This window comes from Apodemus sylvaticus, chromosome 10, assembly GCF_947179515.1.
Source record: "Apodemus sylvaticus chromosome 10, mApoSyl1.1, whole genome shotgun sequence".
In the NCBI taxonomy this organism is placed as follows: Eukaryota; Metazoa; Chordata; class Mammalia; order Rodentia; family Muridae; genus Apodemus; species Apodemus sylvaticus.
This window is the reverse complement of record NC_067481.1, coordinates 78,610,084-78,754,262: the sequence shown is the minus strand read 5'-3', so window position 1 is coordinate 78,754,262 and position 144,179 is coordinate 78,610,084. Positions and strand designations below refer to the sequence as shown.

Genomic DNA, 144,179 nt, shown 5'->3' with positions numbered 1-144,179 from the left:
AAAAGCTTTGTCCCAACTTCTTTGTAATTCTCAGCACAAGGTGTTCTTCTTGTGGCTGAACAGAGATTCTCATTTTGGTTCTACATTTCAGTAGATGGCCAGTGTAGAGATGACAAAATCCACTATGTCAAAACACTACCCATGAGTTAAAGTTAGTCTGTTTTCTTCTGTTATTTGCTTCTTCATGAGCTCTAGAAGCTCAGACATCAGTCTACCATGACTATCTGCAGTAAAAGCACCCCCGACAGCTGATGGGAAAGGCCAGACCACAAACTCCAGGAGTTCTCTCCCAAATCATTTCTTTCCCTGTAGCACCTGATGTGTCGCATATGTGCTGTATGCAAATGTGTGCTGTGCATATCATCTTTGGAGCTGTTTCCAAGACCACCAGCCTCTGTGGAAAAGCACTGTTTATTGCTTTACCCATTTTCCCACTCCATGTCTGTGTTACAGCACGCAGATGTTATGCAGATTTCAGAAACATTTCTATTTTCTTTAGCAAGAATTTAGTATTGTGGTGGGAGGTGTTGGGGGTGGCACGTTTGTGTGTATAGACACAGGTTCTGTGGCACCTGAGAAGGTCAGAGGACAACTGTGTGGAGCTGGTTCTCTCCTTCTGCCTTTCCCTGGGTCACCAGGCCCTCCTAATCCTTTCACCACGCCTTCTTAACCGCAGGATCATAGTTATCGTGAATAAGTAACTCCATTTGGAGTTAGATATCTGTCTTTTAAACTTGCCACTTTTGCATTTTAGTACATGAGTATATAAATGTATGCTAATACAAACTGTTTTTTTGTTTTGCTATTTCTTAATTTGTCTGATGTTGACTAAACAAACTTCTCTATGACTTAATGCCAGGTCTCTGTGTGGCACTCTTCATTCACTGTTACAGTTTTGTGAATGGGACTCTATTCTAGTACTGAATGATTCCTGATTCATGCTGAATCATGAATGAAAAAAATATGCTCAGATCTGAAAAGTGACCTTCCTACTCTTTTTCAGCAACTCTGAAGGCAGCTCCGTTTTCTTCTATGCTTATCAGAATGAAGGTTTGCAAAGTGTAGTGCAACTTCAAGCTGAAGATGCAGTCAATGTCACTGAAGACTCTTGTCATCCAAGGGTTAAATCCCAGTTGCCCTTTGAGATGACAACCTTCCAAAGCTGAAGAAGAAAGTAATGGACTCTAACTGTACTGGGTTAGCTGTGCTAAGCTTGCAGGGCTGCTTTCTGGGTCAGTCTGTCTCATGTTCCCACTTCCAATCAGTGGTGGAGAGCATGACCTTGTAGCCGTTCGTTCACATGCACAGTCACTGTTAATATAGTCTTCATTCTTGGCACGTGCTGGGGAGTCTTCTCTCAAACACAAACACTTTAGAATATCATGTTTTCTTTAGAGCTCATGAGTCTTGTGTCCACCAGACAGAATCATTGGTAATTCAGGAAATGACCTTCTATCTTACTACAATCATTAAAAAGACAGGAATATATATAAAGATACATATACATAGATACATATACATATATGTGTGTAAGCATAATATATTTAAATGCATATGTACATGTATAATATTTTTAAAAGATGAGAGGAATAGGATTTAGATATAAAAACCTGAATATGGAGAGGTCAAAGACTAATTTAGAAGTACTTCATGATTGTGTTTTATTCATTTTATTGTACCTCAAAATGACATTTTCCTTACCTTCCCCTAAGGGGCTTAAATCATGGGAGTTGCAGGTTTAATTTATCTGGTAGATAAACAGAAAGGAGTCTAGTGGTGTCCATGCTTTCTAATGGCTCCTGAAATATGATACAGTGTAATATGGTTGATCTTAGGATAACAATGTGTGTTTCTAGTCAGGAGAGACTATCATGGTGAGTGTGGACCAGACAGACATCAGGGAAGAAGGTAATGGGGCACAGGATTGAGTTCATTAGTCCTATTTCCACTACACTTCTGCCTGATGCTCAGTGTTCCTAGGCTCACCCACTAAGATCTGAGTTAGGAACTAGAAGGAGACAATGCAGAAATGGAGAGGGAGATGGCGGAGCAGGACTTGGGGTCTTGGCCTTAGAGAAGTCTTCTTGCAGGTGGGACAGTGTTTGAGGTTATGTACTTCTTCAAGGAATATTCTAATGACATAAGACATAGAGAACATAGAGAATTGACTATCTGTTTAAATGAAACGATGGCCACATTTGATTTGGTAAAACCTGTGAATATCCAAATTTATTTTCAAGTCAGGGGACGTTTGTCTGAAATGGTAAAGCCAAAAGTTTGTGTGATTGCTGTTGGCTGGAGGAGGAGGCAGAGACCCAGAAAAACAGAAAGGCCTTGGCCCAAGTCACCAGTGTGGTTTATGACTAATGCAGAATCCTAACACATGGTGCCCTTTTCTCACTCCAATAAGATCTACAGGCTTGTTTTCCCAGGCAACGTGGTACACACCTTTAATCGCAGTCTCTTACTTGCACTATCAGCGGTCTACCTCTGAGCTACATCCCTAGCCCACGTGCTATAAATATAAAATTAGGAGAACATATGCATACAGATACCACAAACTTGCACAACCCAGAGGTTCACAGTCTGCTCTACCTGGGGGAGACTGGTGTAAAAGGAGAAAACTCAGACTGACTCTAGAGATAATAATGGTCCTGTTTTGAGGGTGGGACCTGAGCACCTGTTGACATGACACTCTCCCCGTGATGCTAATGATCATTCAGGGTCTTGAACCTCTGCTCTAGGCCTTTCTTACCCCTTGTGTAGACTGTATCTTGGAGTTCAAAAACATGTGGAAGCTACACCACTGGCCTTCACAGGTGAGGCCTATTAATCCATGTCTTCCCATCCCACCTCAAGGTCTGTAGTTAGAGAAGTCAGACATGAGAATCCTGTTCTATGCTATCATGACCGACAGGGATGCTGATGGACAAGGAGAACATGGAAAGCTCTACTTATCTGCTTTGATGATGACTAATTCAAGCTCTAATTTTTCATTATTCATTTCCTCATCATTTATAATCCTGCAGCAGGAAGTCCCATGGTCGGATTGAGTCCCATTCTCTGTGGCCAGGAACATGTCTCCTTTATAGAAATTCCACTTACATGACATCTGCTGTATTTCTGTTATATCCCATTGCTATTATTAGTGCTGGGCACCTGTCGGCATACTGTGACCAAGGGCAGGGTCCTTTGCCCAAGTACATAGCCACAAATGCCCCAGAGGTAGGTAGACTATAGGGCATATAGACATTCTTACCACCCTCGACTATTTACACATCTACCAAACACAGAGAGGGAGGGGAGGCAAGATGGTGAGGGAGGTGTGGGTAGCTCCATTTCTTTAAGTAATGCATCATAGATTTAAAGGTGAAACTTCGGCTGCTCTGCTGGAAGAGGACTGACTGTGCCAATGATTATGTGTCTAGAGAGGAAGCAGATATCCCTGTTGAAATTCCCATTAAGATTGTACAGGCTTCTAATCCTGGAGGTAGGCAGGAAATTCCCAAACTAGAGTCCAGACTGATTGATATAGCAAGTTCTAGACTAGTCTGGGTATCAAAGACCAGTTTTACTATTATGGGTAAACTGAGGTGGGGTGTAGAGTGGACAATTGACCATTCAGCAGACTGTTTTCTGAGGGAACAAAGCTTGATTCTCCTGGGTCATCAAAGTAGCCCCTGAGGCCAGCAAGAAACTCTTTGAGGTCGAGGGGGAAAAGGAACCATGTGTACACACACACACACACACACACACACACTTGACGGGATGAAGCAAGACTCCAACAAGCAAGCTCCACCATCCTCACACATACATATATGTACATACATACATACATACACACTTACACACATACAAACTTATACACATACATACACATGTACACACACATTCACACACTGAGTGATTGGGTACTTGGAACAAAATTCCAACAGCTTTATTTTTTTTCTCCCACAGTTTATAAGTCCCAGCTAAATCTTTCAAGCAGTATAAAAGTTACAATGTGATCACACTCAGTTTTTCACTAGGTGATCAATCACAATTAGTGTACATAGTAAAACATGTTCTTGATCCCTTCACATAAATGAACATTATGTAATATAGTTTAAAAAACTTATTTTCAAGAACCCACGTACATTCAATTAATCTATTGCAATTTGTAATAGATTAACAAAATGCAAGCAAGCAAAGTAGTTTTATGAGCCAGTTTCTCTTTTAGTCAGGCTGCAATTTGTGGTTACTAAGAAAGGATCAATTATTTTATTATTTACTGTAAAAAGTAACCTAATAAAAAAATCTTAAAAGAATTATAAATCTAAAGTTTTATATAAAACACAAAAATTTCCATTTTATATCCTCAGGGTGCACTTCTACTCATAAGCAATTTTTAATTAAATCATATAAGGAAGGCAAGGGCAAAATGGGCATAAAATTAAATTAATCATCACCTTGATCAGCAGCCCAGCTTTAGCAAGAATGGAGTGTCAGCTAGTACTGGCTGGGCTGCCTTTGTTCTTGTTCCCTGACCTCAAAAATATCCCTAGCCCAACTATTAAGAGTATGTCTTTCAGAACCTCAAATAGTTCCATAAGATTTTTGCCATCAAAGCCCCTAGCAAAAATATCTTGATTTAATAGCACTTACAATCTGCATCTCCATATTCTTTCTAAGGGTGGTGGTGATTTCTAACAATCTATATCTCTTAAGCTCTTTCCAAGGATGGTGGTTGAATCATTTCTCTGCTCCAGCACCAACTCTTGAAAAAGATCAATCACTATTATCATGAGTGCCAATGATACTGCCCAGGGAGTGGCTGGAGCCCCCATCATTTCCATACATTGTATAGATTAGGAGGGGCATGGTGACTGCAAAGGCAACAGAACAATGCTCCACAAAAACACGAAGTCCTCAGGACATGAAATCCTTCGGGCCCTGCCTCACCTGGGCACACCTACAGTGTTTGTGTTAATGGGACATTCCACAAGTTCTACAGCTGTTTCTTTGTTCCTCTTGCACAGCCTTGCACAACACCTGAATGATGAAACCATTTCTCAAAAAACAAATGAACAGGTCAGAAATGAGGACTTAAAACCTGCAATTCATGTACTAAGGAATCTGTGTCAGAATTACATTGAATTTAAGGGCAACATGGGTAATCTACATTCATTCCCTAAAATGTGTGCCCTTTTGGACTGAGGTGAAACTTAAGTACTTGCATGCCTCTCATTTCCCATGTGTTGTGTTGTGTTGTGTTGTGTTGTGTTATATGTCCTTGACCTCCACTTTTAGAATCACACCTATTAGAATTATGAACAGTTCTCTGGAGGTAAAAATCTGGTCTAAAGGAATAAACATTCAGACAAATGGACACTGCTAACCAGAAAAATGGCCCACCTACCTGGACTAGTTGTCTGTTAACAAATGAAAGGTTACCTAATTCACTGTCTTTCTTCTTCTCTGCTTCTCTTTCTCCTTCCCCTAATAAATAAAAATTTCCCCCAAAATACAAAACCAAGTAGCTTCCATATTTGAAACTCTTCATGTACTACATTGAAATTTAAAATAAAGTCCTTTGCACTTACACAGGTCTATATGATAACACATTCCAACCACAAGAAAGCTATGTGTAAACATGACTCCTCTCCAACCTTTTTCCATTCCCCAGATCACCGTCCTAGAGCCCTAGCATCCCTAGCAATTCTTGTACACATGATTGTTCACCTTTATTTTCTCTATAGTTATTGTGAAAGCCAGCAGTCCATATGAGGTTGTTCAATTAGCTTGACAGCGTGTATCATGGACATATTAAATATACTTACCTGGTCTCCCATTGCTGGACATTTAGATTACTTCCAATCATATGCTATTACCAATAGCATCACTATGACCATCCCTTTTTCTCTTTCTTCCCCTCTGTGAAATAATTCTTCTCCAACTGAAAAGGTCCAGGTCTGTGCTGAAGCTTAGTAGTAGCATCAGCGGGATATGGTTAAATGAAAGACCTGAAAACATGAGTACATTGCAAGGAAAATCAAGGGCTGCTCTGTGTAGGCACAGCCTTAGCTCTCCAGTTACACTGCTACTTCTCCTGATGCCTGTCTATCCTGGAGGTCAGGAGGGAGATGAAAACTTAAAGCCAGAAAAACTACACAAGCAAGTTCATAAGCAATGAGACATTCCCCCCACCCCAACATGCAAATAAGGTATGTTGGATCACACCTACAGCCCTAGCACTCAGGAAGGAGGCTGAAACAGGAGGATTACCATGAGTTCCAGCCCAACCTTTATAGTTTGAGGCTGGCTTGAGATACAGAGAATTGCAGGGCTTCTAGTTCAATTGGTCTGTGGCATGGCTGTCAGGTTCTGTTTATTTGGGTCCTGGTCCTTCACATACAGAACCTTGGAGAGAATTGTGCGTCATTTCCCTGGAATAAAGGGACAGGCTAATGGAAGTTAACATTCAGAAAAATGGGCATTGTTGCCCATGAAAATGGACCATGGATCTAGGATCTGAGCTGGTTGTCTGTTCATTAGCCAAAGAAGGGGTGAATGAACCACACAACAACAATAACAACAACAACAACAACAACAAAACTCAAAAAATAAGAGTTTACACTTCAAAGTACTTAGGGGACTTTGCCTCTGCTAGTTGGGGCTTGGTCTTAGTTCTTTTCAAAGACTAAGCAGTTTTGCTCCGAGTTAGCCTCTGCGCATCGCCACGGAGGAGCCATCAGAGTATGTCTACCTAGTTGAGGACCCAGAAACTCTTCAGACAAAAAATGAAGAGGACTCATCTGATCAAACAGTCTTAGAACCAGAAACACTAGTAAAGGTAATCAAAAAGCTAAGCCTGAAACCCAGGGCCAAGCACTCATCGTGACATCACACCCTATGTCACCAGATTGCAAGGGTACCTGTGGAGAACAGAAGTGAACAGATCAGAAGGGAAGTTCAAAGCGCCTTTCCCAAGAGAAGGGTCTGTACGTTGTTGTCAGTGCTGAATGATCCTATAGCAAAGATGAGCTTTGTCTGGATTGAGCAGAGAGAATAAAGGCTTGAAGGAAATGAGTTTCAAGAGGACGGTGAGCCATTGAGATGTCTCTGCACTTTCTGCCATTATCAAAGATGGGATCCTTCCGAGAATGCTAAAATCGGGAACAATTAGGACATTTTAAATTCTCCACTCTCCTTGCTGTTAATGATGTCACACAGCAGATGTAAAAGCTGGTTTTTTGTTTGTTTTTTTTTTAAGATTAAACTTTTCCTCGTGCTGGGGAGTCTTCTGAAAAAAAAGTACTTAGGTAACTTAGGTAACTTAGGTAACTTAGATAACTTAGTTTACTTAGGTAACTTAGGTAATTTAGGTAAAAAAAACCAAATACTTAGGGCACTTTTAAAATGCTTAACAGAAATTCCTTTCTATGCATTTCTATGTAGAAATATAAATAGGAAAGCAGTCAAGCCATATAAAACGTGTGTGAACTCATGACTCCCTTTTCAAACTCTTCCCGTTCCGTTCTGCCTACTGTGGGCCCAAACATTAATAAATTCTCACACATCACTGTTCCCTGACCTTGTGTGCACACAGAAGCCTACTGTGTGTGTGAATCTGTGCCTTGACTCTCCCAGTAGCACTGTGGCTGCCGACATTCTACATTAGGATGATTATTCAGGCTCATGTTTTATAAAACAGATACATCACATTTATTTGCCTACTTTCCCATTGGGAGACATTTAGAGTGCTGTCAAATATGTGCTCTCACAAACCACATTGCTAGGACCATCCCTGTGTCTCTTTTCTGCCATCTGGGACATACCCATATCATTACTGCTCAGCTGTGTACTGAACTTGCACATGCAACTCTTCAGTCAAAAGGTAAAAGTAACCAGGCAGCTCTGGGAAGACTGTTTCCACATGTTGGCTCTGTAATAGGTTTCTACATCAGCACCCCCTGCTGGGTTGGACCAATTCCCCTATGCTAAAGTTCACCATAGATCCTAGTCAAATTCTCTGGACCTCATGCTGACTTAGCTGTGGTAGCAGAAGGCTCCAGTTCTCATGGTGAGGGGCTTTAAGGCCTGTCTGCTCCAGGCCTCAGTGAAGGTCTCTGCAGTTTTCACTGTTCCTTCCAACAGCGACATCAACCATCCTCCTCAGGCTAAAATTCCTTGTGGCATAAGCAGCAGCTTCATCATCCTAGATTTCAGGAAAAGACTTCAAAATCTGACATTTCACACTGTTCTTGCTGCTTCTTTCCAGTTAAGGTGTTGCAAGGACAATGGGCAGGGCAGCCGGCCTGAAGCTAATTGCTTAATAGTAGCCTTAGAATATCATGTTGGATTGTTTATTTCCCTGTTGCTGTTCAACTTTTTCTCCTGAAATTATTTGAATCTGTGGCAAAATCACATGTCCTCGGAGTTCATCCAGCTTCCTGACATGCTAGCAGTGTTCAAACCGTGGAACCTTGATCAAACTATCATACTCTGAACCAATCCATGGTCTTTACTGGGAGTCTGAGACTGGTTTCTTGAATTTGAATGTATAGTTGGGTGTGGTTGCACATGAGTGAAATTTCAGCACACGAGTGAAATTCCAGTTCTGGACAGGAAGGTTGCTAATATGATGTCAGCATGGTGTACAAAGCAAGACCCTCTCTCAAAAAACAGAACCAAATGATCAAGCTGGGAATACTGGTCAGTAGTGTACATAAATAAATAAACTAAGTACATAAGTAACATGTAATGATTATGTTACTCTATACTGAAATATTAACAAATAAATATAAAACATACAGTACAAAAGACAAACATGAAATCCTGTCCTGCAGAGCTAGAGCTAACGGAGACTTTAAGACCAGCCTCATCTACAGAGAGACTTGAGCTTCCTGGGCTACATGGAACCCCATCTCAAAGTGAGTCTATGTGAAATCAGACAAACAAACATTAAAGCAAGTGGGGTGTCATTGTTCTGTACGTCTAGATTGGCACCGTCCACCGCTAATACAATGAGAACTATATAAGCAATTTTAATTTTCTTATTTATTTATTTTTAAAATTTTTTTTGCAATTTTAATTTTCTACCATCATTATTTGAAAGAAAAAGGTGATAATGCTTGAGAGATGGCTCAGCAGTTAGATACAGTTGCTGCTCAATGATGAAGGCCAGACTGAGCTTCCTAGCACCCACATAGAAGATGCTACACAAGAAAACCCGAATCCATGCCAGGCAGTGGTGGTGTATGCCTTTAATCCCAGCACTTGGAAGGCAGAGGCAGGTGGATTTCTCAGTTTGAGGCCAGCCTGAAGTCAGGCTGAGGTCTACAGAGTGAGTTCCAGGACAGCCAGAGCTACACAAAGAAACCCTGTCTTGGAAAAACCAAAAAAAAAAAAAAAAAAAGAAAACCTGAATCCAGAGCTAAAACAAGGGGAGGATGGGAAATTGCTGTGGTTTTATGGCTTCCAGATTTCTTTCTTTCTTTCTTTCTTTCTTTCTTTCTTTCTTTCTTTCTTTCTTTCTTTCTTTCTTTCTTTCTTTCTTTCTTTCTTTCTTTCCTTCCTTCCTTCCTTCCTTCCTTCCTTCCTTCCTTCCTTCCTTCCTTCCTTCCTTCCTTCCTTTCTTTCTTTCTTTCTTTCTTTCTTTCTTTCTTTCTTTCTTTCTTTCTTTCTTTCTTTCTTTCTTTCTTTCTTTCTTTCTTTCTTTCTTTTCTGAGACAGGGTTTCTCTGTATAGCTGTCCTGGAACTTACTCTGTAGACCAAGCTGGCCTTGAACTCAGAAATCCGCCTGTCTCTGCCTTCCAGAGTGCTGGGATTACAGGCGTGTGCCACCACCACCTGGGCATCCAGATTTCTAAGAAAGAAAAAAGAGGTCCTGGCTCAGGGAAAGACCCTGACTCAAAGGAATAGGCAGAGAAATAGAAGAGACACATTCCTCCTCTGAATGCACGGGCGTGATTGTGCACACCAGCACATACACATACTTGCATATCCACACAAAAATGAAAATAATAAAAAACTAAAACCTCCACTCAACATATGTTAGTATATTGCTGAGTCTTCTCAAATACTCAAATGATAAACAAATATAAGGTTCAAGGCCAAAGAGGTGGCTCTGTGGTTAGGGTACTTCCTGCCCTTCTAGAGAAGTTAGCTCAGGTTCTCAGTACCCACACGACAGGTTCATACCATGGATCTCCAGTTACAGAAGATTCAAGACCTTCTTTTGGTGTCATCCCTTTCCAGTGATATTAAAACAATAAATTAGTCAGGAAATTGACCACAGGTGTGTAGTAGATGGTTATGGGGAACTGGGGTTAACCACTAGAAAGTCCCAGATGCCAAGAAAGCAAGAGGCTCCCAGAATCCAGTGGGGATGGCATCAGCTGAAATACCCAAAAAGGAAGAGACTACCTATAGACAACATATCCAGAGGTTAGGCACAGTCCCCAGTCAAGGGATGGGGCCACCCACCCATCTCAAAAATATTAACACAGACTTGTTCCTGTCTAAAGGAAATGCAGGGGCAAAGAGTGGAGCAGAGACTGAAGGAAAGGCCGTCCAGAGACTGCCCCACTTGGGGATCCATCCCATCTGCAGACACCAAACCCAGACACTATTGCTGATGCCAAGAAGTGCTTGATGACAGGAGCCTGGTATGGCTGTCCCCTTAGAGGCTGTGCCAGAGCCTGACCAATAGAGATGTGGATGCTCACTGCCAACCATCAGACTAAGCATGGGGCACCCCAATGGAGGACTTAGGGGAAGAACTGAAGGAGCTGAAGGGGCTTGCAACCCCATAGGAAGAACAGCAGTATCAACCAACCAGACACCCTAGAGCTCCCAGGGACTAAACCACCAACTAAAGAGCACAGATGGAGGCACCCATGGCTCTAGCTTCTTATATAGCAGAGGATTACCTTTTCTGGCATCAATGGGAGGGGAGGCCCTTGGTCCTGTGGGGATGCCCCAGTATAGAGAAATGCTAGGTTGGTGAGGTGGGAGATGGTGGGTGGGGGAGCTCCCTCATAGAAGCAGAGGATATGGGGGATGGGAGAGGTGAGTTGTGGAGGAGAAACCAGGAAGGGGGATAACATTTGAAATGTAAATAGATAAAATAAGCAATAAAAGTTTTAAAAACTTTAAAAGGAATATTATTATTTTTTAAAAAATAGAGCTTTAAACTAAAAGTCCTTTTCTTTCTTCCCGTTTCTTTACTTTGAAGAGTCTGGTGGCTTCCCCCTCTCACACACATCTCTATTCCATAACACATGTATGTAAATATAGTGCCACTGAGTAATGATGTTTTGCAAAAACATGGGTTCTTGGAAACAAGTTATTATGTGATATTTTCCACTTACATTTATTGAAAATATCTGAAGTGACACAGTTACAAAAGAATGTTGTTATTCTTAATAAGTACACTTTTTTTTTAAATTTTATTTTTGCTGTTTTCGAGACAGGGTTTCTCTGTAAGCCCTGGCTGTTCTGGAACTCACTTTGTAGACCAGGCTGGCCTCGAACTCAGAAATCCACCTGCCTCTGTCTCCCAAGTGCTGGGATTAAAGACATATGCAGCCACTGCCTGGTTATAAGTACACATTGTTAATTAGCTGAGTGAATATTGTGTGACTACCCATTCCCAGAATGGTGATTTGCAAAATACAACATACATTTTGAGCAGGAGCTCCTGGAGTGGCAGTTCATTGCCCAGGGACACTGGGACATCTTAATTTGTATGTAGACAGTTTTTTATAAGATGATCATAATGGGGAAATAGCTCACTTTTAGAGTACTTGGCAGGCATAATGAAGTCCTGGGTTGGAACCCAGCACAAATACAGATGGGAGGATCAGAAGTTCGAGAGCTGCTTCACTACAAAAGAGTTTAAGGCCAGCCTGCATTACAGACTGAGGCCCTGCCTCAAAATGAAACAGGATATTCAAACAAACAAAATAACACATCCCAAGTCAAAACTGAGATGATCATCTTAACTCCATTGGGTGAAACCTAATGCTATTAAATCTTGTAGACCCCTCTCTCTTCCCCTCAAATAAATGTGGAGACTGTATCTTCATATTCAGTGAGATGACCTGGGCTATGGGTGCAAGTCTTCAATCCTGGAAGAGGTGGCAGAAGCAGGAGGATCTCCGAGTCTGAGACCAGCCTGATCTACACAAAGAGTTTCAGGATAGACAGGGCCACACAAACTCTGTCTCAAAACAAAACAAAACAAAACAAAACAAAACAAAACAAAACAAAACAAAACAAGACACACTCACTGAGATGACAGTGATTCAGCAGAAGTCTTAGCTCAAACCTCTGTCCTCAGTATCTTTAAGTAGTATACAAGGTTGGTTGGTTTGTTGGTTGGTTTATTTAGTTGGATTGTGGGGAGAAGGACACCCTCCAAACACATATTTTCTTCTGGAAACCCTTATTTGAACAGCATAGCACCCTCTAGTTGCCAGTTGGAAAAATACAGTGTTCGCTGTCAGACACAACCCCCAGACTTTGGGAGCTTCTGTGGACAATTTAATAATAACTGAAAGGTGCATGAGGGTTTGGAGAAGCTTGGCCTCAGCTTTTTTTTTTTTTAAATATCTCATATTAGCATGCAGTCTTGGCCCGCCTGAAACTCTCTTGTTGACCATGGTGCTATACAACACAGATCTGCTTATTTCTGCTCCCCAGCAGAGTAAATGTGGGATTCATGGTGTACGCCACACCTTGGGTTCTCCTAAAACATTTAGAAGAAGAGACTGTGGGCTAGATTTATTCCTTCCAACTCCTCCATTTTAAATTCGGGCTGCTAGTAAACATTGATTAGAAAGATGTTAGTTGATGGCATCCTGGAAGTATAACAAGAGCCCTGTGTCCCTTCTGCTCTTGTTCCAGAGACTCGTGGTTTCTAAATGTATTCTCCTTCCTGGAGTGCAGCTTGTTCTTCTGTAAGTGGAGAGGGCTGGTCCAGGTGTCAAAGTCCCTTCACTCTCCCACCATCTCAGAAGCCAGCCTTGTCCCCAGGCCTAGAGTCACACCTCAAGTGAGGAATTTTACACAGCTTGGAAAAAAGCCCAGGGCACACTTGCGATGTTTCCACTTACTTAGCCTCTCCTGTAGTCTGTTAACATCAGTGAGCAGATGCTATCTAGTGGGTGGATTGGAGAAGTGGAGAGACTCAGTTTTTGAACAACTCAAGTGAAGGCGTGGCCAGGAGATAAGGATGGGATTCTGGGAGAGTGAGTCTTTATCCATCTGCAGCTCTGGAAGAGTCCATCAGCAGCAGGGGATTAGAAGTAGAGACTAACAAGAAGCTGTGGCTCTCTCCTAACTGGTAAGTGCCGTCTTCTGTCTTCTGCAGGCTCGTGCTGGAGAGGAGAAATGAGGATAGTGCTCCTTGGAGGTCCTCTACCACGTGGCTTTGCATTTGGGATCCTATGTGGGGCATGAGGACAACGATGAGTCTCTAGACATTAGGGCAACTTAATATCCCATAGAGTACTTTGGATTCTTGGAAGGTGGATCCTGATTTAAATGGAATAATAGAATTTCAGAGATGAGCTATTAAAGCCTTTGCAAGCAAACTTAACATGAGAAATAAAAAAAAAGACGCATAGAAAATAATCTGGTACTCTTAGATTACGCCCTATATTTTAAGTCTGTATCTGTAGGTAATATGTAATATTATATAACAATATGGAAATGGGGCCAAGGAGGTGAGAGCACAGGTACAATTGTAGTCTTATTCATTGACTTTTGTGGTGTGCAGATTTAATAATATTTGTAAGAAATGATTTGTATGAGTGTAAAGTGGAACCATAGGACAGCTATGGTTTGGTGGTAACGAGTCAAGAAGGTGGAGATGCACGTTAGGCAGGGACAGAATGTGTGCTGGTCCCATCCTCAGTAGAACCGGAAAGGGACAGAATGGTTGGTGGTATGTGTTATCGAGTAGTTTTTTATTTTGTTTTTGTTAGTTTGGTTGGGTTTTTGTTTGTTTGTCTTTGTTTTGAGACAGGGTTTCTGTGTGTAACAGATCCCTGGCTGTCTTGGACTTGCTTTGTAGACAGGCTGACTTTGAACTCACAGAGATCTACCTGCCTCTGCCTCCCAACTGGTGGGATTAAAGATGTGAGCCACCAGGCCTGGCCTAGAGTGTCAAGTAGTTTTATCTAAGGCTGATATCTTTAGAATTTTAAAATTTGTCTATTAATTAAGAAACAATTTTTAAACATTCTCATGTAAAAATTCTCAGTGTTTGGTCAACAGTTTGCAGCATGAAGGCTTTGATCTCTTCCAAGTTCAGAGGCTGTTGGTATGAGTAGTGTGGGGGACCAGGCCTGATGCTGAGCTCATCAAAAGCACTCTCCTGACAGACAGACAGACAGACAGACAGACAGACAGACAGACAGACAGACAGCTGTTACCAGCCTCAGGAGACTAGAAAAGGGCTCACCCCTTCCTCCCTGAGAGAAAGTCATGGAATCTTCTGACCAGAAGTGGAGTTAATAAGGTTCCAGGCAGGCTTATTACTACTATTTTATGGTTTAGCAATTAAGAAGCAAAGGTTGAAACCTAGAAGTCTAATCTGAAGACATGTACCATTCTCCATAAACAGTTTTAAAAGCAGCTGGCCTAGGAGGACTTCTGTGAGGGTCAGGTGCCTGTGAATAAATAGTTCAGCATCTCCTTCACAGCAGAGTCTCAAAAAGAAAAAAAAAACTGAGCAAACATTAGTGCTATTTTTTAAAGGAGGAAATCTAGATGTGGGGGTGGGGCTGGGAATAGGAGGTCTGCACCCAGTATTTTTCTAGGTGTCTCTAGACATCCCTCTGAATGGTGTGTTCCCACTAACCGTGTGCGTCAGCATGAGTGACAGTTCCCATCCTTGCTCAGTCCCTCTTCCTGGTGATGCACTTACTTAGATGAGGCTTTAGCAATGAGCCATTGTGGCCACTGAGCAGAAGCAGCTCTGTGTCCCCCAGAGGGCAAGGGCATCCTTGCCATCAGAAGGCTGGTCTTTGCTTAAGGTTCTACCATGTGAGCACACTCTAATGCCTGCCTTAAGTTTTCTGTCTGTTTGCTGCTTTATTTGTGCCAAGACCAGGAGTGACATTGATGGTTATATGAGGGGAAGGACTGGGAAAGAAAAGGCTGTTTTGGAGGATAGCTTTCCCTGTGGACGGCAAATGGCCCTCTACCCCTGGGACATTACAGAGCCCTGGAAGAAGGAAACCTTTGAATGTGGGTTTTCTTGGCCTAGTCGAGCAGGCCCATTGGATTCCCATCATTAGGGAGCAAAGATAAGTTGGTTTCTGAGAATTAAGACAGGACCATGTGCTGAGTGTCATAGCCGACAAGAGTGTGATCTCATTTTCCTCCAGGTCAACACCATGATGCTGCTTCCCCAGGCCTTCATTTCAGCATTCCTATTCCTTCTCCCAGGTAAGCAACTGGGTTAACTGGCGCTGCCAATGGAGGCTGCACATGATGTAGATGTGATGCACTCCTCAGGGTTGTGTACAGAGATGAGAACCAGGACAAAACGGGAGCACTGAAGAAATTATTTGCTTGTATGTATCTCAAAATCAATGACCGAAGCATAAAACCATAAGAGTATGTGAGGGGTGAGTCCGTGAGCATTCGTGATGGACTAGTAAGGCACAAGTACATGCATGTGCATGTGATAGAAGAGTAAGGGGTGAGTGTGTGTAAGACTATGGCATGGAGATAGTTCTTATTACATGTAGCTATAATTTTATTATCATATGATATAATAGATCTGTGATTCTGAAAAGGTATTAGGTAACCATCAAATAATGTGTTCACAGTATGAAATACACACTCATATAGTGAGGACTGTGCTTTCTCAGGTCATGTACAAATTCACAGCTTAGGTCTGAATATTAGTGACTGGTTAGTGAAACTCACAGTGCCTTGTTTTGTGTTCTTTGGTGGTTGGTTGGTTGGTTTATTTCCTGGACCTGTTAGCTAAGAGCAGGACTGGTCTAGCCCAGGGAAGAACTCACCAGTTGGTGATCTAACATCAAATGGTCAGATCTGAACACATATACAGATATACAGCTGGATTTATGTATTTTAGGATACATACATACAAAAATATGTATGTAGCATCCATTAATGAATAAAAGAGGCCATGCGTTTGAAAGAGGGTAAAGAGGGCTGACTGTGTGTGATTGCTTCCAGGGAGGATGGGGCGGGGGGTGTGACGTAATCATAATCTGACCTAACAGAGTAGAATAAATAACTTTAAAAAGTCAAATTAGAGCTAGTCTTAGTGGTGCATACTTGTAATTCCATCTCTCAGACATCTGAGGCAGGAGGATAGTATCTGTAGGAGAGCTAGAATAAGACCCTAGTTAAGAAACAAACCAACAGGCAGGCATAGTGGTGCCTTTAACCTTAGCACTCAGGAGGTAGATGCAGGAGGATCTTTATGAATTCTAGTCTAGCCTGGTTGAAATAGTGGGTTCTAGGCCCTCCAGGGTTACAGAGTGAGCTCTGTTTCAAAAAGTAAAAAGAAAGAAAAACAAACAGCCACGGGGGTGGGGGTGATAAGGTGAGAGAGAGAAAGAGAAATAAAATAAGAAACAGGACGAATATCATATAGTACAATGTTGTTTATCCACAACCACATCTATTAAATAATCATACTAAAGATGAATCTGCAAACATAAAATGTTTATAGTGGAACATTAGGCTATGGAAACTCTACAAAGGAAAAAGAATGCAGAGAAGAACTGGAGCTGGAACACAAAGGCAGAACACACGTCTCCCATGTGCCATGCTCCAAGTTTAATCCTCAATTGGAGCAAAAGGAAAAAAATTGGAAAAAAAATGCAAGAGTAAAAATAAAGCCTGGGGAAACTGTTGAGAGCCGGTTCTAGGTTCTATCTCCCCTTCTTCACCACAGCTGCTTCAGGATCTTTCCCTGAAGTCTATGGGATGGGAGGTGACCCTGTGACGCTGCCGTGTTCTTATCCTGAATCTCGTGTCCTCTCGTTCGTGTGCTGGAGCCGAGGTGAATGCGCTTCTGATTCATGTGGACAAACCCTTGTCTGGACTGATGGAAACCGAATCAACTATCAGACAAGCAGCCGCTACCAGATAAACCCGAAGCTTCGTCAAGGAAATGCGTCCTTGACAATCGAGTATGCCTATGAGAGCGACAGCGGCCTCTACTGCTGTCGAGTGGAAATGAAGGGATGGGATGGTGTGCAGACCCTGACCACCTCACTGCAGGTTCAGCCAGGTAAGCGCGCCTTCTTTCTTTGCTTGTTTGGCTGGTCTGGGTGTCCATATGTAGATCAGGGTGCCTCTACTTTATGCCGAGGGGATTAAAAGTCTGTGTTGCCAAGTCTGCTTGCAGGAAATTGTTAATAGTAGGTTTTAATGAAGCACAGAAGTTCTTTCACTGGTCAGTGTTTAAAAGTCCTCTGTCTGGCTAGATTATCTTATTCTTAGCAAACAAGTCTGCATTTTCTCATGGTTTAAGCCCACCGAGCTTCCTGTCCCGCTGTCCCGGGACCCCCAGCAGCCTCTTGGTCCTTCCCCATCCACCTGGGAGATAAAATGCACCAGTGCAGAAAAGGAAAAGCCCCTGTGCTGGTTGCCGCTTTCCTGGCTTTTGTTCTCACAGTGATCTTCTGACTAGATTTTCTGCAGGCTTCCTTTTCCCTTCACTTCAGAGCTTTATGCTCTCCAGGGCAGGTTTTGGATTGTGCCCAAGCCCTTGGCTACACTTTAGTTCAGCACTGACAGCCAGGGTCAGATGATCTGGAAAATTCATTTACAGAATTTTCTTTTACAGAATCATCAAGAGTTTGTAAGCTAACCGGTCTTGACCTATGTAGGTATATGAATGTGTTACACGAATTTGTATTTAAACTCAAGCTCCATCGATAATATCTATATGAAAATAGTTCAAAAATTTCAGAAATACCTAAATTCTGAAACTCTTGGTACCAACCATTTTTGGATAGGATAAGAGATATTTCACTTTGTTTCTCTTTGATAGAAAGAAAGCATAGAAGACTGTGTCCACTTTATATATATATATATATATATATGTCTACCCATATATGCAAGGCTTTGTATTGGACCTTGTATAGGATCCCTTCTAAGCCAACTTGTTAGCCTTTGGCTAAGATGTAGGGCAGGATTGTGTGTGTCCTCTCAGGACTGACTGAAATGAGCATGCTGGGCCTGGAAACTGTGGATGACTTCAGTCAGCACTGAGAAGAGTCCCAGCCCCCATACCTTCACTAGCTCATAAGATGCTTAGAGACATCCGGGAATCTTACACCTGTCATTCATAAAGTGTTTCCATAGGAACCTAGGCTCTGTTCTCATCTCCATGTTGCTAGCACAGATGTCTCCTATGGGTGAGCCTGTCTCTAGAGCCCTGCCCTGCCACATCCTAGTTGGTTGGTCAGTGACAAAGAACAGAAGTTCCAGAGAGGAACCTCTGCCTGGGGACAGCCTCTCACTGTTGTGCTACAGCAGAAGAAGTTCTTGTCCCTTCTAGCCCGACTGATCCTTCTTTTCACCTTGATTTCTAAATTCAGGAATTCTAAAAAGCAGCAGAAGCATTGTAATTTGTTTTGTTTTGTTTGCTAGAGCATTCTGATGGGAGGTATGTCTTCCATTAGCCTAGGGGTATATTAACTAGGAGGACCCTGGAGGACTGGGCTACAAGCTGAGTTTGTAGATAACTCTAGGTTATAATTGGGATTTTGGAGCATAAGGATGTGTAAGAAAAGCTATTTTGTTCTAGGCAGCTTCATACATTATAGAATTGTGAGGATCTCTCAAGACTGACAGAACTTTTCAGTGCTTGGTTTCTGCCCGCTTCAGGGGATGGCATCATAGGCTGAGTCTGAAAAACATAGATACGTTACGAACTTCAGTAAAAACAGAGATTTAGAAAAAAAGTAACTGTCTATGTGTTCATATGATTAACTAGAGGTGTTTAGTGGAATTCTTTATTTTTTTTAAAATGTAGGGTCACCCTGCCATTCTTGCTTGTGCAGAACTCAGCATGTAAATCAGTTGTTTGGCCTCATACTCAGAGACCACCGTGCCTCAGCCATCCTAGCACGTGGACCGATGTCTCTGTCATAAGAACAGATCATACAGGTGTCCTCTGCTCCATCCTAGGACACCTGGCCATTTTCCTTTACCATGACTTATGCTTCCTTTGCCAGATAGTTTTGTGTTGACGTGAATCTCAGTTGAGAAAATGCCTTCATAAGATCAGGCGATAGGCAAGCCTCAGGGGCTTGAATCATATTTGCAAAGAGGGTAAGTGATAGATGTGGTGACAGTTTAAAAAGAAGAAAAGAAAAAGAGCAGGAACAGTGAGTGGTGTGTCCCTTAATCTTAGGATTCAGGAAGCAGAAACAAAAGATGGCAAGTTTGAGGCTATCCAATAGATTGCACTGCATAGTGAGATATTGTATCCAAAAACCCACATAATACAGAATATAAAAGAAGAAAATGGACTGACATTTTAAAAGGAAGTTTACATTTAAGATAGGTCAGTTTGTTAGAGATGCTTAATAAATGATATTTTACAAAGCAGTGAAGGGAGGAAAAAAGGGAGAGAAGGAGGGAGAGACAGAAGGTGGGTGGGGTCTGGGGGCAGACAGAGGGTGGGGGAGAGACAGAGGGTGGGGGAAAGACAGGGGGTAGATGGGGAGGGGGGACACAGAAAGGGTGGGGAAGGGGAGGGACAGAGAGGATGGAAGCTGGGGAGGGGAAGAGACAGAGAGTGGGTGGGGGAGAGACAGAGGGTAGGTGGGAAGAGACAGAGAGTGGGAGGGGGAGAAACAGAGGGTAGGTGGGAAGAGACAGAGTGGGTGGGGGAGAGACAGAGGGTAGGTGGGAAGAGACAGAGAGTGGGAGGGGGAGAGACAGAGGGTAGGTGGGAAGAGACAGAGAGTGGGAGGGGGAGAGACAGAGGGTAGGTGGGAAGAGACAGAGAGTGGGAGGGGGAGAGACAGAGGGTAGGTGGGAAGAGACAGAGAGTGGGAGGGGGAGAGACAGAGGGTAGGTGGGAAGAGACAGAGAGTGGGAGGGGGAGAGACAGAGGGTAGGTGGGAAGAGAGAGAGTGGGAAGGGGAGAGACAGAGGGTAGGTGGGAAGAGACAGAGAGTGGGAGGGGGAGAGACAGAGGGTAGGTGGGAAGAGAGAGAGTGGGAGGGGGAGAGACAGAGGGTAGGTGGGAAGAGACAGAGAGTGGGTGGGGGAGAGACAGAGGGTAGGTGGGAAGAGACAGAGAGTGGGAGGGGGAGAGACAGAGGGTAGGTGGGAAGAGACAGAGAGTGGGAGGGGGAGAGACAGAGGGTAGGTGGGAAGAGAGAGAGTGGGAGGGGGAGAGACAGAGGGTAGGTGGGAAGAGACAGAGAGTGGGTGGGGGAGAGACAGAGGGTAGGTGGGAAGAGACAGAGAGTGGGTGGGGGAGAGACAGAGGGTAGGTGGGAAGAGACAGAGAGTGGGTGGGGAAGGGGAGGGACAGAGAGGGTAGGTGGAAAGGGAGGAAAAGAAAGACACAAGAGAGAAGGGACTTCTGATTCTTTTTATGGTTAAAATTTTGGGGGGGGGAAGAGAATAAGCTAATATATGACAAAGAATTTCACTCCATGGAAGACTTCATTTATCATCAGTGCTAAGAGGTCTAAAATCAACAGGACAGAGTCAAGGCCACCAGAAACCTAATTACAATAGAGTGTTCTGATAAAGATGGCTACCCTACTAACAGTTTCCACCCACTGACTGTTCTATGGAGAGCCCACTGGTGATGTTTTTACCTTATTACCTTACCTTAAGACCACAAGGTATGAAGATCTTAGGCAAGTTCGATTCTACAGCATTTTTCTAGACTTGGTCTACACTGAGCTTGAGAAAAATCTAAGAGATTCTAGATTCGGGAGTGTTTTCCCAAGTCCTATCTCTTCAAATACAAATGTTTGCACTCTCTCTTGGCTCCTGGGAGAAACAATCTCTATTTTACTATGTGTAAAGAAGAGACAAAATCTGAAATAAGAGAAGAATCCTGGTAGGAATTTTTGAGGACTATGTGGCTACGGAAAGAGCAATTCTAGCCTGGGAGTAGATGATCCTTTTAGCATTTGCAAGGACTTGGGTTCTTGGGTTTGGTCTCGAGCAGTATACCTCCAGCCAAAGCAGCAAAAGCAAAACAAAACACCTTAAGGCAAATTGGAGCTGTTCATATTAGGCCAAATGGCCTATGCTTTTAGAACTAGTAGTGCTAAGCACACCATATGTAATTTTTGATATTCTTTATTTTATTGGTTTGTTCATCTCACTTGATGCCTCTTCAATTTGCTGCTACTCTCTAGGAAGCAATTCATCCAGGACTAAAGGCCTTGCTATTGGAATCTCCATCTTCTTGCTGCTTCTGGTTCTTGTGAGTGGATTAGTTATCACAAGTAAGTAATTTTAAGATGGTTCCCAATGGTAAGAATAGGTCTGGGGTTGTCTTAATAAATGATCACGAATCCAAAACATGTTTGCAAAGCAAAATGTTTTATTTCTATAGGAGGATACAATTACAATGCCACTTTATATCCACTGAGCAAGCGTACCCAGTGAAGCTCCTACAGGGCCTTTAACTGAAAAATCAAGGGCTCTGTGCCTCCCTCTGAGTGCTCAGAGCTTCATTTTGCACTCTTATATGACTAAACAATATAAAGAGCACAGTTTCGAGGGAGAATGGTATCAAGGCCTAGATACTGACTGTTGAAAATGGTGAGCCCGCAGTTACTTTTACCTGATGGTACCCTTACACATGTCATGCAAGATGGCACTTCCTCTGTCATATTCAGCCCTTTGATAGAAGACAGGACATTTCATGTATATTCCCCATACCAAGGAACTAGAACAAGAATTCTCAGCCACTCTTACTGCCTTCAAGAAACTCCGCTTGCTAAGGGGTTTAAATTATCCATGTTTCCTAATCCAAGACATGCTTCATAACCCGTTCTACATTCCAGCCTATGTGTCAATGCCTACTAAGCACTGAGATGATTTCTAAGACTTTGGAAATGGTCCAGGACCTTGGTTGTAAGCCACTATGTGGGTGTTGGGTGTCCAACAGGAGTTCTCTCGAAGAGCAGCAAGTGTTCTTAGCCAATGAGTCAAGTCTATCCTTAAGTTTATTGCTATTTCTAACATTATTTTTTACTTTTTTGAGATTAATTATGACATTTCCCCTTCCCTTTTCTTACTCTAAACTCTCCTGTATATCATTCCTTGTTTTTTTTTCAGAATTCGTCACTTCTTTTTACATAGTTACATGCATGTATATATGTGTATATTTGCCTATATTATGTTTTCTAAATATAATGATTTTCTTGTTGTTTTTGTTTGTTTTAAAGATTTATTTATTTATTTATTGTATTTAAGTACACTGTAGCTGTCTTTAGACACACCAGAAGAGTGCGTCAGATCTCATTACAGATGGTTGTGAGCCACCATATGGTTGCTGGGATTTGAACTCAGGACCTCTTAACCGCTGAGCCAAATACAAACTCCTTAGTTTATTTATTGTTCTCTGTATGTTTGTTTGTTTCCTGTCTTTAAGATGCAGCACGTGAATTCATTACTACCGTGTTTTACATGACTGGGCAGAAAGTAGGGAATCAGTATGCTTGTCAGATGTCAGGATATTTCCCTTTCATATTTAGAACTTGGTTATTCATGATGATTAGTTAAGCTAGTTCTGTTTGTAAAGACCTATAATTCCAGGAACTGGGTTGCTGAAGCACAGGGGTCACAGCTTGGAGGTATCCTGAACTATAATAAGATAATGGTCTAAAAGAGGGAAATAGAAATTGCAAAAAACAAAACAAAACAAAAAACACAAAAAACCCAACCAAAAAGCAAAACAAAAAAAACCCAAAACAAACAAAAAACCAAAAAACCAAAAACCAAAAAAAAAAAAAAACCAAAAAAACAAACCTGTACAAATATATTTCCTTTCTCAGCCCAAAGCTGTTCATTCTTTTCCAATGGAAGCTGGTTCCTGGGGATCTGAAGGCCTGTGACAGGAGGTGGAGGGTGAGGAGTAGGTGGTGGCCCACACCTCCTGGGTTGCACTAAGGAAGGAGCCAAGAGCAGAATAATGCTGCTAGTGACAATTTTTAGAGAGTCCCCAATGGAAGGACCTTTAGTAGGGCCTTGTGTCTCAGACTTCTTGGAAAGTCCATGTTTAGGTCGTTCTCCAGCAGCCGATTTACACATCTAGACTTCTTCATTTCTGTCAGTTAAAGACAGTTTACCAATGCCTTTCTAACAAGCAAGGAATGCTCTGTGGGTGAGCACACCAAGCTGTGAGCAAAGGGACACTTCCTGTTCAATACAATGGAACCTCCCAAGCTTAACTGAATTAAAACCAAAAACAATATTCATTCATGATTAGAAGAAGAAAGCACCACAAGTGTTTCTAATGATGTGCTCAAATTTCTTTTCAACTCCTGCCTCCTCTCGTTCAAATTTAGATTACATCCTGATGAAAAAGAGGCCAGGATCTCCAAGGTAAGCTGGCATGATTTGTGTCACTTGATTTTAAACTTTTCTTTTCTTTTTTTTTTTTAATTCCTTTCTTTTCCCCATCCTCCTCCTCTCTCTCCTCTTCCCCCTCTTCCCTTCTCTGGTCTCCTCCCCCCTTCTTCTTCCCCCTTGTCTCCTCCTCCTCCTCTTTCTTCTTCTTCTTCTTCTTCTTCTTCTTCTTCTTCTTCTTCTTCTTCTTCTTCTTCTTCTTCTTCTTCTTCTTCTTCTTCTTCTTCTTCTTCTTCTTCGTCTTCTTCTTCCCCTCTCCCCCTCCTCCTCCATCTTCATCTTTTAGGCAGGAAGATAATGCCTGGCCTCCACTGCTCATCTTGAAGTCTAAAATGTAGTCTCCCTATCTCCTCTTGTTACCAATACCTCCAGTGATGTGTCAGTAATCTGATTTCCCAACCATTCTGTCTGAACTGGTACAGAAGGAGCCTCTCAACACTGCCAGCTTGTAACAAATGCTGAATGATAGATTTTGCGTTTTAAAGCTTAAATTGAATGAGTTGATTTTATTTTCCTTTTTCAGTTTTACCTAATGGTTTCTAATTGAATGCCTAGTGAAGTACAAGATTATGAAAATGGTAGATGCCTGCTTCACTGGCTATGTCCTCACACAGTAGCCAAGTTTGGTTCCTAGAACCCACGACATAGGACTCACAACCCCAGTTCCAGGAGAATAGCAGATGTCTATATGCACCTGTATTCATGTGCACAGACACACAGACACACACATAACTATATATGTGTAACTTGAAATAAATCTTAAAAAACAACTAGGGGCACTCATGTTATACATACTTCAAGCACACAAAATAATAATTTTTTTAAATGTTTAAAAATCAGAAGGCATATAAGTTAATAGACAGACCCTTTTAGGAGCTTTCTGGCAAGACTGTGGGAATGATAGGGTGGTGTGGTGGGCTGTGTGAATGAGCCCCAAGTAGCAGTAGTCTGTTTTCTTCTCTGATCGGCTCTCCGTGAGTTCTAGAAACACGGCTGATGATAGGGCCAGTGCGCAAATATCAACAGCTCTCTTCCAAGATAAGCTCCATTACCTCAAATGCCCAATGTTTTTGTGCTTGTATCATATTTAAGTGAGTGCCTTATAGGTCATCCTTTTGAAACTGTGTCATAGACCATCAACTCCTTTGAAAAGGCACTGCTGTCTTCCATGGTTTTCTACTCCATACTTAATGTTAGAGGCTGTAGATGCTATACAGATTTCAAAACCCTTTTTTTCTTTCAAGGAGAGATTTATATATTATTGTTGTGGATTGTAGTATGATTGTTTGTTGTTTGTGTGTGTGTATACTGTACACACATGCCATGGCATACATCTGGCTCCAGAGATATCGGTCTGGTCAACAGACACTCCTAACCCTTTCTAAAGCATTACAGTCCAAAGCTGCAAACACATGAATATTCTAGTTCTTAGTCAAGTTCCAAAATGCATAATTTGATTAGGTAACTCAGTTTGATGTTAGATACCTATCTTTTTGACTATCCCAATTTTTGTGTTTTATTACATGCATATCCTGAATTATGTCAATACGAACTGGTATTCTAAAAGTAATTCTTCATTAAACTGATGCTTACTAAACAAACATTTTATGACATAGTACTAGGACCCTGTGTGGTATTGTTTACTGTTATAGTTTTTGTGAATGGGGCTTTGGGAGTTCTGAGTATATTTCGTTAATGAAAGTTCTGCTTAGACCTGAAAAATGACCTCATGTTGTTTTCTTCAATCTCTCTTTCTCTTCCTCTGCAGCTTGGTAGCCTTATTTGTTTCTAAGGTCAGAACTTTACTAAATAAAGAGGTTGCGTGACCACGAGCCCAAGACACCGTCTACAAGATTGAAGACAGTCCTCATATCAAAGCTTAAGTTTCAGGAGAAGACATCTACGGCATATCACCAGGCTGGACACCCCTGAAGCATCAGGACTATTTCCTACGTCAGTTCATCTTGAGTTCCCACTTTCCAGCTGCAGTGGAGAGGATGGACCTCTAGCTGTTTCTCCTCATACTCACTGTTGACAGGTCATTTCTCCACACTACAGATCCTTCTTTCAAACATGAACGCTTTAACATTCTGGGTGTCCTTTAGGCCCCAGAATCCTTTTATCTATGAAAGACAATTATTGGCATCCTGGTTGCTCAAGCCATCCAGCAAAGAGAAATAGGATTTTAAAGTAAAACTAAAATAAAACAAATGTGGGGAGTGTGGGATTTAATATGGCAACACTTCATGATTGTGCCTTGTCTATTTAATTGGTGGATGCCATTCAGGAAGAGCTTCCATGGGCAAGTGCGCTCCCCAGAGATAGCCCACTGTCCTGCTCAGCTGAGATGGGAACACTGATGGGGCGTGGCCACAAAGACTTTATCCGGGATTGCTTCTTGATACTGATGTGCTTTCTCAAATTTATCTTTGGCATACTTCTCATTTATGTAGTTTGGTGTGAGTGGACACCAAGAGACCCTCACTGCCTATAGCCTGTGATTACCTCCTAAGTGATAGCTCACCTTATTGGGCATATTTTCTGCAGATCAACATGATGATAAACTTTCATGAATTAATGACTTTACAGAATTCCTGATTTGATACAAATAATTTTAGGAAGCAAATTTAAGGAGATGATTTTAGCTGTTTTGCCAGGAAGATGTAATAAAGTTAGAATCAATAATAGCATGTGCCCCCTTCTCTTGGAATAGTAAGTAAAATTTACATAATAAGGAAAACAATGAGCTTTTGTAAATTGCACTGAGAAGAGAAATGGGCTTGGGACAAATTTGTGATCAAGAAAAACCACTCATTCTAGGTCAGATTCAAGAATGAAGCCACAGGTATGCACTAAGATAAAGCAAGGCCACGAAAAACAGTTGCATTGAGCTTATAGTGAGCTTAAAGAAGGAAACACTGATTTGAATTTACTATGGACATCCTTCTGTAATTCCCTTTTTGTGTAACGTTTTATCTGTGAGGTAATTTTATAAAGAACTTTTATCTAAGGAGGTATAAAAAGGCTAAGAGAAAAAATAAAGCATGACTGTTGGGGCTCTGCCCTGTTCACCAAATGTGTACATGTATATGTCTGTCTGTCCAAATATATGTAGGTATATGTATATGTAAGTAACTATGCTTGTACACTTGTGAAATTGATGAAACAGGTAGCCAGGCTTGGCAAGTGTGTGTGCATGTGTGTGCATGTGCATGTGTGTGTGTGTGTGTGTGCGCGCGCGCGCGCGTCTGTGTGCTTGACTTTCTTTTTTTGATATATTCTTTATTTACATTTCTTTTTTATTTGATATATTCTTTATTTACATTTCAAATGATTTCCCCTTTCCTTGATCCCCATCCCTGAAAGTTCCATAAGACCTATTCCCTCCCCATGTTCCCCTATCCACCCCTTCCCACTTCCCTTTTCTGGTATTTCCCTACACTGCTGCACTAAGCCTTTCCAGAATCAGGGGTCACTCCTTCCTTCTTCTTGGACATCATTTGATATGTGGATTGTGTCTTGGGTATTCCAAGCTTCTAGGCTAATATCTGCTTATCAATGAGTGTATACAATGAGTGCTCTTTTGAGACTGGGTTACATCACTTAGGGTGTAACCAGCTCCATCCATTTGTTTAAGAATTTCATGAATTCATTGTTTCTAATGGCTGAATAGTACTTCATTGTGTATATATATATATATATATATATATATATATCACATTTTTTGTATCCATTCCTCCGCTGAGGGACATCTGGGTTCTTTCCAGATTCTGGCTATTATAAATAGGGCTGCTACGAACATAGTGGAGCACATATCCTTATTACATGCTGGGGAATCCTATAAGTATATGCCCAGGAGAGGTATAGCAGGGTCCTCCGGAAGTGTCATGCCCAGTTTTCTGAGGAACCGCCAGACTGATTTCCAGACTGGTTGTACCAATTTGCAATCCCACCAGCAGTGGAGGAGTGTTCCTCTTTCTCCACATCCTCTCCAACACCTGCTGTCTCCTGAATTTTTAATCTTAGCCATTCTAACTGGTGTGAGGTGAAATTTCAGGGTTGTTTTGATTTGCATTTCTCTAATGACTACCAATGTTGAACATATCTTAAGGTGCATCTCAGCCATCCAAAGTTCTTCAGGTGGAAATTCTTTGTTTAGCTCTGTACCCCATTTTTAATAGGGTTATTGGTTTTCTGGGGTCTAACTTCTTGAGTTCTTTGTATATATTGGATATTAGCCTTCTGTCAGATATAGGGTTGGTGAAGATCTTTTCCCAATTTGTTGGTTGCCGATTTGTCCTTTTGATGGTGTCCTTTGCCTCATAGAAGCATTGTAATTTTATGAGGTTCCATTTGTCAATTCTTGATCTTAGAGCATAAGCTATTGGTGTTCTGTTCAGGAACTTTCCCCCTGTGCCCATGTCCTCAAGGGCCTTCCCCAGTTTCTTTTCTATTAGTTTCAGTGTGTCTGGCTTTATGTGGAGGTCCTTGATCCACTTGGAGTTGAGTTTAGTACAAGGAGATAAGAATGGATCAATTCACATTCTTCTGCATGCTGACTTCCAATTGAACCAGCACCATATGTTGAAAAGGCTATCTTTTTTCCACTGAATGTTTTTAGCTCCTTTGTCGAATATCAAGTGGCCATAGGTGTGTGGGTTCATTTCTAGGTCTTCAATTCTATTCCATTTATCCACTTGCTTGTCACTGTACCAATACCATGCAGTTTTTAACACTATTGCTCTGTAGTATTGCTTGAGGTCCAGAATACTGATTTCCCCAGAAGTTCTTTTACTGTTGAGAATAGTTTTAGCCATCCTGGGTTTTTTGTTATTCCAGATGAATTTGAGAATTGCTCTTCCTAATTCTATGAAGAACTGAGTTGGGATTTTGATGGAGATTGCATTGAATCTGTATATTGCTTTTGGCAAGATGGCCATTTTAACTATATTAATCCTGCCAATCCAAGAGCATGGAAGATTTTTCCATTTTCTGAGGTCTTCTTCAATTTCCTTCTACAGAGACCTGAAGTTCTTTCACTTCATACAGATCTTTCACTTGTTTGATTAGAGTCACACTTTATACTATTTGTGGCTATTGTGAAGGGTGTCATTTCCCTAATTTCTTTCTCAGCCTGCTTATCTTCTGAATATAGGAATGTTACTGATTTGATTGAGTTGATTTTATAACCTGCTACTTTGCTGGAGTTGTTTATCAGGTGTAGGAGTTATCTGGTGGAGTTTTTTGGGTCACTTAAGTATACTATCATATCATCTCCAAATAGTGATCGTTTGACTTCTTCCTTTCCAATTTGTATCCTTTTGACCTCCTTATGTTGTCTAATTGCTTTAGCTAGTACCTCAAGTACTATATTGAAAAGATATGGAGAGAGGAGGCAGCCTTGTCTAGTCCCTAATATTAGTGGGATTGCTTCAAGTTTCTCTCCATTTAGTTTGATGTTGGCTACCGGTTTGCTGTATATTGCTTTTACTATGTTTAGGTATGAGCCTTGAATTCCTGTTCTTTCCAAAACTTTTAGCATGAAAGGATGCTGTATTTTGTCAAATGCTTTTTCAGCATCTAATGAAATGACTATGTGGTTTTTTTTCTTTGAGGTTGTTTATGTACTGGATTGCATTGATGGATTTCTGTATATTGAACCATCCTTGCATCAATGGGATGAAGCCTACTTGATCATGGTGAAAGATCATTTTCATGTGTTCTTGGATTCGGTTGGCAAGAATTTTATTTAGTATTTTTGCATCAATGTCAATAAGGGAAATTGGTCTGAATTTCTCTTTCTTTGTTGGATCTTTGTGTGGTTTTGGTATCAGCATAATTGTGGATTCATAGAACAAGTTGGGTAGTGTTCCTTCTGTTTCTATTTTGTGGAATAGTTTGAAGAGTATGGTGTTAGGTCTTCTTTGAAGGTCTGATAGAATTCTGCACTAAAACCATCTGGTCCTGTGCTTTTTTTTTTTTTTTTTTTTTTTTGGTTGGAAGTCTTCCTATGACCCCTTCTATTTCTTTAGGGGTTATGGGACTGTTTAGATGATCTATTTGATCCTGATTTAATTTTGGTATTTGGTATCTGTCTAGGAAATTGTCCATTTCCTCCAGATTCTCCTGTTGTGTTGAGTAAAGCCTTTTGTAGTAGGATCTGATGACTTTTTTTAATTTCCTCAATTTCTGTTGTTATATCTACCTTTTCATTTCTAATTTTGTTAGTTTGGATACTGTCTCTGTGCCCTTTGGTTAGTCTGGCTAAGGGTTTATCTATCTTGTTGATTTTCTCAAAGGACCAGCTCCTGGATTTGTTGATTCTTTGTATGGTTCTCTTTGTTTCCACTTGATTGATTTCAGCCTTGAGTTTGATGATTTCCTGTCTTCTATCCCTCCTGTGTGAAATTAGCTTCTTAGCTTCTTTTCGTTCCAGAGCTTTCACGTGTGCCATTAAGCTGCTAGTGTATGCTCTCCCGTTTCTTTTTGGAGGCACTCAGGGCTATGAGTTTTCCTCTTAGCACTACTTTCATTGTGTCCCATAGATTTAGGTATGTTGTGCCTTCATTTTCATTAAATTCTAGAAAATCTTTGATTTCTTTCGTTATTTCTTCTTTGGTCAAGGTATCATTGAGTTGAGTATTGTTCAGCTTCCATGTGTATGTGGACTTTCTGTTGTTTTTGTTGCTATTAAAGACCATTCTTACTCCATAGTGATCTGATAGGTGGCATGGGATTAGTTTGATCTTCTTTTATTTGTTAAGGTCTGTCTTGTGACCAATTACATGGTTGATTTTAGAGAATGTATCATGAGGTGCTGAGAAAAAAGTATATTCTTTTGCTTTAGGATGAAATGTTATATATATATATATATATATATATATATATATATATATATATATATATATATATATATGTTAAATCTAGTTGGTCCAAAGCTTCAATTAGTTTCAGTGTGTCCCTGTTTAGTTTCTGTTTTCCTGATAGGTCGGTCCATTGAGGATAGTGGAGTGTCGAAGTCACCCACAATTATTGTGTTAGGTGCAATGTGTGCTTTGAGCTTTAGTAAAGTTTCTTTTATGAATGAGGGTGCCCTTGCATTTGGAGCATAGATGTTCAGAATTGAGAGTTCTTCTTGGTGGATTTTTCCTTTGACCATCAAGAAGTGTCCTTCTGTGTCTCTTTTGATGACATTAGATTGAAAGACAATGTTATCTGTTATTAGAATGGCTACTCTGGCTTGTTTTCTGAGACCGTTTGCTTGTAAAATTGTCTTCTAGCCTTTTACTCTAAGGTAGTGTTTGTCTTTGACCCTGGGGTATGTTTCCTGTATGCATCAAAATGTAGGGTCCTGTTTATATATCCAGTCTGTTAGTCTATGTCTTTTTATTGGGGAATTGAGTCCATTGATGTTAAGAGATATTAAGGAATAGTGATTATTACTTCCTGCCATTTTTGATGTTATTTTTTTATTGATATATTTATTTACATTTCAAATGATTTCCCCTTTTCTGGACCCCCACTCCCCGAAAGTCCCATCAGTCCCCCTTCCCTCCCCCTGTTTTCCCACCCAACTCTTCCCACTTTCCTGTTCTGATTTTGTTCTATACTGCTTCACTGAGTCTTTCCAGAACAAGGGGCCACTCCTCCGTTCTTCTTGTACCTCATTTGATGTGTGGATTATGTTTTGGGTATTCCAGTTTTCTAGGTTAATATCCACTTATTAGTGAGTGCATACTATATTTCATCTTTTGAGACTGGGTTACCTCACTTAGTATGATGTTCTCCAGCTCCATCCATTTGCCTAAGAATTTCATGAATTCATTGTTTCTAATGGCTGAATAGTACTCCATTGTGTATATATACCACTCTGAAACTAATAGAAAAGAAACTGGGGAAGACCCTTGAGGACATCGGTACAGGGAGAAAGTTTCTGAATAGAACACCAATAGCATATGCTCTAAGATCAAGAATTGACAAATGGGACCTCATAAAATTACAAAGTTTCTGTAAGACAAAGGACACCATCAAAAGGACAAATCAGTAACCAACAAATTGGGAAAAGATCTTCACCAATCCTACATCAGATAGAGGGCTAATATCCAATATATATAAAGAACTCAAAAAGTTAGACTCCAGAAAACCAAACAATTCTATTAAAAAATGGGGTACAGAGTTAAACAAAGAATTCTCACCTGAAGAACTTCGGATGGCAGAGAAACATCTTAAAAAATGCTCAACTTCATTAGTCATTAGGGAAATGCAAATCAAAACAACCCTGAGATTTCACCTTACACCAGTCAGAATGGCTAAGATTAAAAATTCAGGAGACAGCAGGTGTTGGCGAGGATGTGGAGAAAGAGGAACACTCTTCCACTGCTGGTGGGGTTGCAAATTGGTACAACCACTCTGGAAATCAGTCTGGCGGTTCCTCCGAAAACTGGGCACCTCACTTCCAGAAGATCCTGCTATACCACTCCTGGGCATAAACCCAAAAGATTCCCCAGCATGTAATAAGGATACATGTTCCACTATGTTCATAGCAGCCCTATTTATAATTGCCAGAAGTTGGAAAGAACCCAGATATCCCTCAAAAGAAGAGTGGACTGATGTTATTTTTATATTTGAGTGGCTATCTTCTTTTGGGTTTGATGAAAGAAGGTTACTATCTTACTTTTTCCAGGGTGTAGTTTCCCTCCTTGTATTGGCGTTTTCCACCTATTATCTTTTGTAGGGCTGGGTTTGTGGAAAGATATTGTGTAAATTTGGTTTTGTCATGGAATATCTTGGTTTCTCCATCTATGGTGATTGACAGTTTTGCTGGGCACAGTAGTCGTCTTGGCTGGCATTTGTGTTCTCTTTGTTTTGTTTTTTGGATTTTTTTTTTTTTTTTTTTTTTTTTTTTTTTGAGACAGGGTTTCTCTGTATAGCCCTGTCCTGGAACTCACTCTGTAGACCAGCTGGCCTTGAACTCAGAAATCTGCCTGCCTCTGCCTCCCAAAGCCTGGCTATTTGTGTTCTCTTAGAGTGTGCATGAGATCTGCCCAAGATCTTCTAGCTTTCATGGTCTCTGGTGAGAAGTCTGGTGTAATTCTGATAAGTCTTCCTTTATATGTTACTTGGCCTTTTTCTCTTACTGCCTTTAATATTCTTTCTTTGTTTAGTACATTTGAAGTTTCGATTATTATGTGATGGGAGGTATTTCTGTTCTGGTCCTGTCTGTTTGGAGTCCTGTAGGCTTCTTGTATATTCATGGGCATCTCTCTCTTTAGGTTAGGGAAGTTTTCTTCCATAATTTTGTTGAAGATATTTGCTGGCCCTTTCAGTTGTAAATCTTCACTCTCAGCTATACCTATAATCCCTAGGTTTGGTCTTCTCATTGTGTCCTGGATTTCCTGGATGTTTTGGGTTACAAGCTTTTTGCATTTTGCATTTTCTTTGACTGTTGAGTCCATGGTTTCTATGGTATCTTTGGCATCTGAGATTCTTTCTTTTATCTCTTGTATTCTGTTGTTGATATTTGCATCTATGTCCCCTGATTTCTTCCAAGGTTTTCTATCTCCAAAGTTGTCTCCCTTTGTGATATCTTAGTTGTTTCTACTTCTGTTTTTTAGATCCTAGATAGTTTTGCTCAGTTCCTTCACTTGTTTGTTTGTGTTTTCCTGTAATTCTTTAAGAGATTTTTGTGTTTCCTTTTTCATGACTTCTGCCTGTTGACCCAAGTTCTCCTGTATTGCTTTAAGTGATTTTGCATTTCCTTTTTATTGGCTTCTTTCTGTTGACCCATATTCTCCTGAATTTCTTTAAATCATTTTTGTGTTTCCCTTGTAAGGGCTTCTACCTTTTGATTCATTTTTTTCTGTATTTCTTTAAGAGATTTATTTATGTCCTTCTTATGGTCTTCTAACAGCATCATAATCAGTGATTTTAAATCCAAATCTTGTTTTTCTGGTGTATTGGGGTATCCAGGACTTGCTGTTGTTGGAGTATTGGGTTCAGATGCTGCCATATTGCCTTGATTTTTGTTAGTAACATTCCTACATTTGTCTTTTGCCATCTGGTTATCTCTGGCATTTGTTGATCTTGTCACTGGCGGGTGTTTAAACCTCCTGTGAGTCTGTAAGGCTATTTCTGCACTGTTGGATGACTGGGTTTCCCCTGGCACAGATTGCTGATGTGCTGCCCTCCTCTTGGGTGCCGTTGGAGCCCTGGTGTGTCTTGTCCCAAGCAATGTTATACTTGGGTTGTCTCTTGTCAACCTGGTGCTGCCTGTCTGCTCTGTCAGGGAGCAAAGATGGCAGATACTGCGGAGTCCTTTTCTAAGTGCTGATCACTCTGTAGGGCAAATGACCCCCCCCCCCCAGGGTTGGCATACAGATGGCCCGCAAAGCTGTCCAGGCCCTGGGTGCAGGCAAAAGCCTGACAGGTTGAGGCCCGGGAGATGTTAGCCTTTGGGCTATGTCTGCTTAGCAGGCACTGTCTGTTAGATCTCTCTGGCCTCAGGGAGCCAAGATGGTGGAGCACCTTTGCATTTCAAATGATTTCCCCTTTGCTGGATCCCCCCTCCCTGAGAGTCCCTCAAGCCCTCTTCTCTCCCTCTGTTCCCCCATCCACCCCTTCCCACTTCCGTGTTCTGGTATTCCCCTACACTGCTGCACTGAGCCTTTCCAGAACCAGGAGCCACTCCTTCCTTCTTCTTGAACATCATTTGATATGTGGATTGTGTCTTGGGTATTCCAAGTTTCTAAGCTAATATCCATTTGTGAGTGCATACCATGAGAGTTCTTTTGAGACTGGGTTACCTCACTTAGGATGATGTTCTCCAGCTCCATCCATTTGTCTAAGAATTTCATGAATTCATTGTTTCTAATGGCTGAATAGTACTTCATTGTGTATATATACCACATTTTTTGTATCCATTCCTCTTGCACTCTCTGTGTTTTTCTTCCCTTTCTTTCTTTCTTTCTTTCTTTCTTTCTTCCTTCCTTCCTTCCTTCCTTCCTTCCTTCCTTCCTTCCTTCCTTCCTTTCTTTCTTTCTTTCTTTCTTTCTTTCTTTCTTTCTTTCTTTCTTTCTTTCTTTCTTTCTTTCTTTCTTTCTTTCTTTCTTTCTTTCTTTCTTTCTTTCCTTTCTTCCTTCCTTCCTTCCTTACTTTCTTCCTCCCTCCCCCCTCTCTCTTTCTTCCTTTAACTTTCCCTGTATAATTGGCAAAAGTCATCATCTTTTGGCCCCAGGAGAGAGAGAGAGAGAGAGAGAGAGAGAGAGAGAGAGAGAGAGAGAGAGAGAGAGAGAAAGAGAGAGAGAGACAGAGACACAGAGAGACAGAGAGACAGAGAAAGACAGAGAAATTGCCAGAAGCCATCCATCATTTTCTGGCCCCTAGAATCATAAGAAAGAGTTAAAGGCCAGGGGTCATCAGCTCTCGTCCTTTATGTGACATTGTGTTCCACTTCAATATTTGACTCTGCCCAGACTGGCCCCCCAAGCATTTATCATAGTGCAAAATGTCCCTTTTCCTTATCTTCTCCAAGGTTGTCTGGTCATGGGACCTCCAGGTTTTAATTTCCTTCATAGATCAACAGAAGAGAGTCTAATGTCCCCATTGGAGGCATGAATGCTTTCTTATGGATCATGAAATATAATGTATTAGTATGTAGTTAATCATAGGAAAAGGAGAGGTGTTTGATGTCAGGAGAGATTACCATGGTGAGTGTGGAACAGACAACAGTTCATTAGTGCTATTTTCACTACACTTCTGCCTTGGTGCTCACTGTTCCTATACTCACCCACTAAACTCTAAGCAGGAAGGAGTCAATGAAGAAAGGAAGGGTAAGGAAAGTAGAGAGAGCAGGACACAGGCTTTCTGCTGAAAGAAGTCCTATTGCAGGTACGACAGTGTTTGAGACTATCAAGGTTTCCTTCAAAGTTCTACTGAATGTCTTCAGGCCATGTTTATATTTAAATTTATTTCAGAAATACATAGCATCTTTGTCATAGTGAATCAGTTTGTCACAATCAATAAAATATTTGGTCTTGCTAAGAGTTAACAAGGGCTGTTGTATTGACAACCTCATTGCAGTTTTGTTGTTGAGAAGAACAGATTGGCAAGAGGGTGTTGATTTCTATTTCAGTCTGCGTGAGTCCTAACACCAGATCAGAAACATTCAGCACATGGTAGCTAGAGGGAGCAGGATGCTAGATCTTGGTCCACATTCCCAGTGCTTTGTACACAGAAATTAATATGTGTCTTGTTGGTTTTTCTTTTGTGTGTGTGGGGAGGTGTGTCAGATAGTAGAAAGATGCATTTTGGGTTTGCCAAATGACATTTCCCTCATCTGCTCTAAAATGTGTTGTGTTTAAACTACAGAGTTTTGTTTTTCTTAATTTGCAGCAATTATATATCAAATCAAGGCTTTAGCAGTGACATCCCAGATTTGTAGATTTCTTTTTCTTTTTTATTGGATATTTCCTTTATTTACATTTCAACTGTTATTCCCTTTCCCAGTTTCCACCCTCCTCCCAAATCCCCTATCCCATCCCCCTCCCCTGCTTCTATGAGGGTATCCCGCCACCCACTCCTGCCTCCCTGCCCTCACATTCCCCTACACTGGGGCATCAAGGTTTCACAGGACCAAGGGTCTCTCCTGTCACTGCCATGCCCTGCTACATATGCTGCTGGAGTCATGGGTCCCTCCATGTGTACTCTTTGGTTGGTTCCTGGGAGCGGGGGGGGGGGGGGTCTCATTAGTTGATATTGTTGTTCTTCCTATGGTTTGCAAATCCCTTCAGGTCCTTCAGTCCTTTCTGTAACTCCTCCATTGGAGACCCCATGCTCAGTTCAATGATTGGCTGCAAGCATCTGCTTCTGTATTTGTTAGGCTCTGGCAGAGCCTCTCAGGAGGCAGTTATATCAGGCTCCTGTCTACAAGTACTTCTTGGCATCCGCAGTAGTGTCTGGGTTTGGTGACTGTATATGGGATGGATCCCCAGGTTGGGCAGTCTCTGGATGGTCTTTCCTTCAGTTTCTGCTCCACAATTTATCTCCATATTTGCTCCTGTAAGTATTTTGTTCCTCCTTCTAAAAAGGACCAAAGCATCCACACTTTGGTCTTCCTTCTTCTTGAGCTTCGTGTGGTCTGTGAATTGTATTTTAGGCATTCTGAGCTTTTAGGCTAATGTCCACTTATCAGTGAGTGCATACCATAGGTATTCTTTGTGACTGGGTTACTTCACTCAGGATGAAGCCTCTCAAAAGATAGTTAAACTATCCTGTCTGCAAGCATAGCAAAGTATCATTAATAGTGTCAGAGGTTGGCCCTCTCCCATGGCGTGGCTATTAGGTCATTGGTTGACCGTTCTCTCAGTCTCTGCTCCATCTTTATTCCTGCCCATCTTATAGGCAGGACAAATTTTGGGTTGAAGGTTTTGCAGATGCATTGGTGTCCCCCTCCCTCCACTAGGGGTCCTGCCTGGATATAGGAGATGACCACTCCAGGTACCATATGCCTATAGCTAGGAGTCTTAGCTAGACTCAGCCCCTGGACTCCTGGAAAAATCCCCAAGTCCAGATGTCAAACTTGTCCCTGAGGTGCTTGCCCCTAATGATATCTGTTCTCTCTCCTGATCCCCCCTCCTCTCCACACCTGATCCCCACCCCTATTCCACTACCCATCCCATCTTCCACCCTGATCTCTCCCTCCATCTCTTTCTGATGTTTATTTTATTTCCCCCTTTGAGTGAGAATCCCCCATTCTCCTTCGGGCTCTTCTTGCTATTTTGCTTCTTTGGATTTGTGGATACAGTGTGGGTAACCTGTACTATATGGATAATGTTCACTTGAAAGTGAGTTCATACCATGTGTTTTTTTCTGGGTCTGGATTACCTAACTCAGGGTGATATTTTCTAGTTCCATCCATTTGGTTGTAGTTTTTATGATGTCCTTGTTTTTAATAGCTGAGTAGTATTTCATTGTATAAATGTACCATGTTTTCTTTATCTATTTTTTGATTGAGGGATATCTAGGTTGTTTCCAATTTCTGTCTATTATGAATAAAGCTACTATGAACATAGTTGGGATGGTGGAGCATCTTTTGGATATATGCCCAGGAATGGTATAGCTGGGTCTTGAGGTAAAACTATTTCCAATTTTCTGAGAAACCACCAAATAGATTTCTAAAGTGGTTGTACAGATTGTACTACTACCAGCAATGTTCCTCTTGTTCCACATCCTTGCCAGCATGTGATGTATCACTTGAATTTTTGATCTTAGTCATTCTGATGGGCATAAGATGGAATCCCAGAGTTGATTTGATTTGGATTTCCCTAACAACTAAAGATGTTGAACATTTCTTTAAGTGTTTATCAGCCACTAGAGATTCCTATGTTGATAATTTTCTGTTTTGCTCTGTGTACTGTTTTTTGATTGGGTTTGGATTGTTCATATCATACCTCTTGAGTTCTTTATTTACTTCAGATATTAACCCTCTATCAGATGTAGGCTTAGTGAAGATCTTTTTGCTATCTGTAGGCTACCATTTGGTCCTGTTGACAGTATCCTTTGCCTCACAGAAGCTTTTCAATTTCATGAGGTCCCATTTATCAATTGTTGATCTTAGTGCCTGGGCAATTGGTATTCTGTTCAGGAATTTTTCTCCTGTACCATTGAGTTCAAGGTTATTCCCCACATTTTCTTCTAATACATTTAGTGTATCTAGTTTTATTTTGAGGTCTTTGATTCACTTGGACTTCAGTTTTGTGCAGGGTGATAAATAAAGATGTATTTTCTTTTCTTTTTATTTCTTTTCTTTTTCTTTCTTTTTATTTCTTTTCTTTTTCTTTCTTTTTCTTTCTTTTCTTTCTTTCTTTCTTTCTTTCTTTCTTTCTTTCTTTCTTTCTTTCTTTCTTTCTTTCTTTCTTTCTTTCTTTCTTTCTTTCTTCCTTCCTTCCTTCCTTCCTTCCTTCCTTCCTTCCTTCCTTCCTTCCTTTCTTCCTTCCTTTCTTTTTTTTTTTTTTTTTTTTTTTTTGATTTGGTTTTTTTGAGACAGGGCTTCTCTGTATAGCCCTGGCTGTTCGGGAACTCACTTGGTAGACCAGGATGGCCTCGAACTCAGAAATTCACCTGACTCTGCCTCCCAGAGTGCTGGGATTACAGGTGTGCACCACCACCGCCTGGCAAGAATGTATTTTCATTCTTCTAAATGCAGACATTCGGTTAGACCAGCACCATTTTTTGAAGATGCTCTTTCTGTTCTACTATATGGTTTTGATTTCTTTGTTAAAAATAAAATGTCTGTAGGTGTGTGGGTTTATTTCTGGGTGTTTGATTCAATTGATCAACTTGTCTGTTTTTTATGCCAATACCATATGTGTTTTATTACTATTGCTCTGTAGTAAAGCTTGCAATCAAGAATGGTAATACCTCCAGAAGTTCTTTTATTATACAGGATTGTTTTTACCTACCTTGGGTTTTTTATATTTCCATATGAAGTTTGGAATTGCTCTTTCAAGGTCTGTAAAGAACTGTATTGGAATTTTGTTGGTAATCACGTAGATTGCTTTTGGTATGATCGCCTTTTTTCCCATGTTTAACCTACCAATCCGTGAGCATGGGACATTGTTCCATCTAATGACATCATCTGCAATTTCTTTCTTCAGAAACTTGAAGTTCTTGTCATACAGATCTTTCACTTGCTTGGTTAGTGTTACACCCAGATAGTTTATATAATTTGTGGTTATTGTGAAGGATGTTGTTTCCCTAATTAATTTCTCAGCCTGATTATTATTTGTATACAGGAGGGCTACTGATTTTTGAGGGAATTTTGTATCCAATCACTTTGCTGAAGGTGTTCATCAGCTGTGGGACTTCTCTGGTAGAATTTTGGGGATCATCTATATATACTATCATATCATCTGTGAATAGTGATACTTTGACTTCTTTCCAATTTGTATCCCCTTGGTCTTGTCTTGTTGCTCTAGCTAGAATTTCAAGTACTATATTGAATATATATTGAAAGAGTGGGCAGCCTTGTCTCATCTCTGATTTTAGTAGAATTGCTTTAAGTTTCTCTTCATTTAATTTGATGCTGTCTATCAATTTGCTGTATATTGCCTTTCTTGAGTTTAGATATGTATCTTGTATCCCTGCTCTCTCCAAGACTTTTATTATGGAGAGGTGTTGGGTTTTGTGTAAGTTTTTTTTTAGCATCTAATGAGATTATTGTGTGTTTTTCCCCCTTTCAGTTTGTTTATATAGATTACATAGATGGATTTTCATATATTGAACCAATTCTGCACCCCTGGGATGAAGCCTACTTAATCATGGTGGATGATGTTTTTGATGTGTACTTGGATTTGTTTCGGGAGTATTTGACTGAGAAATTTTGCATCAATTTTCATAAGGGAAATTGGACTGAAATTCTCTTTCTTTGTTGAGTCTAATATCAGTGGGAAGATTGAATGTATATATGTTTATGCTGTGCAAGAATGAGCCCACAAGTACCAAAGGAGGACCTTAGATCTTCAGGAACAGGAGATACATGCTATGAGTTATCATATGGGTGCTGATAACTTAACCTAGCACTCAACAAGGGCCAGAATTACCCTAGGCACAGAACCATCTCTAGCTTTGAAGCACTACATTTGTATAGCATTTATTGAAAAAGATTCACCAATATACTCACATACATTAAATGGAAGCCGGACCTTTTTATTTCTTTTCATTTCTCTCTATGTGTGCAAGCAAGTGCTTGTGCTGGTGTGTGTACAAATTCATGCAGTCCAGAAGAGGGCATTTATTTTTCTCTTCTATTTCTCTGCCTATTCCTTTGAGTCAGGGTCTCTCCCCGAACCTAGACCTTAGACTTTCTCAGAAAAGTGGAAGCCATAAAACCACAGCAATTCCCCTGCATCAAAACCACAGCAATTCCCCTGCAGCCTCCCCTTATTTCAGGGCTAGATCAGGTGTCTTGGTGTGATTCCTTCTACTATGCTGGGATGCTCAGTCTGACTTTCATCATTGAGCAGCAACTATATCCAACTGCTGAGCCAGCTTTCAAGCACTGTTATTACCCATTACTTGTTAATATGGAGAGTAGAAAATTAAGACTGCTTATGATGTACTGGACAGTGTCAATCTAGAAGTACAAAGCAGTTATGTAAATGACTCCTGGGGAGAATGGGAGTGCTAAGTGGGTTGGAGAATGAGGAAGTCACAGTGTTAAACTTGAACTCCACTTGCATTAATGTTTGCTTGTCTGGTTTCATGTAACCCAGGAAGCTCAAGTCTCTCTGTAGCCAAGGCTGGTCTTAAAGTCTCCATTAGCTCGAGCTCTGCAGCACAGAATTTCATGTTTGCCTTTCGTATTGTATTTTTAATTCTTGTTTGATAATATTTCAGTATAAATAGCATAATCCTTACATATAATTTATTTATTTATGCATATGAATGGCCTATATTATCACCCTTGTTGTTTGTTTGATTTTTTGGTTTTTTTTTTGTTTTTTGTTTTGTTTTGTTTTCTTCTGTTTTTGAGATGAGGTCTTGCTATGTAGACCAGACTGACATCATATTAGCAATCTCTGTCAAAAATTGAAATTTCACTCATGTTCAATTGAACCTGACTAAATATTCCAACCTAAAGAACCAATCTCAGGACTCCTAGTAAGGAACCTGACTCTTTTCAACAGTATGTACAGTATGCCAGTTTCTTCATTTTGATCAAGGTTTCACAGTTTGTAAACTGATGACTTAGAGGAAACTGGTTGATTCCAGGGACATGTGATGCGGCTGCAGAGCCAAATGCTTTCAGGAGAAAAATAAAATTAACACTAATAAAGAAAAAAAATTTAACGAGATCTGTATCTTCCAAGGTTACTGTCAAGCAATTAGCTTCAGGCTGGGTGCCCTGCCCAGTGTGTCCTTGAGACACCTTGACTGGAAAGAAGTAGCAAGAACAGTGTGAAATGTCAGATTTTGAATGAAGTCTTTCCCTGAAATTCCAGGGTGATGAGGATGCTGCATGTGTGGCAAAAATTTCTACCCTAAGGAGGATGGTTTATGCCACTGTCGGAAGGAACAGTGAAAACTGCAGAGACCTTCACTGAGGCCTGGAGCAGACAGGCCTTAAAGACCCTCACAGTGAGCATTGAAACCTTCCTGCTACCACAGCTCAGTCAGCAAGAGGTCCAGAGAGTTTGGGAAATTTCTGTAGTAAACTTTAGCTGAAATTGTTCCAGTCCAGCAGGGGGTGCTAATTTCCAAATCTGTTATAGAACCAACAGGTGGAAACAGTCTTCCCAGAGGGGCCCAGTTACTTTTACCTCTTGACTGAAGAGTTTTATGTGCAAGTTCAGCGCACAGTTGAGCAGTAATAATATGGGTATGTCACAGATGGCAGAAAAGAGACACAGGGATGGTCCTAGCAACATGGTTCGTAACAGCACATATTTGACAGCACTTTAAATGTGTCCCAGTGGCACAGTAGGCAAATAAATGTGATGTATCCATGATATAAAACATGAGCCTGATTAATCATCCTAATGTAGAATGTTGGCAGCCACGGTGCTTCAGGGGTGGGGGTGGGGGGGTGTCAAGACACAGATTCACACACACAGTAGGCTTCTGTGTGCACACAAGGACAGGGAACAGCGACATGTGAGAATTTATTAATGTTTGGGCCAACAGTGGGCAAACAGAATGGGAAGAGTTTGAAAAGGTAGTCATGATTTCATACATGTTTTATATGGCTTGACTGCTTTCCTCTTTAGAATTCTACACAGAAATGCATTGAAAGGAATTTCTGTTATGCATTTAAAACACACCCTGAGCACTTTCAAATGTACACACTTCTTATTTGTCAAGTTTTTGTTGTTGTTGTTTCACTGTATTGGGGTGGTTTAGTCACCTCTTCTTTGGCTAATGAACAGAAAACTAGCTCAATTCCAGATCAATCAGCTATTTTCACGGGCAACAATACCCATTTTCCTGAATGCCAACTTCCATTAGCCTGTCGCTGTGTGTCCAAATAAATGATACACAATTCTCTACAAGGTTCTGTATGTGAAGAACCAGGACCCCAATATATGGGTACTGACAATCATGCCACAGACTCAACCCCTGACTAATTAAGCTAGAAGCCCTGCAATTATCTCAAGCCAGCCTCAAACTATACAACCCAGATTGGATTGGAATTCACGGTAATCCTCCTGCTTCAGTCTCCTGAATGCTTGTACTGCAGATGTGATCCAACATAAATCCCTTGTTTGTTTTGGGAGAAAGTATCTTAATGCTCATGACCCGCAACTTGTTTATGTAGCTCTTCTGGCTTTAACTTTTCATGCTCCTGTTTCCAACACCCTCCTGATCTCCAGGATAGACGGGCATCAGGGGAGGTAACAGTGTAACTGGAGAGCTAAGGCTGTGCCCACACAGAGCAGCCTTTGCTTTTCCTTGCCATATATACATATTTTCATAACTTTCGTTTAATTGTATCCTGTTGATGCTACTACAAAGCTTAAGTAGGGGCCTAGATCTTTTCAATTGGAGAAGGATTGTATCACAGTCAGAAAGAGAGAGATAAAAGAATGTTCATAGTGATACTATTTCTAATAGTATAAGATTGCAAGCAACTTAAATGTCCAATGATGGAGGACCAGGAAACTAAACTTGATATATCCATGATTCAAGCAGTGAGCCTAACTGAACAACCTCATATAGACTGCTGGAAAGCACAATGCTACATAGAGAATCAAGGTCTACAATTATGTGTGCAAGCATTGCCAGGGAACAGCTGTTTGTGGACATCTTTTAATGTTTGAGCTCTAGGAGGTGTACCTGGGGGAATTAGAAAAGTTGGGAGAGGAGTCATGTTTGCACAAAGCCTTCATGTGATTGGAATGTGATCATATAATTGCAAAGGAATTTAAATTTCAATATAACATGTGAGGAGTTTCAAATATGCAGCCTACTTGATTATATATTTTTCCAGGGAGTTTTATTCATTGGGGGGAGGAGAAAGAGGAGAGGGAGAAGAGGAAGAAGAGAGACAGTGGATTAGGTGACCTTGCTTTTGCTAAGAGCAGACAAGTAGCCCAGATAGGTTGGCCATTTTTCTGGTCAACAGTGTCCATTGTCTGAGTGTTTATTCAGTTAGCTCAAAGAACTGTTCATAATTCTCTCCAATAGCTGTGATTCTAAAAGTGGGGGCCAAGGACAAATATCACACCCAACACAACAACACATGGGAAATGAGAAACATGCAAGTTCTTATGTTTCACCTAGTTCCAATGGGGGCACACATTTTAGGGAACGAGTGTAGGGTGCCCATGGTATCCTTAAATTGAATGTAGTTCTGACACAGACTCCTTAGTACATGGATTAAAGGTTTAAGTCCTCATTTCTGGCCTGTAAATTTTTTTTTTTTTTGAGAAATGGTTTCATCATTCTGGTGGTGTGCAAGGTTATGCAAGAGGAACAACAACAAAACAGCAACTTTAGAACTTGTGGAATGTGGCTCTCCCATTAACACAAACACTGTGGGTGTGTCTCAGAGAGGCAGGGCCCAGAGGACTACAGGCCCTGAGAACTTTGTGTTTCCATGGAGCAATTGCCTTTGCAGTCACCATGTCCCTCCTAATCTATGCGTTGTATGGAAACTAGGGGGGCTCCAGCCACTCTCTGGGCAGTGTCATAGGCACTCACTATAATAGTGATTGATCTTTTTCAAGTATTGGTGCTAGAGCAGGGAAACGATTCAATCACCACCCTCTGAAAGAATTTAGAGATGTGGATCGTTAGCAATGCCCACCACCCTTAGAAAGAATTTGGAGTTGCAGATTGTAATTGCAGTTAGATTAAGATGTTTTTGCTAGTGACTTTGAAAATTGTAGGCAACAACTTGAAGTTCTGAAAGGCACACTCTTAATAATTGAGCTGGTATTTTTTTTTTTTTTTTAGATCAGGGAACAAGAACAACAGCTGCACAGCTAGTACTAGCTGACACTCCATTCTTGCTGAAGCTGGGCTGCTGATCAAGGTGATGATTAATTTTTTATGTTCATTTTTGTCCTTGGCTTCCTGATATGATTTAATAAAAAATTGTTAATGAGTAGAAGTTCACCCTGAGGACATAAGATGGAAATAACTGTTTTTTTTTTTTAAATAAAAGTTTAGAATTGTGATTCTTTTAAGACTTTTTTATAAGGTAAGGCTACTTTTTATGATAAATAGTAAAATAATTTATCCTTTCTTAGTAACCACAAATTGCAGCCTGCCAGTAAGAGAAACTAGACCATAAAACTACTTTGCTTGCTACGTGTTGGTAATCTATAACAAGTTTCTCAGTTACAAATGTATGAGAGTTCTTGGGAATAATTTTTTTTTTACCTATATTGCATAATGTTATTTATGTGATGGCATTTGAGAACACAGTTTTTTACATATACTCACTGTGATCAATCACTTAAAAAACTGAATGTAATCACATTGTGACTTTTGTACTGCTTGAAAGATTTTGCTGGGATATATAAACTGGGCTTCAGGGAGTACTTGATGACCCAAGAGAATCAAGCTTCGTTCCCTCAGAAAACAGTCTGCTGAATGATCAGTTGCCCAGTCTCGACTCCACCTCAGTTTACTGTAATGGTAAAACTGGTCTTTGATACCCAGGCTAGCCTGGAACTTGCTTTATCAGTCAGTCTGAACTCTTGTTTAGAAATGTCTTGCCATGCTCCAGGATTAGAGGCCTGTACAGTCTTTATGGGTATTTCAACAGGGATATCTGCTCTACAGGGATATCTGCTCTACAGGGATATCTGCTCTACAGGGATATCTGCTCTACAGGGATATCTGCCCTGACTCTCAAAGTCAGAGACTCATTGGCACAATCAGTCCTCCTCCAACAGGAGGAAAACAGCCATAGTTTTCCCTTTAAATCTGTGATGCATTACTTGAATATATGGACCCACCTACACCTCCCTCACCATCTTGCCTTCTCTCCCTCTCTGTCTTTGGTAGATGTGTATACTCAGGAGGAAAAAATCTCATGTAAAAGTTAATACTCCCTTAAAAACTGGGACTTGAGGCTGGGTGGTGGTGGTGCATGCCTGTAATACCAGCACTCTGGGAGGCAGAGGCAGGAGGATTTCTGTGTTCGAGGCCAGCCTGGTCTACAGAGTGAGTTCCAGGACAGCCAGGGCTATACAGAGAAACCCTGTCTCGAAAAAACCAAAATCCAAAAAGCCAAATAAACAAAAACAAAAAAACAAAAAACAAAAAAAAAAGCAAAACAAAACAAAACAAAAAACCAAAACTGGGACTTGTGAACAATCAAACAGGCAATGAAGATATCAGTACAACAGCCTTTGTTAACTCTTAGCAAAACCAGATATTTTGCTGATTGTTTCAAATTGACTCACTATGAAAATGCTTTGCTTTCTGAAATACATTTCAATATAAACATGGCCTGGAGACAATTAGAAACTTAGAACTCTAAATAAAACTAGTGATAGCCCCAAACACTGTCCCACCTGCAACGGGACTTCTCTAAGGCAGAGACCCCAAGTCCTGCTCCCTCATCTCCCCTTCCATTTCTGCATTGTCTCCTTGTAGCTCCGAACTCAGATCTTAGTGGGTGAGCCTAGGAACACTGACCATCAGGCAGAAGTGTAGTGGAAATAGCACTAACAAACTCAATCCTTCCCTGATGTCTGTCTGACCCATACTCACCATGGTGGTCTCTCCTGACTGGAAACACACATTGTTACCCTAAGATCAACCATATTACACTGTATCATATTTTAGGAGCCATTAGAAAGCACGGACACCTTTAAATTCCTTTCTGTTTATTTACCAGATAAATTAAACCTGCAGCTCACACGATTTAAGCCCCTTTGGGGAAGGTGGGAAAAATAATGTTTTAAGTTACAATAAATGAAAGGAAACATGATCATGAAGTACTTCTAAATTAAGTCTTGCCTTCCCGACTTGCATTTTATTTATTTATTTATTTATGCATTTATTTACATATTTAAAGTTTTAAATTTTATTGCTCCCTTCTTTACAGGTTTTGTAACTAAGATAGAAGTTTGTTTTCTACATTACCAATGATTTTTCTCTCACAGACACGACTTTGGGACATCTAAAGAACACAGGCAATTCTAAACTGTTCCTGTTTGAGAGAATGCTCCCCAGTGTGTGCTAAGGATGAGTACTCTAAGAACAATCATTAGGCCACAGCCACCCTGTCCACCAGTGCTGGCAAATGGGGAGAACACATGAACTGACACAGAAACAATATAACAGCATGGTCATATGCCATTCTTTCTTCTGCAGTCTCAGGATGACGGCTCCTCAATGGGCAACTGGAATTTCACTGTCTTTTATAATGTTGATGTTGTCTACAGCTTGGGGTTGCTCTGCACTTTGGAAGACTTCATTCTGAAATCCATGGAAGACAACTGAGCTGAAGAGAGAGTTGTTGAGAAAGGAACAGGAAGGTCACTTTTCAGATCTGAGTAGAATCTTTTCATTCATGATTCAGCATGACTGGGTATTTGGAAGTGCAGAAAACCCACTCACAACAAAACTGTAACAGTAAATGAACAGTACCACACAGAAATTAAGTCATTAAGTGGTACTAAGTCATAGGAAAGTTTCCTTTATAAATATCGGACAAACTAAGAAAAAACATTAAAATTAGAAAAACAAGTTCATATTAGCATCCGTCCATATGCTCATGTAATGGAAAACAAAAGTGCAAGTTTAAAAGACAGATATCTAACACCAAACAGAGTTACCTAATCAAGATGTTTATTTTGGAACTGGGCTAAGAACTGGATGGCGCCTGTATTTTCAGCTTAGAACTGTGACCCTAGGGTTAGGAGGGCCTGGTGACCCGAGCTACAATCCTGGAACCCAGGGAAAGGCAGCAGAGAACCAGGCCCACACAGTTGTCCTCTGACCTTCTCAGGTGCCACGGATTTTCTACACACACTGCACCACTGCAACTACCACAAAAACCAGTTTCCAAAACAATAATTAATAAATTCTTGCTAAAGGAAAAAAATGGTTTTGAAATTTGCATACTCTTAAGCTGGGTAGTAGTGGCACTTGCCTTTAATTCCAGCACTTGGGAGGCAGAGGCAGGTAGGTTTCATAGTTCAAGGTCAGCCTGGTCTACAGAGTGAGTTCCAGGACAGCCAGAGCTACTCAGAGAAATCCTCTCTTGAAAAACAAAACAAAAGAAAGAAAGAAAGAAAGAAAGAAAGAAAGAAAGAAAGAAAGAAAAAGAAATTTGCATACATTAACATGGAGTGGGAAAATAGGTGAAGTAATGAACAGTGCCTTTCCACAGGGGCTGGGAGTCTTGGAAACAACTACAATGACAACATCCATGGCACACACTTCATACAGTATGTGTGCAAAACATCAGGGGCTACAAAGAAAGGCCCTCAGAGGGAACTGCTAGGGTCTGTGGTCTGGCCTTTCCCATCAGCTATGGGTGGAGCTTTTACTGCAGATAGTCACGGTGGCCTGGGATTTGAGCTTCTAGAGCTCACAGAAGATCAAATCAAAGAACAAAATAGACTAACTTTAAGTCATAGGTGGTATTTTGACATAGTGGATTTTGTCATCTCTACACTGGCCATCACTACTGCTGAAATGTAGAACCAAAGTGAGCGTCTCCGTTCAGCCACAAGAAGAACACCTGTGCTGAGAATTACAAAGAAAATGGGACGAAGCTTTTCTCTGCTTGGGTCGCTATCATGTACACGGGTATGGAAACAACATATAGTCAGAAAAGTCAGATGTCACAATGTGACAACTGACACAAAACTGTCTTCGGGGCAATTATTTTGATCTCATGTTTGTATTTTTTGTAGGTTTTCTTTTTCTTTCCCACCCTCTCATTGAAGGAAAGAGAGAAAATAATGTTTTGTGGGTAGGAAGGTGGTGGGAGCTGGTAGACAGGAAGAAACATGACCAAAATATATTATATGAAAACTCTTTGACTAAAAATAAGGAAGAAGAAGAAGAAGAAGAAGAAGAAGAAGAAGAAGAAGAAGAAGAAGAAGAAGAAGAAGAAGAAGAAGAAGAAGAAGAAGAAGAAGAAGAAGAAATAAGGGGGAGGAAGGGGCAATGGAGAAAGAGGAGAAAAGGAACAGGAAGAAACCAGGAGAAATATACAAGACTGCATGTTCCAAAGCAACTGGCACAAGCCAAGACCGCTCACCTTTCTAGACTCTTCTTTTTTCTGTGTCTGTACTCTAAAATGGGGTGCAGGGAGTTGGGAGGAGTTGAAAGGAAAAAATTGAACATGTCATCAAAAAGCATTCATGATATTTTCTTCAAATCAAGGACATCGTGTCTGTTTTTAACTGAACCGTTCCCTGGTAACCATGGAGCCTACACTATCCATGTATCTGTATCCAAGTGTCTTCTCTGTATTCATGGCTTCCTGCATTCACCCACATAGCATTCCTGACATGCAAGAGTGACACTGGTAAACTGTCATTTACTAAAGAAAAAAGAATGAAGAAATCTAGGTTTTTAAATTGGCTTGTGGAAAATAAGCTAAACATGGACTCTCCAAGCAACCTGAGACACAGGCCCTACTAATGGTCCCATCCATCATGACCCTATTAAACGTGTCACTAAGGTCGCACGCTGTACTATGGGCTTCGGCTCCTTCCATGATGTAATAGAGGAGGTGTGTGCCACCACCTACTCCTCACCCTCTCCTTCCTGTCAAAGACATTGAGACTCCCAGTAATCACCCTTTCTCTGGGTAGAATACATACTTTGGACTAGGTAAAGGAGCGTATATGTAGTATTTTATGCCATTTCTCTTCCCCATTTTCACATTATCTTACTTTTGTAGTCTAAAATAGCCATGAAGTGTGATCCTTCTGTCCCAGCAGCCTGAATCCTGGGATAACAGGCTCATACCACAGGGTCAGATTAAATAATCATTATGAACACCCAAGTTCTAAATATTAGAGGGAAGTATTCTAAAATATGACAGGCATATTCTCATTTCCAAATTTCTGCCCAGTCATGTGAAACAGGTCAGTAATGACTCACATGAGACATCTCAGAAGGTCGATGGCTCACATTCTTACAGAGAGAACGGGCTACACAGACAGAAACACCATGTGCACTCCCACAAGCCCTGCAGGGAAGGTGCCACCCCCAGAGAACTCCGCTACAGTGTTTGCCATGCAGTTTCCCATCCAGTGTCTGTGTGTCTCCGCTATTAAATATGTTCCAGAGCATTCAACAGTATCATCATGGGGACAAAACCACATCTAACGGCTAAGATAGAACATACCATAGGTCTTATAATGGTCTATTTTGTTCCATATCACAACCTTGTACAACAAATTCTTGTATCATAGCATTTTGATTTATTTTTCTTTAAAAGATCTCTGTTTCTGTTTCTGTCTGTCTGTCTCTGTCTCTCTCCCTCTCTTCATCCCTCTCTCTGTCTCTGTCTCTCTCTCATGTGTGTGTGTGTGTGTGTGCACAAGTGTACCTATGCACTAGATCTGGGGGCATCCCTGGAGCTGTAGTTACAGCGAGTTGTGAGTCACCCACCCAGGAGCTGGAATGGTACTCAGTAAGAGCAGTCCATGCTCCCTAGTGCTGAACCACCTCTCCAGCCCCACATTAATTTTTTTCATAGAAAATGTGATTTTAATTTTTTTCTCGAGGTGGCTAATTATTGGAATGTAAAATGTATGACCTGAGCCCACAATGTAGAAGCAGGTGGCTTAGATGTCCCACGCTGGCCTCAGCTACATAAGTTCAATGCTACCCTAGAATATATGAGATCCTGTTTCAAGGAGAGAAACAAACAATGGTATTTAGGAAAAGAACCACCAATATTTATGCTTTACAAATTCTATGAAACAGGAGTTATGAGATACTGTAGCACGGGACACTTTTCATGCTCCATATCTTAGTGGTAATATCAGTGCTGGCTCAGTGCATTTAAACTGGCTTCGCACCCTGCTATAGGAGTAAAACATTTTTCTCTGCCAAAATTCCTTGGATTTGGTGCTTGTTTATGTTCTGGAGACCCAGACCCATTCCTGACCTTGGGAATCTTGATAAAGTCACTCACTTATGACAGTCAGGAAGCTTGCAAGCAGGATCAGCAATGCCACAGACACAGAGATTCCAATATAGAGGTCCTTAGTGGAGATCTTCAGCGCAGGTTGTGTTGGAACCACTTCCTACAGAAATATCAGTAATTGAAGAGGCACCAGTTGAGATGAGCACAAAACACATTCTATACTTCAAACTAGACTTCTCCCTCCATTGCCAGTGATTAGTATAGAATATGCAAATATGTACTCCTTGATTTCCACTATTTGAGAGGCAGAGGCAGAGGCAGAGGCAGAGGCAGAGGCAGAGGCAGAGGCAGAGGCAGAGGCAGAGGCAGAGGCAGAGGCAGAGGCAGAGGCAGAGGCAGAGGCAGAGGCAGAGGCAGAGGCAGAGGCAGAGGCAGAGGCAGAGGCAGAATATCTGAGAGTTTCGAGAGAATCTGGTCTACATAGCATTTCTAAACAGCCAGAGCTACATAGAGAGACCATGTGTTTTTAAAAAAAAAGAGCATGTAAGCAAAAATCAAACAATTTTAGTTGGTAGTAAGCTGTGAAATTCTAGACAATACAAACTTCAAAGTGTCTAGGAGGAGGATTATAATGTTTTACTATGTGGCTTGAGGTGACAAGAAGGTTGCTTATGTAAGTGATTATATTTGCATTACCATTCAGTAGGTTATTCTATTGATAAAAGCAATGGCTGCTTTCTAATTTGATTCTCTGATGATACCAGAGTTTGCTTAGCTGAGTCTGATCTTTCTTCATAGACTCATAGATCCTACTTGTCTTACAGAATGCAATTCTGGGTTCTCTTTTTCTTTTACCCTGAGACTGTGCCTTACTTCTCACAGTAGCCACAGCTAGCCTAAAACTCTCCATGTAGATCAGGTTGGCCTCGAACTCAGAGATGTACATGCCTCTGCCCCCAGATGCCTGGGACCAATGCCATGGTCCTCCAGCCATGAGGCAAGAGCCACATCTTTATAAAATCATCCAGGGGAAGTTGTTCATAGCTACAGCCAGATTGACACCATGTGATCATACAGAGATGTAAAATCCATCCAAGTGAGGGTGTGGAGAAAGAGGAACACTCCTCCACTGCTGGTGGGGTTGCAAATTGGTACAACCACTCTGGAAATCAGTCTGGCGGTTCCTCCGAAAACTGGGCACCTCATTTCCAGAAGATCCTGCTATACCACTCCTGGGCATATACCCAGAGGATTCCCCACCATGTAATAAGGATACATGCTCTACTATGTTCATAGCAGCCCTATTTATAATTGCCAGATGCTGGAAAGAACCCAGGTATCCCTCAACAGTAGAGTGGATGCAAAAAATGTGGTATATCTACACAATGGAGTACTATTCAGCCACTAGAAACAATGAATTCATGAAATTCTTAGGCAAATGGATGGAGCTAGAGAACATCATACTAAGTGAGGTAACCCAGACTCAAAAGGTGAATCATGGTATGCACTCACTAATAAGTGGATATTAACCTAGAAAACTGGAATACCCAAAACATAATCCACACATCAAATGAGGTACAAGAAGAAAGGAAGAGTGGCCCCTTGTTCTGGAAAGACTCAGTGAAGCAGTATTTGGCAAAACCAGAACGGGGACGTGGGAAGGGGTAGGTGGGAAGACAGGGGGAGAGAAGGGGGCTTGCGGGAGTTTCGGGGAGTGGGGGGTTAGAAAAGGGGAAATCATTTGAAATGTAAATAAAAATATATCGAATAAAAAAAAAGAAAGAAAAAAATCCATCCAAGTGCCCTGGTGCAGGTGACCACAGATTACCACATACTGCAACAAGCATGAGACAGGCTGGGCCTCACCTTAGTCCCTGTCATAGCTCAGCCCTGATCTACTAGCCGTAAGCAGACCCCGAGAGATGAGTTTAACTGAGATCAGGTCTTTGCCCATGTATGAGCCTCATTGTTGGATCACAGCCCCAGCAATTCTGCCTAGTCAGTGAGACCAAAGACATGCTAGCTCAGCTCTGTGAGCTCTGTCTTCATGGCTACTATTGACAAGTTCAGTAGGACATCAGGTAAGTTACTTAATTAAGATACTTCTTGACCAATACTGCTGCGAATATGAAGCAATGTTTGTAGGTTTTGAGACAGGGTATTTTCATGCATTCTAGGCAGGCCTATCAGTCATTATGTAGCCAATATAGTGAACGTCTGGTCCTCCTACCTGCACCTCCTGAGTGCTTGGATTATAGCAGTGTCTCCCCTGCCCACTGAACATGTACTTTATAGCATTTCCTGGTTGTAAGTAGCAGCGGTGCCTATCCTTTCTCATTCATCTTCACACATCTTTTCAACCTTTCCATGAGATGGAGTCTGGGAGACTCATCTGCAGCTTCAAGAAGCAGGCTACTGTTGCTAAGCCTGGCTGTGCACACCTGTGATCCCAGGATGAGTAGTAGAGCTGGAAGGGTCAGGAGTTTATTATCCTTCTCAGCTCTGTAGGGCATTCAAGGCCAGCCTGGTGTCCAGGAGCCCCTGCCTCAAAAACAAAAAAATCAAAAGCCCCAGACACCAGCACACAACAGAGTGCCTTTGTTCCCAGTTCAACATGCATTGCTTCATGCACCCAAAGGCAGCCCAACAGCTGCAGAGTCCAGATTTTCTTATTCCTTTTTCTGTATTTAATTCTAAATTCTTGACGGTAAAGATTTCTGTATGCAGTTAACTGTGCGAGTCATACAGGACGGTGCTAGATTCCTGCACAAGTCTGCAGTTAACAGTACTTTCAATATGGCTTGATGCTTTCTGATATTTCAGTCAGATACACAAATATGATATGTTAATTTATTCTTCTTTGGTTAGCTCATTCTTTTTTTAAACCTATCTTTTAACCATATAAAATAAATCGATCTCTGTGTCTTTACCTCCCTAATTGTTTTATAAAGTATCGTTTATTGGATACAACTAACAAAACTGTCTGCCAAAATAATCTTTCTAATGCCCTTTTTAGACTCAGAATCTTTTCTTCTTTTGAGGGGATTTATTATCATATATTTAATGGTTTATTTTTTTTTTGAGACAGAGTCTCACTAGGTAACCCAAGATGCCCTGGTAGTCCAGGCTATCCTCAAACTTGGTATCTCTTGTTTCACGTGCTTCAGTCCTAAGATACAAGCATAAACAACTGTGCTTGACTATGTTTTCTTCTATGCAGAGGAGTTTCAATCAAGCTGTGTGGCTATTCTAGCAAAGGATCACTTCCAAATACCTTCTAGGTCTGTGTGATCTGGCTGGAACATAGACATGCTTTTAATACCAAGAGATAGAGGCAAGGGGATCTCTGAGTTGAAGCCTAGCCTGATGTAGAGCAAATTTCAAGTTAAGAAAAGCCTAGGTCCAGGCACGCTTTTTCTTTCCTTTAATCCCAGCTCTCAGGAGACAGAGGCATGCACATCTATCTCTGGTTCAGTTAAGTCAGAGAGTTGAGAGGTGATGCAGGGAGTGGACTTGAGGGCAGTTCAGCTCATGGATCTCACAGGCAAATTTTACAGGGACAATTTGACAAAGACTGGTTGCAGAGGGAAGAAGCTAGACATGGCTAGAAACAGACCAAGCCAGAGAATGAGAAGGAGTCGGAAGATTAGGCCAGATTGCCGGAGTTATGAATGAGTGAGCAATTGAATGGAATCAGTCAGCTTGGAGAGGAGTTCGAGCCTGAACAGCTGAGTTAATCCACCCAGACAGAGGTGAGAAAGAACTAGGAAGGGTGAGCTTATTCAATAGTAAGCCTCCAAGGTGACAACTACAGAAGGCAAATAAAAGTCGCCTTTACACCTCTATTTCTTCCTTTTTTGAGACAACAGTCCGTGAACTAATTTGACAAAGTGTTTAAAGGCAACATGAATACAAGAAGACAGACACGTGAATCTCACTGATAACACACAAAGGGATATGCTTACAGTGTGATTACTCCAAGTGGGATTTGGAGATGTCACAGTGGTGCTCCAAACTGCTAAACAAGAATGAAAATTAATTGTTATTGTCAACATGTTAGATTGTCACTACAGAGACTACATATATTCACACTGGCTTCTATTGTGAATTCAAAGTTAATAACACAATTAAATACTATAGCATTCTGAGCATCACACTAAATTCTTAACATTTTACTAAATTTCTCTAAGAAATTAAACCTCTCCCTCCCTCTCCTTGCCTCTCCCTTCTTCTTCCTCTCCTTCCTCTCTCTCCTTCCTTTCTGTCTCTCCCTGTCTCTGTTTGTGTCTCTGTCTCTGTCTCTGCCTGTCTCCACCCCCCTCTCTTCCCTCTATCTCTCCCTCTCTTCCTGCTTTTCCCCACCCCCCTGGGGAAAGAAATACATGTACCTGGCAAGCTCAGCTACATATTTGGGTGAACCAGAACCAGAGAAATTATTTGTGAAACAGTTTAAGGTCCTATGTGAGCCGAGGATGGTAAATGCAGGAAGTTCACACACACTGAAAAGTCAGAATGACTCTACTCAGAAGGAATGGAACTACCACGATATCTAATACAACGTGTGCCTATTCTCATCTAACATTTATGTTCCTTGACTTGGATCAGAATTACTTTAGTCCTGTAATATGGTCCAAAAGTCAACGTGTCTCCTATGATGTGAGGATTAGGATGTGGGGTGGCAAGGGAGTCACAGAACTCCATTCATACATCAGGGTATTCATGAGACATCTATTTTTGGAACATATTATATATTGTGTGTTTTCTAAAATCTTTATTCACATAATTCTCATTCTTTTGGGTAACAACAATAAACAAATGCTTTACATCCTAACCGGGAGTTCCTCATTTATTTCATTTCATTAATTTCATTTTATTCTTGAAAAAGAACTCATCAGATGATTATACATGCCAAATTCTACAAATGACAGACAATTCTACTGGCAATGCACATGCAAAGTGCCCATACAATACATGGAGATACTACAGGTCTATGGAAATCCCAACCTCTTGTAAATCTGTCATTGCCCAGCATGGATACATTTGGATAACTTGGCCCTCCTCAGTTCCCACATTCCTGTGTTTATATTTCACTCATTATGTGAGCCCTTGCAAAAATCCAAAGGCAATGACTAGGTTTAGGCAACATCTGTAGTCTAGGCTCTATTTGTGACTTAGGCCTCTAAGTTAAGAATATGTGAGTTATGAAGAGTTATAAAACACAATAAATTTTTTTAATTTAACACCGACAGGCATGGTAGCAAATACTTTTTACCACTAGGGACAGAGGCAAGAAGATCTCTGGGACTTCAAGGCAAGTATGGTCTGCATGAGCTCCCTGCCAGCCAAGCTGAGATCCTGTCTCAACAAAACAAAATTCCACTAGTAGCGCCCCAGCAGCTTATGTCATTTAGAAATGACATAAAATGTCATTGTCATTTCTAAATCTCAGTTTTCAATTACGTTGGTAACTTATCCATGTTCTCTAAACTCTGTCCATTGATCTCATCCTCTGAAGCACCAAAAACTACAGATTGAAAGGTTCTGTCAATCCTGAGATATCCTCATTGTTCTATACTGTGTATAGCCTGGAACAAATTGTTTTGTTTTTGTTTGTTTGTTTTTTCTCTAAAATCATAGTTGTAACCTAGAGCCCTCTGCAAACTCGGGTTGTAGCCTAGTCCTTCAGAGTGCCCTGATTGATATTCCCACAGACCAGTGGAAGGCAAGGAATCTGATTTCAAATCACTAAAGACTATAAACTCAAAGTATAAATGATCAGAAAAAACTCTTTTACATTTTCTTCCTATAAAAACATTACAAGTTTCTTGAAGCAAAACTTTATAAATCATCAACTGCCCTCAAATATGGAGACTGAAGTGTTCTTCAGTGAGGATTTGAATACAGAACAAACCCACCAAACATCTTTGCCCAAGACAGGAGGCCTGACCCTGGGATTAGAAGCAACAACTTCCAATTCAAGTAAATAGGAACAGAGCCTGAGACATTTTTTGTCTTCATAATTTCCACCATGAACTTTCTGATTCAGTGTCAGTTCCTGTCACTATTCAACAGGGTCAGATCACAGTTAGATCAGTAATAGTTGTCTGAGAGTTGAACACTGCATCAGAAAGTATGTAGTATACTGCTCCATGCTCAGGGTAATGTTAATGTTAATGTTAATGTTAATGTTAATGTTAATGTTAATGTTAATGTTAAATGTTAGTTTCACTCTACAATGGTCTCAGCTGAATGGCACAATTCAGAATAGATGTAAAGGGTCCAGAATCCTGTTACTTGATCCTAGCCTTCAGGCCTTAGTTTTTCAACAGAAAGTTACGCTCCACTAACTCAGATTTCTACCATTCTCATCATCTATCCTAGATCAATGGTCCACCTAAGTCTGGCTAGTAGTGAATCCCTGGGAATCTGATAGAGATAGGCATCTTCATCTCAAGCTCTTGTACAGCAGAGGTTGTACATAAAAAGGCTGGAGAATCACAGGTATTATAAAGCTATTGTTTGGATCCAAGTTAAGAACTGTTTGCCTAGATTGTGCTTAAGACTGCCTTGTTGTCCTGTGTGTCTTATAACATTCCATGAGAAGGACTCGAGCCCTGGAACACACCGGATCCATGTGTTGTTGTGACATCTGAGGATCTGACTCCTGTCATTTATAAAGCGTTTCCATGAGTATGAGTATGCTTGTGTGTATGCATGTGTGCAGGTGTTGGAGGAGTGATATTCACTGTTTCTCTCATATTGGAAAAAAAAACATAGAAGACTGTGTCTACTCTCTATCCAAAAGTACTAATTCTTTGTGTTGGGCTTTGCATGGGAACTTTCATGGGGGCAGCTAGGCTAACTAGCCTTCAGCTAGGATGCAGTGCTGTGTGCTGTGTCCTCGCAGGACTGACTGCATTGAATATGCTGAGCCTGTAATCTGTGAGAAAAGAAAGTCACTTACCAAGGATTCTGCTAGATTTTGGAGCATTTGTGGGTCTTGTTGAAGTAGTTGTGTGTTTTGTGGTAGTTGTGGGTTTCCTTAAATTAGTTATGGATTTTAACACAGTTGTTGTTCTCCTTGGAGTAGCTGTGATTTGTGGGAGTTGAGAGTCCCTTGGAGTACTTGTGGAGTTTGTGTTTGTTGTCAGTTTCCATGGAGTAGTTGTGGGTTTTATGATTGTTGAGAGTCTCCTTGGAATTGTTGTGGGTTTTGTGGTGTTAGCTGGTCTCCTTGGAGTAGTTATGGGTTTCCTTGGAGTGATTTTGTTTTGTTTGTTTGTTTGGGTTTTTTGGAGTAATTCTGTTTTCCTTGGAGTAGTTATGTGTTTCTTTGGAACAATTCTGGGTTTACTTGGGGTAGGTCCAGGTATATTGATCGGTTGGAATCTACTTGAAATTTTAAGTTTCCTTGAAGAACTTGTTAGAACTCCTGAATTTAGAAATCAATATGAAAGCAAGGGCAAGTCAAGCAAGAAGAAAGAAGCATCTTCTGCTGCACCTGCTCCATAGCACAGCAGTGAGAGGCTGTCTCCAGGCAGAGGCTCCTCTCCTGAACTTCTGTTCTTTGTCACTGACCAACTAGGATATGGCAGGGAGGGTAAGGGTTGACAGACTCACCAATTCTACACTGCACCGACAACCTGGAGATGAGAACAGAGCCCAGGTTCCTATGGAAATGCTTTATAAATGACAGGAGTCACGTCCTCAGATGTCTCCAAATGACTGACTTCTCCTGCTGATTACAGGCTCAGCATATTCAATGGAGTCAGTCCTGAGAGGACACAGCACACAGCACTGCATCCTAGCTGAAGGCCAACTAACCTAGTTGTCTTATGAAAGATACCATGCAAAGCCCAACACAAAGGATTAGTACTTTTTGAGAGAGAGTAGGTACAGTCTTCTATGCTTCTCTTTTCCAGTAAAAGAGAAATATGGTGAATAGCACATATGCAAATAATGTTGGTTCAAGGAGTTTCAGAATTTTTTAAAAATTTATATATGGCTTACAGATGGTGCTCAAGTCTAAATATGAATAGATAAAGCTTTCATATACATACAGTTCATATGCATAGCTTAAACCACGGATAATCCTGTATGTGAATACTTTACACAACTCCATTTTCTAGGTGTTTCTATCAAGGCAATGCCCAAAAGGTTTTAGATCTTGAAGTACTGCAGATTTGCCACTTGGGCAAGGCAGACACAACCTGTAAGTCACAAATCAGGAAAATCAGAAGTGCTGTGTGAATCCAAACTCCTTACTGCTGGTCTGAGAGTGCACAGAGATCCTCGACTGGAAGTAACAGGACACAGTGCCTGGAAGAAACAGTTAGCGAGGACTCCAGCAGGAACACACACTGCTCTGTAAGCTGTCACGGATCCCCAGATGCAGCATCAGTCAGTCAATCCTGACTCTGCTAACTATGAAATAAAGCCCAGGAACTGGGGCCAACTCCGCAGGACACTCTTATCTTTAATGGATGGGATGTAATTCAAATCTAGAACATTCTCTTTAGGGAAAAAGAAAAAGAAATGTGTTCATCTGTTGCATGAAGGAAGCTCATGGAGGTAGAGTTCAACCCACTTTTAAGAATTATAAAAAATTGTATTTATTCACTTATTTTCATTTTTTTCTCTCTTTCTACTCCCTTCCCCCCTTTGTTTGTATGTGGGCATGATTTCCCATGGTCAAAGTGTTGAGGTCAGAGGTCAGCTTGAGAGAGTTGGTTTTCACTTTCTAGAGCAACTAGCTTGCAAGAATCTGAACTCAGGTAATCTAGTTTGGCCACAGGGCCCTGTTCCCACTGGGCCATGCACATCACTGGCCCGAAGAACTCCCCTTTCCCTTAAAGGACCAGGTAAGTAATAGGTCTATTGTGTTCAGGAACCAACAACTAGGTGCTGAGGGGTGAGCACTCCTGTCATCAGTGTGAAAGTCTGTGAAGACAACACTGCAAGCAGTGGGTGTGGCTGTGCTGCAGCCACACTACTAGATACAAACTATTGACACGTTTAGATTCAAACGATTAGATTGCTAGTCCAATATAATGTATGGGCAGAGGCATGAAAACAATTCGAACCCTCCCTGGACAGTAAAAATTTAGTGGCGAGAATAAGCAAGCATGCAAATGACAACAACAAAAACAAGCATGCAAACGACAACAACAAAAAATGCAAAACAAAACCAAAAGAAGACAACTGAAAACCAAGAACCCAAGGTCTTAATGAGAACAACAACCAGAAAAGAAACAACCATCTCAGGAGCTTCTCTTTCCTTGCTGTGGGACATTTTTTTCTCCCAGGTAGATGGGAACGTGCAGCAGAGCTGATGAGGGTCCTGGGACAGCTGAGGAGTCAGCTCAGTGTGCTTAAGTCATGAGGAATTATACAAACTGGTTGTCAAGGATAAGACAGAGAGTCTCTTGTGGACCCCGTGACGAGCCAGAAGACTTTTAAACACTGACCACTGAAGGAATTTCTAAGCTTGATAACAGCTCACTATTAATAATTTCCAGCATCTGTGCATGGTGACCCAGGCTTCTGTTTCCATTGGTCAAAAGACAGAGGCAGTGGGATTAGTGAGTTTTTAGACAGTCCGATCTACTTGGGGGAGAGAGCAAGGCCATGGAACACAGTGAAATTCAGCCTCAAAATAAAATAGGTAAGTAAAAAAGTATGTAACAAATAGAAAAAAACAGAATAATTACAAAATGATGTTCTGAATTTTGAAAAATAGGGACAAGTTAGTATTGGTTTCTATTGTCAGTGTTAACTCTTAGTAAAGGAGATTAGGAAATATCACCAAAAGAAGACACATCCTCATGATTCAACTTCTTTGAGAGGACAGATTTAGCCAGAGCCAGGCTGACTTCATGATAGGCTGCAAACTGGCAGTTTGGAAGACTAGGCCTAAGTTTCTGTTTCCCACAATTGAGAAAGTCCAAAACAAGTGAATTCCAGGAAAACCCACACCTTACCAGCAGCCAATCAGGAAGCTGCCCCATGACCTAACCTGAGCCACCCTCACAGGCAGCAAATCAGGAACTGTAGAAGCTGCCTCAGCACCTAACTTGAGCCAAAAGTCCCCCAAATCCCCCAGAACCTTAACCAATTACAGTAGCATCTACCCCTAGACATAGAGCCAACAATTCAAGAGAAAGAAAGGGAAAAGTCTCACATTCCTAATCTAACAGGCATTATATTGACCCTGCAAAGTTCACACTTCTGTCTCCCATTCCAATGTATGGTGGACCCCTTCATATTAGGCTAGCCTAGAACTTACAGAGTTCCATCCAATTCTGCCTGCTAGGATTAAAGGTATGCAACATTATCTCTGACTCGTTGGTTGGTTGGTTTGTAGACAGGGCCTTGCTCTGTAGTGCAGACTCTCGTGGATTCACTATCCTCTGGCCTCAGACTCCTCCTGACAAATGGGACTGCAAGCATGTCTACTGACTCAAACATTTTTTAAAAATTTGAGAATGCTGTTTCAGAGGCAGTGCACCATGATGGGTTCCTGCAAAAGATGACCTTCAAAGGTAGAGGCAGGAGACTAGTATAATGAAGAGCGTCCTGGGCTTGTGAGAGAGACCCTATCTCACACCATGCCTATCCTTCCCTCAATGCTATTGAAATGAAATCATTAACTCTTCAGTCTCCTCCCTATACAAAGAGCAGAACCCAGGATTTGTGTGTTTGTGTGTGTGTGTGTGTGTGTGTGTGTGTCTGTCTGTCTGTCTGTCTGTATGTATGTATGTATGTATGTCTTTCAGCATTGTTGGTGTAAAGGCAGAACTTTGCTAATTTCAGTGTCAATTTTCAGAATGGCTTTTGTTCATATTATTTTTGGGGTTTTTTTGTTTGTTTGTTTGTTTGTTGGGTGGTTGGGTTTTTTTGCTTTGGGTTGGTGGTTTTGTTTTGAGACAAGCTCTAACTATGTAACCTTGACTGACCTCAGTGTTCAGAACTCTGTACGTAGAACAGGCTGCCAAAATTTATGAAACTGCCTGTCTCTACTTCCCCAAAGGTGTGGACGACCAAGTTCAGTTCAGAATGGGTTTTATAAATCCCCAGGATGGGTGATATATTAGGATCAGCCCTCAAAGCTTATCTTAAACAAAGACAATCCAAAACCAAAACCTGAACATGAATTCCTTTGTATGTGTTGATAACATTACAGAAACTGAACAAGATTCATTATGTGAGACCACAAAATCAGAATATTAAATCAAGGATTAAACCATGCAACTTTAAAATCTAGCATAACAATCTTAATATGCATCTGTTGAGAGGGTGGACAGTTGCTTCCACATGAGGGGTATCTGAGGACTGAAGATGCAGCTCACAGAACCCATGCTCACCTAGCCCAGGCCAGCCCCTGGGTTGGATCCCAGCACAGGAAGAAAAGAACAAGCAAAAAACACAGAAGAGTGAACTATGGGAGTCACTGGGTGCTCACTTACATTCTGGCCTAGTCTGTGTCTAGCCTGTGTATTTGCGGCATGGTTGGAGATAACATGTTTCTTATATAAAATGAGTGTGTAATGGGAGTGTACTTCTTACTGGGACACTCATCACTCCATTTTTTGCAAATACATTTTTATGTTCACAAATATAATAAATATTATCATAATATATTTATAGAAATGTATGATAAGAATTAATGGCCTTCCACAGTCCCACTCAATAGAAATTAGAATGTAAAATTTAGAATGAATATGAGATTTAGGTGCTCGCACTTAAAATCTTAGCTCTTGGGAAGTAGTGGGGCCACTTGCAGTTGTCTATCCTGTATAGGGACAACCAAAGCTATCTTGAACCCTGTCTCAAAAAATTAATATGCAATTAACTGTTTACTACTATATCATAGAATGTTTTCAATTAGTATTTTTAATTAAATAATTGAAAGGAGAGGTTTTAAATGTCATATAGGCCTAGTAAAGAACAGTTCTGCATCCCTTATGCATTGACTATAACTTGCAGATACATGTATTCACTCTTACTTGAATATTACTTGCATGCACATATATTCACCCCTTACCTGACATCTTATGGATCTTATATTTTAATTCAGATAGGTTAAGAAATTTCTTGGGGCCTACAGTTTCATCCTGTGATTCTGCCCCTAGAGAATGTATTTGTTTGAACCTCCATCCTCCCAGGCATCCCCCACCCCACCTCTCACTTACCGGGGAGAAGGAGTAGGAGGCCTGAAATGAGGACTTGAGGGGACATCATGATGGTGACCTGCAGGACAATGAGGAGACACTCTGGTTGGCTGTGGCCCTCACCACACTGGGTCTGAGAAGGTCTCTCATCCTGACTGTCTGCATCACATAGGCCCCTCTGCTCGGGCCCCCTGTGCTCCCCAACACTCCTCTTTCCTAGTCCTTCCCACATGTAGCCATCAGTCTCACTTCTGGTCTCAGCACAAGGAAGACAGTAAACAGAGAAAAATTGGAGTCAGAGAGAAGCATCTGTTCCCCTGGTAGAACCCTAAGCAAGGAGCAGCCTTCTAATGGCCGAGCACTTGCCCTGTGGTGGACTGCGGGCTGTTCCTGCTCAGTAGCCGCAGTGGCTGGTCCTGAAGTCTCAGTCAAGTTCAGTATTAGCAACATGGACTGAGCAAAATGTGTAGCATTGTGTCTCAGCACACTGTCCTGTCCCATAGACGTCAAGGACAAGGGTTTTGAAGGTTTTCATTTTGGTTCCACTGTCAGCACTAGATTGAGGCTGAAGGAATGTGAACAAGTAGTACTCCCACTAGAACATTACCTCTAGGCTGCTGCAGTGCCTCACTGGTCAAGGGTGCCAACTGCTTTTACAGAAAACCTGAAAACAGAGAGGTCCCCAGTGCCCTGGTGAAAGGCCCACAGCTCCCATCACTGGAGATACACAATAACCCAACATTCCTTGGACAACTGTGCTCATATGTACACATCACCACAAAAACACACATGCATATACACACATACAGATACATACAATAAAATTAATAAACATAAATCTTTTAAATGATATGCTTATAATAATTTTAATATCATAGATTTATAAAAATTTCAAGGTGTCCAGCTTACTACAGACAATAGTAACGTAAGACTACAGTTTTACTCATTTTATATATTTGTTTACTGTTTTTAACAGGAAACATATGAGTCTATGACTCTAGCCTCTGTCAATGGATTAAAGATATAGCTACAAGACCATATGAAAATGTACTTTGTTTATTGACTATTGCATGCTTGTACATACATAGAAAATATATAGAAAATAATATTTGCTTAGAAAACAGAAAATATTCCCGGTGAGGAGAAAAGAGAGAGGGGGCAAAGGTCTCGGTGCAGGAGAGGACCTGTGGCAGGGGAGAGGGCAGGGCAGCTGGGACAGTGAGGAACAGCAATGGAGAAGAACAGGGGGCAGGGCAGGGCAGGGACAGGAGCCATTTTGTGAGGACTCTCCTTTCCCCAAGGACACAGAGAGTCATTGCTGGGGTGTGAGAGTCCCAGGATCTGCTGCCCTGTGAGGACAGCTGTGACTGCTAGGCTGACAAGCAAGGACACCTCAGAGTCTTTGCAGGACTTCACTGTGGAAGAGACAGCAGAGAGCAATGTGGTCGAAGGGATCAAGGCTCTCGTTCTGTGGGCTCAGAAAGCAGAGCAAAGTGGGCGTCCTGTAGGCCGGGGTCTGCAGAGGGAGAGTGAGTTACTCAGGCCTGAGCTGTGTATGATGGGAGGATCTGTCAGCAGAGCAGGGAAGAGCTGCTCCCTCCACAGGGTTTGGAGGTGATATCTGAGTTTTGAATATGTTATTGTGAGATACATTCCTGGATCTAAGCTGGTCTGGAACCTCTGACCCTAAGCCTCTATCTCTCAAGGGTTGGGATTGAAAATATTTGTTAAGATGCTAAGTTTTCTTTCCTTTTTCCTTTTTTAAATAATAAAACTACCAGTATGGGAACTGAGTTATGAGATGCTAGCTTGCGTAGTGGGTATGAACTTCTAGTTCAGGCATCCACATCAGATAAACCGGGGATGGTGGTGTCTGCCTGGATGAAATTCAAGACCGTTGGTAGTGGAGGATGAGAAGACCAAGGTCATCTCTAGGTACTTACTATGTGGAGGGCAGACTGAGATGCATGAAGACATGTAAAAATAGAATGAAAATATAAGGCAGAGTGACATATGGCAACCATGTCAGAAGTCAGCTAAGAGAGGGAGATTCCAATGTGATCCAGGCCAGTCTTGGATACAAAATAAGTCACAGCTCAAAGAAGAAACGCAAAGTACAAACAGTGTGTGCATTTGTGTGCTCTGAAGATAATTGAAGCAAAGTATTAATTTCTCTAACCCTCTTGCTCTTGGTTTTCTTTTTTGTGACAGGAAAAGAATTTTTGCTGAGGAATGGAAAGGTCAGCTTAGACACGAGTGGGGTTCACGGGTGTCTGCAGAAGTTTTGGGTAGATGGATTCTTCATTGAAGGAAGAAACTAATCAAGGACCAGAAAGATGGCTTAGTGGGTAAAGTTACTTCCTCCTGAGCTTCATAACTTCACTCAGACCCCCAAGTACACAGTGGTTAAAGAACAGATTAGTCTTATGAAAGTTATAATTTCTCCTGTCCCTGTCTCTCTCTGTCTCTCTGTCTTTCTTTCTCTGTCTCTCTCTGTCTCTCTCTGTCTCTCTCTGTCTCTCTCTGTCTCTCTGTCTCTGTCTGTCTGTCTATCTGTCTGTCTGTCTGTCTGTCTGTCTGTCTGTCTCTCTCTCTCTTTCTCTCTCTCTCTCTCACACACACACACACACAGACTCAGATGTAATACAATAGAAAGGGTAGAGTAAGACTTCATACACGTTGTGAGGATTTAATGAGTGCCCATGGAGGCATATTAGTTATATTACATGACTTTGTTTTAAGTTCACTGTGGGGACAGGGGAGGGATTTGGGGTCTGGGGCAGGATGCTATGGAAGAGTGAGAAAAGTGGGTGGCAATAGCTGGTTGTTGGTGAAGCAAGTGATCAGAAGAGACAGACAGCCCAAGATGAAGGTCACCAGCCACCAAATTCCAAGCTGGGGGGAGGGGGCAGGGAATCTCAACCAATCAAACATTTAAAAAATCTTTTTAAGCCTTCCTTAAAACATTTTCCTGATAGTTAAACAACTAAATGACTTCCTAGTCTTAGAAGAACAAATTCCAATTCTAAAAGCAGTCCATCTTCTTGGACTGGTAACTGCCTTCCCATGTCCAACACTCCAACTAAAGCAAAATTTCATCCCTTCAACCTTTGGCTACCTCACCTCTAACACAAAACTTCCAAGGTCTGCAGCCACACTGCATACAAGCTCTTTCTTACAAAATCTCCTAACTCACAAACCACAAAAAAAAATCAATGAACAAAACTGCAAATATATGTGTACCCTTGCCTCCCTGGTCCCATTCCCTATCATTATATAATATTACATAGTACATCTATGAAAGTCCATTATTCCATTTAAACAAAGATTTGCTTTCCAAGAATCTACAGAACTCTACTGGATGGCAAGTTATCCTGATGTCTGGAGATTCAAGCATCATTGTTTAATGTCCCACATTCAATCCTACATCATCTCTAATGTAATTCCACATGGTACAGAAACTGCAACAAGCACTATCCTGACTCTTTCTCTTCAGCATATGGCGGTAGACATCTTTACGTACCTGTATTTAAGGGAAAGTGACTTCTTGTTATTCTCTCCTTCTGGTCGTCTTCTGCCCGTGGACTCTTCCAGAGCTATTTATGGATAAAGTCAAGTCTCTCTTACAATTCTATCCTTATCTTCTGGCTACACTTCTACCAGTTCTCTTTGAAAACTGAGTTCTCTAGTTCTCCAACCCACCCAATAGATAGGATCGGCTTACGGACGTGTAAACAGACTATAGGAGAGCCTAAGTAAGTGGGAGCTTCCCTAGGCTGCCCTAGGCTGTTTTCCATCTGCAACAAAGATCCTTACTTTAGGTGTGACTGTAAGCCCCAGGGGAACTACAACCCCTGGACCCACCCACCCTCTAGATTTATAGGAGAATAAACTGCACTCCAGAAACAAGAATGAACTGGAGAAACAAAGTTCCTGGAACAAGGGCAGAAGAGACTCGGGGCTCTTGTTATACTTCCTGGATGCCATCAACTAACATCTTTCTAATCAATGTTTACAAGCAGCCCATACTAAGAATGGAGGGGTTGGGAGGAATAATCTAGCTCACAGTCTCTGCTTCCAAAGTTTAGAGAGTGCAGGGTACGGTGGTGCATATCTGTGCTGGGGAGGCAGAGGCGGGTGGATCTGTCTTTTACCATGGTCTACAGAGAGTTCCAGGCTGGCCAAGGCTGCTTGGTGGGAAGAGGTATTTAGAGAGCTCAAGCGTCTCCATACCTGGATCCAGCGTTCAGGAGTCCACGGAGGCTCCTGAAGTGTGGGAGTTGTGGAAAATAGGCAACTGGATATGACTACTTTCCTGTCTGGAAATTGGAGGGTAAAATGTTGTTTAAGCAAGTATTTCCAGAGAAGTTGTGAAATTTGACAGTGTCTTCACTCCCACAAACCAATAAGTAAACAAAGTAACTAACCAACCACATATAATCTTCTTAAAGATACCGAGGACAGTCATAAATCTCTTTCAGGTAAAAAAATCTCTTTCATGTCTGGGTGACATGACTGCAAGATGTCCCCACACCCATTTTCCAGAAGAGAGATGATGAGTCAGGGACATTAGTAATATCAGGCTTTACTGAATGGAGGTGGGATAATCATTTTACTTTTAATTTTGGTACTGTTCATTGTGATTTTTGTTTTTTTATGAGAGAGGGTCTCAGTACATAGTACAGGTTGGCCTATAATTACTTTGTATCAAAGATGATTATGAACTTCTTGTCTCCCCCTGCACTCCTGCTGGGATCACAGGTGTGTGCTGTCCCCTGGGGTTTCTGCATATAGATCTAGAGCTTCATGTATGCCTGGAAAATACTCTAAAACCGAGCTACAGACACAGCTGGGATTATAAATCGCATATATATATATATATATATATATATATATATATATATATATATATACATCAGTGCGTGTTTAAATTTGCATAAATTGTTCTCCTTCTCACTCTTTCAGTCACACAGGCTTCCTGTCTGCTTCTAGGATTTCCCACATATGGTCCAGATACCTATCCTACAGCTGGTTCCTTTCTTTTTTTTTTCTCCCCAGTTTTCTTTCTTTCTTTCTTCCTCCCTCCCTCCCCCCTCTCTCTTTCTTTCTTTCTCTTGTCTTATTTTTTTAATTAGATATATTCTTTATTTACATTTCAAATGTTGTCCCCTTTCCTGGTTTCCCCACTGACAATCCCATAACCCATCTCCCCTCCACCTCTTCCCCAATCAACCCACTTCCACTTCCCTGTTTTGGTATTCCCCTACACTGTAGCCTTTCCAGTACCAAGGGCCTCTCCTCCCTTTGATGCCCAACAAGGCCATCCCCTGCTGTCTATGAGTCTGGATCCATGGGTATCTCCATGTGCACTCTTTGGTTGATGGTTTAGTCCCTGGGAACTCTATGGGTACTGGGAGACACTATTGTGGATGCCCACAAGTGCTTGCTGACAGGAGCCTGATAAAACTATTACCTGGGAGTCTCTGCTAGTGCATGACAAATACAGAGGGGACACTCTCAGCCAGCCATTGAACTGAGCACAGGGTCCCCAATGGAGGAGCTAGAGAAAGAATCCAAGGAACTGAAGGGGTTTGCAGCGCCATAGGAGAAACAACAATATGGGCGGATTCCTTTCTTAGAACACTTCTTTCTGATGAGTTGAAAAACTCCCTCAGTCTCAAGGTGAAATCTCAGCCTCAGTCTATAGCAACAAGCTGTCCATCCCTAGTCTACTTCCTGTCTTGGATAGCTTATTTCAAAATAATCCCTATCTTACAAGTAGTCACTCAGGAGACTGTACAACCTCTTAAGGCCTCTTTTTATTAGCTTCATATCTGGCCTGTATATTGGTGGGGGTGGGGGACCTTGTCACAGAAATGTTCCCTGTCTCTCATTCTCAGTTACGAGTCTGCAGTCATCTATGCCACTGCAAAAGAAGTTTGCCTGCACACAGTAGCAGAGGCAGCACAGATCATGGATTTATGGTTTCTGGAGGCAATGGACATCAACGTGGTACAGCATGGATCTTGGAGGTCTTTCTAGGAGACTTAACCCAGAAATCAACCATTCTTTATCTCAGATGTCTTGTTGCTCAGAGTGAGGGTGGAACTGTGGTTGGGCGGCGTTTCCAGGGGCAGGATCTACACAAGCTCCAGGCTGATATAGACCATCTTGTTCTCAATGTTCACTGTCCTACTGATACCACAGGCTAAAACATGTGTTTACTGCACATAGGCAGCTCCTGGGTAGAAGGTTTCCTTGCCTTGCTCCAGCAGGGTGAGCAGCTTGAGAAGCAACGGGAACAGCAGCAGAGGCAGCTGCATGCTGCTGGCAGGGTCAGTGGCTAGGGCAGTGGCCACCGGTATTAATGGGGCAAGGTGGGCACAGTGGTGGCCTGAGCCTCCTGGCACCTCAGGAGCCCCACTCTACTCTGCAAGGACACACTCTTTTGTTCCCAAGACCTGTCACCACCGCTGAATCTTCAATTCTGCTTCTTCTCCTTGCTAGGAATGTCATTCCATTCAGCCATCTTCTTCCTCCACGCTCCCATCCCCTGAATCCCCATCTCCTCAGGGTGAATTTTCTGTATTAAAAAGATGGAGTCTATGTTAGAGAGACACTCAGTATGGTTATCATGTATAACCCCAGCATTCCAAATTCCCAGGCTTTATAACAAAGAACAATAGGTATCTCCAAAATTGGCTCCACCTTCTGGCTCAGGCACAGAGGTCCAACCTTCAGCCTTACAGCTGATGAGGTTGGTCCTGACTGAAGACAAGACTAGGCTCCCTCCCTCTATGTGCTCAGTCTGAACCCAGCCTCCTGCTGTCTGCTCCACTCAGTGCCTGGTCTGCTTCTTTCCCAAAGCTCTGTCTCTGGGCCTTCCCTCAGTGTAGACTGGAAGGCTAAGCTGAGGCCTTGTTTCAAGATGGCTTCTCGCTGAGTCCCTCTAAGTTACAAGTAGGAAAATGGGATTCTACTCTCCTGATGATCCTTCTGCCAAAGGAATCAGCCTAATCAAAACCCACAGCTGGGGCTTGTGGGGCTGTGGACCTCTCCTGTGGTAGGACAGCCCATCTCTACTCCTGCTCACCTTTGGGAGCAGTTCTTCTTCCTCTGCTTCCTGGGAAACTGCAGGGATGAGGCCCAGGCTTCCCCTCACTTCTCTGCATCGCATGCCTGTCCCTTCCCCTTTCAAGGATCCTGTCATTCTCTGCTGCACTTCTGAAGCTCTGTAATTCCTTCCTTGGGAACAGCCTGTTTTTTCTTATTCCAATCAACTCCTTCCCAGGCTCACAGAGAGGCAGTCTCTTATCTCCCTTCTCATCTGGAAGTCCCTGCACTCTGGATACCCACATCAGTTGACAACTCATCTGACTTATGCACAAAAACTCTACACATGGATGCGCAGAGCAAAGAGCTTAGTTTCCAGAGTTGGAAACGTCCAAATTGTCTCCTATAGCAATGAATCAATAAGGTTTAATTACTCTAACAATGAATCAAATGGTACTTATCTATAATATCTGGAGCTGTGCTGGCCGTGGTCGTGCACACATTATTTCTGCACTCACGATACTGAGGCAGAAGGATCTCAAGATAGAGGCTCACCTAACTTGAACACAGGAAGGATCTATCTCAAAAAAGTAAAACCCCAGGGCTGTTGAGCTGGCTCAGCTCTTAGGGCCATTGCTGTTCTTACAGAAGACACTGATTCTATTCCCAGTACTCATGTGAGGTGATCCATTGCTGCCTGTATTTCTGGTTCCAGGGGATTAGACACTATATTTTGGTCTCCATGGGTAGGTGTACACACACACACACACACACACACACACACACACACACAACTTTAAAAAAATTTGGTGTCCCTGAGCCTGAGACAACGGGTGAAGCAGACGCTGGAGGGAACTATTGATTATTGTAAAGCCTGGGAATTTGGCACTTCTAGGGTTATTCCCTGGCCTGTCACACATTATTCGCTGTGAAGAAATAGTCAGTGCCTCCCCATTATCATACTCAATGCACAGGAGCAAGAAAAAGAGACTCTGGACTTCAGTTGACAGTTGTGCCAACACTGGTTCATCAGTCTTGACATCTGTGCCACAATGCTGGGGAATGCTGATGCTGGCAAGGCCTCTCCCCTTCTCCTCCCCTTCCTCTCCTCCCTCTTCTTCTCCTTTATGCCTGTCTTCCTTTCCTTTCTCTACCAACCTCTCTCTCTCTCTCTCTCTCTCTCTCTCTCTCTCTCTCTCTCTCTCGCTCTCTCTCACTCTCTCTCGCTCTCTCACTCTCTTGCTCTAGATCTCACTCTTTCTCATTCTCTGTCAGCATGTGGTGTATGTCTGTGTATGTTGGGGGAAGATGGTTTGTAAAAGAAAATCTCTGTACTTTGCACTTAGTTTTGCTGTGAGCATAATACTATTTTCAAAAAACAATGCCAGGTGGTGGTGACTCACGCCTTTAATCCCAGCACTTGGGAGGCAGAGGCAGGCAGATTTCTGAGTTCGAGGCCAGCCTGGCCAGGGCTACACAGATAAACCCTGTCTCAAAAAAAACAAACAAACAAAAAAAAACCAACCCCCAAACAACAACAACAACAACAAACAAAATTTGCTAAAAATTATGACTGGGTTCTCATCAAAATATTTTCAGGTTATTGCAGGTGCAAAGACTGGTGAAGACAGCCAGCATTCTGAAGTGCAGGACAGGGGTGACCTTAGAGCATCTCCCGACAGCACAGTGGCGATTTTCTTTTTTGTCTTTTTTTCTCAAATGGTTTTTGTGAGGAATCATTGAGTTCTTTGAAGGCCCAGGGACAGTCAGCTGACAGCTGTGCACCAACTTCCTGGGGAACCTCACAGATGCATGGGAGCACTCAGACTTCTTGTTTCCAACAGTATTTCCTGGAATCCAGGCCTGGGGAAGACCTGCTCTCACCGACCTCACGCCCTGACCAGGACTTGGTTGTCCACCTGCCCTTGCCCATTGTTGGTATTGTCCTGTTCCATTTTGTGCATTTTATGTTCTTCCAGAGGACTTATTCGGACATCATGAAGGCATTCTTTCCACTGTTCTCCAAGTCTTCCTAGGTTAGTGAGTTTTAATCTGAGCCACACACACAAATCATCCAGAGAAATTGAACACTTGGGACACCAGTAACTGATATCTTGAGACTGTAATTAATGGGCCAGCGGACAGTTTCCAGCTCTCCAGATGACTCTGCTGAGGGGCCAAAAGTGACAAACTAAAGGTCTTGATGAGCCCTTGATATTTCCCCAGCTTCAACACTCTCCTCTAGCTAATCACAAAGATAAATAAGATGACTGAATAAAAGACACACATGAAAACGTTTAACTTCTAATATTGCTGTGCTCAGAAGGGTTTACGATCCTCAAAAGCCCACCAAGGAGCTGACATCAATATGACCCCATTAGGGTCTCTTTATTTTAAACTGGAGCTTGGGCTTGCTCATTGCTAACCCATAGGACAGTTTGGTGAAGTAGCTCTGAACCCTCATTTGGAAAGAGTTTTATAGTAAAATAGGAGCAAGTGAGGGGGGGGGTGTCTAGCCTGACAAGTGTCTAACAGAATGAGTACAGTAAGCTGACAGCAAGACGATGACATTCACAAACAATCTGAAAGTACATCTGAAACAATCAGACTAATTTTTGATTAACTCTTGCTAGGAAGTAGCTAGGGAGTGACTCTGAGATATGGGCCAAGGACAGGCCATGGGGTCCTTCCTGGTACTAGGTATAGCTTGGATTTAGTTGTAGATCATTTTCTTAAGCTTTTCTTTTTTCTTCTTTTAAGATGGAGGCTGGTCCTAAGATGGAATAAGTTTGGCCTCTCAATACCTCTTTTAAAACCAGGCTGTGGACCATAACTCCTGCGCCATCATGATCCACAGTCTTTCTAGGAAAGCTACCAATTGGGGCTGTCATTGCTAAAACCTCCTTTGATGGATACTTTGTGTGAATTTAAGAAATATAAAACACTGTAGTTTAAACACAGTAAATTTTAGAGCAGATGAGGGAAGCTCTATTATGTGAACCGAGAATGCAATAATCTACTTTCAAAAAAAAAAAAAACCCAAACCTATACTAAAAAATAATTAAAACGAAAACAAAAGAAAACAAAACAAAAAATCAAAAACAAAAGCCAACCAACCAATAAACCAGCCAAACAACCAGACACATATTTGTTTCCTTGAACTCTTTAGAATAGCACTGGGAATGTGGACAGAGAACCAGCACCCTGGTCTCCTTGGATACCATGACCTTAGTGTCTCTGATCTGGTGTCAGCGATCACTCAGACTGAAATAGGGATTAACACCCTCTAGCCAATCTTTTCTTCTAAACAACCAAACCTCAATGAAGACGTCAGTACAACAACAGCCTTTGTTAACTCTAGGAAAACTAAATATTTTATTTTATTGTGACAAACTGATTCATTACAACATGTTGTCTTTCTAAAATAATCTTAAATATAAACATGGCATGAAGACAATTTACAAATTTAGATGTCTGAAGGAAACCCATGATAGTCCCCAACACTGTCACAGCTGCAATAGGAAGGACTTCTCTCAGCAGAGAGCCCACGTCTTGCTCGCTCTCCTTCCCCTTCCATTTCTGCTCTGCTCCGCCTAGTACCTTATTCAGAGTCAGTGGGTGAGTTTAGGAACAGTGAGCGTCAAGACAAAAGTGGAGTAGAAATAGCACTAATGTACTCAATCCCTTGATCCATTATTTTCTTCCCCTGGTTCATTTTTTTTTTTTTTTCAAGACAGGGTTTCTCTGTGTATCCCTGGCTGTCCTGGAACTCACTCTGTAGACCAGGCTGGCCTTGAACTCAGAAATCCACCTGCCTCTGCTTCCAAAGTGCTGGGATTACAGGTGTGCACCACCACCACCCGGCTCCCCTGGTTCATATTCACCATAGTAACCTCTCCTAATAAGAAACACCCATCTTTATCCTAAGATCAGCTGCATGATCATATTTCCAGAGGTATGAGAATTTTCCCACTTCTAAAAATGACATTAGATTCCCTTAAAGTCTCCATGCTTCCATGATTGAAGCCCTTTGGGGACGATGGGAAAAGTGACATTTCAAAGTACGATAAATAGATGAAACATGATTACAAAATTCTTCTGAATTCAGTCAGGACTTCCTGTTCACCCACACACACTTTTTTTTAACTTTTAAATATTATTCCTTTCTTGATGGTTTAAATAACCAAGACTATTTCTGTATTATCAGTAATGTTGTTGACTCAAAAAAAAATCAACCCTCTAAAACGTTTACGTTTGGGAGAATTGCTGCAGTGAGTGGACACACTGAGGTGGTGCTTATACAAAAATTAGGATAATGTTAACCTTGAATTTTGAGGGTACACAGTCGGGGGTTACCCTCTCCACTACAGCTGGAAGAACCAATACAGAAAATTGCCCTAGTAATCTACAATGCTGCATCAAGCTTTTCCAGGATTAGGGCCCTCTCCTTCCTTCTTCTTAGGAATGATTTGATACGTGAGTTGTGTCTTGGGTATTCAGAGCTTCTGGGCTAATATCCACTTATCAGTGACTGCATTCCATGTGTGTCATTTTGTGAATGAGTTACCTCACTTAGGATGATATTTTCCATTTCCTTGCCTAAGAATTTCATGAATTCATTGTTTTTAATTGCTGAGTAGTATTCCATTACCAGGACAGAGAAATGGGAGGGGGTTGATTGGGGAAGGGGCAGAAGGAAAAGGGCTTATGAGACTTATGGAGAGGGGAGAACCGGGAAACAGAAAATCATTTGGAAGGTAAACAACGAATATAGAAAATAAAAGAAAATAGAAAAATAAAAAAAAGAAAATCTCCCTGGAGATGTAATAGGTGTTTGTAACATCAGTGACAATCTTTGTAATCTCAGGCAGAAGGCACCTCAGAGGGCCACTGGGACTGTTCTTCAGGGTTAGAAGTGCCTTCAATAATGTAGACCTTGTCTTCACTTTTGGACCGCACAATCACTGTGTTCTGTAAACTTCTGATCTTAGGCACAGGGAAGCTGGAGAGAGAGGGTGGGTTGAAAAAAACAGGAGGTCCTCTTTAGGGTCTGATCAGAACATTTATGATGCCTACTTAGAGATACACGAGCCCCATACACAAAATCTATAACAGAAAACAGTACCACACAGGGCCTTGGCATTAAGTCAGAGAAAAGTTTGTTTAATCATCACACTAACATTTATTTTCTTCGAAGCAGCTCATACTGGAATTTTTCAAATTACTTTTGTAATAGAACACACAAATGGGAGATGTAGGAAGACAGATAACTAGCATCAATGCAGGTACCTGATTAGGATGCGCATTTGGGACTGGATTAAAAACTGGATGACTCCTGTATTTACTTCAGATTGGGATGCTTTAGTAAGGGTTAGGAGGGCCCAGTGACCTGAATTTTAATCCTGCAACCATGGGACCATGGAAGGAAAGAACCAGATCTACAGTGTTGTCCTCTGACCTCCATGTGTGCGATGACACATTGTCCCCTATTGGACACGATGCATCCAATAATAAGAAGTTCTTTTTTAAAAGAAAGTGTCTGTGACATAATTTCAAAGACCACTTGTATGATATACATTTATATACATTGCAAAACAAAATCATCAGGCACTGAACTGGAGGAAATTAATCTGGAGAGAGGACTGCTGGTGTTTGTGCCTGGCCCATCCCAACAGCCATAATGCCATAAATGTTAGGAAATACAAAATGCAGAAAAGATCTTTGAGAAGCAAGGACAACAAGCAAGGGACTTGCCAGGAGGTGGTGGCCCAGTGCTTTAATCTCAGCAGTCAGGAGGCAGGGGCAGACAGATCTGAGTTTGAGGCCAACCTGGTCTAAAAATTGATTCCTGGACAACCACAGCTTCACAGAAACAGACAAATGAACGAACAAACAAACAAACAAGTTATGGGGGGACCTTGTTGAACTTTACTTTGGGATCCAAGGTACAAAGCAGGAGCTGAGCATTATGGACCACACCTGTAATCTCAGAACTAAAGAGTCTGAGGCAGGAGGGTTGTGAGCTCCAGTCTAGCCTAGGCTACATGGAAAGTTTCAGGTCAGTGTGTGCCACATGCTAAGACCCTGTCTCAAATCAACCAATCCATCAACAAATGAATCAGTAAAGAATGATTTAGTGGCTAAAGAGAGCATAGGGAGGAATTCTTAAGATAGTGAATTCAAAAAGAGCCAACACAACCCATGTCAGCTTACCTCAGAAAGCCCGACTTCCTTTTCATAACAATGTACCCTAAATTGGGGTGGGAAAAGGATGGTGAGAGACATTGAAAGGAAAGTTGAACTGCAATCAGAAACACTCATGATATTTTCTTCTAATCAAAGAGATTGTTCCTGTGCTGCCCAGGAAGGATCTTACTCAATATTTGATAAATTCATACACCTAACCTAAGTTTCTAGAAGGACATTGTAAAGTATTATTCACAAAGAACTATAGATATTTCTAATGGGCTGCTAGAGAACAGATTTTTGAGAGGAGAATAAACAACTTTTAGACTGAGGAAGGGAACACATCAGTGACTTTTGCTCATTTGATATGGTGCCTAATTGCAGAATTGGAATGCTGAGACAGATAATAGGCACTTGGCTCTAGAACTAGCATAAATAAACGTTTCAGATAAACATGTTCTAAGTAATTAGAGGGAAACATCCTGAACTTTGACAGGCATATTCTTGATTATTATGCGTTTGTCTTTTGAGACAATATTTCCTGGCAAAAAATTGCCTGCCATGGAACTTGCTCTCACAATCAGGTCTGCTTCGCAGTCACAGAGTTTTACAGGCTGGGGTCTTGGGAGATATGGTAGGATTGGTTCAAGATCACGGAGCACTCACCAGGTACCATAAAGTAGTGCCCGGAGTATTTTGTAAGTCCTAACACATCCCAGTGGGAGTGGATGGCTTACTGTGTGCCTTGGATCTGGGCATATGGAAGTCATATGAACTTAAAACCCCTGTGACAGATACACTTGCTTAAAGGAAGTCAGAAGGACTAAGAATCCTGACTCTGCTTCTTTGGGGACAGTCACAAAATTACTTACTGGTGATAACCACAGTGCTCACAAGCAGCAGCAGCAGCGGGGCTGCGATGGAGATGCCAACATAGAAGCCCTTAGTCAGGTTTTTCTGTGGCTTCTGTGGAGGGATTGCTGCCTAAGGAAACAGCAAATAAAATAACAGTAGTAATAAATAGACTAACCAATGAATAAATAGCAAACCAAAGGGGCGCCAAGAATCAGAAAACACAAGCTACACCTTAAACCCAGACCTTCATCTTCACTGGCCTGGGGCTAGTTTGGAATTTGCAACAAGGTCCAAGGATCTGAGGTAGTAATGGGCAGTGGAACATGGAGACCTGAGAATTTAAGGTGTCTTTGAAGCTGATGGAAAGGTGTTCAGTGCTGCTCAAGATGTGTGTACACCTCAGTCAAAGTTCTGACTGCATGCTTAATGTGGGTGGATATATCATATATTTGCTTATATCTACCTTAATAGTCAGTAGTAGTGAATTCCATAAATGCATCATCTTATGATAATGAAAGAGAGAAAAATGACTCATTTCTAACTCTACTTGCTCTCTGTGTGCTCATCTGCTGGTCCTGATCTTTTATTACAGACTCTACTTGTGAATGCAATTCAAGATTTTAAATCTTTATATATTTCTAATACCAAATGATAGTCTTGAAAAACATACACACATGAATAAAATGATTCAGACTGAACAGGTTATATTTATGATTTTAGGAATATGTGTAGTATATAATTTATATATAATACAATATGTATATTTTGTATGCACACATATCAACAATTAAAGAACAACAAATCAGGAATCAAAAAGAAAGTGAAGAGACTATATGGAAAGGTCTTGACCAGGAGAAGAAAGAGAAAAATGATGGAATTATATTTAATAACTTCCTAAGAAAAACTAAGAAGACTACTCATAGCTACAGCCTGATTATCACCACGTGATCAGACACATGTGCAGAATCTCTTCCAGGGTCCTGGCGCAGGTGACCAGGGACCACTACCTACTGGAATAAGCATGAGACAGACAGGGCATGAGCTGAGGCCCTTTCATAGCTCAGCACTGATGTACTAGCCCTAAGCAGACCCTGAGACATGGGTTTAACTGCAGGAAGCAGACCATGAGATCAGGTGGTTGCCCTTGTATGAGCCTCATCTCTGGATCACAACCCCAGCTCCTCTGCTTAGGCAGTGAGACCGTGGAAACATTAGCTAAGCTCTGTGAGCTCCGTCTCTACAGCGACAGATGCCATGCTCAGTGGGGTTCTTGGGTGAGGTACTCACAGGTGCTTCTTGACAAACACCCTGGGGAATATAGAAGAAACGGGGTTTGTCTGTCATCTGACAGGGTCTTCTGTATCCCAGACTGCTCTGGCACCCACTAGCTGACAATGATGTTGACCCTCTGATCCTCCTGCCTACACCTGCTGGGTGCTGGGATCACAGCCGTGTCACCATGGCCACATGAACATCTACTTCATAACATGTTCCTGATCCTGAGGGCAGCAAAGCCTATCCTTTCTCATTCACCTTCACAAATTTCCTTCAATGGTTTGTGAGATAGAGGCCAGGAAGTTGATCCACTGAGTCAAGACCTATGCTGCTGTTGCTAGGCATGGGGGAGCACACGTTACTCTCAGGACCTGAGAGGTGGAAGCAGGAGGGTTGGGAGGTCAAGATCCTTCCCAGGTACAGAGCAGTTTCACAGCCAGCTTGAGCTACATGGGATTCTGTCTCAGAGACTTGAACAAAGACCCAAAGACAATGCTGCGTGCTGCTGTGTGTTGTTTTCAATGCACCCAGAGAGTGTGTCACATCTTCTGAGTCCAGATTCTTCTACTACTTGTTTTGAACTTAACTCTAACTTGCTGTTCCCCCTTGATACTACCATGATTGTTTCACAAGTGACAGAAGGCAAGAAAAACTCAATATGAAGGTCTATTTTGTTTTATACCTAACCACAGTCTGGTCCCTTAGCCACATGAGCATAATGGTTTCTGATATTTAACTAGTATATATGAATTCTTCCAATATCTGCCAGACCACTGGGTGCTAATGTCAAATAAGTCATTACATATTTTTTTTACTATCTGGCTGGAAAAGATGACACAGACCTGCCATCTCAGTACTCAGTAGGCTGAAGCAGGAAGATTAGGAGTTGTAGGCCAGCCTGAACTACTAAATAAGATGAATGCTGTCTCAAAGGAGAGGACAGTTATAATGGCATACATGACTATGATTTCAGTACTTGGAAGATAGAGGCAGCATGATCTGAAATTAAGGGTTACCCTCAGCTATGTACTAAGTTCAAGATCAGTTGGATTAAATGAGACCCTGTCTCAAAAAACAAACAAAAATGTTTTACTATCAGCATCTATTTGTTATGTTCTTACTGTCCATATGTAAGACATATGGCTCCACAGAGAATAGTCAGTAGGTAGAAAAATATTATTAGGAGTTCCTAAATGAACTTCTTCAACTTAAACACCAATTATATATATATATATATATATATATATATATATATATATATATATATATATATATATATGTGTGTGTGTGTGTGTGTGTGTGCGTGTGTGTGTGTGTGTGTGTGTGATTTTTTTATTGATAGTGTCTTATCACATAACCAAACTTGCCTAATGGTCCAGGCTGTTCTTAAAAATTTGATATCTTGCATTAACTTCTTGAGTCAAAAAAGTAAGAAATAGACCACTAAATCTGACTCTCTTTCTTTTATTTTTTTTCTATCTTGGTACACATGACTGTAGACTAATATAACAGACAATTGTTAAATACCATGTGCTTCCTGAAAGATATATAGGAGAACATCGCCAATAAATTATGGAGGAATACTTACAGTGCTATTATCCCAAGAGTTGTCTGAGGATGTCACAGTGTTATTCCAGTCTGGTCAATGGGAGGAAAAATTAATTGCAAATACAAGAATTTAGAATTTTTTACTACATCTGTAAATACTATCCACAAGGCAAATATGTCTTATACCTTGTGAGGATTAAGGCTTGATATGGAAGTAGGGTCACTTAGCAGTGCGGTTTGAGCATTTAGATTTTCATAGTATTTTGAATTGTCTATTTTATAACAAAGAATACCTTGTTTTCATTGTTTCTGGGTGTCTATGAATCAAATATAGCTTCCTATTTCCCCTGAGTATTCGGGGCATATAAGGATTATAACATTCTAACAAGAATCCTCTTAACTGCATTTATATATGAAGAAGCAGATATCAGATGATTATATATTTCTAGTTTTTTTCCAAATGACAGACAACTTTGTTGGCAACCCACACACACAGTACCCATACAATGAGTAGAAATACTGCAGGTCCATGGAAGTCCCTAACAACTGCCAATGCTGGCATTGCCCTTTGGATGACTGATAACCCTCCATTCTTCCTACATTCCAGTATTTATATTGTACTCATTGGGAGAGCCCTTCCAAGGAGCCAAAGGCAATGGCAACATTTAGGCAACATCTACAGTCTAGGCTCTGTTTGGCACTTAGGTCCTTAATTAAGACCTTCCAGGAATCAGAGTAACTCAGTGAGGTGACTCAGTAAGGTGACGTTGAGTCAGACAAAATTTGAATTCAATGCTTATCTGCCCTCAAGGTCCTGACATAAGCACTTAGGAATGCACACTTGAGCATTCAACACTGTGCTGGGAAAGGCGGGTGATGTTATTATTGTTATATGATGAAGGAGTAGTGAGGAGAAAGGTGAATATTGTGGAGTTCACTTTAACAATATGATATGTCTAATGAGAAATGTTCAACAACTTGTCAAAAGAAATTTGACTAGTGTTGGTGGATGGATTGAAAGGAGGATAAATTGTAGTTTCCTAAGAGGAACTTTGGAGTTTTATCAATCTAGCAGTGACATAAATAACCATGAAATAATCAATGAGATGATGTATAAGACTCTAGGCAGGCACAGTTATCCAAGGCAGTTGGTGGGCCATGTGATTACTGAAATCCTTTTCAGTTCTTATATTTCTTGCTTTTGGAAAACATTCACCTATAGAAGGTTGATATGAACACAGTAAGGACTTAGCCTAGGAGCCTAAAGGCACAAGATCACAGTGCCAGGAGTCTCAAGGAAACCAGAGATACACTTGCTCTGCTCTCTGCTCCACTCTGGATTGATAAGGGTTAGGTGACAGGGCATTACAGAGAATGTCTTCCTCACACCCAGCAACAGTATACTGGGAAAACCCAATGCACATGGGAGTGGGGGAAACCACAGATAACCACTTCCTGAGAATATTGAGTTACCAATGTGCGCACACACAGACCCCCATTAGTTTCCTCTATCAGAAAAAAAATCTGTGAAGCTTCTGCTTTACAGAATGGAGCTCTACCTCAAGGAGTAGATGGGTTTTAGGAATCTTTGAGAACCCCTGGAACCACGAGTGTTTCACTCCTAGATATAGGTTTTCCCTGACCTTGCCTTCAGGATGACAAGCTTTTTTCCATCCTTAAATCACGTGACTACCCATTAATATTGACTCTGAACTCTTACCTGTAGGCAACTTGAAATATGAACCTCAGAGCTTCACTCAAATACATAAGCAGGACAAATTTAAGGAGTGAAGTAGCAGAATAAACTCCATTTTTGTTCTTAAGATTCCATTCAAAGTTAGCTTAGAGAGGCATGGCCCCTACCCTTGAGATCTGAGAAAAATCATGAAATGTCCCTGGCAGTAACAAAGTAGACACACTGCAGCTAGCTGATAACAAAAGAGTGGGCTTAGAAAATATAAGTCTTTCCCAGGTCAAAGTGCTCCTCTTTTGGTTTAGGCTCCCTCTTTGTGGTTTAACCAGGTGCTGTAAACCAATTAGCTTAAAGACCAACATTCCTTTACCCTCTCATGTAATGCCAAGGCTTGGAAACCCCCTGCTTGTGGCTTTTTTCCTTCATAAGCCCCCTTCACCTAGAACTGGGGGTGACTCTCCTATCCTGTTCCATCAGTAGGGTGTGTGACCCAAGCTCCAGCTAGAATAAAGACTCTCATGTGCTTGCATCGGAGTTGTAGTTTCTGGTGGTCGCTTTGGGGATTTGCAATCTGGACACAACAAAATCATTTACCAAAGCTTTCAAATTTGATGTGAGTTTTTTTTACCCATACCGAGGATATATTTTGCACTTTTCATGCTACATTAAAGAATTAAAAGATGCTTACAGTAAAAACCTTACAAGGCTTCCACTGCCTCTTTTTAAAGGAGGGTATTCTGAAGGCTTTTCCTGTGAGTATGTGAAAACAGAACAAACCCTCCAACTATCTGTATCCACAATAGGAGGCCTGGCCCTGGAGTTAGAAGAACCAGCTTCTATCTCAAGTTAACAGGGACAGAGTCTGTCATTTTCTAGCTTCATAACCTTCACCATCAACTTTCTGACTCTGTGTCAGTTCCTGTCACTATACAATAGGGACAGGCCACAGCTATATCAGACAGTTGTCTGAGAATGATACACTGTGTCATAAAGCATGGAGTATCCTGCCCAGTGCTCAGGAAACACTAACTGTTAACTTCATTGAACTATGACCTCAGCTGTGTGAGACAATTTCAGAATAAGGATCCACAGTGACCCTAGTTCTCAATAATTCCCTGATTCTTGATCAGAAAGTCACTCCCACCTGGACCAGAATCCCATCATCCTCATCAGTCATTCTAAGTTTATGATCCACCTACATTTGGTTACTAGTGAATCCCCTGGAAATCTGATAAAGAGAGACAGGTGTCTCCCATCTTTATTTGTTACACAACAGAGGGTGAATACATCTTGAGCCTAGAAAAATCACAGGCCTCATGAAGCTGCTGTTTGGTACCCAGTTCAAAACTCTTCACCTATTGGAAGCTTACGACTTGACTCAGTGTCTGTGTGTCCTACTGTCCCTCATAAGAAGGACTCGGGGCCCTGATGCACATTGGGTTTTACCTGGTTTGTGAGTTGGTGTGTGTGTTGGAGGAGTAGAGACTCTGGTTGATGTTGGTACATGTGTGGATCTTGTTGAAATAGTTGTGGGCCTTGTAGTTGTGGGTCTTGTAGTCGTAGGTCTTCTTGGAGGACTTGTGGGAATATCTGGATTTGAAAATCAAGATAAAAGCAAGGATCAGTCAAGCAAGAAGAGACAAGAGTTTCTGCTGTAGCACCAGTGAGAGGCTGTCTCCAGGCAGAGGCTCCTCCCTTGAACTTCTTATCAACTAGGAAGTGACATGGTAGGGCAGTGGAGGCAGGCTCATCAATAGGAGGCAGCACACTGACAACATGGATGAAAAGAGAGCCCATGTTCCCATGGAAACACTTTATGAATGACAGGCATCAGATACTCTGATGTCTCTAAGCATCTGAGAGACTGAGGAGGGAGAGGGCCTGATGACTCCTCTCAGTGGTGACTGACTCCACCCACATTTTCTAGCCCAGCATGCTCATTTCAGTCAGTCCTGTGAGGACGCATCATACAGCCCTGCAACTTAGCATGCAGACTCCACACAGGGCCCATCAGAAAGGGATGTGCACATTTGATAGAGAGTGACATTATCTTAAATGGTTTCTTCCAATCTAAAGGAGATGTGGTGAACATCCCTTATCCAAAAATGCTTGGGATCATGAGTTTCAGAATTAAAATCTTTCTTAACAATTTGGAGTATTTGCATAAATAAAATATAGTATGGGTAGGGCACAAGTATAAACATGGATTGAGCTAGCATCCACATGCCTACGCTTTACACATGTAGCTTAAGGTTATAATCTGTGGATAATCTGCATAGGATTAGTTTGATCATGCCAAATTTTACAGGAACATTTTCAAGTCCATGATCAAAAGGTTTCAGATTTTGGATCACTGCAGACTGGAGGTTTGGATTAGGCTTGTTCAACTTGCAACTCATAAACCAACAACAACAGAGTTGCTGGTAGTATCCAAACAGCTCCTGGTGGTCTCAGTGTGCAGAGTTCCAAGATAGAGCAGAGGCAAAATGGTGCTGGAAGGAAACAGTCAGGGAAGCACTCAGGCTCCTTTGTGTCAGCAGACACATGGTCCCTGTAAGTAATCTCCCTGTCTTCACTGCCCAACCCATGAACTAGAACCGTGGGAATAAGCAACCGTTGTTTAGTAACTCTTCTTCATGGGGGAATGCAGGACAAGCCCTTAATCCAAGGTGTTTTTACTTTGAAATAAAGAAAATAAAATGTAGTGTTTCTTCCGTGTAGGGAAGTAGCAGGTGTAAAGCACCCACCCCTTAAATTTAATACATGCATTTATTCCTGTATTTGTGTATTTGTGTTATACCAAGAATGCAGATGTCAAGGGACCAACCAAGATCCGGCTGACCACCCTCTCCAGACTCTACTTATTCTTTCCCAACTGGTGTGCAGCTGTGCCGGAGCACCCCAAGGGACAAAGTGGAACAGGGAACCATGTGCTATAAAATGGTATATAAAACCATTTAATCTGGGTGTGAGGGGATTCCCTTGTATTCTCAGCACTAGAAAGTTAGTGGCAGGTGGCCCAGGAGAGCATGGCATCAGAGAACAGTCTGAGATACATGAGATTATGTCATTAAAAATAATAAAAAAGCAAGGGTTTAATTGCAAGCATGTTTATAAGAACCGTAGTTTCTTTGTTATGGGAAAAGAACAAACTGTTATCAAACAGAGGCTCAGTTTATAAGAACTGAATAATAAGCAAAGAAGGAAGGTGAGCTTACCTGGTTGAACAAGCAGTAAGATGGTCATTATCTCTTTATACCATCCCTTCATTTGCACTCCACAGCAGTAGTGACCGCTGTCACTCTCAGATAGATTCAGTATTGTCAAGGACATATTTCCTTGAAGAAGCTTCCCCTTTAGCTGGTAGCGGTTGTTTGCCTGATATTGGATATGGTATCCATCAGATGCAATAAGTCTTTCTCCACATGAGTTATAACTACAAACCCCTCGGCCCCAGCACATATAGAATTTTTTAGTAGGCACTCGATACATGCATGGCAGTGTGACAGAGTGTCCCACCATTCCATGTACGTCTGGGAAAGAATGCACAGCAGCTGTGGATAAAAGAGTGGAGATGAGAAGTGAGCTCTCAACATTTTTGCACAACAGATTTTACTTCAAAATTTCTTTCCCATTTTTCCTTTCTGGCGCAACTGTGGATTATGGTAACAACTATGCAACATTGGCTGACCTCAGTATTTGGAACTCTGCATGTAGAACACACTGCCTGAATTCATGGAGGTCTGCCTACCTCTACCTCGCCATGATGGGATCCAAGGTGCACCACCAGACCAAGCTCATAATGGGTTTTATAAAATCCCCCAAGAAGCCAGAGCCTTTAGGATCAGTCCTCAAAACTGATCCTAAACAAAACCAAAACCAAACCAAACCAAACCCTGAACAGGGATTTCTTCTTATGTGTGGATAAGATTCCGGAAACTAAACAACATTCATAACATGAGGCTAAAAAATCATAATATTAAGTCAAGGATTAAATCACTGAATTTTAAAGCATTAATGACCTTTGACAGTCCCACCTGCTAGGAATTAAGATTGTAAGATTTAGAATCTGTATGAGGTGTGGGGGCTCAAACCTGTTAGTTTTTGTGGGGAGTAGTGAGATCATTCTCAGCTGTCTATCCTGTTACCTTGGACCCTATCTCAAAAAAATAAAGTTATTCACTATTTACTCCTATATCACAGGTGTTTTCAATTAGTATTTTTAGTTAAACAATTGAAAATAAGAGGCCTTTTCAATGGTATATGAACCAAGTGAAGGTCGTTTCTGCAGCCCTCCTGCATTGACCATTACATGTACACACAGGTTCGCACACTTACTTATGTACTACATTTATGTACATATATTCATCCCTTACCAGACAGTCTTGTGAGTCTTATATTTGAGCCATAATTTTTGAAATTTATGGAGGTTAAAAAATATCTTTGGGAGTCTTGAAGTTCTTGTCATACAGATCTTTCACATGTTTGGTAAGAGTCACCCCAAGATACTTTATACTGTTTGAGGCTATTGTGAAGGGGGTCATTTCCCTAATTTCTTTCTCAGCCTGCTTATCCTTTGAGTATAGGAAGGCCACTGATTTGCTTGAGTTGATTTTATAACCTGCCACTTTGCTGAAGTTGTTTATCAGCTATAGGAGCTCTCTAGTGGAGTTCTTTGGGTCACTTAGGTAGACGATCATGTCGTCTGCAAATAATGATAGTTTGACTTCTTCCTTTCCAATTTGTATCCCTTTGACCTCCTTATGTTGTCGAATTGCCCGAGCTAGTACATCAAGACTCTGAAGAAGGAAATGGAAGAAGACCTCAAAAAATGGGAAAACCTCCCATGCTCATGGATCGGTAGAATCAATATAGTTAAAATGGCCATTTTGCCTAAAGCACTATACAGATTCAATGCAATACCCATCAAAATCCCAACTCAATTCTTCACAGAGTTAGAAAGAGCAATTATCAAATTCATCTGGAACAACAAAAAACCCAGGATAGATAAAACTATTCTCAGCAACAAAAGAAAATCTGGGGGAATCAGTATCCCTGACCTCAAGCAATACTACAGAGCAATAGTGTTAAAAACTGCATGGTATTGGTACAGTGACAGACAGGAGGATCAATGGAACAGGATTGAAGATCCAGAAATGAACCCACACACCTATGGCCACTTGATCCTCGACAAAGAGGCTGAAAACATCCAATGGAAAAAAGATAGCCTTTTCAACAAATGGTGCTGGTTCAACTGGAGGTCAGCATGCAGAAGAATGCGAATTGATCCATCCTTGTCTCCTTGTACTAAGCTCAACTCCAAATGGATCAAGGACCTCCACATAAAGCCAGACACTCTGAAGCTAATAGAAAAGAAACTGGGGAAGACCCTTGAGGACATCGGTACAGGGAGAAAGTTTCTGAACAGAACACCAATAGCGTATGCTCTAAGAGCAAGAATTGACAAATGGGACCTCATAAGGTTACAGAGTTTCTGTAAGGCAAAGGACACCATCAAGAGGACAGATCGGCAACCAACAAATTGGGAAAAGATCTTCACCAATCCTACATCAGATAGAGGGCTAATATCCAATATATATAAAGAACTCAAGAAGTTAGACTCCAGAAAACCAAACAACCCTATTAAAAATGGGGTACAGAGTTAAACAAAGAATTCTCACCTGAAGAACTTCGGATGGCGGAGAAGCATCTTAAAAAATGCTCAACTTCATTAGTCATTAGGGAAATGCAAATCAAAACAACACTAAGATTTCATCTTACACCAGTCAGAATGGCTAAGATTAAAAATTCAGGAGACAGCAGGTGTTGGAGAGGGTGTGGAGAAAGAGGAACACTCCTCCACTGCTGGTGGGGTTGCAAATTGGTACAACCACTCTGGAAATCAGTCTGGCGGTTCCTCCGAAAACTGGGCACCTCACTTCCAGAAGATCCTGCTATACCACTCCTGGGCATATACCCAGAAGACTCCCCACCATGTAATAAGGATACATGTTCTACTATGTTCATAGCAGCCCTATTTATAATTGCCAGATGTTGGAAAGAACCCAGGTATCCCTCAACAGAAGAGTGGATGCAAAAACACAATGGAGTACTATTCAGCCATTAGAAACAACGAATTCATGAAATTCTTAGGCAAATGGATGGAGCTAGAGAATATCATACTCAGTGAGGTAACCCAGACTCAAAAGGTGAATCATGGTATGCACTCACTAATAAGTGGATATTAACCTAGAAAACTGGAATACCCAAAACATAATCCACACATCAAATGAGGTACAAGAAGAAAGGAGGAGTGGCCCCTGGTTCTGGAAAGACTCAGTGAAACAGTATTCAGCAAAACCAGAACGGGGAAGTGGGAAGGGGTGGGTGGGAGGACAGGGGAAGAGAAGGGGGCTTGCAGGACTTTCGGGGAGTGGGGGGGGGCTAGAAAAGGGGAAATCATTTGAAATGTAAATAAATTATATCGAATAAAAAAAATTAAAAAAAATATCTTTGGGGCTACAGTTTCATCCTGGTTCTTTGCTCTCTATATAACCTGTGATTCTGCCCCTAGGGAATGTATTTGTCTGAGCCTCCATCCTCCCAGGCACCCCCACCCCACCTCTCACTTACCGGGGAGAAGGAGTAGGAGGCCTGAAATGAGGACTTGAGGGGACATCATGATGGTGACCTGCAGGACAATGAGGAGACACTCTGGTTGGCTGTGGCCCTCACCGCACAGTGTCTGAGAAGGTCTCTCATCCTGACTATCTGATCACATAGGCCCCTCTGCTCAGGCCCCCTGCCCTCCCCAACACTCCTCTTTCCTGGTCCTTCCCACATGTAGCCATCAGTCTCACTTCTGGACTTGGCACAAGAAAGACAGTAAACAGAGAAAAACTGAAGTCAGAGAGAAGCATCTGTTCTCCTGGTAGAACCCTAAGCAAGGAGCAGCCTTCTAATGGCTGTGCACTTGCCCTGTCGTGGACTATGGGCTGTTCCTGCTCAGTAATGGCAATGGTTGGTCCTGAAGTCTCAATCAAGTTCAGTATTAGCAACATGGACTGAGCAAAATGTGTAGCATTGTGTCTAAGCACACTGTCCCATAGACATCAAAGACAAGGGTTTTGAAGGTTTTCATTTTAGTTCCATTCTGAGCACTCATAGACCGGGTCTGAGGGAGTGTGAACAAGTACTACCCCCACTAGAACATTACCTTTAGGCTGCAGCAATAGCTCATTGGACAAGAGTGCCAACTGCTCTCACAGAAAACCTGAAAACAAATGGGGAACGGTTCCCAGCACCCTGGTGAGAGGCTCACAGCCACTGCCTCAGGAGATACACAAGCATCGAGCATTCCTTGGACAACTGTGCTCACATGTACACATTACCACAAAAGCACACATGCATACATAGAGATATGTACAATTAAAAACAATAAACATAAAATTTTAAAGTGGTAATATGCTTATAATAATTTTAATGTCGTAGAGTTATAAAAATTACAAGGTGTCCAAATCACTACAGAAAATAGTAATGTAATGCTACAATTTTACTCAATTTTATATATTTGCTTATTGCCTTTAACAGAATACACATGATTCTATGACTCTAGCCTCTATAAATGGATCAAAGATGTAGCTATGAGACCATCAGAAAATCTGGTTTGTTTATTGACTATTGCATGCAATACATACATAGAAAATATATAGAAAATAATATTTGTTTAAAAAACAAAAATATAGAATTCATGGTTTCCCTGCATGGTAAACACGTGGACAGTACTGGGAAGAAAGCTCAGGAAGCTTTGGAGGCAGTGCGGGAAGGTACAGGTGCAATCTTAACCTGCACTGTCAGGCTTAAATGCTCTTTCTAATACTGTCGCACAGAAGGTAGTTGAGCAAATCTGAAGAGGGTTAGCCAACCGGAAAGGCCTGTGAGGGGAGAAGGGGGAGGCAAAGGTGAAGATGCAGGAGAGGACCTGTGGCAGGGGAGAGGGCAGGGCAGCTGGGACAGTGAGGAACAGCAATGGAGAAGAACAGGGGGCAGGGCAGGGCAGGGACAGGAGCCATTTTGTGAGGACTCTCCTTTCCCCAAGGACACAGAGAGTCATTGCTAGGGTGTGAGAGTTCCAGGATCTGCTGCCCTGTGAGGACAGCTGTGACTGCTAGGCTGACAAGCAAGGACACCTCAGAGTCTTTGCAGGAGTTCACTGTGGGAGAGACAGCAGAGAGCAATGTGGTCGAAGGGATCAAGGCTCTAGTTCTTGGGCTCAGAAAGCAGAGCAAAGTGGGCGTCCTGTAGGCCGGGGTCTGCAGAGGGAGAGTGAGTTACTCAGGCCTGAGCTGTGTATGATGGGAGGATCTGTCAGCAGAGCAGGGAAGAGCTGCTCCCTTGACAGGGTTTGGAGGTGATATCCAGGGTTTGAGTAAGGGTTTGTGAGATATCTTTGTGGTTCAAACCTGGCCTTGACCTGATCCTAAGCCTCAATCTTCCAAAGGTTGGGATTGAAGATATTTGTCACGATGCTGTTTCTTTTCCTCTTTCCTTTTTAAATGATAAAACTACCAGTATGGGAACTGGGCTGTGTGAGATGCTAGACAGTTTTTCTAGTGGGTAGGAATCTCTAATTCAGTCATCCACATCAGATAAACCAGGAATGGAAGTGTCTGCCTGTATGAAATTCAAGAACTTTGGTAGTGGAGGATCAGAGGATCAAGGTCATCTCTAGGCACTTACAGTTTGGGAGGTCAGACTGAGATGCATGAAGACATGTCAAAATCAAATGAAAATATAAGACAGAGTGATGTCTGTGGACCATATTAGCAATCAGTAGACTAAGAGAAGGAGATTCCAACACAATCCAGGCCACTCTGGCATAAAAAGTAAGTCCAAGTTCAAAGAATAAACAGAAAGCTCTTAACAGTGTGTGTGTGTGTGTGTGTGTGTGTGTGTGTGTGTGTGTGTGTGTACATGAGTTGGCTTTAGAAGTGTCTGCAGAAGCTGTGAGTTGATGACTTCCTCAGTGAAGGAAGAAACTCCTCAAGGACTAGAAAGATGGGTTAGTAGGTAAAGTCACTTCATCCTGAGATCCATAACCTGAGTTAGATCTACAAGTACATACTGGTCACAAAATAGAATGGACTCCTGAAAGCCACAATCTCTCTCCCTCTCCCTGCCCCCCTCACACACACATACACACATACACACTCACATATAATACAATAGAAAGTGCAGAGTAAGACTTCACATCTATTGTGAGGATCTAATGAGTAGCCACTGAGGCATATTAGTTATATTCTATGACTCTTGTTTTAAGTTCAGTATAGGGACAGGGGAGGAATGTGGGGCTGGAGTGGTGGTGTGGGAGAGAGCCCAGCATCTAGCAGCATTGGTTGTTAGTGAAGCAAGGGATGAAGAGAGGCAGCCAGCCCAAGATAGAGGGCTCCAGCTACCACAATTCCAAGCTGAGGGAGTTGGGAAATCCTACTTTACAGATTCAAACATTTTAAAGATCTTTTTAAAGCCTTTCTTGAAATATTTCCCTGAGAGGTAAAGAACGAAATGACTTGTCAGTAATAGCAGAACAAATCCCAATTCTAAAAGCTGGTCATTTTCTTCGACTGACCGGTCTTCTTCTTAGACTGACTGCACCCTTCCCATCTCCAACACTCCAACTGAAGCCAAATTTAGTTCCTTTTGCCCTTAGCTACCTCACCTCTAACACAAAGTCTCCAATGTCTGCAGCCACACTGCATACAAGCTCTTTCTTACAAAATCTATTAATTTGCAAACCACAAAAATCAACGAACAACATTGCAGATAGATGTGTGCCCTCGCCTCCCCAGCCCCATTCTCATATCCTTATATAATATTACATAGTCATCTATGAAAGCACATCATTCCATTTAAACAAAGATTCACTTTCCAAGAATCCACAGAACTCTACTGGATGGTAAGTTACCCTAATGGCTAGGGACTCAAGCATCATTGTTTAATGTCCCACATTCAATCCTACATCATCTCTAATGTAATTCCACATGGTACGGAAACTGCAAGGAGCACTATCCTGACTCTCTCTCTTCAGCATAAGGCGGTAGACATCCCTACTTACTTGTATTTAAGGGAAAGTGACTTCTTCTTAGCCTCTCCTTCTGGTGCTCTGCTATGATGGATTCTTCTAGAGCTCTTTATGGATGAAGACAAATCTCTCTTGTAATTCCATCCTTATCTTGTGACCACACCTTCACCTGTTCTGTGTGAAAATTGAGCCTCTCCAGTTCTCCAATATACCTACCAGATAGCATCTGCTCACTGGTATAAACCACCTACAGGAGAGCCTCAGTAAGTGGGAGCATCCCTAGTGTGCCCTGGGCTATTTTCCAAGGTGCCACAAGGATCCTCACTTGAGGTGTGACTCTAGGCCTGCAGACAGTATTGCTTTTCAGATGTTTGGAGAGTTAAAGGATTTTGACACCTGGACCAACCCTCTAGATTTATAGGAGAATAAACTGCACTCCAGAAACGAGAATGAACTGGAGAAACCAGGAGTTCTTGGAACAAGAGCAGAAGAGACATGGGGCTTTTGTCATACTTCCTGGATGCCATCAACTAACTTTTTTTTTAAAATCTTCTTTTTTAATTATTTTTTTAATTGAATATCGCCTTAATTTACATTGCCAATGGTAAAACCTTTCCTGATACCCCCCAACCCCTCCCCTTCCTCCTTCCCCCTGCCTTCATGTATATGCCTCTCCACCCAACACACTCACTCCCCCCACCCCTCGGTTTCCCTTTGTTCTGGCCTCTGTTAAGCCTTTACCTGACCAAGGACCATTCCTCCCACTGATGCCTAACAAGGCCTTCCTCTGCCACATTTTTGGCTGGAACCATGTGTGCCCCTTAGTTGATGGTTCAGTTCCTGGGAGTCTTGGGGCATCTGGGTGGCTGAAATCACTGTTTTTCCCATGGGGCTGTAAACCCCTTCAGGTCCTCTGGACCACCCTCCAGCTTCTCCATTGGGGACCCCATGCCCAGTCTAATAATTGGTTGTTAGCATCTGCCTCTGTATTTGTAAGGCTCTGGCAGGGCCCCTCCAGAGACAACCATGGCACGCTCCTTTTGGTATGTACTTCTTGTCATCCATAGTCATGTCAGGGTTTGTTGACTGTTTATAGGATGAATCTCCAGGTAGGGCAGTCTCTGGGTGGCCTTTACTTCAGTCTCTGCTCCACACATTGTCTCCCTTATTGCTCCTGTGGCTATTTTGTTCCCTTTATTAGAAGAACCAAAGCACCCTCACTTAAGTACTCCTTCTTCTTGAGCTTGGTGAATTGTAACTTGTTTATTTTGAGCTTTTGGGCTAACATCTGCTTATTAGTGAGTGCATACCCAGTGTGTTCTTTTGTGATTGGGTTGCCTTGCTCGGGATGACACTTTCTAGTTCCATCCATTTGCCTAAGAATTTCATGAATTCATTGTTTTTAATAGCTGAATAGTACTCCATTGTGTATATATACCACAGTTTCTGTATCCATTCCTCTGTTGAGGGACATCTAGGTTCTTTCCATGTTCTGTCTATTATAAATAAGGCAGCTATGAACATAGTGGAGCTTGTGTTCTTATTACATGTAGGAGCATCTTCTGGGTATATGCCCAGGAATGGTATAGCTGGGTCCGTTGGTAATACTACGTCTAATTTTCTGACGAATCGCCAAACTGATTCCCAGAGTGGTTTTACCAGCTTGCAATCCCACCAACAATGCAGAATCAATGTTTATTAGCGGTCCATAATAAGAATGGAGGAGTTGGAAGAAATAATCTAGCTCACAGTCTCTGCTTCCAAAGTTTAGGGAGTGCAGGGTACGGTGGTGCATATCTGTGGTGCCTGTGCTGGGGAGGCACAGGTGGGTGGGTCTGTACTGTATGGCAGCATGGTCTACAGAGAGCTCCAGGCTGGCCAAGGCTGCTTGGTGAAAAGAGGTATTTAAAGAGCTGGGGCCAAGTGTCTCCATACCCGGATCTACCTTTTACTTGTTACTTCATTGTCCACGGAGGCGCTTGAAGTGTGAAAGTTGTGTAATTTCCCACCTGGCAATTAGAAGGCAAAGTGTTGTTCAAGCAAGTATTTCCAGAGCAGATGTGAAATTTGACACTATCCTTATTCCTACAAACCAAATAAGAAATGGACTAACCAACCAACCAACCAACCAACCAACCAACCAAACATGTATTGTCTTTTTAAAGATACAAAGGACAATGTTATATATCTGTTTCAGGTAAAACATCTGGATAATCACCATCCCAATGACTGGAAGATGCCTCCAAACACAATTGGGGGAAGAGAAATGATGGTTCAGGGAAATTTAATAATATCAGGCTTTACTGAATGGAGTTAGGGGTCATTTTAGTTTTAATTTGGGTATTTTTTGTTGTGATTTTTGTTTTGTTATGAGAGAGGATCTCATGGTGTAGTGCAGGTTGGCCTATCATTCTTCCGTGTCAAAGATGGTCATGAATTTCTGATTTCTCTTCTTAAACAGGTGCTTGGATCACAGGTGTGTTCTGTCCCCTGCATAAGGATCTAGAGCTTCATGTATGCCTGGAAAGTGCTCTAAAAATGAGTGACATCCACATCTGGGATTATAAATTACACACACACACACATACACGTTGAACTTGTTTTCATTATTTTAGCCACACTGGATTCCTGTCTGCTTCTAGGATTTCCCATGTTCTCCTGGTCCAGCTGCCTATCCTACGACTGGTTCCTTTCTTAGAACACTTCTTTCTGGTGAGTTGAAAAGCTCCCTCAGATCTTCCAGTCCCGGGGTGAAATATCAGCCTTACTCTACAGCAACAAACTGTTCACCCCTAGTCCACTTCCTATCTTGGGTAGCTTATTTCAAAATAATCCTTATCTCACAAAGAGTGATTTTTGCTATCTATTCTATGTTGAGAGAACAAGACCTATAGTACTTTGAGTTAAGGAGAGTAAGGTCTTAAAATTAACATAACCTATTTCTATTTTTAAACATGTGTGTGTGTGTGTGTGTGTACAAGCAGATCCAGGTCAGATGAGGGTGTAGGGTTCTTCTATCACTCTATTTATACTTTTGAGCGACGATCTCTCTGAACCAGAGCCTCATGAGAATTTTTTCTATTTGACTGGATGCTAGCAATTCGCATCTTCTCTTCTTCACTTTGAAAGTGGTATTCTGATGTTCTGGGTATGGTGTCTTCTTATATGGGTGCTGGGATACTCAGTCTAGCCTTCATCATTGTGCAGCAAGGTAATCTAATTCCTGAGCAATTTTGCAAGCACTATGACTGTTTCTTTAAGTATGGATAGTAGAAAATATAAAGCTGCTTATGCATTTCTTACTGTGTTTATATTGGATAATGCTGGTCTTGAAGTACAAAATATCTCTTCAGATCATCCAGGGAGAATTTGGGCATGCTAAACAGCGAGGACAGAGAATGGGAATCCCAGCATTAAAGTTAAACTCTACTCTTTTTGAGGTTTGCTTGGCTGGATTTTTGCTTATTTGTTTTGAAATGAGGTGTCATGTAACCCAGAAACCTCAAATCTATACAGGTAAGGTTGGTTATAGAGTCTCACACTTCCTGCTCTGAAGGGTCAGATTACAAGTATGTACCACCATGTTTGTTTTCTTCACTATATTCTTTGCTTTTAATTTCTAAATAGTTCAGTATAGATTAACATAATCTTAGCATGCTTGAGTTTTATTCTTGTATAACATGGAGCTATAGTCCTATCCTTGACTAATTTGTTTGTGTATTTGTGGACAGGTTCTTGCTGATCAGGCTGATCTCACACCAGCTATCTCCCTGCCTAGTGCTGGAGCTAGGCTCCTGTGCAACCACACCCAATCAAAGCATTCAAGCTTGAACAGCTAATTCCAAGAAGACTCCCAGTAAGGACCTTGGCTCAGTTTACAGTATCATGTCAGTTTCTTCATCTGATCCAGGTCCCGTGGTGTGCTGCTGCAGATGTTAGATGAAACTGAATGATTACAGGATCATGTGATTTTTGAGCCAATTGAAATTATTTCAGGATAAGAAGTTGAACTATGACAACAAGGGAAATAAATAAACCAACAAGATTAGTATCTTCCCAGGCTACTGTAAAGCAATTAGCTTCAGGCTGGCTGCCCTGCCCAGAGTGTCTTGTGACATTGTCTTTTCTTGAAGTTCCAGGATGATGAGGCCACTGCATGTGTATCAGGATGGTTTAACCCAAGGAGGGTAGTTGTCGACATTGTTGGAAGGAACAGAAAAAACTAAAGGGACCTTCACTAAGGCCTGAAGCAAACAGGGCTTAAAGCCCCTCACAATGAGCATTGGAGCCTTCTGCTACCATACCTCAGTCAGCACCAGGTCCAGAGAGTTTGACCAAGAACTAGAGGTCAACTTTTACACAAAGAAGGTAAAGGCATTTTACACTGCAGTGTGGTTCATGGCCATGGCCAACTCAATAAAGAAGACCCTGCTTAATCTGCCCCCCCAGACACACCACACACACACACACACACACACACACACACCCTACCTAGGGTTCCGATATAATTCACAGAAAAATTTGCTTAATATGTATCTCAAGTCTGAAGTGCTCCAAGCACAGACTTGATAATTCATGAACAATTTTTTTTAAAATATTGGTTCATATTGGCATGCTTCACACAAGTACAAGATATAAAAAGACAAATGTCTAGCATCAAACTGAGTTGCCTAATGAGGATGTGCACCTGGGAACTCTGCAAAGAGCTGGATGACTGGTGTAGTTAGACTTTGGACTGTGACCCCTTAGAAAGGGTTAAGAGGACCTTCTGATCTGAGTTAGATTCCTAGAACCCATGTAAAGGTAAAAGGAAAAAAACCCAGCTTCACAAAATTGTTCTTGGATCTTAACAGGTGGCATGGAACCTTTAAACACACACACACACACACACACTCAAAAAATTAATTTAGCTAGTAGTGAATGAATGTCATCTGTCAAGTTCTTACACAGCAGAGGGTGCACATAGACAATGTGAAGTCATTGTTTGGAATCCATCTAAGAATCTCTCACTTGGATTGTACATCATAAGACTGCCTTGTGACCCTGTGTGTCCTATCACGTCCCATGAAAGGCTTCTGATTGCTGAAACAATCAGGATTTCATGTGTTACAAAACCAACTGGCTTGCGATTCTGTATGTGTGCTAGTGGTGGAGGAGTAAAGGGAGAGATTCTGGTTGATGTTGGAGCACCTGTGGTCTTGTTGAAGTTGCTATGTGTTTTGTTGTAGCTGTGGGTCTTGTTGAGGTAGTTGTGGATCATTAGATCATTTTGAGTACCTTTGGAGGATTTGTTGGAATTCCTGGGTTTAGAAATTAAGAAGAAAAGGAAGATCAAGCAAGCAGGAAGAGATGAGAGCTTCTGCTTTATCACCTGCAAGTCCCCAGGCAGGCTCCCAAACTTCTGATTCTTGTCTCTGACCAGCTAGAATGTGGAAGGGTGGGGCAGTGGAGACAGGCTCACCAAAGGAAGGCAGGTGTGCTGAAAACATAGAGATGAGAACAGAGCCTATCTTCCTATGAAAACATGTTATGAATGACAGGTGTCAGATCCTCAGCTGTCTCTAAGCATCTTGTGAGATCGAGAGAGTATGGGGGCCTGGGATGATGTCTTGTCTCAGTGTTAAGTAACTTCATCAACAGTTTCTAGGCCCAGCATGCTCATTTTAGTCAGTCCTGACACACATCATGCAGGGCTGAATCATAACTGCAAGCTCACTAGGTCCATTGACATGCGAGAGATCCCATGAAGGCCCCACACAAAGGCATGCACATTTGCGTAGAGAGTGGACACAGTCTTCTACATTTTCTTCCAATCTAAGAGAAACAGGACAAATAGCCCTGTCTTAGTCAGGTTTCTGTTCCTGCAAAAACATCATGGCCAAGAAGCAAGCTGGGGAGGAAATGGTTTATTGAGCTTACACTTCCACACAGCTGTTCATCACCAAAGGAAGTCAGGACTGGAACTCAAGCAGGTCAGGAAGCAGAAGCTGATGCAGAGGCCATGCGGGGAGGATGTTACTTACTGGCTTGCTTCCCCTGGCTTGCTCAGCCTGCTCTCTTATAGAACCCAAGAATGCCACCCCAGAGATGGTACCATCCACAAGGGGCCCTCCCACCTTGATCACTAATTGAGAAAATGCCCCATAGCTGGATCTCATGGAGGCACTTCCCCAACTGAAACTCCTTTCTCTTTGATAACTCCAGCTTGTGTCAAGTTGACACACAAAACAAGCCAGTACAATTGACCTCTTGGCAACTTGACACACAAACACATCACTATTAAGCCTCAACCCTTACTTTCTTATTCATCCCCAAGAACTAAATAACTTTAAAAGTCCCAGTCTTTACATATTAAAAGTTCAATCCTTTTAAAATATACAGTATCTTTCAAAATTCAGTCTTTTAAAAATTCGAAGTCTCTTAACTGTGGGCTCCACTAATATACTTCCTTCCATCAAGAAGGAAAAAATATCAGGACACATTCACAATTAAAAAGCAAAACTCAGACGCCAATGGCTCAATGTCTGGGATCCAACTCAATTTTCTGGGCTCGTCCAAGGGCTTGTAGCACACAGCTTGTCCTCTAGGCTCCAGCTGCCTGTACTCCACTGTTGCTGCTGTTCTTGGTGGTCATCACATGGTACTGGCATCTACAAAATGCTGCTATCTTCCACTGTAACTAGGCTTCACCAATAGCCTCCCATAGGCTCTCTTCATGGTGCCAAGCCTCAACTTCTTTGCATGACCCCTTCAGTCCTGGGCCATCAATTTCAATGGAGGCTCCACATTCACCAATGGCCTTCCATGGTCTCTCCCAGTGCTGAGCCTCAGCTGCTCTTCATGACCCCTTCATGCCTTCTAAACCCGTACCACCTGGGTGACTCTTACACAGTACCAAGTCCAGCCACAGCACAAAGTACAATTGTGGTTATCTCTGGAACATAGCCTCTGTGCTCTCAGAAAACACTTCCCCAAAGATTTCACCTCAATGATGCTGGTCTCTTCTTAATCACTACTAATTTCTTAGCTCCAACTATCCAACATCAATAGTCCCAGTAACACAAAGGTTTGCTTTAGTGGTTCTGGTATTTTGTTAATCACAGATGATTCTTCAGCCCCAGCTAACCAAAAGCACAGAATCTTTACAATCAAAACATGGCCCTAATAAGAGTCTTTAATCTTTCCTCTGAAATTTCACAATTCAGGCCTCCATCTTCTGCAATGTTCTCAACATTATCTTCCAAGTTCCTACACAACATTCCACAGAGCTCTTAACACCGAATGGATCATCTAGCCCAAAGTTCCAAAGTCCTTCCAAGGTCCTCCCCAAAGCATTGTCAGGTTGTCATAGGAAAACCTCACTATGCTGGTACCAATCTGTTTTAGTCAGGTTTCTATTCCTGCACAACCATTATGACCAAGAAGCAAGTTGGGGAGGAAAGGGTTTATACTGCTTACACTTCCTCACAGCTGTTGATCACCAAAGGAAGTCAGGGCTGGAACTCAAGCAGGTCAGAGCAGGAGCTGATGCAGAGGCCATGGAGGGATGTTTCTTACTGGCTTGCTTCCCCTGGCTTGCTCAGCCTGCTCTCTTATAGAACCCAAGAATACCAGCTCAGAAATGGTACCACCCACAAGGGGCCCTTTCCCCTTGATCACTAACTGAGAAAATGCCTTACAGCTGGCTCTCATGGAGGCACTTCCCCAACTGAAACTCCTTTCTCTGTGATAGCTCCAGCTTGTGTCAAGTTGACACACAAAACCAGCCAGTACAATCCCTTATGCAGAATTCCTTGGTAAAAGGAGTTTCAGAGTTAGCTATTTCTGAACACTTTAGAATGTTTTTATATACCTAATATCTTATGCATGAGACTCAAGTCTAAATATGAATTGATGTAGCATTCATATGCATATACATTGCATGCATAGCTTAATGAAAAATTTAGCTCGATATTTCTGTGCATGAAAATTTCATGTTGATGAATTTTCCAGCTGAATTATCAAGTCTGTGCTTAGAGTGCTGCAGAATTAAGTGTTTTGGAATAGGCAAGTTCCACCTGTAGTTCACAAATCAACAGCAACAGAAGTTCTGAGAGTCCCAACATTACTTGTGGTCTCAGTGTGCACAGGGATCCAAGATTTGAGTAATGGGAAAGTTTTACCTGGACTGGAACAGTGACACTCTGGCAGGTGCACACAATATGTCAGCTGACAAAGTTCATAATGAGCAGCTTCCTTCAATAACTCTGCTCACAAAGAAAACAAACCCCAAGAACTTTTCTCTGTCAGGGCTGCAGTGTAATTTGGAATGTAGACAATTGTGAGTTTTTTTCCCCTGGAAAGATGGAAAAAATCATGTACATCCATTGTTTGCAGCAGGAAATTTGTGAAAGTATAGGACACCTTCATTTAAATTTTTGAATTATACTTATTCTTGTGTGTGTGTGAGAGAGAGAGAGAGAGAGAGAGAGAGAGAGCACGAGAGAGTGAGAGAGAGAGAGAGAGAGAGAGAGAGAGAGAGAGAGAGAGAGAGAGAGAGAGAGAGCTTATACAATGGTGTATGTGTAGAGAGGATAGGATGGCTTGTGTGCGTTAGCTCTCTTCTTCCATGTGGATGCCCAGGCTTGGCAACAAGTTCTTTTACCAACTAGCCATATCACTTGGCCACCTTGAAGAGGTTTTGGAAAGGGCCATATCATAAATATTTTCAGGTCAGTACTCTAAAAGCAAGAGCTCAGTTGCAAGTACCTTAGTCAGTTTGAAATTTGGTGTAATCCAGCACTCCATGTGCTTCTGAAAAAGAATCCAAAGGACCTACAGAAGAGGGGGAAACAGAGAAAGAGCACCCAATAGTTTCTTAAAATTTTGTTTTAATTTGTCATTTTTGTCTTAGTCATGGTTTCTATTCCTGCACAAACATCATGACCAAGAAGCAAGTTGTAGAGGAAAGGGTTCATTCAGCTAACAGTTCCACACAGCTGCTCATCACTAAAGAAAGTCAGAACTGGAACTCAAGCACGTCAGGGAACAGGAGCTGATGCAGAGGCCATGGAGGGATGTTCCTTACTAGCTTGCTTCCCCTGGCTTGCTCAGCCTGCTTTCTTATAGAACCCAAGACTACCAGCTCAGGGATGGCACCACCCACAAGGGGTCCTCCTGACTTGATCACTAATTGAAAAAATGCCCCACAGCTGGATCTCATGGAGGCACTTCTCCAACTGAAACTCCTTTCTCTGTGATAACTCCAGCTTGTGTCAAGGCGACACACAAAACCAGCCAGTACACAGTTCTTTCCCATTATTCCTTTTTGACTCAACACCAGATTGAACCTGGGCTGTGGTATATGGAAGACATATGCTTTATCCCTGTGCTCCAGCCGCAGCCCTTCTTTGCATTGTTTCCTTTGTAGAGGCTCGATAGATTAAGCAGAACTTCCATTACAGTTACAGAACTTAGAACAGGTAACAGTTTGACCTTATCCCATCCTATTATTCTGTAGAAGAAGGTAGTATGTATGATGCCCATTAGAAGTACGTGGTAGAGTTGGTCTCTTGATGAAGACATGGGGAGATGACTATACATTTTCTACCCAGTAGCAGCAGGGAGAGTTCCTGTCTTGCTTACTTTTCTATTCCTGTGAAGTGACATGGTGACCATAGCAACTTACTGAGCAAAGATTTTATTGGAGCTTCTAGATTCAGAAGTTGAATCAGTGAGCACCATGTTGGGGAGCCCGGCAGAAGGCATGCAGGCATGACTCTGGAACACTAGTTGAGTGCTTACATCTAATCCAGAAGCAAGGGTGAGAAAAAGATAAGGCGTGATTTTTTTTTTTTTTTAATTTCAAAGCCAACCCCACTGACACACCACTTCTAACAATGTCACACCTCCTAATCGTTCCCCAACAGTTTCAGCAACTGGGGACCAGGCATTCAAACATATGAACCCATGGGGACCATTTATATTCAAATTTATATTACAATTATCATTGGTATGAAATTGGCAACAGTTTTAAATCATCATAAAGCAGCAGACAGGGAGATTAGTCACCACTAATTTACATCACCTATCCCCATCCAAAGGGGCATAGTGATTATATTAGCCTCTACCAGCAAAGAAGACAAGGCCAGGGGAAGCAGGGCTAGTCACCACTCTTCCCTCCCTACAAGTGCCACATGAACAGGGCCAAGAAGCATCAGGAAGCAATGGGAGTCATGACTGTCAACACACCCATTTTCTGGTTTCAGCAGACATCACAGCTGTTGAGCATTCACTTACACATAGAAGATAGAGGTAGTTAAATAAGATGCTAATTGGAATTTGCTTCACTTTAACCTTATTCTCTGTTTCCTTCAAAGTCAGGCAGAGAGCTGAGCCACACCCATGCATAAAGACACAAGAGCAGAGAGACTATCTCATACCCATGCATAAAAACAGCAAGACACTGAGATGATTTTACAGCTATGCATGAGGGCAGAGGGGTAAGGAGCTAGTTCTAGACCTACAAATAACGGTAGAGGTGCGTGAAGGTGGTCCTTAGCTCATGCCTGGAGTCACCTTTGTGCGACTGCTCAGGGGACAAGGAGCTGATTCTATACTCATGCGTGAAGTCAGGGAGCAGGAGGCTCTTCCTACAACTTTTTATTTAGGATGCCACCCTTGAAGATGGAAGGAAGTGTCAGGTGACAATGCCACTCAAAATGGTCATTTGGTTTATGGGAAAGCTAAATTTACTATCCTTAACATGGCAGAATGAGGGCCAGTGATGAGCGCCTGGCAGCCATCTCCACCCATGCTTCCACACCTTTCCCCCCAGAATCACATGAGGAAGTCTCAATTGAGGGGATTGACTAGAACTGACTGGCCTTGGCCAGAGGCATGTCCATAGAGATAATTTTCCTTGTTATTTGACCCAGTCCATTGTGGACTGAATGATTTCCAAAGCAGGGGTCCATTATGTTAGATCTTTTCATTTGTTCATTCATTTTTATTTCTTTTTCCACTTACTATTTCTTATACTTCAAATATTTATTTTATTTTATTTTATTTTATTTTATTTTATTTTATTTTATTTTATTTTATTTTATTTTGTTTTGTTTTTGGTTTTTTCGAGACAGGGTTTCTCTGTGTAGCCCTGGCTGTCCTGGAACTCACTCTGTAGAGCAGGCTGGCCTCGAACTCAGAAATCTGCCTGTCTCTGCCTCCCAGAGTGCTGGGATTAAAGGCGTGCACTATCATCGCCGGGCTAAATATTTTATTTTTAATTTAATCTTTGGTAATTTCATCCAAGAACACAATATATTTAGATCCTCTTTGCTTCCCATCCTCCAACATTTTAAGAGTCTTCCTCATGTCCTAAATGTTTTAGGACTACTCCATCCTCCTTCCACTTCATGTTTTGTTGTTTTGTTTTTCTGAGAGAAATTTTCTGTGTGTAGCCCTGGATGTCCTGGAACTGGCTCTGTATACCAGGCTAACCTCAAACTCAGAGATGACTGGAGAGATGGCTCAGCGGTTAAGAGCACTGACTGCTCTTCCAGGGGTCCTGATTCAAAAGTCCCAACAACCACATGGTGGCTCACAACCATCCCTAACGAGATCTGACGCCCTCTTCTGGAGTGTCAAACTCAGAGATATGGTAGCCTCTTCTTCCTGAATGCTAGGATCAAAATCATGTGTCACCATACCTATGTTTTTTTTCTTAATAACCTAGAGTCTAATCATTGTCCATTTGTAAAAGCGTAGAATGCTGTCCCCTGGAGAACAGGCCATCTAAAATCTTGACTCTCCTTCCCTAGGCAAGGATCCTTCAAATGCCAAAATGTTCAACTAGGCATGAGTTCCAGGAGTCTCTTGTTGACCATGTTGGCTTGATCTTGTAGGTTCTTCCCAAGGACCTTAAACCTTCCTAGCCATGGGTTCTTGGCCAGGACTACAGGACCCCTCTCTCCTTTTCTGGATAGCATTCTTTGACAAACGAAAAGTTTGCCTTTTGATAACATCAACGTAATTATTATTTCAATTGTTTATGCTTCTAGTGTTATTGCTAAGAATCATTTCCTATACCTATTTCTGCACCCCCCTTTTTTCCTTCCCCTCTTCTCTCCCTCCCTGGTCCCTCCCTCCCTCTAGCCCCTGTGATTATTTGCTCCCTGTTCTAGATAGGATTGGTCTTCCTTCTTTTTAAGTTGCATATGGTTTGTGGGTTTCATCATGGATATTTGGAGCCTTTGGGCTAAAAGCACTCATCAATGAGTACATTCCATGTGTGTTCTTTTGTGTCTGGGTTACCTCACTCAGGATGAGTCCCAAGTGGGAAAATGGGACATTTCTCTCTTCCTGATCCATGTGCTAGAGTAATCAGCCCAATCAAAATCCACAGCTAGTTCAGAGCTTGTGGTGGCTGTGGACCTATTCTGTGGTAGGATAGTTCATCTCTACTCTCATACACCTTTGGGAGCAGTTTCTCCTCTCTCTGCTTCCTGGGAAACTGCAGGGATGAGGCCCAGGCTTCTGCTCTCTTTCTTTCCTTGGGAAACAGCCTGTTTTTTCTTTTTTCTTTTTTAAATTTTTTTATTAGATATAGTCTTTATTTACATTTCAAATAATTTCCTCTTTCCTGGTTCTCCCCACCCCCAAATTTCCATAAGTCCTCTCCCCTCCTCCTGTTCCCCAATCAACCCCCTCCCGCTTCCCTGTCCAGGTATTCCTCTACACTGCTGCATGGAGCCTTTCCAGGACCAGCAGTCTGCTTTTTCTTATTCTAACAAACTCCTTCCCAGGCTCACAGAGAGGCAGTCTCTTATCTCCCTTCTCATTTGGAAGTCCCTGCACTCTGGATACCCACATCAGTTGACAACTCATCTGACAAATGCACAAAAACTCTGCACATGAATACTCACAGCAGATAACTTAGTTTCCAGAATTGGAAACTTCCAAATAGTCTCCTATAGCAATGAATTAATAGGGTTTGGTATACAATGAATTGAATGGTACTTATCTATCAAGTCTGGAGCTGTGCTGGCCACCATGGTCATGTACACATCATCTCTGCACTCAAGGTACTGAGGCAGAAGAATCTCAGAGTAGATTAGAGGCTATCTACTATAGAGGAGGTACCTATCTCAAATAATCTACTATACAGGAAGTACCTATGTCAAAAAAGTAAAATCCCAGGGCTGTTGAGATGACTCAGCTGTTAGGACCATTACTGTTCTTTGAGAAGACACCGATTTTATTCCCAGTACTCATGTGAGGTGACCCATTGCTTCCAGAATTTCTGGTTCCAGGGAATTGCACACTAGTTTTTGGTCTTCCTGGCCAGACACACATACATATAAGTAAAACTTTCAAAAACAAACAAGAACCACAACGAAAAAAAATTATAGTTGAGATTTAGGAAAGAGAGGAATAACTGTATGACACAGGTGCCCTCAGAGTCAGGACAGATGTCATCAATTATCAATGAGACTAGACTTTGGTGCCTCTGAGGCTGAGCCAATGGGTTAAACAGATTCTGGAGGGATCTATTGTTCATTGTAAAGCCTGGAAATTTGGCACTTCTGTGGTTATTTCCTGGCTTGTCACACTATTCTCTATGAAGCAATATTGGTGAATATGTCATAATACATTTCTCAAAACTCAGAATGCACAGGCGCAAGATAAAGAGACTCTGGACTTCACTTGACAATTGTGCAGTATTGGTTCATCAGTGCAATGATGATAGTGATTGCCGATGCTGGTAAGGCCTCTCCCTTTTCCCCTCTTCCTGCTCTCCTCCTTTCTCCTCCCTCTCCCAACCTCTTTTCTTTCTCTCCTGCTCTATCTCATTCTCTTTCTCAGTCAGTATGTGTGCATGCTTGTGTAGGTTGGGGAAGGTCGTTTTGTAAAAAAAAAAAAAAAAAAAAAAACACAAAACTCTACTTTCCACTTAGTTTGGCTATGAGCATAAAACTATTCTTAAAAAACAAAATCTGCAAAAATTATGACTGAATTGTCATCAAAATATTTTTAGGCTCCTGCAGGTACAAAACTGATAAAGACAGCAATCCATATCCTCATTCTGCAGTCCAGAACGGGGGTCACCTTCCAGCATCTCCCCACAACAGAGTGGGGATTTTTTCTTGTCTTTTTCTTATGAAATATTTTGGGGGTGAACCTATGAGTCCTTTGAAGGCTCAGGAAGAGTCAGCTGACAGCTATGCACCAACTTCCTAGGGAACCACACCGATGCATGGGAGCACTCAGACTTCTTGTTCCCAACAGTACCTCCTGGAAGCCAGGCCTGGGGCAGACCTGCTCTCACTGACCTCACATCCTGACCAGGACTTGGTTGTCCACCTGCCCTTGCCCATTGTTGGTATTGTCCTGTTCCATGTTGTGCATTTTATGTTCTTCCAGAGGACTTATTTGGACATCACGAAGGCAATTTGTCCTCTGAGTGTTCCTAGGTCATCGGATTTTAGTCTGAGCCACACACATAAATCATCCAGAGAAATTGAGCACTCGGGACACCAGCCACTGACATTTTGAGATTGCAGTTAGTGGGCCAGTGGACAGTTTCCAGCTCTCCGATGATTTAGCTCAGGGGCCACAAGTGACAAACTACAGGTCTTGATGAACCCTTGATGTTTCCCCAAACTTCAACATTCTCCTCTAGCTAATCACAAAGAAAAATAAGATGACTGAATAAAAGACACACATGAAAAAGTTTAACTTCTAATATTGCTGTGCTCAGAAGGGTTTACGATCCTCAAAAGCCCACCAAGGAGCTGACATCAATATGATCCCATTAGGGTCTCTTTATTTTAAACTGGAGCATGGGCTTGTTCATTGCTAACCCATAGGACAGTTTGGTGAAGTAGCTCTGAACCCTCATTTGGAAAGAGTTTTATAGTAAAATAGGAGCAAGTGAGGGGGTGTCTAGCCTGACAAGTGTCTAACAGAATGAGTACAGTAAGCTGACAGGGGGGTGCTCTGAAGCAAGACGATGACATTTACAAACGGTCTGAAAGTACATCTGAAACAAACAGACTGATCTTTGATTGACTGTTGCTAGGAAGTAGCTAGGGAGTAACTGGCCAAGGACAGGCCATGAGGTCCTTCCTGGTACTTGGGTATATCTTGAGTTCAGCTCTATGTCATTTTCCTAGACTTTTTTCCTTTAAGATGGAGGCTGGTCCAAAAATGGAATAGGTTTGGCCTCTCAATACCTCTTTTAAAACCAAGCTGTGGACCATAACTCCTGTACCATCACGATCCACAGTCTTTCAAGGAAAGCTACAAATCAGGGCTGTCTTGCTAAAACCATTCTTTGATGTATAATTGCTGCACAACTAAGAAAAATAAAACAATATACTTTAAACACAATCATTTTTAGAGCAGATAAGGGGAGCTCCATTGGCCAACCCAGACAGAATGCAACTTTCCACTGACTTTTCAAAAGCAAACAAACAAACAAAAACAAAAATACAAAAAAAAAAAAACCAAAACAAAACCCACCACCCTACCACCCAACCAAATGAACAAACAAATAACAAAACAAGTCCCAAGCAGACACATATTCCTTTCCTAGAATTCTGTAGTACAGCACTGGGAATGTGTACTAAGATCCAGCACCCTGCTCTCCTTGGCTACTCTGAGTTGAATATCTCTGATCTGGTGTCAGGAATCACTCAGACTGAAATAGACATTAACACATTCTAGCCAATCTTCTCTTTTCAACAACTAAACTGCAATAACCTTTGTTAATTCTTAGAAAAATCAAATATTTTATTGATTGTGACAAACTTACTGATTATGAAAAATAGATAGCCCCAAACACTGTCACACCTGTCACAGGACTTCTCTCAGCAGAGAGCCTGTGCCCTGCTCTCTCTCCTCCTAGTACCTAATTCAGAGCTCAGTGGGTAAGTTTAGGAACAGTGAGCATGAAGACAGAAGTGGAGTAGAAATAGCACTAATGAACTTAATCCCTTGATCCCTGTTGTGTGCCTGGTCCATATTCATTGTGATAACCTCTCCTAATAAGAAACACCCATCTTTATCCTAAGATCAACTGCATAATAAATGACCATATATCCAGAGGTATAAGAAATTTCTCACCTTTTAAAACAACATTAGATTCCCTTAAAACCTCCATGCTCTCATTATTGAAGCCCTTTGGGGAAGATGGGGGAAGTTACATTTCAAAATAGGATAAAATAGATAAAACATGATTATGAAATTCTTTTGAATTCATGACTTCCTGTCCACCCACACTTTAAAAAAAACTTTTAAATATTATTCTTCTCTTAATGGTTTAAATAACCAAGAATATTTCTGTATTATTGGTAATTGTGTTGATTCAAAAAAAAATCAACCCTCTAAAACGTTCATATTTGAGAGAATTGCTGCAGTGAGTGGAGACACGGAGGTGGTGTTAATACAAGAATTAGGATGATGTTAACCTTGGGGTTTGAGTGTACACTAGAGGAGTAGGAGTACCCTCTCCACTCCAGACAGAAGAACCAATACAGAAAATCACCCTGGAGCTGTAATGGGTGTTTGACTCTGTGAAATCAGGGACAATTTCTTTAATCCCAAGCAGAAGGCACCTCAGAGGGCCACTAGGACTTTTCTTCAGGGCTAGGAGTATCTTCAACAACGTAGATCTTGTCTTCACCTCTGGCCCACTCAACCACTTTTTTTCTGGTATGCTCCAAACTTAGTGCAAGGGAATGTACCCAAACTGCAGAAAGAGAGAAAGAGAGAGATGTTGAAAGAGCAAGAGGCCATCTTTACAATCTGAGTAGTACATTTGTGATTCATACTCAGGACTCCAGAAGTCCCATGTACCAAAACTATAACAGTGAACAGTTCCACACAGAGCCTCAGTATTAAGTCATAGAAACGTGTGATTATCATCAGACTAAGAATTATTTGTTTTTAAAAAGCAGCTCATATGGGACTCTTCTACATTACTTATGTAATAGAATGGGAGATGTAGGAATACAGATAACTAGCATCAAAGCAGGTACCCAATTAGGATGTGCATTTGGAACTGGATTAAAAACTGAAAGTCCTGTGTTTACTTTGGATTGTGATTCTTTAGAGAAGGTTAAGAGGGCCTGGTGACCTGAGTGACAACCCTGGAACCATCGGAGGGTACAAGGAAAGAACCAGCTCCACAGTGTTGTCCTCTCACCCCCACAGGTACCATCACACATTGCACTCCCAGCCAAAGCACTATGCATACAATGAATATGAAGTTCTTTTATAAAGAAAGGGTTTTGAAACCTGCATAGAATCTACATCTTCTAACATTAAGAATAAAATAGAGGGAAAATGGTAGGACTTCTGAATCCAACCAGCTATCTTGTAGCTCTCTCTATAGAACAGCCTGGCCTTAAACTCACAGAAATCTACCTGTCTCAACCACTGAAGTGTTGGAATTAGAGGTGTGAACCACTCTACCTGTTTTTATATATTTATTTATTTATTTATCTATTTATTTATTTATGTTTTTTCCCTTTTTTAAAATTTCATTCGATATATTTTTTATTTACATTTCAAATGATTTCCCCTTTTCTGGTTCCCCACTCCCCGGAAGTCACATCAGCCTCCTTCCCTCCCCCTATTCTCCCACCCACCCCTTCCCACTTCCCTGTTCTGGTTTTGCCTTATACTGCTACACTGAGTCTTTCCAGAACCAGGGGCCACTCCTCCATTCTTCTTGTACCTCATTTGATATGTGGATTGTGTTTTGGGTATTCCAGTTTTCCAGGCTAATATCCACTTATTAGTGAGTGCATGCCATGATTGATCTTTTGAGACTGGGTTACCTCACTTAGTATGATGTTCTCCAGCTCCATCTATTTGCCTAAGAATTTCATGAATTCATTGTTTCTAATGGCTGAATAGTACTCCATTGTGTACATATACCACATTTTTTGCATCCATTCTTCTGTTGAGGGATACCTGGGTTCTTTCCAGCTTTAAGTCTCAGCTAACCTTAAACATGCCTTTAATCCCAGTAGTCCTGAGGCAGAGGCAGGCAGATCTATCTGTGTTTGAGATCACCTGATCTAGAGCTAGTACTAGGACAGCCAAGGCTACACAAAGAAACCTCCTTTATGTTGGGGGAGGTGTCAATTCCCTAACTGATTCTTGATTGTGTCAATAAAGCAGGTGGAAGCAAATTGCTGGGCAAAGGGAAAAATGTGGGACTTCCGGTTCCCAGAAGGAAGTAAAGGGATGCAGGAGAAAAAGTTGTTATAAATCTATATAATAACACAAATTTTGAAATTAATATTGTTACTCTTAGATAGGCATTATGCCTATGCAACTCATCTAAGAATATGAGGCTTGGACTCAGTCCTACGAATAGGTGCTATTACAAACTGTTTAGGATGATTATTGAGTTAAGGGCTAGATAACAAACTCATGGTTCTGAGTTAATTATAAAAAGATGTTTTTGAGATATTTCTTTCAATTAGAAATAGTTGAGAGTAGTCAAGGTTTAACAGTTCAGAACACCTTATATAAAGTCTTCAAAGCCATCAGAAGTTCACAAAATACAACAGCTAAGGCCATTTCAGTACTGAAAATCATTTGACTTATGAGACATGTCTACTCCTGGCAGTAACCCCTTCACAGTTCAGAGAAGATATTGAGCATCATTACCTCCAGTTGGAGTTGCTTATTGTGACAAGGCAGCCACTTGGCAGAAATTACAAAGGTCATCTATAGAAAATACTGTTCAGAGAAGGACATTTTTTTTTTCAGAATAGTCAACTACTGGCTTTGCTGAGACAGGGTCAGCAGTCCTTCAAATTTCTACATAATAATGTCTGTCAGATAGATGATCCTTGGCCCAAAGGCCAATGATGAAAGCTCTTCGAAAACTGGATACTGTCTCTATAAATTGGTCAAGTTTCAGAAGCTATGCTTTGTGCTTCCTATATTTTCAGGTAATATTTAGTTGTTCTCAGATTTCTGATGGGGTTAAAAACTGGTTTTAGTCTCATAATCAAACTCAAGTTGCTTAACATAGAGAGTTTATAGAGTAGATGACATGGTTTTCAACTAATATTACAGACTAAAATTCTAAACATAATCCAGGGATAAAATCATAATTCTTTCAGTTAGAAAATATGGTGGAGTACTTTATCTAAATTGGTAAATTGATAGCCTGGATGCCATTTATCCCTCATACTGTATAATTCACTTAATTGTTATGATTTTGTTCAACTTATATCTGGGTGAAGACTTTTTAAATTTTTATTGGACAAAAAAGATGAGATATAGGGGGAGGCGTTGATTCCCTAATTGGTTCTTGATTGTGCCAATAAAGGAGGCAGAGGCCAATTGCTAGGTGAAAGGAAAAAGGTGGGATTTCCGGTTCCCAGGAGGAAAAAACAGGATGCAGGAGAAAAAGGTTTTAAGCAAGGAGGAAGCTGAAGATATGTAGGTCTTAGGGTCCCTAGAATTTGTAGCCTACGCCACCAATGGGGGTGGGGGAGCAAGGAAGATGGAGGGAGCTAGTTTATAAGATTAGGGCAGGAAATTCTTCGCCCAGCCCTTGAGTTATCTGGCTAGTATAAAATAATGAAACTAGTGTTTTCCATCTGAGGCAGTAAGATGGGCAGAAGGAGAAATCAGGGAGCCAGGGTGGGGAGGTTAGCCAGTGGGGTGTGAACAAGCAGCTCACAGAGTTCTCAGGAAAGGCTGGTGGTTTGGTGAAGCCATGCCATGAGGGGTGGGGATCAATCACAGCTCCGAGGGGGGAAAAGTTAGCCGTTGTGTGGAGCTCAGACAGGGCAGCTGATCTTGGAGGCAAGCCGGGAGCACCGGCAGAGCTCCCGTGAAGGCAGAAGGGTGTTCTTTAAAACTACATGCAACACGTTTAGAAAAAAAAATACAAAAATCCCCAAAATTAAAACAACAAGGACCACTCTTACAGTCCTCCTGCCTTGGCTCATCAAATTTTGAGATAATAGTTGTGTACAACCTCACCCAACTTCTCCTCCTCTTTATTCTGTATTGTGTTTTCTCCAATATTTTCTATTAAATTAAGTGACTAAAGAAATAAGCTTTGGAGCCAAAGAGGTGACTCAGCAGTTAAGCATACTCCTACAAATAGGAGAAGCAGAGGTCAGAAGCTAAGCCCTCCATAGCAGGTAGAAAGTCTTCTGCAGCTCTGAGGGAGACGGAGACAGGATCACTAGGGCTTTCTGGGTGTCAGGCGAAGCAAGCAATGGGGACTGCAGGTCCAATGGAGACTCTGCCTCAAAGGACAGAGTGACAGGGAAGAGGCTCACTGCCCTCCTCTGGCCTCCATGCATGTGTACCTGCACAACCCCATGCCTGTCCTCTCCCTTCCCCTGTCTCTCTCCCTGTCCCTCTCCCTGCCCCACCTCTACCTCCCTGCCCATCCCTACCCCTATCTATCTCGTTCACATACACAAATAATACATTTAAACTAAATATTTTTAAAAGCTACCAATAGAGGAACAAAAGTTATGGACTGAAATGATGTTTTCTTTCAACTATAAGGTATATTTCCTGTCTATTTTAAGAAGTACTTAGTTTGATTTATATTATATTTCATTTAGCACTTAGACTTCGAAACATGGGCTCCTGAGGTTGAGACCCCGGATGTGCCTCCCTATTTCAGAGCCTGTCTTTTGATCTGTAAGCAGACTGACAGCAGTTCCATCTTAAAGGTTTATTACTGTAAGGGAAGGTATGACTGGAACTTAACAGGAGCTGACAGCATGAGGCACTCACAATGGGCTGATGCTGTTCAAGACACAGTCTATAGATTTGTCCTGTGATTGACAGAGACATAGGTGAGGCTGTAGATGGCAGCCTGAAGGACATGGATTTTGACTGAAATAAATGTAATCCAGTGAAGGAAACTAGATGACTTTATAGCAGGGAGGGAAACCATGTGGCACAGAGGAGGTACAGGGCCTTGCACTGGAGATGACTAAATGATCGTCTCAAGTACAGTAAACTGAAGAGCCTGTGAGGCAGACACTAGTGCAGTGAGTGAAGGGGCCTGGTGTGGAGCTGTGAAAACACTGGCTATACCACAGTTCCACAATACTCCTTATAGCCTCTAAATCTTTTGCTCTCCTTGGACTCCCTCCAAGGGCCCACCACCCAGCCATGTCATCTCCAGCCTACTTGCCTAACAGCACCTAAAAGAACCTGCCTACTCATTTATATACTCTGTGATATACTTCATCAGTTTTTAATAGGATAAGGTACTCAATGAAAGAAAACATTGAATAAAACAAGAGTTGATAAAACAAAAAGTACTCATTCAGCTCAATGATATGAAATTTACGTGTCAGCATCTGTCTAGAGGAAATTGGAATTCTAATTCGAATCTTGAGGGATCTTCTGTTCCTGTCCTGACATAAATGTGATGAAAGAAAAATTGTAGATAAAAAGGAAAATTGATGATAACAGGAACAGATCTTGTCAGGTGGTGATGGCCCAGTGCTTTAACTTAGCAATCAGTAGGTAGGCAGATCTGAGTTTGAGGCCAACCTGGTCTAGCAAAATGAGGTTCTTGACACCCATGGCTTCCCAGAGCAAACAGAACAAAAAAACAAAACAAAACAAAACAAAAAAAGGTGTGTGTGGGAGACCTCACTGAACTTTAGTTTTGGATCCACGGTACAAAATGGGAGGCAAAAACTATGAACCATACCTGTAGTCCTGGAACTAAAGAGTCTGAGGAAAGAGATTTATGAGTGCCTGTCTATCCTAGGCTACATATAAAGTTTCAGGCCAGATTGCATCATATGGTAAGATCTTGTGTCAAATTGACTAACCAATCAACAAATGAATCAGTAAAGAATGATTCAGTGGCTAGATAGAGCATAGGGAGGAATTCTTAAGACAGTGAGTTGAAAAAAAGAGTCAACACAACCCATGTCTGCTTACCTCAGAGAGCCCTTTTCAAAACAATGTACCTTAAATTGGGGTGGGAGAAGGATGGTGAGCGAGGTTGAAAGGAAAGTTGAACTGCAATCAGAAACACTCGTGGATATTTTCTTCTAGTCAAAGATACTGCTGGAATGCTGGGATAAAAAGCATTTGGCACTAGAGCTAGCATAAACATACTTTTCAGATAAACATGTTCTAAATACCTAGAAGGAAACAGCTTGAATTGGCATAGTCTTGATTATGTTTGCTTGTTTTTTTGAGACAGTGCTTCCCTATACAACCTAGCCTGTCATAGAACTCCCTCTGAAGACTAGGTCTGCCACAAAAATCAGAGTTTTACAGGCCGGGGATCTTTGGAGACATGGTAGCAATGGTCCTAGATCACTGACCATTCACCAGAAACCACCTGCAGTGATTCTTAGGTTCTAACACATCCCTTAAGGAATGAAGGGCTTACTGTGTGCCTTGGATCTGGGCATATGGAAGTCATGGGAACTCAAAACCCTGTGGCATGTATCCTTGCTTATAGGCAGTCAGAAGGACTGAGAACCCTGGCTTTCCTCCTCCTTTGGGGACAGTCATGAAATTGCTTACTGGTGATAACCACAGTGCTCACAAGCAGCAGCAGCAGCAGGGCTGCGATGGAGATGCCAACATAGAAGCCCTTAGTCAGGTTTTTCTGTGGCTTCTGTGGAGGGATTGTTTCCTAAGGAAACAATAAATAAAATTACAGTGCCAATAAATAGACAAACCAATGAATAAATAATAGCAAAGCAAAGGAGCACCATGGATCAGAAAACACAAGCTAAACCTTAAACCCAAACCTTCCTCTTCACTGGCCTGGGGCTAGTCTGGAATTTGCAGCAAGATCCAAGGAGCTAAGGCAGTAATGGGCAGTGGAACATGGAGACATGAGAATTCAAAGCGTTTTCAAAGATGATGGAAAGGTATTCTGTGCTGCTCAAATTGATGACATGTATATATAGCACAAAGTTCTGACTGCATGCTTAGTGTGGCTTGATATTGCATCTTCTATTATGTCTGTTTTAATAGTCAGTAGTGTATTCCATAAAAGCATCATCTTATGATAATAGAAAAGAAAAAATAATTCAACTCTAACTGTACTTGCTCTGCAGTTTCTGGCCTCAGAGGAACACAGAAGGCAGGCCACCTAGAGTAGCAAAGTAACTTAGATTTAGATAAGTAACTTATACAGCAACCCTAAATATCTTCTAAGACAAAGTCTTACCCTCTGCCAAGGCTCTTCCCCATCTGCTGCCTCAAGAAGAACTCACAAGAAAGAAGACCCCCACGCCACACCTGCATGTGGCCAGGGCTCTGCTACTCCCCATAGTAGAATAATCTTCACAATTCCATATCTGCCTGTTTTCGTACCTCTACCCCCATTTCTCCTGTGCTACTTACATACACTAAAGACAAACCTTGTTTATTCCTGGAGCCCAGAGTAAAATACTCCATTGATGAACGTATCTATACTTCCTATAGAGATAGAACTCAGTCATGGAATAGAGAATGTCTAGGGAAAGTCACGAAAATTTGAGAGTGTCTAAGACCTTATGTGGAGGTTTGTTTGCAGAAAAGAAAAATCGCCAGTGCATTCTACAGAGCATGGTCAGTGGGTAGAAAAATATCATTAGGGGTTCCTAAATGAACATCTTGAATTTAAATACCCTTTGTAAGCATCAATTTCTTTCTCTGTATATTCATTATACATTTTTTTTGAGATAGGTTCTTACTACATAACCCAACTTGGTTCAGGCTGGCCTCAAACTTCTACATTATCTTCCTGAGTCCTAAAATTAAGGAATATACCACTGTATTTGACTCTTTCTGTGTTTTCTTCTTCTCTTTTGACACAAATTCCTATGGAGTAATATTATAGACACAGTTCTTATATACAATATGATTCCTGGAAGATATAGAAGGGAACATGGCTAATAAATTAGGAAGGAATGTACTTACAGTGTTCCTAGAGTCATCTGAAGATGTCACAGTGTTATTCCAGTCTGGTCAATGGGAGGAAAAATTAGTTACAAATATAAAAATTTAGATTTATTTTTTACTACATCTGTAAATAATATCCACAAGGCCAATGTGTCTTACACCTTTCTCTTGAGGATTAAGATTTAATATGGAAGGAGAGTCACTAAGCAGCAAATTTGAAACATCTATCTATTTAAAGTGTTTTTGAAATGTCTGTTTTGTAACAAGAAATACATTGTTTTCATTGTTTCTATGAGTCTATGGATGAAATACAGAATCCTCTTTCCACTGAGTATCTGGCACATTTAAGGATTATAACATTCTGACAAGGATTCCCTTACTGCATTTACATATGAAGAAGCAGATATCAGATGATTATATATTTCTAATTTTTACAAATAACAGACAAAACTGTTGACAACTCCCTGCCCCCGCCCCCACCCCTACCGTACCCATACAGTGAGTAGAAATACTGCAGGTCCGTGGAAGTCCCTAACAACTGCCAATGCTGCCATTGCCCTTTGGATGACTTTTAGCCCTCCATCCTTCCTACATTTCTGTATTTACATTATACTCATTGGGAGAGCCCTTCCCAGGAGCCAAAGGCAATGACTAGGTTTAGGCAACACCTACAGTCTAGGCTCTGTTGGCACTTAGGCCCTTAAATATGACCATCCAGGAATCATATTAAGTGACTCAGGGTGAAATTGAATACGACAAAATTTGAATTCAATGCTGATCACGTTCATTAGCAAAGTGACCTTCCTTCATCCTCAAGGTCCTGACATAAGCACTTAGGAATTCACGCTTGAGCATTCAGCACTGTGTTGGAAAAGGCAGGTGATGTTATTATTGTTATGTGATGAAGGGGTAGTGTGGAGGAGGGTGAATACTGTGGAGTTCACTTTAATAATATCATAACTCTAATGAGAAATGCTCAACAACTTGCCAAAAGAAATGCTTGTACTATTGGTAGATAAATTAAAAGGTTTGTGTCTCCAAAGAAGAATTACAAAGTTTCTCTAATATAACAGTGGCATGAAATAATCACTGAAATGGTGTATACAATTCCAGGCAGGCACAGCTATCAAGAATGATCTTTACTCCCTGCTCCCTCCATCTTCCTCACAGCAACATTGGCAGACAGCTGCTGACTTTTATTGTTTTTTAAACTATTTTAGTTTTGTTTTTCTGCCTGAAAGCTAAGATTTCCTTTTCAAACGCCAAGGTTGCTATTATCTTCTGGACTCTATGAGTTCACTGCGTGTTACTAAATCAAACAGTGTCCAGAAATGCCCTGGAAAAGGTAGGCCACATGGAGTTGGGGGGAACCACAGATAATCATTTCCTGAGAATATTTGAGTTACAAATGTATACACACAAAGACTCCTGGAAGGCATGATCTTGTCTGGATGCTCCTCAAGGGCACATTTACCAGCCCTGAAATACAAAGGTCAGCATACAGCATTCTCAAAATGTACAATTATTTTAAGAGCTAGTTGGGAAAGATGGCAGAGTTCAGCACCTTATTTGATCAGGCAAAGTCTTCTACAACTATAAGTTTAAAGAGTGGAGATAGTATAGGATCTGCCCAGAGTGTGGACAGTGAGATGGAGTGTTTGGAGTGAGTGAGAGTTGGCGTCTTGGGGCTGCAAATCTCTTTGGGTGTTGCTGTTGGCATACTCAACACCTTAGTCCATTCAGGTTGCTATAACAAAATAGCTCTAAATTATTTAGAACGAAATAGTTCTAAAGGCTTGGAGTCCCAGATCTGGACCCAAGTTGACTTCTTCAAAGTTCTTTTTTCAGAATATAACCTAAGATGGCCCATGTGAACTCAAGAGTGACAAAGTTGAAGAGGGACTATTGACTATATTGAAGGAAGTTTTAGTGACAAGGTTAATGCAGACAAGAGAGGGCTATTTTATGGCCCAAAGAATCAATCGTGGTGATTAGCTTAGGATCAAATGAAGTCATTTGGTTTGTAAAAAAAAGTCATAGAAAAGTAGATGTTGCAAGTCATAGCAGCTCCCCTCGACCAGTCTTCTAGAGCCCAGGCACTATGACTAATTGTAGTGGCATAGCTGTTACTGTATCACTTGCCCCCTTTTCAAATATGACCCAAGCTCTTCATCATACTTAATAGCCACAGTATCCTGTAAAATTCATTGCAATAAAGTGAGTTTATAAAACAAGAGGCATTATGTTCATTGAATGAATAGTGGAACAGACTCAGAGACAGTGGACATTTGTACAAGTCACACAACCCTTAGCTAAGAGAGATCAATCAGGATAGAAACACAGAAAGAAGTAATCAATAGTTCACAGAAGGCTAGCCCAGGCATGGGGATGGGAAATGACCTTTTCCCAAAGGATGGACAAGAGGGTGGCTGTGTTTGTTATTCTGTGGATAGAGTTGATAACTTCAGGAACCATTGATAAAAGGCAGATTTTTCCACTGAGGCAACCTATGTTGTGTGTGCACAGACATCTCAAACCAAGTTGACATGAACAATAAAAAAGTCACCTTTGCTGAGGGTCAAATTATGTAGAACACCGCCCTTCCCTTCCGTTCCTGAATGTAAACAAATATCCCTCAGAAATCTATGTGTTTTGTGTTGAAAAAAAATGGTCAAAACTTTATCTGCTGGCTGTCCACAGTTTAATTTAGTTTAACTTGTTTAAAAGGCAGTCTCAATTTGCGTAAGAGAAACTGATAAGTGACCCTGCACTGTGACAGGGTGTCAAGTACAGCTGGAGAAGTCCTGCTAGGGGCTGGTTATTTACACAAGCCACTCTTAAAGGGGCCAACAGCTTTTCAACATCTTTGGAAAGAGAGCTAATGGCTGTTTTGTCCTAGAAAAACTTCTATGATTGTGTTTATTGGTTTCAACAAGAGACAAGTTGCTTTTCTCTTGAAATTACAGTTAAAAAATGTAAGAAAAATTTGTCTGGTTTAAATAAGTATATGTTTATAGCAATTTCACCTTTGTTCCTGACTGATTTTTAAGATACAAATATGTTCTGCATGTCTCGGTTATAGAGTATTGAGTGCTGGGTGATAATCATGGGCCACAGAGAGCAGCTCAAATGTTTCAATTTGTACATTTAAAACTTTTTATTTCCAAAGCTGAGCACATGAGTAACACTTGTGTACCCAGAACTCCCTTGTATTCACACAACCTGGGAGATACAGGCAGAGGTTTTACCTGGTTTGTGAGTTCGTGTGTGTCCTGGTGTTGGAGTAGAGGCAGAGATTCTGGTTGATGTTGGTTCATGTGTGATCCTGTTGAAATAGTTGTGGGTCTTTCTGTAGTTGTGGGTCTTCCTGTAGTTGTGGGTCTTGTTGGAGGACTTGTAATTTCTGTATGTGGAAATCAGGATGAAAGCAAGGATCAGTCAAGCAAGAAGAACTAAGGCTGTAGCACTTAGGCTATGAGAGGCTCTCCTACAGCAGAGGCTTCTCTTGTAAGCTTCCATTGTTTGTAACCGACCACCTAAGATGTGACAGGGCAGTGGAGACAGGCTCATGAATAGGATGCAGATGCACTGACAACATGGTTGAGAACAGAGTCCATGTTCCCATGGAAACTCTTTATGAATGACAGGTGTCAGATCCTCAGATCTCTAATTATGTCTGTGAACTGAGAAGGTATGGGGCTGAGACTCTTCTCAGTGGTGACTGACTTCACCCACAGTTTCCAGGCTCAGCATGCTCATTGCAGTCAGTCCTGAGAGGACACATAATATAGCCCTGCATCTTAGCATGTAGATCCATCCCGCCCAAGGCCCAACACAATGGAGATTTGCACATTTCGTAGAAAGTGGACACTGTATTCTATGTTTTCTTGCAATCTAAGAGAGACAGGATAAATATCTCTTATCAAGTCTGAGCTCAAAAGGTTTCAGATTTTGGAGCACTTCAGCCTGGAAGTTTACATTAGGATTGTTCAGCCTGTATCTCACAAACCAACAGCATCAGACTTGCTGTCAGCCTCCAGACAGCCACTGATGGTCTCAGTGTGCTGAATTCCAAGACAAAGCTGAGGCAAAATGGTGCTGGAAGGAAACCCTCAGGGAAGCACTCAGTCTCCTTTGTGTCAGCAGACACGTGGTCCCTGAAGGTAATCTGCCTGTCTTCACTGCCCTACCCACGAACTAGAGCTGTGGGAAAAAGCAACAGTTGTTTAGTAACTCTTCTTCATGGGGGATACACTGAAATCCCTTAATTCAGTGTGTTCTTACCTTGAAATATAGAAAAAAAATGTGTTTCTATGGCGCATAGAGAAATAGTAGGAGTACAGCTCTCCACTTAAACTTAATGCATTTATTTGTGTATTTGAATCTTTGTGTGGTGTCAGGTATGTGGATTTTCAGACTCTGTTCTCTCATCTGAGCATGTGGGCCCAGAGCTTGAACTCAGGTCATCAAGCTTAGCCGTGGGCTCCTTCACCCACACAGCCATCTCTCTCAGGAGCTAATCTATATAGGATTGGATAGTAAGTGGTTTGGGCTCAGAAACCTAAAATGAGGTGTTCAGGAGCAAGCACTTCCATGAAAAGTTTGGAAAGTCACTACTGACCACCTAGTCAGCAGTGGGTGTGGCTGTGTTGCTATACATCTATTTACAGGTCTGTTAATAACCTGGTCTGGCCCTAGGCTATTAGATTGCATTGCCTGACCCAATCTAATGTATGGACGGAGGCTTGAGCATAATGCAAACCCTCCCTGGACCTATACATTTTTAAAGAGGAGTAAAAGGTATCATGGAGAAAATCTAGTCAAAAGATCACTGTGAGAACAAAAAGCAGGAAAGAAGCAACCAGCACAGGGCTTTTCTTTTCTTGCTCTGGTGCATTTTATGTCCGAGGTAAAGGGCAAAGGAGCTGATGGGGGTCCCAGGACGGCGGAAGAGGAAGCTCAGTGTGTCTGAAGCATGAGAAAATGTAGACTTGGTGGTCAAGATGAGAGAGCTACTGACTCAGCAATGGACTCGCTGGGTCGGCTGTCAATGGTAGCTTTGTAAGCACTGGTGTGTTAGTGAGTTTCTAAGGTTTATAAGCTTCAATTGATTAACTGAAATTAATAACTTAAGATGATGACATCAGGCCTATTCCCCTCCTGGGGCTGACTGTCTCTCTCATGCCAGTGAGTTATGCAAGAATGTGTCAGACAAGCACCTTACCAAGCTATATATTTTTTTTTCTATAATTTTGTTTACAACTCCCAAGCTCAGCCCCTACTTTCTTATTGTTTTGTTTGGAGTTCCAGGTACAGAACCTAAGGCTTCAGGGATGCTAGACTAAGTTCTACATTCCCTAATGATATTCTTTTTAGGGATTTAACTCTGCATGTTTGTTTTTGTAATGTGTTGTGTGAGAGATGAATTTGAATTTATTCTTATGGTGGTAAGGACCATGGAAGTCAGAGTCATTGAACTTCATCCAGGTGAGTAATATTGTTTTACAGCTAGGAAGTGATGTTCAAAACCTTGTTGCCTCTTCCTTGATGCTGCCTCATACCTCATTCTTTTCACACTTGATGACCAGCTTCTTCTGTCTTCCCTACATTACCTCCAAGGCCGGGTTGCAAGACAGCCAGAAAAAGTGATCAATAGGTAGAGACAAGCCTTGCAAATCTGGCCATGCAACTGATATCCCTGGAACTCACATAGAGGTATAAAGAGATACTCTTTCCACAAATATGCCCTGTGACAAATTCATCATGGTATGTAGGCATGTCATGTACCATATGAACATACACACACAATAATAAATACAGTTTTAAAATTTACATTGAACACAAAAGACACATAGATGAATGAATAATGAAACTACAAGCAGAAAAACTACAGAATAATGTAAAAATGATATCTGGAGGTTGGTATTGACTCCTATTGGCAGTGTAAACACTAAGTAAATGGAGAAGAGGAACAGTACCAAATGCTGGGAAGTCCTCAAAACCCACTCTTTGAGTCAGTGCAAGAAAATAAGTATATCTGCAACAGGAAGAACAATATAACACCCAGAGGTGGTGGCACATGCCTTTAATCCCAGCATTCAAGAGTCAGAGGCAGGCAGATCTCTGTGAGGTTGAGGCTAGCCTCTTCTACAGAGCAAGTAAGATCTTGCTACACAGAGAAACCCTGTCTCAAGTAACAAAAGAACGAGAGAGAAAGAGAGAGAGAGAGAGAGAGAGAGAGAGAGAGAGAACATAACATGCAATGAATCCAGATTCGGGGCTTCCATGAGCTCCTTCCTGGTAGAGCATGGGCTTGCACCTTTAGACTGGATCCCACAGTCTGAAAAGATCAAGCCGCACCTCCCTACTGCTCCCTGAGACACAGTTAAAAAGCTCTCTGTTCTGTGTCCTAACAGCAGCCCCTGACTTAGGGACCTAACCAAGATCTGGCTGTGCTATACTCTGACTAAATGGTTATAAAATCCAGACTTGCCCTGCACTCTGGGATTGGGCCCAGATCCTCAGGAGGGCTGCTGGGAAGATCATTTGGAAGGCTGTTGTCTGAAGAGGATGCTCTGTCTGCCCTGCCTTTCCAGCCATGGCAGTGGTCACCCTCTCTTCCTGCCTAGCATTCTCTCGTTCTTGCCCTTTGTGAAGCTCCTCTCCAGGTTTTACAGGGAAGCCTCCCCTTCCCTCTCAGCCTCCTGACATCCCATCAAGATATGAATGAACACACTGTGGTTTCTGTCTAGTGTTCTCCCTCCCAACTCCAGGTTGATCATGGCCTTGAGGCTTCCTCGTTCTAATAAAGCTCATTGGAGGGAATTGTGTGTTGGGGTCTTTTATAGGCTCGCTGCAGCTGTCCATCTGCTGTTACACTGACGAATGACCAGTGAGGGAAACATGGGATACTACCAGGACATTTCCATTTCTCAAACAACAGATTTTGTGATATGATGTGAGACCTACGAGAAAACCTAAAGCAAGGCTAGGAAGAGAACAGATCTTTCCACCTGTACATGTGGCCTGTGCTCAGGTCAGCTGAGCACTGTTGAAGGCATCTCATCTGCACAGCATCACCCTGTATGGCCTGCTTTTCAAGGTAGAGCTGTGACAGTTCTACACAGTTGAAAACAGGCATTTTAATGTCATCAGGTGTAATTACAGAATAAAGGTCTCAGTTCACTTGCAAGAAATAAACAAAGAAAACTTACCTGGTTTAACCTCCAACAAATAGTCTCCAAATTGAAACGCTCCGGGTATCTCCACTATACAGCAATAGTGACCGCCATCACTCATACCCGTGTTCTCTATTGTCAAGGACACATTTCCTTCTGAAATATTCCCCTTTAGCTGGTATCGTTTGCTCCTTTGATATGTGACGTTATATCGATTCGTCCAGATCAGTGTACTGATGCAATAAGAATCACGGCATTTCCCTCGACCCCAACATGAGGGAACATGTCCATCAAGGGAAGGAGAATAAGTACACGGAAGTGTGACAGGGTGACCCACCAGCCCCTGCACTGCTGTGTAAGAATCCACCGCACCTTTAATTTTAAAAAATGGAAAGAAAAAGAAAGGAAGTGTTAATAGTAAACATTTTCCCAAACTTTTGTGTTTAATTCATTTCAGAAAAAGTATGGGGGTGGGGGACTCAAGTGCCATTGAACTTATGAAAGAGAGAAGATGTGCTGAACAGCTCCAGCGCTTCCTGATTGTGGTGTTTTGTGTGTGTGCATGTGTTTGTCTGCTCGACTGCATGTGTGTGTGTGTACCTGTATGTTTGTTGGGAGCAAACAGAGAATTTTATCTTTTCTAATTCTTTTGTAATTACAAGGTTTGTTTTTACTTTGTCTTTTCAACCAGAGCCTCACTTTGTAGACTTGGCTGGGCTAGAACTTGCAGCAGCAATCAGGCTGACTTTCAGACTCCCAGAGCTCCTGCTGCCTCTCCCTCCCATATCCTATATTAAAGACCCATTTTTACAGCTTGACTTTGAAGTCTCTAAACATTTTTTCTGTTGACATAGTCTTCCTCAGTGTGATTACTTGTAGATACATCTATAAACTAAACAATGTGTTCTGCGGTATGATATCCACACTGCTTCTTTTCCTCTCCTTTTCGTTCATCGGTGGGTGTGTGTCTTTCTTTTGGACACAGGGTCTTGTCAAACACCCCATCTGCTTTCAGATCAAAATCCTCCCACCTGACTCCTGAGTGCTGGGTGATAAGCACGGGCCACAGAGAACAGCTCAAATGTTTCAATTTGTACACTTAAAACTTTTTATTTCCAAAAGTGAGCACATGAGTAACACTTGTGTACCCAGAACTCCCTTGTATTCCCACAACCTGGGAGATACAGGCAGATGTTTTACCTGGTTTGTGAGTTCGTGTGTGTGCTGGTGTTGGAGTAGAGGCAGAGACTCTTGTTGATGATGGTTCATGTGTGGATCCTGTTGAAATAGTTGTGGGTCGTCCGGTAGTTGTGGGTCTTGCTGGAGGACTTGTAATTTCTGTATGCGGAAATCAGGATGAAAGCAATGATCAGTCAAGCAAGAAGAAACAAGGACTTAGGCTGTAGCACTTAGGCTATGAGAGGCTCTCCTACAGCAGAGGCTTCTCTTGTAAGCTTCCATTCTTTGTAACCGACCACCTAAGATGTGACAGGGCAGTGGAGACAGGCTCATGAATAGGATGCAGATGCACTGACAACATGGTTGAGAACAGAGTCCATGTTCCCATGGAAACTCTTTATGAATGACAGGTGTCAGATCCTCAGATCTCTAATTATGTCTGTGAACTGAGAAGGTATAGGGCTGGGACTCTTCTCAGTGGTGACTGACTTCACCCACAGTTTCCAGGCTCAGCATGCTCATTGCAGTCAGTCCTGAGAGGACACATAAGATAGCCCTGCATCTTAGCATGTAGATCCCGCCCAAAGCAACAGTTGTTTAGTAACTCTTCTTCATGGGGGATACACTGAAATCCTTTAATTCAGTGTGTTTTTACCTTGAAATATAGAAAAATATGTGTTTCTATGGCGCATAGAGAAATAGTAGGAGTACAGCTCTCCACTTAAACTTAATGCATTTATTTGTGTATTTGAGTCTTTGTGTGATGTCAGGTATGTGGATTTTCAGACTCTGTTCTCTCATCGGAGCATGTGGGCCCAGAGCTTGAACTCAGGTCATCAAGCTTAGCCGTGGGCTCCTTCACCCACACAGCCATCTCTCTCAGGAGCTAATCTATATAGGATTGGATAGTAAGTGGTTTGGGCTCAGAAACCTAAAATGCGGTGTTCAGGAGCAAGCACTTCCATGAAAAGTTTGGAAAGTCACTGCTGATAACCTAGCCAGCAGTGGGCGTGGCTGTGTTGCTATACATCTATTTACAGGTCTGTTAATAACCTGGTCTGGCCCTAGGCTTTTAGATTGCATTGCCTGACCCAATCTAATGTATGGGCAGAGACTTGAGCATAATGCAAATCCTCCCTGGACCTATACATTTTAAAAGAGGAATAAAAGGTATCGTGGAGAAAATCTAGTCAAAAGATCACTGTGAGAACAAAAAGCAGGAAAGAAGCAACCAGCACAGGGCTTTTCTTTTCTTGCTCTGGTACATTTTATGTCCGAGGTAAAGGGCAAAGGAGCTGATGGGGGTCCCGGGACAGTGGAAGAGGAAGCTCAGTGTGCGTAAAGCATGAGAAAATGTAGACTTGGTGGTCAAGATGAGAGAGCTACCGACTCAGCAATGGACTCGCTGGGTCGGCGGTCAACGGTAGCTTTGTAAGCACTGGTGTATTAGTGAGTTTCTAAAGTTTATAAAAGCTTCAATTGATTAACTGAAATTAATAACTTAAGATGATGACATCAGGCCTATGCCCCTCCTGGGGCTGGCTCTCTCTTGCCAGTGAGTTATGCAAGAATGTGTCAGACAAGCACCTACCCAAGCTATATATTTTTTTTCTATAATTTTGTTTACAACCCCCAAGCTCAGCCCCTACTTTATTATTGTTTTGTTTGGAGTTCCAGGTACAGAACCTAAGGCTTCAGGGATGCTAGACTAAGTTCTACATTCCCTAATGACATTCTTTTTAGGGATTTAACTCTTTGTGTTTGTCTTTGTAATGTGTTGTGTGAGAGATGAATTTGAATTTATTCTTATGTGGGTAAGGACCATGGAAGCCAGAGTCACTGAACTTCATCCAGGTGAGTAATATTGTTTTACAGCTAGGAAGTGATGTTCAAAAACTTGTTGCCTCTTCCTTGATGCTGCCTTATACCTCATTCTTTTCACACTTGATGACCAGCTTCTTCTGTCTTCCCTACATTACCTCCAAGGCCGTGTTGCAAGGCAGCCAGAAAAAGTGATCAATAGGTAGAGACAAGCCTTGCAAATCTGGCCATGCAACTGATATCCCTGGAACTCACATAGAGGTATAAAGAGATACTCTTTCCACAAGTATGCCCTGTGACAAATTCATCATGGTATGTAGGCATGTCATGTACCATATAAACATACACACACAATAATAAATACAGTTTTAAAATTTACATTGAACACAAAAGACACATAGATGAATGAATCATGAAACTACAAGCAGAAAAACTACAGAATAATGTAAAAATGATATCTGGAGGTTGGTATTGACTCCTATTGGCAGTGTAAACACTAAGTAAATGGAGAAGAGGAACAGTACCAAATGCTGGGAAGTCCTCAAAACCCACTCTTTGAGTTAGTGCAAGAAAATAAGTATATCTGCAACAGGAAGAACAATATAACACCCAGAGGTGGTGGCACATGCCTTTAATCCCAGCATTCAAGAGTCAGAGGCAGGCAGATCTCTGTGAGGTTGAGGCTAGCCTCTTCTACAGAGCAAGTAAGATCTTGCTACACAGAGAAACCCTGTCTCAAGTAACAAAAGAACAAGAGAGAGAGAGAGAGAGAGAGAGAGAGAGAGAGAGAACATAACATGCAATGAATACAGATTTGGGGCTTTCATGAGTTCCTTCCTGGTAGAGCATGGGCTTGCACCTTTAGACTGGATCCCACAGTCTGAAAAGATCAAGCCGCACCTCCCTGCTGCTCCCTGAGACACAGTTAAGAAGCTCTCTGTTCTGTGTCCTAACAGCAGCCCCTGACTTAGGGACCTAACCAAGATCTGGCTGTGCTATACTCTAACTAAATGGTTATAAAAGCCAGACTTGCCCTGCACTCTGGGATTGGGCCCAGATCCTCAGGAGGGCTGCTGGGAAGACCATTTGGAAGGCTGTTGTCTGAAGAGGATGCTCTGTCTGCCATGCCCTTCCAGCCATGGCTGCAGTCACCTTCTCTTCCTCCCTAGCATTCTCTCGTTCTTGCCCTTTGTGAAGATCCTCTCCAGGTTTTACAGGGAAGCCTCCCCTTCCCTCTCAGCCTCCTGACATCCCATCAAGATATGATCGTACACACTGTGGTTTCTGTCTAGTGTTCTCCCTCCGAACTCCAGGTTGATCATGGCCTTGAGGCTTCCTCGTTCTAATAAAGCTCATTGGAGGGAATTGTGTGTTGGGGTCTTTTATAGGCTCACTGCAGCTGTCCATCTGCTGTTACACTGATGAATGACCAGTGAGGGAAACATGGGATACTACCAGGACATTTCCATTTCTCAAACAACAGTTTTTGTGATATGATGTGAGACCTACGAGAAAACCTAAAGCAAGGCTAGGAAGAGAACAGATCTTTCCATCTATACCTGTGGCCTGTGCTCAGGTCAGCTGAGCACTGTTGAAGGCATCTCATCTGCACAGCATCACCCTGCATGGCCTGCTTTTCAAGGTAGAGCTGTGACAGTTCTACACAGTTGAAAACAGGCATTTTAATGTCATCAGGTGTAATTACAGAATAAAGGTCTCAGTTCACTTGCAAGAAATAAACAAAGAAAACTTACCTTGTTTAACTTCCAACAAATAGTCTCCAAATTGAAACGCTCCGGGTATCTCCACTATACAGCAATAGTGACCGCCATCACTCATATCCGTGGTCTCTATGGTCAAGGACACATTTCCTTCTGAAATATTCTCCTTTAGCTGGTATCGTTTTTTCCTTTGATATGTGACCTTATGTCCGTTGGTCCAGATAAGTGAACTCAAGCAATAAGAATCGCGGCATTTCCCTCGGCCCCAACACGAGGGAACAAATCCATCAAGGGGGGTAGAATTAGTACACGGAAGTGTGACAGGGTGACCCACCAGCCCCTGCACTACTGTGTAAGAATCCACAGCACCTGTGACTTTAAAAAGGGAAAGAAAAAGAAAAGAAGAGTTGATAGTCAGCATTTTCCCAAACTTTTGTGTTTAATTCATTTCAGAAAAAGTATGAGGGTGGGGGACTCAAGTGGCATTGAACTTATGAAAGAGAGAAGATGTGCTGAACAGCTCCAGCGCTTCCTGATTGTGGTGTTTTGTGTGTGTGCATGTGTGTGTGTGCTCGACTGCATGTGTGTGTGTGTGTACCTGTATGTTTGTTGGGAGCATACAGAGAATTTTAACTTTTGTAATTCTTTTGTAATTACAAGGTTTGTTCTTACTTTGTCTTTTCAACCAAAGCCTCACTTTGCAGCCTTGGCTGGCCTGGAACTTGCAGCAGCAATCAGGCTGACTTTCAACCTCCCAGAGCTCCTGCTGCCTCTCCCTCCCATATCCTATATTAAAGACCCATTTTTACAGCTTGACTTTGAAGTCTCTAAACATTTTTTCTGTTGACATAGTCTTCCTTAGTGTGATTACTTGATAGATACATCTGTAAACTAAACAATTTACAGATTTCCTTCTGAAATATTCTCCTTTAGCTGGTATCGTTTTTTCCTTTGATATGTGACCTTATGTCCGTTGGTCCAGATAAGTGAACTCAAGCAATAAGAATCGCGGCATTTCCCTCGGCCCCAACACGAGGGAACAAATCCACTGTTCTGCGGTATGATATCCACCCTGCTTCTTTTCATCTCCTTTTCATTCATCGATGGATGTGTGTCTTTCTTTTGGACACAGGGTCTTGCCAAACACCCCATCTGCTTTCAGATCAAAATCCTCCCACCTGACTCCTGAGTGCTGGGTGATAAGCACGGGCCACAGAGAGCAGCTCAAATGTTTCAATTTGTACATTTAAAACTTTTTATTTCCAAGGCTGAGCACATGAGTAACGCTTGTGTGCCCAGAACTCCCTTGTATTCCCACAACCTGGGAGATACAGGCAGAAGGTGAGGATTCCAGCAAGAGCTCCACCTAACTAAAGAGTTCAAGACAGTCCTAAGCTTTGGAGACCCCATCTCAATCCATCCCCTCTCCTCTGCCATAGTGCTAAAGACTACAAAATCACTGACCCTTCCCCCACATCACCTAATCAAAGAGCAGAACCAAGGTCTCATTCAATAGCATTGTTGGCTTCATCACAGAGCTTAAGTAACTTCAAAATGACTTAAAAGAAAGGATTTTAGGACATTATTAGGAAGGGCTTAGGCTTATTCTGGACCTATGATTAGCCCTTTGCAAAAAATAAAAGTAAAAAAATAAAGAAAACAAATTATTGCCCCCTAGGTGTTAATCCCTTCTTATGTGTTGGTGATTTCCCTAGGAACTGAACAAGACACACTTATAGAGAAAGGAAACAGTTACCAAATATGTAACCAATCACTTAACGATGCAATTTTGAAAACTGAAATAATTAACTATAATTCTTAAGGAAATGATGGAATAAATTCCTAATACCAATAGCTTCCAAGGTAGCCTTTAAAGCAATTCTGAGGGCTGATGATGTTGCTCAATGATACAATACTTGGCTAGCCTAGGCTAGTCCCTGTGTTAGATTCCATGAACAGGAAAAAAAAAAAAACAGATAAGCAACAAAATTACAAAACAATGATCTGTGAGACTCACTAATCATCAATATGAAGGCCTAGGCAATGAGTTTTACATGATCTGAGAAAGTACTTTCCTTGTGTAAAATGAGTATATTTCTTATTGGGACACTCATTACTTGATTTTATCAAATACCATTCTTAGAATAACAAATACAGGCTATTTTAATTAAGTCATAAAAGCATATTATATTTTGCATGAGTTATATAAGCTCTTGGGAGTTAGAGGCAAGAAAATCAAAAGTTTAAAGTGATCCTCAGGTACCTATGAAATCTGAGGCTAGCCTGGGCTAACATAGCTCCCATGTCAAAAAAATATTACATTCTTCCTTCTTTTGACTTTTAATGAAATTTAACATTTTAATGAAATGTTTTGAATTAGAATATTTTTAAATTGAATTGTTTAATCATGTGTACTCAATAATACTTCTCGAAAACATGCATGCACGTGCACTCATGCACACATGCATGCATCCCTTGTTTCACATGTTCTTGTGGATCATGTTTATTTAGCAATCAGTTTTGAAACTCATACATGTTAAGGGAATTCTTTGGACCTACAATTTACCCAAGTTCTCTGCTCGTTACATATCCCGTGATCAAACAAACCCGAGGCTTGTCATCTCTCCTGCCACCTCCAGCCTTCTCAGCATCCCCAGCCCATCGGCTCACTTACCTGGGAGAAGCAGGATGAGGCCTGAAATGAAAACTTGAAGAGGAATCATGGTATCGACCTGGAGGACAGTGACAAGACTCTCTGGTTAGCTGTGGCACTCAGCACACTATGTCTGATCAGGTCTTCACCCTGACTCTATGATTCCCACGAGCCACTCTGCCAGGGCACAGTGTCCTCCCAAACACACACTTCCTTCCTGCCCTTCTCACATAGAGCCATCCATATGACTTCTGACCCGGACACAAACAAGGCAGCAAACACAGAAAACTGAAGGCAGACATTGGATTGTGTGCACCTATCTTTAAGTCCATTTATGGGGGAAGTTACATATCTTCAGATTCCAAGTTCTAGATTTCAGCTTTTGCTTCTTAATTGTTAACCCATAAAAACATGAGTAAGCCTGCCTCATACTTCATCAACTCCATTTCTGTTCAGAAAATTCTCTGACTTCCTGTCAGAGGGGAAAGAAGGTTGTTACCAGTCTTAAAGATAGTACTAGCTTTCACAAAGTCACCATAAGCTCAGCATTCAGACCTGTGGTTCTGTACTAATCACAGGAACAGACTCTGCACTTAGAGGAGGTCAGAAAACCAATACTGCAAACTGGTAGCCAAACACAGAATTTTCATGGACATTACGATGATGTTAGAATGTACGAAACCCATGACACCTAAGTATTTTATTATTGTATATAAAAATAGTGAGCAGAATATGGTACCAACCATTCTGTCCCTTTAAGAGTTCTATTGAGGTAGGTAGGATCATGTATATGGGCATTCACTGTCTCACACAGTGGGCTACTACTATATTGACACAAGGTCACTGTCATTGATCCATCTCACAGCATGCCATTCTATGGCCTACTCTTTCATAAAATGAAGGAACAGAAATTGACAGTTAGTGGCTTTTTACATTCCCAAAGGTAAGCTTCTCCACACTCGGGAAGCTAGGTGTGATCGCCATGCAGTAAGCACCTTGCTGGTTGCCTGGAATTCTTTTACTTCTGTTACTTCTGTATTTACATCTTTGAGAAGAACACTTGAGTCCATCCCAAACATCAGAGTTTGAGTTGTGGTTTCCTGTTGAAACCACCCCTGTGAAGATCCTGCAGGGAGACAGTGGAGGGATTCAACTCTGTGTTTCAACAGTCATAACAATCATTAATTCTCTCTTGTCCCCTCTCTTGTAGCCATTTGATATCAGCCCCTGCATCTCACCTAACATCCTTGTGACAGAACAACCTCTGACATGTACTATTACATTTTCACACAGTTAGCTTCTACCAATCCTGAGACTAAGACTAAGAAGATCTGAAATCTGTACAGAGGTGGAGAGAGGGGGAGAAGGAGAAGGAGAGAGAGAGAGAGAGAGAGAGAGAGAGAGAGAGAGAGAGAGAGAGAGAGAGAGAGATATGTATATTCTGCTGTGTCCAGTCTGCCTGACCAGTACCAGGGCACTTGGAAAATGCATTGATTTATGGTTCCCCTTTTCACCAGGACTACAAAAATTCACATAACCTCTTCCACAGTGGAACCTGATATTCATTCATGATATTATCATGTTATTGAGCCTTTGTTACTCCAAGTGGAGCCACAGTTATCCCTATTTTGTTTGCATATAATTTTTAAAAATTACGTGTAAATAGTTTTGTGTCAGGCCATGCATGAACATGCCAGGGCACACATGTGATCAGAGAACAGCTATGTGTGGAAGAGGTTCTGGCCTTCTATTTACAGGCTTTAGGGGTTGAGCTGAGGACTAGGACTGGTGGCAAGTGCCTTTATCTGCTGAGCCAACTCATGGACTCAAGGGCTGGCTCCATTTTGCATTGTCAAAAGATAGAAAAACAAATGTTAAAGTGTGTTACACAGAATTGACATGCTTTATTCATTTGGAAGGCAAAATGTTTCCATTCTAGTTGTACTACTGTCTAAGGCCTGGTAAACATCGATGTCAGTCAGGGAGTTTTGAACAGATTTTTATTCAATGCAGTTATTACTAATAAACTAGAGAGGAGTGTGAGTCACACCAACAGGGATGTAAAATATCCAGAATTGTGCAAGCAGCTTACACGGCTGGGTAAGTGAACAGCTAACAAATAAATTCACAAACAATAAGACAGATGGTCAATGTATAATCAGACCATGGCATGTCCCACTGACAACCCTAGCTCATAGCTCTCTCAAGGAGCAGGGAGCCCAATTTCTTATCCAGAGGTTTTTGCAAATTCTTTCTTATCCGGTCTCTGCCTCAGGCTCAGAATTGATCTCTTGACCACGTGTCCCAAGGCCACATGGACTTTCTTTCCAATTCATCACTTTAGATCTTTTCCAGGTGGTGTTCTTTTTTTCCTTAATCCACAGCTTTTACTTTGGCTCTTTTCCGTAACTGACCCCTACCCTGCTTAAATGTCTCAGGCATTCTCTCTGGATCACCTTCAATTTAAAGCATGTGAGATTCGGGAATGATGGCTCCTAACTGTGTGCACAGCACTCATAAAGCTGAGGCTGGAGGATTGCCATGAGCTTAAGGGCAGCCTGCACTACATACTAAGTGCCAAGCTAGCCAACGCTATAGAGTAACTGTCAATAAAACAAAGTAAACTGTAAACCAGGCCTGGTGGCAAACTTCTATAATCCTAGCATAGGAGAGACTGAAAGGAAGATTGTTAAGGCTGAGCTAGCCTGGGCTACAAAAGAGGAAAAAATTAAAGGAACAAAACAAAAGCAAATGACAGGACAGGCTAAGAGCTGAAGGAGGACAGGTGGAGGGCAGATTGCATCAGCAGTGAGAATGTGAAGAAGGTGGGAGCTGAGGAGGAGGGGCATTAAATAGCCAATCCTCAGGGTTGAAGTTCCCCACACTAGCCCATGGGCTCCCACAATGCCAGGTACTGGGCCCTAACAATTACACAGGGCATAGTACAATGCAGTAGAAAGTCTTAGTGTGTTGTTTGTTACCATTGTATTTACACTGACTCCTCCTAGCTATGTATGACTGTGGGCATGTCATGGACTCTTGAGAAGGGGAGAAACCCTTCTCTGGAGTTCTTTCTCCCCTTCCACCTTTAGGAGGATTCCACATCAAACTCAACTGCCAGGCTTGCCAGGCACTTTGCTCCCCTGAGCCTTCTCCCTGGATGATGGAATTTTTCTTCTTTAACTTGAGCTCTGCAGTCTTCCTGAGTCACTGCCTTTTAGGGTCAACTTTGTCATCCCATGTGGGATGACTCACCACCTACAGGGGAGCAGTGTGAGGTGACAGGACTCAGTGACCATCACTGAATTCCCAGCTCCTTACTAAACAGCTCATTTGTGGAAAAGTAGGGAAGACATCCTGCCAAAGCACACACTCAGTGGAGTCTCTGCTCTTGCTTACTGCAGACCTCTCTGAAATAGTCCACCAGCTTGAATTCCCTTTATTTCCACACAGGGCAATGTTCCATTGCTCCCCTATACTACTAGGTACTCACTGCATGCACTCCATCTTATCCCAACTCCAGCAGCTTCTGCCATGCCTCCATGTATAACCAGAATCCTGAAATCCCTTCCAGAACGGTCTCTTTATGTCCCAGAGCCGTCTACCTGCCAGCCCTGACTGCTGTGTAAGCCAGCCATTTCCCTTCACTTACTATTCACATTAAAAATGCTAACACTGGGGCTGGAGAGAGCTCAGCAGTAAGGAGGATCTACTACTCCTGCAGAAGATGCAAGTATGGTTCCCAGCAACAAACTCAGGTGACTCACAACAACCTTAGCTCCAACTTCAAAGAATCTGGCAGTTGAGAAGGCTTCTACATTTACGTGCACATAAGCACACAGTCATAGGCATATACACAGAATTTAAAATGACTGTGAAATCAGAAATATAAAATTATAAGGTAATCATGTTTAGTATAGCAAACTCTACTATTCATGCTAAAATTTTGCTCATTTCACATTTATTACATAGCTACAGTATATTATACATGATTGCATGAATTTTTTATATACCAAAGAATCAAAGACCAAGTATCATGAAGGTTGTCTTTGTGGGAAATAAATACATTAAGAAAAATGTTTAAACATTTAACAGAGAACAAGAAAGAGAGGATAAATAGTCCATGCCCAGTCATGCAGGGCTTAGGTCTGTGCAGACAGTACTCCTAACCATGCTGGATGGACAAGTGATCAGAGTCAGGAAAAGATAAACAAAGCATCCAGAAAGTTCAGGAAGCTTCAGCAGCAGTGCTGGAAGGTACGGGTGCAATCTTAACCTACACTGTCAGGCTTAAATGCCCTTTCTAATACTGTCACACAGAAGGTAGTTGAGCAAAGTTGAACAGGGTTAGCCAACCGGAAAGGGCTGTGAGGGGAGAACAGAGAGAGAGGGCAAAAGGTCTCGGTGCAGGAGAGGACCTGTGGCAGGGGAGAGGGCAGGGCAGCTGGGACAGTGAGGAACAGCAATGGAGAAGAACAGGGGACAGGGCAGGGCAGGGACAGGAGCCATTTTGTGAGGACTCTCCTTTCCCCAAGGACACAGAGAGTCATTGCTGGGGTGTGGGGGGTGCCAGGATCTGCTGCCCTGTGAGGACAGCTGTGACTGCTAGGCTGACAAGCAAGGACACCTCAGAGTCTTTGCAGGAGTTCACTGTGGGAGAGACAGCAGAGAGCAATGTGGTCGAAGGGATCAAGGCTCTAGTTCTGTGGGCTCAGAAGGCAGAGCAAAGTAGGTGTCCTGTAGGCCGGGGTCTGCAGAGGGAGAGTGAGTTACTCAGGTCTGAGCTGTGCATGAGGGGAGGGGCTGTCAGCAGAGCAGGGAAGAGCTGCTCCCTCCACAGGGTTTGGAAGAGATATCCTGGCTTATTTGTCATGTTGAGTGGGAGATATCTTTGGGATCACATAAAAACACAGATTAGGAAGAACTAACTGACTTAGAAATGGTCTTTGAAAGGCAGAAGCCTGACTTATGTACTCTGCTGGAAGCTGCTCTGAGGGGGTATGACTTTGCTAAGGCGAGTGTGTGTGTGTGTGTGTGTGTGTGTGTGTGTGTGTGTGAAGGCCCTGGGGTATCCTGGGGATGATGTTTCATGAATAGGCAACAGAAAAGAGTTGCCTACACCCAGACAGAAGCCGAGGCATAAAGACAAGGGTGTTCTGAAAGTTAGGTCAGACAAATGTAAAGGAGCTGGCAATGACTGCAGCATTAACTTGGTCCTGGTGACCTTGCAACTGCAGGGCCACTGACCTTCCCAGGTTGGAGATATCAGTGGAAACAAGTGTAAGGAAGAAGACAACAAGGTGATGGCTGGAAACTCAGAAGACTTTTAAGGTTCTGTGAGCTAAAGCAGTCTGCACTGTACCCTGTCTTTGCTACTTTGTAATTCTTCCTCCCACCCTTTATGCTCCACTACCCCTCAATTTGGGCTCTAGCTTTCATACATCATATAAAAATTTCCCAGAATTCCAACTGTCACACAATCACGGAATCTGCATCTGGCAAAATCATGCCTCTATTAGAGCATGAGGAAAATCACAGGCACCCTGAGGACAGTCTCAAGCAGCCTGATAGCCTCACATCTGGGATTAAACTAGCCATGTTTTGTGGTACACACTTTAAATCCCAGCATTTGGGAGGCTGGATCCTAGCAGATCTCTGAGTTCAAGGCCAGCCGGTCTATATAGAGAGAAACCCTGTTTCAAAAAACCAAACCAAACAAAAGCACAATGCATTTTCTTGTGATATTTTTGTGTTTTTTAAAGAAATGTAAATTCCAAAATTGTCACTTCACTAAGCAGCTGATGTCTAAGTAGCTGCACTTGGGCTCAAGATCCCTAAGGCTGTTTGACCTCGACTGAGTAGAACACCTTGCTTATGGTGGAGGGATAGAGTACAGACCCGCAGATCCAAAGCTATCTCAGGGAATCTTAGATCTTTGAAGAGCCATTAGCTACTGAAATCAGCTCCTAACCATCTCTTGTCTTTTTGATGAAATTTGAAATGTAGCCTGGGTTGGCTTCAGCAAGTTTCATCTGCTCTGAGGTTGGAAAGGCAATAATGTTGACATCTCATGATCAGAAATCCCTTTGCCTTGATATAACTCCCACCTCATGGCCCACCAGTATGGTTGGTTGGTTGATTGATTGGTTGATTGGTTGGCTTATTCATTTATTTAGTTATTTTGGTAGGTCTCACTTTAGCTCACGCTGAATTAGAACTCTTTCTATCTCAGGTTGGTCTCTCAGAAATAGAGATTCTCTTGCCTCAGAATGCTGGGATTACAAGCATGACCCAACACACCCAGTCCTATCTCTGTGCTTTGCACAAATACTGATCCTTGAATTTCACTTTTGGGACAGTGAAAGTTCATATTTGGCCTGGAAGTACAGGCCTGTAACCTCGGATTCTCAGGAGGCTAAGACTGGGGGATCATGAGCTTAAGGCCTGTGTAGGCTACCTGAGCAAGTTCTTAAGACCCTGTCTCTAAATAAAAAAAATGGGAAAATGAGTTTGGATGACTGGAGTTAGAGGTCAGTGGCAGAGAGACCCTAGTTTCCATCTTTTGCAAGCACACAAAAAATGTGATTGCAACAAAATTGTCAGATATGGTGTAGCACATGCCTTCATTCCCAGAACTGGGAGGCAAAGGAATGCAGTTCTCCCTGAGTTCCAGGTCTCAGTCTGATCTGCATAGCATGTTCTGGGTCAGTAGGATCTACATTGTAAGATGCTATTGCAACACACACACACACACACACACACACACACACACGCACACAGACACACAAATAAATAATTGTAAAATAAAATGAACTTTATATAAATTTTCCGTAGTGGAATCTCACTCAGGGTTATTTGATGTCCCAAACCCATGGTCACTCAAACTTGGATCAAAATTAACTATTTTATTGCCGCCTTAAAGTCTGTATTTTTATATAGCTAAAGTTATATGCGAGAGGACACACAATATAGATAAAGTTATATGTGCGTGTGCACACACACAAACATGCACAGTCAAATGGAAAGAGAGAAGTAGGGTAACAGACCATGATCAAAAGGTTTGATTTTTTTTTTAACTTTAAAACCTATGGTGGCCTCTAACTCCCTGTAGCTCAGTTGGATTTTAACCCCTTTCAACTGTCTCCCAAGTGCTGGGATTGCCAATATGCTAAGATTAGGGTTTATTTCTTTCTTTTTCTGTTTCTGTTTTTGTGTTGTTTGTTTTTGATAAAAATGAGCAGTTCACCTAGCAAGCAGGAAGCCCTGAGTTCAATCTTCCTCATCAGATAAATAGGGTATGGAGGTGTATGGCAACTGGGGATGGGAGGATCAGAAGTTCAAGCCCATCTTCAGCAAGGCTTCTATTTTGAGGAAATCCTGACACACAAGAGGCCTTGTCTCAAATACAGTGACAGCAAGAACCAGTCACAGAGCTTGTGCTTATAATCCCAGAACTCAGTGGAAGACTGCAATAAAATCTAGGCTGGTGAGATTTCACAACTGTGTTGTAAAAATTGAATCAGAGTTCACTATGGTGTATTTTCTGCACTGACTGACTCTTGGCTTAATTTTAAAACTTCACAGTTTAGGTGGGAGAGAGAAGCTTTGGGAGTTTGGAGTGTGAAAGCACAATTACCCTATAGTACCTGGAAGTGAGGGAAAATACCAGGTCCGACAAACAGACAAAGAGGATGAAACTCCCCAAATACAAGAATATGCATTCTTGGGGAGGAGTATATCAGTTCTCAGCATAAATGCATACATCTTAAAAATCTTCTCGAAATATCTTTCCCAACACTTAAATAAAAGCAAAATCTAGGAGCTGAACAGATAGACCAGTGGTTAAGACCACTGACTGCTCTTCCAGAGGACCCAGGTTCAACTCCCACCACCCACATGACAGCTCACAACTGTTTGTAATTCCAGTTACAGGAAGGAACTGGTAACCTCACACTGACATACATGTGGACAAATACCTATTCACATTAGGTAAAAAACAAATCATTAAGAAAAAGCCAAATGTACAGCAAGCTCTAAAAGGTGCGCACCTCCCTAGACTGGCCCCATGCTCCCCTTCTCAACACTCCACCTAAAGCAAATCATTTCTATTTATGTCCTTGCCAAGTTCAGAAACCTAACACAATACCTCAAATTCCATCAGCCAATTTGAAGCTATAGATCTGGGTCTATAGATCCAGGCCCAACTATAAAGGGCTTAAGTCTAAAATTACCAGACTACTCTCTTCTACAGTTTCCTTCTTATATCTCATGTTAACTTCATTTAAGAAGGCTTTAATAGTTCATCTATAAAAGTCCATTTATTCCATTTAAATGAGGATCCACCTTCCAAGAATCCAAAGAACTCTATGGGACATTAAGTTTCCCTAATGTCTACAGACTCATCATCGTCCCAATGCCCCACATAGAATCCCACATCATCCCAAATGCAAAACCACGTGGTAGAGAACCTTCAAGGAGCACTATTCTCATTGCTTCTCTCCAGCACGAGCCTGCAGAAGACAGTTCTTACCAATTAGGAGAGAGCCACAGCTTCTTGTCTCTCCTTCTAGTCCTCTGCTTCTGATGGACTCTTCCAGAGCTGCTGACTTATAAAGAGGTGTCTGTCCCACAATTCCATCCTTATCTCCTGGCCACACCTCCAAGTGTTTCATTTGAAAATTAAGTCTCTCTAGTTCTACAATCCTTTTGCCAGGTAGTATCTGTTCGACTTAAAGGGATTATAACAAAATACTTAAAAAAAAAAAAATAGCACTCAGGAAAGCAGAGGCAGGTGGATCTTCTGAGATCAAGGCAAACCCGATCTACATAGTGAGACCTTGTCCCCACAACAAAACAAAGGCTAACTTTCTACTGGGGAATCTCTAAATCTTCAGCAAAGGTCTTCACTTCAGTTCAAACTCCAGGTCTGGAGATCATGCTGACTTTGAGAAGTTTTCTGCAGAAAGGGACTTTGAACCACGGCACCAACTTTCTTAATTATAGATGAATAAACTGAAAGTCAGAAAGAGGAATAGAATATACATAGAACCCGGTGAGGGTCCTGGCGCAGAGGCAGAAGTGAAAGCTGACTTAATTATACACGCTGGTCTGCCAGCCAACTAACAGTTTAAGCAAATAAAGCTAGACTAAAGTCCCTGCTTGCAGAACTGTAGGGAGAGGCGGCCGGCTTTTCAAGCTGGGCTTCTCCATGTCCTCATACACTTTTCAGATTACTAACTGTACAGGCTTCCAGAGTTGGGTAGTTGTAGAGGAATTTTAATCCAGCAACATGGCTGCTATGATAAGGGATCACATTCGTCTGTGTGATCAGGCTGGACTACAGACACCCTTAATACTCACGGCTAATCCCAAACAATGAAGGTAAAGTTAGCTTGTAGGAAGAAGCAGCCATATTTGATAGTGATACCTAATAGAGAGGCAGACAAAGTGGTGAATGAGAATGAATCAAAGATAGGATATGCCCAACTCTCAGGAGAACAACACAGGAAAGAGAGGCTACTTAAGAGAAGTAGCAAAGGCCTTCACTTCAGTTCAAATTCCAGCACAGGAAAGAGAGGTGACTTAAAAAAGGGAAGGAAGGAAGGAGGGAGGGAGGGAGGGAGGGAGGGAGGGAGGGAGAGAGAGAGAGAAAGAGAGAGAGAGAGAGAGAGAGAGAGAGAGAGAGAGAGAGAGAGAGAATTTACCAGTATAATTTTTAGAGACAGGCTACAAGTGAAGACAGAATGAGCCAGCAAATGAGAAGGAGCCAGATTAGAACAGATTGCCAGAGTTAGTTTGCGGCCAAGCACAGCAATTCAGTCAAAAGCTGAGAGAAGCCAGTTTGAATCAGTCAGCTTAGAGAGGAGTTCTTGCTAGAACCAGACAGTCAGAGTTCAAAAAGAGCTAGAGGGGATGGATTTATTCAGCAGTAAGCCTCTGACACAACAATTACATCTGGTGAATAACATTTTCTTTTACAGGTAGTTGTGAAAGATGGTAAAGACAGCCTGGGCATGGGTTTAAGCTAATAGAAAGTCTGGTGAATAACATTTTCTTTTACAGGTAGTTGTGAAAGATGGTAAAGACAGCCTGGGCATGGGTTTAAGCTAATAGAAAGTCTGGTGAATAACATTTTCTTTTACAGGTAGTTGTGAAAGATGGTAAAGACAGCCTGGGCATGGGTTTAAGCTAATAGAAAGTCTTTATTAGATATCTGACAACTACACAGGCTGCACAAAAACCATATTCTGAGTTGACATAGTTCAGTTAACAAGATCAGTTAGCAGAACTATAGAAACTAAAAAGTAAGGTTAGTACATTTTGAGACTTTCCCAGAACTATATTGACACTGATAGATTAGGTGTTTGTTTTAGTTTTGGCAGGAAGTGTTGTCCATGTGCTGCTGAACTTTACAGACTGAATGGCCCTTTCACAGGTGGAGTCAAGTCTCAGGCTTACTAAGGCCTGGTGCCCTGTTGTACTGGTCTTAGTAAATGAGTTAAATTTTATCATGTTATAACGAGATGTAGTTGGTCCTACAGCTCATGTTGTTGTTATCCAGATAAATCAATCCATAAGGCAGAATAGCAGACATCAGAATAAGGGGAAGTGCCTAGGTTAAAAGTTTCGGGTATTAGGCAAGTTTTAGCCTCTTTTAATGTTGATTTGGGGTACCCCCCAATCACAGTGAGCTTTGCCAGCTAGTGGGCTATCAGTCTGACCGTTTCTACCCATATATAGTACAAGGATCAATTGTCTAACAACCAGTAATCCTGGCTGATTTTTGGCTGTAAATGACTAATTCTATCCCCAGGGTGCCTTCTGTGACTTAGATTCTGAATCCTCAGCTTTGTCCTGTTTCCCAAAGGCCAGAATATTTTTTGAAGAAATTTGTTTTAGGAAGCCTCAGTTTACAATCTCAAATTTTGTAACAGAAACTTCCTTCTTTCTAGTAGACAAGTGAGGCATATGTAGAATCGTAAATTTAAAATTTTTATCTTAAAAGATAAATTTCCATATTGTGTTTTTCCTTATGCAACCAGACATTTAAAATAGGCATCAACAAGTAAAGGCCAAGATGGAATATGGGTTTGCTAGTTTGAAGTTGCACTAGCTAATATCTTCTCTGTGCTTATCTTCAGGCCTTTAATCCAGGCCTGAGTATGGCAGGGTTTGGACCATAATCCTGTACTCATATCCATAATGTGACCCACACACAAGACTCAGGAGAAGGCAGAAGGTCAGGGAGTGGAAGAGCCCAGAGCTTGATGAAACCTTAATTTCAATGAGATCATAATCTAGAGACAGCCAGTCTGGCTTCTACGTCTTGACTGGGGTGTGGCGGATCCATGGTGTAATGTCATCTACCTCCACAGCCATAGGAGTGGAGAGAATCACTGTGTAGAGTCCTATCCAAGTTGGTTTCAGCAGCCCTTTGGCTATCTGCTTGACACAGACAATATCACTGGACTGGAACTATGGAAAACTGATAATGGACTGGGAGGTCAGTGGATCTCTAATGATGGGCTTTCTGAAGTACCCGGAGTGACTTGAGAATGGGATAGGAAGAGAGTGCTGCCAACTGTTGGTCTTGAAGACTGGGAAGCAGGTGAGCGGGATACATTTCTCAAACAGAATCTCATAGGGAGTAAATCCATTCCTACAGCTAAAGCCAAGTGATGCTTAGCTTTTCTTCAATGTCTTGTTTATTCTTTATATCTGAACTCTGAGGTCCATATGTACAATAAAGTTTTTAATATATGTTTAAGCTTTAGCTATTAATTGATGGGTGTGGGCTATGAAAGCCAGGCCATCATTGCACCTCATTGCTAATGGGAAGATGAATCCTGAGGGAGCTTTTAAACCTGTTTTAGCCTGTGTTGGGGACACTTTCACCCACCTTGAAAAAGTGTCTTTAAAAACTAGCAAGTGGACTGGCGAAATGGCTCAGCGGTTAGGAGTTTTGTGGATCCCAGATGAGCAAACTCAAACCAGATTAGATTATATTAAATGCTTATTAGGGCATTGCTATCAGGTGAGCCAGTTTACTGGCATCAAGGAAGGAGGGCAGGGAAGCCGGGAGTCGCCTTGAGAAGGGGGAGGAGGAGAGGGGAGGGAGGAGGGAGGGAGGAAGGGGGAGAGAGAAAGAGAGAGAGAGTTGGGGAGACCAAAATGTCTGGATTATATAGGGAAGAGTCTCTGGGGGAAGGGCAGTATAGTCTTTAGGCTGCAAAATACAGGACTGGGGGAAGGGTATGCCAGGTGGGGACTGAAGGATGCTGGGAGAACCTGGAGGCCAGGTCTGCTTTGATATGTGAAATATGTACCTTAACCCCTTGTTCAATGGTCTGAAACCAGAGATGTAGCCTGGTGAAGGTTAGTTACCAACAATCCTGTCAGTTCTTTCTGAGAGAATGGTCTTTCCTTTCCCTCTGGTATCCTCCATCAACCTGTCTAATGGGTGGGTTTGAGCTGTCCCTGTTTCCTTCAGCATGGAGTCTCAGGTAGTATCACTCAATAATAACTCACATCATTACACTATCAGTAGGCCCCACTGTTTGTGTTAGTCAGGGTTCTCTTGAGTCACATAATTTATGGAATGTCTCTCTATATCGAGGGATTGCAGTCTGTAATCCAACTGACCCAACAATGGGCAGCTGTGCTTGGGAAGTCCTAGAATCTAGTACTATCTTTGTCCCATGGGGTTAGTTGTTTCAGCTGGTCTTTTGTATAAGCTGGAATCCTGAAGAAGTAGGTTCCAACAGATGTGCTGGTAAATAAGTGAAAATAGGTTCCTTCTTCCAATGTCCTTATGTGGGCCTCCAGCAGAGGTGTGGCCCAGATTAAAGGTATGTGTGCCACCATGCCTGGATTTGGAATTTGTTTTGTCTCAGGCTGGCCTTGAACTCAGAGATCTGCTTGCCTCAGACTTCTGGGGATTAAAGGTGTGCACTACCTGGCCTGGGCCTAAACATTTCATGGCCACTATGCCTCAAGATTTCTGTGTCAAGATCCAGGTAAGCCTGAGTCTTCTAGCCACAAGATCTGGATCACAGGTATGCCCTCTATTTCTGGATTGCAGTTCCTTCCAGATGTAGTCAAGTTGACAACAAGAAATAGCCATTGGTTTTAAGGCTGTTTGTCAAGCAATCAGGTCAGAGAAATGTAGGTCAAATTTATAAGGGAAAGTAAATAGCTTCTAGGATGGTCATACATCACACCATGGATATGGTAGTAAACAATACTGACTGGCAGTCCTTGTATATGGCAGTGAACTTTCCTTTTCCCCATATGAGAAGCTGGGTCTGGGCAATCAGTTCTGCTTTCTAGGCTGAGGTACCTTGCTTGAGCTCAAATCATTTTGGTTAAAGCAACTACCACAGCTCCCACATACCTGGTTTCATTTTTCATCTCCTAATAGGCATGGATGAACACCTGCGTTGATGGTGGTAGGCTTCTCAAGTTGTATTCAAGAACAGGCCAGAAGTAGGGTCTGGTACTGGGACATAGAGTCATTCTGGTGTCCCACAGAGGAGGGTCTCTAGTGTGCTATTGGGTGCTATGAGTGTAACTTGGACCCAGAATTAACTTGTTTGCTTTTTTTTTCCATTAAACTTCCAGTAACTACTATAGCTCTTAGACAGGTAGGCCATCCTTGGGCTATAGAGTCTAGTTGTACGGACAGGTTTCCAAAAGGTGTTTCCATGGCACCAAAGATTGAGTTATGTTAAGACCGACTCATTTTAACATAACTGTCGCCATCTTGAGTTTAGTATATTTAGTTCATAAGGTGAAATTAAGTTCAAGTTTTCAAACTTCACTTCCCAGAAAGTAATTATTTTCACTGACAGTGGAAAAAATCTCCCAAAAGGTCATAATGCTATGGTTGTATTACTCATCCACTGCTATCTTAGTACTCTGGGAAACCCCTAACCACCACCTCACTTACCTTATTTGGGCCCAATCAGCTTAAAGGTAATACTTTGTCTAGTTAGCCAAAATGTAGTACTGCTCCGCCTTGTCTTATGTGATTGGTTTGCCTATAAAAAGCCTGCCGTAAGTGTAGACCAGCATCACAGTTTGGTTTCCGAGTCTTCTCTGTGACCCTGATCACAGAGATCAGTCTAAATTAGGCATTTAGTAAACTTTCATCCTATCTGAGATCTATGTCCAAGTGGTCAGTGT

At 41.8% G+C, this 144,179-nt stretch overlaps 2 protein-coding genes and 1 pseudogene across 2 annotated transcripts; 2 read left to right on the top strand and 1 right to left on the bottom strand.

The window, feature by feature from the left end:
* Positions 1-1,178, top strand: part of LOC127694463 (hepatitis A virus cellular receptor 1 homolog) — a 15,816-nt pseudogene extending 14,638 nt beyond the window's left edge.
* Positions 1,179-15,393: 14,215 nt separating this feature from the next.
* Positions 15,394-25,428, top strand: LOC127693699 (hepatitis A virus cellular receptor 1 homolog). The gene is made up of 5 exons (XM_052194758.1): positions 15,394-15,442; positions 16,932-17,270; positions 21,382-21,471; positions 23,542-23,578; positions 25,371-25,428. Exons 1-5 carry the CDS (start codon positions 15,394-15,396, stop codon positions 25,426-25,428), a joined length of 573 nt encoding a protein of 190 aa, XP_052050718.1.
* A 49,333-nt stretch (positions 25,429-74,761) lies between these two features.
* Positions 74,762-138,623, bottom strand: LOC127694462 (T-cell immunoglobulin and mucin domain-containing protein 2-like). Its single transcript, XM_052195975.1, is given in 11 exon segments — positions 74,762-74,900; positions 76,112-76,148; positions 76,957-77,068; positions 79,803-79,852; positions 118,692-118,788; positions 118,791-118,846; positions 122,658-122,993; positions 123,822-123,959; positions 127,376-127,717; positions 130,017-130,074; positions 138,526-138,623. Coding segments are annotated over 10 exon segments (1,356 nt in total). The 5' UTR covers positions 130,066-130,074; positions 138,526-138,623.
* Between the last annotated feature and the right edge of the window lie 5,556 nt (positions 138,624-144,179).

What these genes read in the sequence shown, in the direction of transcription:
- LOC127693699 (XM_052194758.1), top strand. Translation starts at nt 15,394, where the DNA reads ATGCTGCTTCCCCAGGCCTTCATTTCAGCATTCCTATTCCTTCTCCCA. An exon ending in CTCACTGCAGGTTCAGCCAG is followed by an intron (nt 17,271 to 21,381) that starts GTAAGCGCGCCT and finishes GCTACTCTCTAG; the next exon opens with GAAGCAATTCATCCAGGACT. An exon ending in AAGAGGCCAGGATCTCCAAG is followed by an intron (nt 23,579 to 25,370) that starts GTAAGCTGGCAT and finishes CTTCCTCTGCAG; the next exon opens with CTTGGTAGCCTTATTTGTTT.